This window comes from Bombus bifarius, unplaced genomic scaffold (assembly GCF_011952205.1).
Source record: "Bombus bifarius isolate JDL3187 unplaced genomic scaffold, Bbif_JDL3187 scf7180000008190, whole genome shotgun sequence".
Lineage (NCBI taxonomy): Eukaryota > Metazoa > Arthropoda > Insecta > Hymenoptera > Apidae > Bombus > Bombus bifarius.
In genome coordinates this window covers 1-120,439 of record NW_022884499.1, presented here as the reverse complement: position 1 = coordinate 120,439, position 120,439 = coordinate 1, and the positions used below count along the sequence as shown (strand labels likewise).

General features: G+C 33.9%; 2 protein-coding genes and 1 pseudogene across 3 annotated transcripts; all 3 read right to left on the bottom strand.

Moving 5' to 3' along the window:
• Positions 1–1,620: 1,620 nt before the first annotated feature.
• On the bottom strand, positions 1,621–10,108 carry LOC117209701 (annotated as a pseudogene).
• Positions 10,109–11,320: 1,212 nt separating this feature from the next.
• LOC117209700 (DNA damage-regulated autophagy modulator protein 1-like) lies at positions 11,321–15,422 on the bottom strand. Its single transcript, XM_033451990.1, has 7 exons — positions 15,152–15,422; positions 14,566–14,661; positions 13,045–13,166; positions 12,748–12,974; positions 12,145–12,283; positions 11,897–12,054; positions 11,321–11,433 (listed from the first exon to the last, which is right to left on the bottom strand). Exons 2-7 carry the CDS (start codon positions 14,634–14,636, stop codon positions 11,362–11,364), a joined length of 789 nt encoding a protein of 262 aa, XP_033307881.1. The 5' UTR covers positions 14,637–14,661; positions 15,152–15,422; the 3' UTR covers positions 11,321–11,361.
• Positions 15,423–17,935: 2,513 nt separating this feature from the next.
• LOC117209699 lies at positions 17,936–79,202 on the bottom strand. Of its 2 annotated transcripts, none has more exons than XM_033451987.1 (8): positions 77,924–79,202; positions 22,103–22,288; positions 21,654–21,801; positions 21,198–21,474; positions 20,665–20,908; positions 19,915–20,052; positions 19,517–19,804; positions 17,936–19,038 (listed from the first exon to the last, which is right to left on the bottom strand). In XM_033451987.1, exons 1-8 carry the CDS (start codon positions 79,185–79,187, stop codon positions 18,656–18,658), a joined length of 2,928 nt encoding a protein of 975 aa, XP_033307878.1. In that variant the 5' UTR covers positions 79,188–79,202; the 3' UTR covers positions 17,936–18,655. The 2 variants fall into 2 exon arrangements, with proteins under 2 accessions (XP_033307878.1, XP_033307879.1); XM_033451988.1 differs by lacking the exon at positions 77,924–79,202 and adding an exon at positions 49,130–51,090.
• Positions 79,203–120,439: the final 41,237 nt, after the last annotated feature.

Sequence of the window (120,439 nt, the reverse complement as noted above, 5' to 3'; positions counted from 1 at the left end):
TTAGCATTATGCTCGTGCAACATCTACCGGTCTGCTCTCCCATAAATGCGGTATTTACGTCGCTACCATAGACCTGGAAGAACGAGCCCGGATCGCGATGACCTTCTAAACTCTAAACGATTGATATTCCACTGGGAGGCGAGCCCTAAGAATATTATTTGTCGTGATATAGCAGCCGGTAGTAAATATCCGACGAAATGGCAATATCAGCGCGTTATAGACGGTCCCTGCCGCGGCCAATATCCGAATACGAGAGAACAGGACGCGGCTCGAGAACTTCGTAAACCATTTGGGAACGTCGTAAAGCTTCGGACGAAAGTTGTTCTCGCCACCTCTATTGTTGCGTCGTTTTAATTTATTTCGAGTGTGTCCTACGCTCGTGGACTGGATTTGCGGATTTTAATTGAAAATTCCAGCAGAGACAGGTCCGCATGAATATCAAGCGTCGTCCTTTATCCGGTCAATCCAACGTGATCGGATTGCTCGTGGCCATCGTACTTTTTCATCCGAAAGTTTCAGCCTTCCGTAGATTGTACATGGGATTCATTAAGCCGTTGAATCAATTAAATCAACCATCTGGCGAGTTCAGTTCTAAAGGGGCTACGATCGATCGATCTCGTTATATCTAGGATATCCTTGTTCGGGTTGTTCCGAATATCGGTTATCGTTCGCGCCGTGGCGGCCACTGGAGGTTAGGTGTTAATTGAAATTAACGATCTCGAGGATAAGGGTCATGCAACATCGGAGAGTTTCACATAGATTAGGCTCAACGTTGCTCTAATATGGGAGACCGCGTGGAACGTGTATGCGTTTGAAAGTTAGAGTCTTGCTGTCCTATAGCCTCGACCTCACGTTTCCATACACGATGAAGGTATCGATCGATACTGCTGCTGTCCCGTGCGTCTCTTCGCAGATGTGAATTGCGAACTGTGCAGTCACGCGAGCTTTTCGGATGATCTCGTTGCGAAGATTGAGGAAATGCGCTCTAACGGAAAAAAGACACTAATAGCAAGGAAATAATGTGATTTTCGGTTAAGAGCGTCGCGGTGCGATGTAATGGAATTTTTTTTGCCGCTTTTCTTGTATCATATTTCAAATCTGTTAATTTTAATTTTATTTGAAACTTGAATTTGGAATTTGGAATTTTAATTGGAACTTGATATTAAATAAATAAATAAAAATATATATGTATATGCATGTATATATATATGTTCGTGAAATGAAAGGGATTTTAATTATACCGTATCACCGCCCTCAAAAGCAGGATGATCCTTTTAATTCGCTACGCATTCATCCCAACGATTTTACGTTTTCGAAAATATGTCTTGAAGATCTTTAAGGATCCACGAGCGCGGCACGTCAAACGAAAATAAACTTTATCAAAATGAATCCGCGAATTTCGTCAGAAAGTTTGCTATGAGAGTCTCGTAATTTGTACTATAGGAAAATTAATTTGCTCAACTACGGGTATAAACTTCGAGGTTTGTACCATTCGCCGCGTGGAACGATAGGAAAGGATGAAAACTCAAGGGGGATGAAAGTGATTCACACACAGGAGCGATATCAACGCGTTTGTAAGCGTTCTCGCCAGCTTGCTTCACTTTTCTTTATTTTCTCTGTTTTTTTTCTTTTATATTTTTTTTTCTTGTTTAGTCCTCTCAGCAATGTGTTACACCTTGAAAAAGAGGGATACGATAGGTAGACATAAGTAGCGTTAAATTGGTAGATTAAAGTTTAATTAGACAAATATGTACTGCACCTCGCGTACCCGCGATACGCGACGAGTTTTAGGCACTTTAGAACGTTACGTACGCGGTGCTAAATACCGTAACATGCTTAGCCCGTACTTTGCGCCACCAATAAGACTTATCTGCGACATTCTTCTTTCTATTATCGTTCACTATCGTTTTCACGCTTTGTCATTGTTTCTGGCACATACCCGTCTAGCGATCCGTAAACATCCTCCTTGGAAGCTCGTAAAAAGTTCTGATTGTGTTCCCGATGGGACACACGACCCTCATCCGCCTTCGTTGTACGCGAACTTTTCGCGTTTCGATCGTTGCGCGTGGTAGCACCTTTCGATAAATTTTCGATGATATGAAAAAAAATAAAAGAAATGTATTAAGAAAAATTGGGAAAGTCTGTCTGCCTTCCGCGTCATCGTGATGGATCCTTATTAAACGAGCGTGTATACTAACGAACGAATCGTATATCATTCCTAAAATTAAACTTCTTGTCCCGTATAGCAAGCGTACCGTGTAAAAACATAATTATGGATCGTAAGCATAGCGATTATCACAGACATCAGCTGTAGCTTCTGGACGTTTATGGTTGCAAATCATAGGTTCTTCGTGGTCGGAAGTCTCTGGATTAGAATGACCCGATTTCCCCTCCGCGATACCCAAGACCAGTTTCGTTGGACGTTCTGGAAAGGTGGCCTCGCTAGAAGAAGATGTAATTGATTGGGTACGATGACTGGCCTTTTATCATCGATAATTAGAAGACTGTATAGGAAATATTTATGGGTGGTGCATAAGTGACATAGATCAGTACTCGGCGACTATGCTTTTCGTTACTGACAATTATCTCATGTATCTCGATAATGAATCCTGTTGATCAATAAAGTAGAATAAACACCTGCTATATTTATCGATTATCGTTAATGTCTACGTTTGAAAATTCAGTTGGATCGCATCTTAACATTGGATTCACGCGATAGTGCGACGGCTAATCACATTCAGAAGACTAGAAAGTCTAGAATCAGATTGAAATTCTAAAAAAACTCCTAAACATCGATAAAAAGAGATTCCTGGGTTTAGTAAAACGGTGTCTGGTTAACTTGTCAGAAATCTGGTCTTGGGTGGGAAACATTTGATACGAAGTGGGGGTGCGACGAAAAATAAATGTAGTTAGTGCCATCTAACGTTACCATTCTTACGCGATATTTTCGCAGATGCTACTACGTTCTGTGAGTGGCTTTCGTGCCGGACGAAAACCGTTCGCGAATAGCGTTATTGCAGTAGACCGCTTCTGTCGTAGCTGACGGACCTGAACGCGTCTTCGACCAGATCCGTCAGACACCTGACTGCTTGTAACAGAGCAGCGAGGAGAAGAGACAGTGAAAGAGAGATCAGTTTGCTAGGCACTAATGCGTTCTCCGAGGAACTTTGACTTCTGCTCGATATCTTCTTTCTCTTTCTCTTGTCGGAACTTTTACCGCCACCGGACTCTTTCTCTTTCTCCTGCATCTTTTCTACGGAGACTGAGGTACGCTTCGTTCTATTTGGTGATTTTTCTCGTGGACGCGGGGTATTTACCGTAATTTCTTTCGAAATCTTCGCCCTTTTCTGCTCATTCACGTTCGACATCGCGAAACATCGATTAGAAGAAATAGATTCGAGTTTCCTGCGAAAATCTTCCGTTTTCGCGTCCATGATAGTCCAACGTTTCTCGTTCAATCTTTTCTTATTTGTCATAATAGATTTATTTTGCGGTGTTTGCAACATTTCCTCCGACCTCGCTTTCCCGGTAAGATCCGGAAAATTCCCATTCGTCGATTCGAATAGCAAATTTTGCAAAGAGCTTTTACCAGTATCACGTTTGTCGGTAGAATCCAAATTCGAAAACGTCGAATTTTCATCCAGAGAGTTTGTCCTACTGTGACACTTGTCGCGGCAGAATAGTTTCTTCTCAGCACACGTGGTGTTCAGATTGTAGTCGATTGTTATCGGTTCTTCGGGTTCTGACGAACAGAGTCTGATATTCTCCTTGGCTCCTTCGAGAACGATTCTTCGAGGCAAAGTTTTGTTAAGACTGTTTGGAATGAAGTTTATGGCTTTTTCATGGTTGCAATTGGGATCGGCGGTTTCTTCACGGAAAATCGTAGAACCGTCTATACAGTCGGTGTTGGAACGATCATCTACTGATCCTGATTGATTGTTTTCTTCTATATTAGTGGTGTCAGATGACTCTTCGTTGGAAGCGTCGAAGGCACCAGCACCAGCATCGTCGTCTTCGTTGTTGTCTTTCATCGTTATATTATGACCTATCCAAACCTCTTCCTCTTCTTCTTCCTCTTCTTCTTCATCTTCCTCTTCATCATCATCTTCGTCTTCAGACCCAAGAGATTTTCTCTTGTTTATTACAGGAACAATACCGTCTGCGTACAGAAGATCCTGGACCTCGTATAGACTCTTCTCGATACTTGGACTTTTGTACAATAGGTTTCTCAATTCCGGTATATCGAGGTCTTGCACGTGAAGTAAATTCTGCTCGATATTTAAAAGACTCTCTTCTATCTGTACAAGACACTGTTCGATATCACAAGCTGGTTCGGAGCTTGGATCGCTTTTCGCGCCAGAATGATTAGTTTTAGTAGATTCATTATCACACATCTGTCCAATACTCGCTGATTTCTGCTTCTGATCTTCCAACACGCGATTATTAGAGCTTAAATGTTCTCTCCAGGATTCGATCGGCCAGCAAGCCGTCTGTAACAATTCTCTCGGCTGCGTTTGACTGTCATAAAACACTCTATAGTTACTGTGACTATTGGCTACCTCATAGTTGGTCTGCTGTCTAATGTCCCAACCTAACTGATCACTTTCCGCGTTTTCTCTGAAACTTCGTTCTCTGTTCTCCGACGACACACTATGATCACCATGACTGTTGGCTACTGAATAATTGGTCACTTCTTCTCGATTAGCATCCAGGTAATTCTTAACGGTCAATTCCGAATATATCTCGCTATACCTAGTGTGACTGCTGGATTCTTTGTAAGCGTTTTCGTGACTGTTTGCCATAGGATAGGTCGTACTTAGATCGAAATCTTCTCGAGGCCTTCTCGTAACTACTCTTGTCTTGCTGTAAATGGAAGAGTCCTCTTTACTGTGACTATCAGCGTCATCGTTCTCGTCGTCTACTTCTATTGCTCCTTCTGGGTAGGGAATTTCTTGCGTTTCATCAGGCACGATACCAGACTCTAAACAGGAATCATCCATGAGTATGTAACCATCCAAGACATTTTCATCCAAATCGATCCAATTCCTTGAATGATCTTCACCCCATTTTTGTCTACTTTCTGCTTCATTCTGTTCGCTCGTCTGTCTTCGTCGTTCGCATATCGTAGGATCGTGTACATGTATTTGCACCGGGCAGAGGACGTCGGTTCTCCTCTCGACGTCGCAAGTGGATGGCGGTGTGGTCGCAATCAGTGGTGTGACCTCGTCTAAAAGGGCCTCACGGGATTCACGGTACCTGTAACCGGGACATGGAGTGTTTACTGGAGAGTGTGAGAGGAGATTGACGTAACCACCGGCGCCTCTGCCTATGAGCGATCAGGTGATCGTTGTTGCATCTCGATTGTGACCCATTGCGGAGTCCTGGCTTTCGTTCAGCGCTTCGTTGCTCAATCTTGTACGGTTAAGGGTGGATATAACCTTAATACAGAAAAATGAATAAACAAAATATGTTAAATTTACTGTAAAAAGGTAGAACTATTTATAGAATAACGGAAGAGTTGAAATAGTGAATATAATATTTCTATAAAATAAGACAAAAATCCAAGATAAAAAGCTGTGTTGGAAAATTCGTTTTTGAGAAAAATGCATTTGAGAATCATTCGAGTACACGTGTACTTAAGTGATAACTGATTTTATAAAATTCACTAACTTACTTTAGATTATCTACGTGACTAACTTAGTTAATATCAATATTTACATATTAATTCGCTCTTAAGAATTTATGAATGAACACGATGAATCTAATAAGTGACAGTAATAATAGATGTAGACTAAACCGAGTTCACTTTATCATTTTAATCAAAATGTGATTTAATATGTTGTACATCAGTATATCGTGTCTTATCGCATATTTAATAAAAACTGATAGTTAATATCAGGAGTCAGTAGCACTTGTGGTACTGATAATAAATAAACTACAATATTGTGTCACCTACAAAAGTATGTCTGGACTATCGCATTCTACTATTTATTTGCAATTAGAATACAATATAATTTTCTTAAAATCTTTCAATGCAATGCAATTTTCTTATTCTGAATTTTTATCTCAGTTTGAGCCATAAAATCTCCTTCACTGCACTTGTATCATACTGTATGGCACATCAATTATTTGAAATTACTAATATCATTATGATGTTATTTAATAATATAATAATAATTTTAATTAATAATATAATAATAATGTTAATTAATAATATAATAATTTAACTTATTTAAAACAATTATTGCGATAATTATCTCTACCTACCTTTGGATGAGTGACTTTAACATCGCGAAATTCTTCGGTGAATGTCAAAATGTACACGCAGAATGCTGCAGCGCACAGCCATTCAGTGATAGTGCTAGCCACGTGCAATTCCCATCCGCCATCTTCCTTGTACCATTTCCGAGGATTCGTACCTGGAAACGAAAATACAGATGCATCGTTTTAATATGTAAAAGAAGAACGTGTTAAACGAAGGGGGAAACACAACCAAACTAACCCTTATAGGCCAAGCGTGCCAGCACGCCAGTGATGAGAGTTACGACGAAACAAACGGTGCAAAAGGTGGATAATGCCGCCCGAAGGTGAGCCAGTTTCAACGAACATCCGAGCGGATGCAGGTAGAACGAACACACGGCCTGCGAACAAAACGCATGAAAAATGAGAAAGAGCCAGACAACGAAAGACAATGTAATGTGAATAAATCAGCTTTCCAGGAAATTACGCAAGCCACGTATCAGACTTCATTTAGTACGATCCAATTAGGTGACATTAGTGTTTTATCCACGATCTTTCAGCTAGTTTTAATTTTTGTATTTTTATCAGACGGATGGCAGTTGTTGGATTCTTTTCGAGAGGAGAACGAAAAATTTCGAAAGCCACGTTTCATTGAACTATGTGGAATGAAAGCTCATGGGTATTAAATTTTGTAGAATAAAGATTGGATATGGAATAATAATAATAAGGATTGGAATAATTTGAGAGGAGAACTGTCGATTTTGTTTTATTATAGTTAGGTAAAATAGTTAATTCGTGGACCTGTACCTATACATTTTGTGATTGCAATTTCTTATTGAAATAAAATTTTTTAATGTACCTGTGTCCAAAAGTATGCAGTTCCACCACCGAAACATAGAAGAGCGCCAATAAAGTGTACCACTATGACAGATGTTTCTTGAAAGTTTGCGACCACCGAGAGGCCAAACGTCGATATTAGGCCAAAAATCAAGGCCCAATGATTCCATTTCGGTAGAGAATGTTGCAACCTAAACGTACTCGAACATTCTTTCACTTGAGAGTATCTTATGTAGACGAGGAACGACACTGAAACGATTCAACAAAATGTCAATTATCAATATGATACTGCAGTATGTTGCGTTCAATATTTCTTAATTATCATTTTTAAGATTATTCTATCACAGAGACAATAATACAAATAACACATATATCTATCAGTTATTTTTACATCAAACAATTTTCATCGATACTGAGACACTCGTTGTTTGCACAGGTTTAGATATCTCTTTTAAAATTTGCGAGTCCAAGTTTAACGACGATCGCCTCCGAAAACAAATGCTATTTTTGCTTCGCTAAACTCTCGCTTATTCCCAGTGAACGAGAATCGAGGTCAGTGTACCGTGTGCGAAGTATCAATCGATTTTCTTCCTCCGAGTATATCGAAGATTTAAATACATTTGTTGATGTTGGACACTCACTGAGCATCGCGATCATGTTGATAAACTGGGCGAATATGCAGCTTTCCGGTGCATAAGTAGCTGCATCCGAGATGTAAGGAAACTCGGCTTCCACATGACCCAATAGAACTGCTATTATGTAACTGCAAAATACAAATAAATCCATACTTTTTTATCGGAATATTTATTTACAAATTTTTTACTGAAAACTTTGTGGAAAATAAAGAAATCATAACATATTCCATTGCACTTAAGGATTAGATATAGCAAAACAGAAGACATAATAAATATTAATTACAAATATAAGAGGTTATCTGCATATTCAACAGGATACAAAACAGTCTAAGTAACCGTATGTCGTCTCAGCATATGTTAATGTAATATTATATCTGCTTACGGTAAAAGATTAAAACACAGCATATTAATTACTATCTTGGTTTACTAAATATGTTATTTTATGAATTGTTTGACGTCTATGTAGTCACGTGTTAATCGGAATATGTTTGTGATATACAATAATAAAGATCGAATATTATCTTCATGTTTATTTATATGTGTTTCAGTATCTGCAAACTAGTATTCGCAGTGTACTATGCAGATCTGCGTAATTTGCAAAACAAATTTCCGACGGAGAATGTTTTATGCTTTGTACTTTGCATTCAATCACACATGGTGCGTCGAAAATAAAAAAAGGAAACTCTCGAACGTTGAATTTAAATTAAGCAAAACCGACTGCACACAGGCAGAATTCTTTTGTCTACAAAGTTCAAAATAACTAAAAATAACAAAATAACAAAAAACGAACACTATGGATTATTTTTTAGTAAAGAAAAACAATATCTCCAATCAAAATTAAAGAAAACTGACTGCATATAAACAAAATTTGTTTATCTACGAAATCTAACGAAACCAATAAAAATAAAATAACCACTATGGATTATTTTGAACAAAGAAGAAAATACCAGTTTAACAACTCTTTCATAATTATCGAGCAATAATTTTGCTTACGTCAAAATAAAGACAGAAGGCAACGAAATGAACAGGATAATCGGAAGATAATGGAGGTTGACCAGGAAATCCTCCTTGTCCATGTTTCCTGTGTGCGTTTGTGGTTATTTTCGGCTTTCCCGCCGGAACCAATGACGTCAGATGATGACGCCCACGGAAGACGCCGCTATCGTGGAGACACACGCGTCGTTGCACGCGTCCACAAGGTACGAGCACTCATGCTCGTCTGTTCCAAGAGGCTGGACCTCTTATTCTACTTCCTTCCCACGGGAATCAGTCGCTAAAATGCATGGAGCTGCGGCCGCACTGCAATTCAATTGCCATTAACGTTCTTCTTCGACGTACCTTTGATTAAAAAATAACAATATGTCACGTGGCGACCTAATATAAAACGTGCTCGTATTGTTTTCAATGTCGTTGTTTTCATGAATTTTAGTTATATTTTGATCTAGAATGTTTCAAATATGTGAATTCTGTCGAGTTGTATATACTACACATATATGCATATTGTCAGTGGTAAATATTTGCAACTCTATTTAAAGCACGAAAGGAGTCAGTGCCAGTCACTGCATGACTATATCTAACTGCTACAATAATATATCATAGTACTATGATAATGCTATAGTAGAATACTACAATAAATTACGTTATACTGTATATTACACTACATGCGTACGATTGAAAGTAGATCACAAGCTGCGCGCCAGAAATATCGTACACGGTGTCTTACCAGAAAAACTACAGCAAGTGTCCGTGGCACACGTCGCGGTCGCCGCAAGTATTCGCCGACAATAGAGAGTGACACAACTCGAAACGCCTGCACGAGGTGCCGTTCTCGACGTGTGCGTTCTCACGCGGGCGTTGTCTAGGGACAGAGGAAAGGGAACCCTTGCAACGAAGCAATTGGAAATCTTACGTAGCAACGACGCTCGAAAACAGTCGATTCTTCCAACTCATATGGACATGAAAAAAATTGCTAGTACCTTTGACGTTTTCGTTGTCTCTTGAGCACCAACGTTCCTTCCACAAACTATCTCGTCGTACTGAAACTAGAAACTCTTTCGAAGGGGCTGCACACGGTTGAAGGTCTTCTTATCCAATAGCACCCAACAACACCTAACACTCTTTACACTATGTCGTTGACGATATACGAAGAGCAAAGTACGATATTCCACTTGATTTCCTTTTCTTTCGGTTCTCCCGTAGTTACGTGATTTTCGAGCTTTTGTTTGAGAGGCCAGGGTGAAGAGCGAGCAGAATCACAGAGGTTATGGCCGACTGTGCGCGATCGATGTTGTGCCAGCGAGAACGGCGCTCTCAGCAGCTGCGCCACGAGACTGATGCCGCGCCGTCGTCGTTACTGACAGACGTTCTCCAAGAAACGTTTGTCCTAATACTACTCGCGAACGTGTTGCGATAATACGTACATACATGTAGACGTAACGCTTATCAATACCGTTAAATAATCACCTTCTCGCTTTACGATCGTCCGGATGAATTTCTTCTAACGAATTTATGACTCTGCAAATTCTTTCTACTTTTCTACGAACTCGTTGAGACGCAAATATTCGCATTAAAACCGAATACGTATATCGAGGCGGAATTCCTCGAACATGTTCCTCGAGCGTGATCGGACGGCAGGCTTCGTTCTGCGATTAAAATCGATTCGAAGCAAACCACACGATATTTTTTGATAAAAATTTCATTCATATTACAAATTAAATTCGAGAAACGATGGATTGGAAATCTATATCTTCATTGATTCGTTGAACGAGGAGTTTTTAATTTGGTTAGGAAGTTGCAGGTATCGACTGACAATTGACAACGTGATGAGTGCCAGTCGACATCCAAATTTGGTCGCGGGTAATACTTCAGGGCAAGATTCGCACAAAATTTCCGCATTATTCGAAGTAACTTTGATCGAGTGAATAGAGAGAAAGATAAATCACGTTTGTCCATGGAGAGCAATTTGTAGTACGAACGTTCAAACAGCAAATTTTGCTTTAATGCTGGTAGATGATGACCTTTACCGTGTTTGCGGGTTTCAAAGTTGATTCGCCTCCTCTTCTGTGGAGACATTTGAATATTTGTTCGATCAACTTCATCGGGGATTACTATTTCACGTGATGGGTTTTATCGACCGCAAGAACAACGAAACGTCGGTATCTATCAGTAATTGAGGTGTGAATCGAGATAACGCGATCAGCTGCAGTGATAATCGAGCAAACTGTTGAATGAAAAGAAAAAGAAATAGAAGATACTCACACGAATAATTTAAAGAATTTTGTAAACATTAAACGTGGTGTTAACCCTCTATAATCAGATTTTTTTTCGATTTATAAAAGAAAGATATGATATGTGATATAATTATACAAAAATATACAAACTAAAGTATTTAATGCTTAAAGAATGAAAAAAATCATATTCAGATTTCGCTCCTTTAGTTATGTTGATAAAAATATGAATTTACATAAACATGCGTAATGTTCTAGTAATAAGCAGAAAATAAAATTTCCAAAATGTATATAACTTCCAAGTTATATGGTGTTATAGAGGGTTGAATCAAAGAAGCAATTAAAAGTAATGTTACTAGAAATTATCTTCAAATGCATACGTTAGAAGGAAGATAATTTAATGCTTGAATATTCGAGGAGTTTTAGGATTCTTGAACTGGTGGATTTAGCTTGTGTGGTAATTTCAAATCTTGATCCTTGTCTAGATATATCAACTGAAAACAAAAGATTTGGAAGTCATTGCGATATTATTTTAACGCTGTTTTGATTGAACTCTGCTCCGATAAGATTAATTGAATCATGATTATGGTATAACTGTTTGGGAACTTTGAACACGAAGAGGAAGCACGATATTGTAAATTATGATTCAACGTGCAATATTAATCGCTTGTATCTATCGTGTGATAAATACTTGTATTTACAATGGCTCGCGAAAATATTCGAACACTTATCACCGAGAACTTACTAAAATGTTATTAGCGCTATAATGAAACAAGTATCGCGAGGTATTTATTGCAAATATACATTTCTCAGAGATCATCGAAGTATTGGAACAATTAACTATTCGCTATATTAACAGGCTATAATATTTAATAAGATCATTTTTAGTACAAATACTAATTTTTTTGGTTTCGCGAGCCACAGTGTATTAAATATAATGTTATAAGAAAAAAGTACCGTAACCACAGGATCCTCGAAATTGATTAATCGAAATTCTGGCACGAACGTTAGCAGGAAAACGCAATAAACAATCGCTAGAACCCACTCGGAAATGGCACTAGCGACATGCCAAGCCCAGCCACCGTCGGTTGGCAGCCATTTCTTGTAATCATCGCCTGCAATTCACAGAAACCTCATTATCACATATTATTGTCTGCCCGCTTATTATCATATCTCAAGTAAGGCAAGTGGAGAAATAATGTCACCTTGAAATTCTAACATTGAAATGTAGCCAGGTAGGATCGTGGTAATTGTCAAAATTAGCGTCAACACCGAAAGTGCTGCACGAATGTATACTACAATTCTGCCATTCACTGCTGGTACCATTTTGTGACTTAAATATGTCTGAAAGCATTATATATGTAACAAATATGTATTGTTTTTTTTCTTGTGTACGAAATTTAAGGAGATAGTTTATTTTAGATCTTCGAGAAGGTCCACCTTCTCAACATTTTTTAAATTAAAGAATATAGTCTTATGAATACACGTGTACAACTTTTTGTTTGAGGTTCTAAAGATAACGATGTTATAGCTCTTCGACGGCACACGAAAAGATATTCAAATGCATTTTTCTTAAATCTATATTTTTTGAAACCCTACTTAACTGATTAACGTAAAATTTTGCTATCTTTATGAGAAAGAAGCGGATAGTCATATTTCAAAACTATTTTGTTTCATTATGCTCTGTTACACAGGAGTAAATTTCCAGAATATATCTGGGTGAAACAAGTGATACGTACTATTGTTGGCAATAAAAACTCCCTTTCTAAATTTATTTCTCCTATCCATTTATCAGGAATCCACCGTACCTGCAGGCAAAAGTAAATGGTTCCAGCCGTGAAACAAGTCATTGCTCCGATCATATGAGCCGCGACAACACGGGCTTCTTGAAAATTCGCCAGAATATCGAGTCCAAAGCAACCTAGAACGCCGCACCATGCCGTCACAACAACGATTTTCTTGCTAACGAGATCGTTGCCCCTTTCGAATTGCCATTGGGAAACTTGTCGATGTCTAATGTATACGCAACAGGCGACTAAAATACATGTGCAGTGTTATTAACCGCGGTAGATATACGTTTAAACGTAAAACTAGTTGATATTTACGGAGTAATGCAGCTATATTAAGGAATTGGGCAAATATACACGATTCCGGAGACAAGGTGCCTGTTTCCGATATGTACGGAAATCCTGGTACTACGTGGTCCCATTGCACCGACATAGTGTATCTGAAATGCAATTGCTTTGAAAATGGATGCTCGTATATTATATGTAGAGTGTTGATTTAGAAAAGGGGATTAGTTAAACTTTGATTATAGTTCATTTATTACATAAATTGTAGATATAAATTATAGATGTAGCCTTTAGATGTACCGATAACGTAATTCCAAGTAATGCTCAAAGAAAATAATATTGAATAATTTAGATTTAGAAATGTAATAAGTAAGAAAATGCAATGTAAGAAGCTTTTTTTAAAATAATATAGTGACCTGCAAAAATCTTCGTACATTTTACACAAAGATCAATTTTGTTAAAATAAACTCTTAGAAAATTTCATACTGAAGTTAGTGCATTTTCTGCCAAGATGACTAAGAACTGGTTAAGAAATAAATATATTACATATGCTTGCTTTAAATTAGAATGACTTTGTCATAAGATCCACGACAGCTTCTGCGGAAAACTATATATGCTCAGCTGAAATGAAACAAATTTTCTTCTCTAAATTAAACAATTTAATAATTAATAATCAGTTATGGCCAAATACTAATAGTAAAACATAATCACGTTTGAAAGTTAAATTCAGTAATAAATCACGATAAGTTTAAGTTTCGCTAGAATTTTTCCCTAATAAAAGAAGCACTTTCAACAAGTATGCTGGCTTTCGATATTGCAAATCCATTCAATGGCACATTGACGATTGAATGTGTCTTTATTTACAGAACAATGATCCCTGCGAAGTGTACACAGTGGAACATAATGAATCAAACTAATCGCGATTTACATCATGCTGTCAGATACAGAATGCGCGGCTGTCGTTGTTTCTGATACCGTGGCCTTGATCGACCGCAAAGCTAGTTAGTAAGCATTAGTTTTACTCGTTCTGATTATGGCTTTATTTTTGCTATGAATTGGCAATCATTGTGTTAATGTGAATCCATATTTCTAATCACCGAACCTTGTTCTGTTGCATCCTTTGAGTCATTTTCGTTCGAATCGTCTTTTTCCATAGCCGAGAAATTCCTCAAATTTGAAGAAAATATTGAAAAATCGTTATTGGAATATTATGGTACGGCTTTTGGTTTCAATTCTATGCCAAAAATTTCCTTAAAATATCGTAAGTGGTTTCCTTAACGGAAACTAAAATAAAATTGGAATACAGAAAATTGAACGACAGCAACAGATATAAACTATAAGATTAAAAATAAGCAACATTTTTATAAGAAAATATTGTACTGGTGATGTGTAATTTTTGACAATTAATTTAATCATAATAAAAATTTGATTACAGTAATATTGTAATAAGAATTGAAAGTAAAGTTTAATGCAATTGAAACTGAAGGAAATATGATCATTTAACCAAGAATTCAGTTTTCTCCGCTGAAGCTCATTTTTTCTTGGTAGACTTACGTAATTAGAAACGTTACCGGAATCAGGATAAAGAGACTTAGTGGAAGAACGTGCAACTTTCCGTAGGACATCCTCGCACTCGTTCGTTTCGAAGCGCTGAAAAATATCGTGTCTTTTACCAAACTGTACTATCACATTCCAGATACCTTGAGTTTCATAAACGAATATAGTTTCACTGACTAATATACCAATAACGGCACAATTAGATCACTTAGTAAATGAAGTGCAAATGAAAGACCAAAATTTTAATTATAATTCACTAATGAGAATAAAAATCTTAAACTAAGAAGTATAGTACAGTAAGATTTTTGTGATACAATATATGTTACTTCAATTTTAAACTTCAAGTATGTTTAAAGCATTTATTGCAGAGCCACCGAAAAAATTTTCATTTCACCAATTTATAATTGAAATTGAAGATAAGAGGCTTTAAAGATAATTTAAAATAATGACTAAATATTACGGCAAAGAAATGCTAGTTAGAATGCCATCATTTTCGAATTAGTTGCCTGGTAGAAAAGTAAAATGAAAAGTAAAATTTTGCTCATTCCAAGTAAATCTTTCCCACAGAAGTATAATTCCTTACCTCGACGATATAATTGGGTTTCTGGGATTATTTTTCACTAGATGAGATAGCTGCAGCTACGCCAAGGGGGTACCTTCATGGGACGCCTTGGAGCGACTGCTCATCAGCGCTGTTAGCGTACCTCTTGTTCTACGCAACCTGGCAATCACCGATTAACGCACACGATTACATTGCATAGCAATTAACGCACCGTCTGATTCCATTCTCGATCAAGTCTGTCTCATTTTCATACAAATCGATTTCCTTCTCGAGGACAGTCACTTGAAATCCCCTAAATTGTAACAAGTATAACGAATTCTCCAATCTCTAAGTTACAAACTCATCTAATTTTAGTTCAAATATAAGTATATTCTATATTCAACATAATTCTATGAACATACTCTATATTGAATTGATTTTTCTTGATTCTATATTAAGAAACTGGAACTCAAATTTGCTTAATTCATTAATTTATCTAATTCATTATTTTGTTTCATGGGTTCTTTTTTCTGGAGGTTCTTTAATATTAATACTTTAATACCGTAATTACTTTAATCCTGTCGAAAGCATCATCAATACTGTCACCAAAACTATGTTGCAAACTGTATAATTTCCATATTTCATTCGACTGGCGTAATTTTAGAGATCCGAATCTCAAAGCGTGCCTCTGAACATAGATAATGATGCAGAGGTAATTAGATAAAAAGAAGAATTTTTTAAAAATATGTTTTGTAGGTTTGCTAGTCAACGAAACTTACATTTAGCATGGCCAAAACGCAATTAAAGAGAATTAGAATTTATCGATAAAGCGTTGCTGGTACACGCTGAGTCGCGTTCGATAATTCTCGCATGCCAATGCACGTAACAAATGTTCAACTGTCGGCTACCAAGAATTCGTAATTAACGCCGCATTATCAGCCTTACGTACACCGATGTCGTAATGGAACATTTGGGGATACTGTTCCAATTGCATAATTGATTTCCTTCCACACAGCTCTCTAGTCGTAATTGGAAAGAAATTTCTCCATGATTTCTTCTCGTTGAATAAATGAAATGCTTTTCATTTCTTCCTAAATGAACGTTATATTTTTTAAGCTATTTAACCGGAGAAAATTATTTTTTAATAATTGATTATATGTTTAAAAGTTTGAAGAATAAGGAAGATACATTTCGTATCTCGAGGAAAATTGCAAGTCAAACTATATATAATGTTATCTCAGCTTTAAGAAGTTAATTGCAGAGAGACATGTATGCACAAAGTAGGTTAACGAAGGAAAATATTGACAGAATGGCTTTACGTGCACACTATATTTTTTAATTTTTTGTTACTTTGAGTATTTCACTGTTTTCGCATTTATTGTTATTTTTATGTTGGGAATAAATTCCTAATAAAGAAAGGCAAAAACAACGAGATATTTGATAAAATCATGTTTCTGTATTAACAACGTTACAATATTACAATATAGGCAGTTTATTCGGTGTTGTTTCTTTTGCTGCAGCGTGTAATAAACAGTAATTCGTAAATTATTGTTCTTTGCGACGTTAGACTAGTAGCCTTGCGTTATCATCGTGATAACAATAATATGATAAACGTAACTTAAACGCGACATCGCGTAGGCAGGTGTCGAGTCATTAAAATAATATTTCATTAAAAATACTCTCCGGCTGGTTCTCATTATTATATTAGATATTCATCAGGCTATTTGTTTAATGATATTTTTAACTCATTAAGGATCAAGCAATGAAATAATATGTGAAAATTGCAAAACGCAATATTATTCTGATAATAGATACTTTACGGATTAGAAAAAATAATTCTCGGTATATATAGGAATTAATTATACAAATTACAGAAAAAATTTGTAATACATACAAAATTTACATAATTTAAAAAATGTGCAGTTTACTATTATACTATAAAAACTTTAGAATCTAAGTAGAGGAAGAAATAAAGATGAAACAAATATTTAAAACTTTCTTGAAATAGAATATACTGACGTGAATTGACTGAAAAAAGTTGCAAATGGAATGTTGTATCAACGAAACGTTGATCCTTAATGAATTAATTTGATAGGTTCTTTAAATAAAATTATAGTGTTTATCGCTCGATCGCATAAGGTATTACAATTGCAATACCAATTTGGTTTCTCTGTACAAATCCTTGATATACTGTTGGCTTCAAATTGTCCTTAATCGACTATTTCGGGGCTCCTTAACTGTAATCTACGTTATAATACCACACGCATGTGCATACGCTTATTATCACGTATATAAGTATGTATATATATGTACATAACATGCGTATGTATGGTTCTAATATAAATAGTTTGATAAATAAATAGTGTTGTTATCTCTTTGCGTTTGTACCGATCGCGGTTCGCTCGATCACAGAAAGAGAAACGCTGCACGTATGAATATTCTCTTAAAATGCCTCGAACGATACAATGGTACAACCATAAACTCTTGTACCTGGCTACATATTTATTCGTATCGTTATATTATACCATTTATCGCTGCATACGAATTTCGTTTTGGACTAGTTTCAATATCTTTAGCTAGCATTGCCTACGTGCAAGCAGATTCCTTCGAAAAAGACTCTGGGTCGCAACTTTTACATCGACATGAATCGAACAATCTTGTGTTTAACAGAATTATTCAAAATTTTAGTTTCAATTTTTCAACCTTTTTTAAATAGAAGATCTTAATTTTCTATGATCCACAATTTTTAAAATAAAAATTACATTAAAATAAAGAAACTTGAGCTGTTTGTTTGAATGTGTCCTGTCTTCCCTTTTTGTTAAATTGACGAAAGATCGTTCGATTCGCACATCTACGCGTGGCAGTGAACTAATACAAAGCTTTAAACAAAGACGTCGACGGGAGTCGAGGTTATCTCCATGTGGACGGAACGTTTCCGTGGTTCCTCTCGTCGAAAGCCGACATTATTGTCCTTAATTACACCGCGAATTAAGTGACCCTTACTGGAATTTCCTACAGCTCCGTAGGGACGTTTAACGCAGATTAACGTGTTTCGTTCGCAAAAGTATCGCTAATATGATCTCTAACAGTACCTTAAATCAAAGAGGAACAAACGAGACAGACGATCGAAGGCAGCGCGATAACGAGAGATGTCGGCCTCTTGGATAATTCCCCTCATTTTTTTTTAACTTTTTTAACTTTATTCGTGATTTTGATCCTCGAGCCTCCATTCACATCGCATAACAATAATTATGTAATAATATCTATCCTTTTTTTGTATTATTGCAATTAATGAATTATTCCAAAATTCAATTTGCATAAAATTCGGAAAATACTAATTTTCAGTGTTTACAATTCCAATTCACATTCACTTATGCAAGTAAATCAAAATTTCTTTTACGTAATTAAAACAGTATATATACAAAAATTACATTACAAACTTAAAAAAAGCTATTTAAGTATCCATTTACATAAAAAAAGTCGTAAAATTTCATTCAGAAGCATCCTCAGTGAGTATTAACAGCTTCTTGGATTCTGGTGATCGAGTTACGTGCTTGCCTCGTCAATCACTGTGATCACCCTATTAGCAGGAGGCACATTCGTCACGTGCCACTTGGGCTTGGGATCGGTCTCTTCGTTAGTCGGTTGAGGCCCTGGGGATCGATCCAAATTCGATTGACCACCCTTTGAACGAGCCAGGGACCACCTTCGGCCTCGACGATCCGTGATAATCGGCATTTCAGCTATCAGATTGTTCTCGAATTCTGACAGCATTAGATAATTCTCGACCTTGTTGCACGAGGTTATACAGTCTCCGATGTAATCAAGGTCCTCGAGCATGTTGTCAGGAAGATCCATATCCGCAATTCCCTCCTCGGAGATACACGTCAATTCTGGCTTCTCCGGGGCAAGGCCGTCGATCAATTCGCCTGCAATGAGATTCCATCGTTTGCTATCTCGGTTTGATTTTTTCTTTGATGTTATAGAGTTGATTGACGCTTGAGATATAATATAAAAATTCGAGGTTTTAGAATCGTAACCCTCAGTTGGATTATATGTGATCACAGCAATATGGATTATATTTGAGTTGGGTTATTTCATTTTAGGATATTCAATCTTAATTTATATCTTATATCCTTAAATATTTGATTTTAGTGTTCAATGTACTTAAATTTTATATGTATTTTTTTTATTCGAAGAGGAGATCCTATGACTGATACAAATGTGAGGAATAAATGAGGGAAACAGTAGGGTTAACCTAAACTTTTGTGGTTTGCTTACGACCCGAGGATATGTAAAGGAGATTTAAAGTAGATATTAAAAATTGTATGTCGAAGATTTTAATTATAAAGGAAAAAAAAGTTAGTCAACATTAATATAAAAAATAACGTAAGTGAATAAATTTACCTGGATTTGGTGCAATCTCAGTTCCAAGCACAAGAGCAGCCGCAGCAGCTCCTGCAGCAGCCACATGTGGACCATCGTTGTCTGGTTCCTGGCTAAACGACAATTTTCGGCGTTGTGGACAATTATCCGAAACGCAGAGATGCTTGGTTCCGTTAGACCTTATGTGTTTATGCCTCGATAAATTTCTTCTGTGAAGGTCTATGAAGAAAAGAGTGAAACTGCCTACTAGAACACAGGTCGAACTGAAGTAGTAACCAGCCTTCCCACCGTAGTTAATGTTCATGTATCCTGAAAAATCTCATACTCTTAACATTTTCTTGATCGATGTTATATTGCGTCATTGAAAACGTAGTAACATTGAGGACATTCTTCAAACAAATTAAATATTTCACTTTTACCTGAAATTGGAACTCCAATTGCTATTGGTATAGCTTGGAAACATTGCACGAAACCCCACGTTCTTGCGAAATTTCTTGCTCTGACTCTCTCATAGGTGTACATTTTGAGACTGTAGTGGTAACCACCACAGAAGATGCCTGCAAAATTCAATGTTTCATCTTAATTAAAACCGGAATTAACTTGAATTTATAATAAAGAAGTGATAAAATTCGAATTTCGGGGAGAATGTGAGTCGTTAGTGAGTTAATCAAAGTCAAAGTTAAGAAAGGAAGAGTTTTTGAGAATCTTTTTGAACGAGGTCACTGTCATTATTCAATATAGCTTTACATATTTTATTTAATCTTATATGAGCAAAGCTCTATCTGCAATGAAACATTCTTTGTAGAAGAATAATACAAGAAAAATACATTAAAGAAAAAGAAAGGAGATGAAATGATAAAAATATTATATATATATACAATAATAATAATAATAAATAATAAATAATAATACATAATAATAAACTATATATAGTTTATTATTTAATATTTATAATAACATATATATATAATATATATAATATATATAATATATATATAATAATATATATAATATATATAATAATATATATATATATAATATATAATAACATATTATATATAGTTATAGATAATTCAAAAGAGTCGAGAACTTAGGTAGGAATTAGATGTATATCCTGAAAGGATTTTTTCTGAAGTGTTCACGCACTTTTACAGGCGAGGATACTGTACCGTAAACCCAGGCGAACAGCACATATCCATGATAATTTCCTTGAACGGCAGTGAGGGCCAAAATGCACAATCCGCATACAAATATCGCCGCTTGCGTAAGATACTGACGCGCTATCCTGCATTCGACGCTGTGATGTACGACTAAAAGGCCAAAGACGACACAGCCGAGGGTCCAGGCCAAACCGAGGTAAGCCTGAAGTAGGATCACCGTGTCACCAAGACCTTCTTCCTCGGCCTGATGTGCCTACAATGAAATAAAATATTTAAAGGACCAAATTTAGTTCAAAATATTTTCCCACTCTTGCACTTATTAGATTGCGGGTGTTTATGCAATTTTATATTTTTATAGATACCACCAATAAAATGGAATTTATATAGAAATTTGTTTCTCCTATTGAACATTGTAACAAGCACTTTGCTGTGAATATTTTATAATTCTATTGCATATTATATGCATTCTATCAATTTTGCACTTTTAAATATTCCAAACATATAGCATTTAATTATTTAAAGAAATTTATTACGCATTTTACCAAGTAAAATATCGGGGTGTTGATCCCAAAGGCAGATATTCCAGTGGACACCAGCAATATTCTTACTGTTTTGCTCTTCAGCGTACTGAAGTCGAAGAACGGTGGTCTGTCGTCTGTCTTGTTTTTATCTTTAATTTTACGTTTTTGATTTTTCAAATGTAAAATGGCTCTACGTTGTGGATGATACAAGGATGCGCTTCGATAAAAGGTACCCAGGATGAATGTCAAGAAAACGACACCCGTCACTGCCTGAAGTCCTAAGCGCCAACCAATTTTGCTAAAATCGGAATACAGGATTTTTTATAATTTTGCTTTTTTTTATTTAGGAAATTCTTTTCTCTTTTTTCATTTTGAATCAAGTATTTTTATGTTACATCACGCTTGACTTAACAAATATCAATGAATATGAATTAGAGCTTTGTGTAATAGCTCAGATAAGAATATCTCTTTTGTTACCTAATCATTCCCTTTATGAAAACCGACATTACAGCGATACCAAGGCCACTTCCGGATACGATGAAAATCTCAACCAGTTCTCTTCTCCTTTTAAAATATTGCGCCACCATCAGCGTGCTACAGTCCCTCGTCATGCCAACCCCTATACCTGCGTAAAGTAATTAAACACAGTCCATGAACTTGCCATTATCTCGATCCCTCTGTATTTCTTCCTAAAGTAAAGTTTTATCTAAGGAATTATTCAAGGGAATCGTTTGTGTCGAAACTGTTGAGGGTAAAAGTGACGTACGAAAACTTGTAAAAGTCGAGTTACAATTGCTTAAGAAGAAAGATGGATGATGTTTAATCAATGAAGAAGAATCGTTATATTGTATAAGTTCTGTCATATTTCTTGTTTCTATGAAAAGAAACAGCAGTAGGGAATTCCTTGTACTTTTACAGTGACTCACCGACAACTGTGCCGTAGCTGAAGAACAACTGGTGGAACTGCGAGGCAAAAGAAGTGAAAAGGCAACCGAGTGCTGTAACGAGGCCACCCAAAACCGCGGTGAGTCTTATACTTTTCCTCCGACAGAACGCTATTGTTACGGGTGAAACTAGTAAAGCCACTCCCGTAGACATTGCTCCCAGCCACCCTATAAGAAGATAAAACTTTCTTAATCGCTTTTTGATCGTTGAACATCGTTGTTTGGCTTATATTGTTCTCAATAAAAAGACGTTATGTGATATACGTAACATCATGCAAGTTCATTAAATAGCTGTATTTCTATATATGTTCTTCTTTTAGTAACTTTATGGCCGCATAATAGAAATGTTTCGGAGTTTGAAACAGATAAAATAGCTTTACAAAAACTGGGATCTATTATATAAACTTTTCATTTATTACGAGTATGAATTTAAACGCGAATTTTTTTAGTATTTTTGATGAAAATAATGCTTTTGTTAGCGATATACATAGTTCTATATTCTTGAGAAATATTTTGTATTTTATTTGGATCAAATTTTACATCAGGCTGAAGTTTTGTTTCTGATTCATAGAATTGAAATAGTTACGTAGTTTTTAAAAGTCTACAGTATTTTCTACAAATTAGAATTTCTTAATAATGGAATTTTGAAAATAATGATGAGTTTTTATATTACCGATGGTTCCGGCTTAAATAACGCTTGTTCTTCATTTCGCCTAGCATACTTCTTGCCATTTTATTGTTCTTTCCTTATGCGACGTTTATAGCTGATTATATTTTTCTCATTGCATAATTCTGTTTTTATATCTTAAATGAAGCTATTACTTTTTCAAGCTATATATATGTATATAAAATGATTCTCTTCCATCACTGCACATTAATGGATAGCGTTTGCACCTTTTAGATCCATCCCTTTTTCATATTGATCGACAGATTTTCTTAAAGGAACTGTCTTCCTTTGATTGATGAGAGTAGTTAGTGATTGAAATATCAATAAGTAGATATTAATCTGATATTTCACGAAAGACAGCTACTGAAGTAACAGACCCAATTTATTAGAAACTTGATACTTCATAAAGTATGAAAGTATGTAAAATGTTATATAAAGTGTATAAAATATTATAAGAGGTGTATCGTACGAATAATTATGAACCATAATGTGCCTCGATAATTTCCTGTATATACAAATTCGAAGAAAAACAAAGTGATATTGACTCAATTGACCAAACACCACGATCAAACGCTTCACGCGCCTCATCATCCATTGATATTCAAATTCTCTCAAGCTTCATTTGCACCGTTCAATATACGATTTATGCGGTTCGTATGCCGTTACGGACTCGAGTTTCGCCCCTTGACGTTCGATCCCGACCGTCCACATTTCACCTTCGCGGTTTGTAATCATAATAAACGCTTTACGCTCCCAGAGTTCCTCTCAATTAGAACCGTATAGTGGCATGATCGATATTTCTGACTCGCTATTTCGTGCTGGACACCGTATTTTCACTACAATTCTCGCCTTCATTGAATTGGTTCACCGTTAAGAGATCGAATATGATAAATCGATTCCGTTCCGAGACAGCACCATGGCCACTTTCGTCGTCGGTTCTAATTCATTTTGAAACGGCCGCAAACGATCGTACCAGTGATCGTTCTTCCTTGCTTACGCGTTTTCTTTTACCACGACCGCAGCGATCGGTCTTCTTAAAACCGCCTATTAAATGTCGACTACCTTGCTAAACAGAAGTTGACTCGCGATCGAGGTTAAGACTGTTTTAATTACGGCCACGACGAATAGCCTGAATGATTAGCAGCGCTCCGCTCGGTCATTTAATTAATTTTCACTGTTTGCCGAAGCCGCGTTTGTCGAGTCGGCTCATCGATCAATCGTTCGAAGAATGCCGTCCATCGTAAAATATAGAGCCGGCTCTTGTAGACAAAAGGGTACTCCGGAGGATAAAACGAGAGGTTATTAATCTTGCAACTTGCTTTTGACGGTCACGGATGCAGTCTTTATTGAGAAAGTGGGCTGGCGTGTTGCTGCATCTACTTTGATTCAATAGCTTTGTCGTCGGATCAACACGATGAATTCGAATGGAGTCTTTCGAGTAAGTGAATTGGGATTTTTGAAAAGCTTTCTTGCGATATTTGTACTTGAGTGATTCTTTGAGTGTGAAAGCGTTCTTGAATTTTTCTAGGTTTGAAGAATTACTTTCTTTTTGTTTAATTCGAAGAGAAAAATTCGCGGTATAAATTATGTAGAATGTGTAGAAATTTCAAAGAATCTGACTGTTCAAAGAATTATGTATTAGATTTATTCTTCCCAAACGAAAGATACAAAGGATGAAGACTAAGGGATGTTTCCCTTAAGTAAGAAACAACTGTTTGGGACGAATTTATCGATCACCTGACCGAGCAGTTCTTTTTACGACTTAGTTACAAAGACATCAAGTTATCCGGATGACAAAAAGGACCACTTATTAATCTCGGCAGAAAGGTTGGGACATGATAGGCTCCGTGTTAAACGATTTCACGTTTGTGGGAAATAACCTATTCTTAAGGCATGGCTCGCTTTTTTACTCTCGGTCTTTTCTTTCCCCTTTAATACCTCATCTTTTTTGTTCTATGACAGCCACAGTTCTTTTCGGTATTTTGGTAGTACGAAAAAAGGTGGACGTAAAATAAATAAATTAGAAATGAGATTTGAAATAAGAAAAATAATTTTTTTGACGTGTGTTTTTGAATACATTTTGCAAGGAACTTAAATAATAAACTTAAATAATAGTATAAAGACATATTTGCAGTGTTTCGATGACAATTATATTATTATCCAGTAAATTATAATTGCTATTTGATAACACTAGCAGGAAAAGCCGAATCAAAATGCTCCATAAAAAGATTAGAAAATATCGTTTTCATAAATACAATTGTTTGCCTTTATGTGTCTTTTCATTGAAAAGAAACAGATATTTTCCTACATTTACTGATAATAGTAAATTATTTTTAATAGAGACAATTATTTGATGATCGTTTCGAAAATATAGGAAAGATTTAATAGAACTAGACAAAACTCTGGTAATCATAGTACTAAAGAATACAATTTATAAATAATTCTTCATAAACATAAAACATTTAAAAGAACATTGTATACCATGTATTAGTAATGTACTGCCATACCGTACATAATGTAGTACTGCAATAATGTAGGAAGTGAAAGCAAAAAGGTTCATCACGAACTTGTAGATTTCAAACAAGATATCCACTGTATAATGCTACCTCTATTATATACCGATTCCCTTTCCTTGATCCCTTGCCACCCTTGTCATCGGTCAGGATCAGGATCCTCTATCGAAAATCCCACCAGTGTCTAGCCCACGGTTTCACCCTTGAATTTCTTTTGAAGCCAGAAAACGAACGAGAGGGAGAGTGAATTGGCGAAAGAGAAGGTCAATGACCCTGCAAGATTCTAAGCTCGCTTTCATAGCAACTGTACCTGAACGGGAAGCTCGGTTATCTCGAAGGAATTTCGGTAAAGTATAAAAAGTATAACCGAAGATCTATACAATGATCATTCGTTCATTACAATAATTACAAAAATTCCATAATGTGGTCTTTTCCCTTAATATCACGCGATAAATGTCTTTAAGGATTCATTGTTCAGCGAATGAGTTTTGGCTCCTTTTCTTTTTTGAAACATCGCGAAAAAACTGGGTCATTTGTGTCAACGTTTACATTTTTGTATCGTTTTAGTCTTTCAAAGAATCTTCCTTAATCTTGTCTTTATTACATTATATGATTTGTTTTTAAGTGAAATCTTTAAATAATTTTCCAAGAAGAATAAAAATTCGCTTTGAACAAGTACGAGTGAAATTTTGCGCGAAAAATTTAGGAATATCTTTGTGTTGTGTATGTGTGTTCGTGTTAATTTTTTATTTAATTTAAATTTACCATAGATTGTATCATCGTTTGCTCGATATTATTTAAAATTCACAATCCAGATATTCTCTTAAAAATACGATTTATCTTTTCTTCATTGTCATCCTATAAGACCTTACAGGTTGCACAAAAAATTTCGCGTGTCGTCGAAATGTGCTCGGTTCTTAAACAACGACGCTCGTAAACGAACAGCAAAAAGGGAAAGTAGTGCTCGTTAGTAGTTAGAAGAGCATCGGGAGGATAAAGAATAAAGAGGCGGCAGGGCTCCAAAAAAATAAATCAGATGATACAAGAGTTAGTTTTACGACAACGACATTAACGTGAAGTGATTTTAATATCAGTTTCCGGGACCATTTGTAAATAATAATAAAGAATCGCTTTCAATTCTCAGTCTCACAACACTCGATACGTAAAATATTTCTGAAATGGTCATAATTATAGTTTCTCAAATACAATCGTTCCTTTTTTCCCAGCTGCATTAAATATTCATACGATATAGTATACTCGACGCTTCCTTTTCGTTGTCAAGGTCCTGCTCAGAGTTCAACTTCGTGAGTTTCTCTGTTTGGCACTGGCTGCGCGCGATAAATTTTAAAGTCCTGTTCGAGAACATGTGGACCGTAGGAAAACACTGGTTAGATTTGTATTCTTTTGGTAAATTTAAATATAACTGATATCAATATATTCTGTGTGTGGGGCTGATGATTTAGGAACGTGCGATGAATTAGGACAGATGGCTCTTTTGGAAACATCGAATGTGTAGAGTTTGCAAAGTAGCTGGTGTAAGCTTTTATGATGACATGTGCTGGTTTTTATATTTATACACTTATATCGTGCCATTTTCTTTTAACTTTTATTGTTTGAAAGCCGTACAAATTTCTGGTTCTATTTTTAGACCTATTCCTACTTGTCACTTTATTTTGGTTTATTAAAAAAGTAACTTTTGCGAAAGATTAATATCATATATTACGTTTTCTCTAAAATTCTTTTAACCATAATCTTAGTTATAACATATGCTTTATTAAAGTATATTTTATTATTTGTATATAACGTATAATTTTAACATCTTCATATAAGTTTTCATTTCTATTCTGAAATTTTTTATATTTTACGAATTTTAAAATAGATATATTATACATCAAAACTGATATCTGCCTAATGTCTGCATAAGAGTGTGCGCGTTTTATTAAGTAATTTAGTCATGGAGAGGCTGTGGGCGCACAGTTAAACATTGAGATTAGAAAATAGGATCGTCGATCCTTGCATATCGTACCTACGTTGAAAACAGGTTGACGGTATCGTTTCGTTCCTTCCAACAGCAACCATGCTCCGACAGCCCAGTGAATTCCCGTGGCAAGAATTTGTACCATAACGCCGGTTACTACGACCACCCAACCCCAACCACTCTCCGGGTAGTAATGCTGTCTTATGGTACATCGTGCGATGTATCTACACCGCGCGAAAAACAACCACAATAAGAGCACTGAACGCTTGCCTTGAAGGCTTATACGATTTACTTATGGTCATTTAAAAATTTCCACTTTAACTTAATTATTATTAGTGAATGAATATGTAGTGTATACTTATCGCTATAACGTGTCTATAAGACCGTTATGAACATTATAGTATATTTTATAATCACTTTAGACAATTTCAAAGAACATTTCAAATTTTCTTACAGAAAATTACAACTCGATTTATAGAAGTTAACATTCATTGTATTGAATATGTAATTAGCTGCCCAAAATTTACAGTTATCAAAATAAATGGCCAAATTAGATTTTGTTAGTAAATTTGCGAAAATAGAATCTAGAAGTTAATAAAATTTCAGTAAAAAAATATGCACCATAAAAAAGAATGGATGGTCAAATTATTGACAAAAGGACCACGTAAATCGTATCCGCAAGGTCAGACCTAGGATCCTGATTTTCATCTTCTTCGATCTCCTTTGGACCTCTTCGTTCTTGCAGACAAACGACTCCTTCGCACTCTCCTGAGAAGGAAAGTTCACCTATTTCACCGGAAGTCGCTACCCCGCTGTCCTCGCGAGCGGGACAAAGTACGACATTCCTTTCGTTGCGGTTTCGATTCGTCATCCCTTGACTATTTTCACCAAGGCACACTGTTCATATTTACTATCTTTTATTTCTCATTATGGAATAGTGTCTCTGTCTATTTAATTATTTTGGTCGCTGCAGTTTATTAAATTAAAGATTTTCATATCATAAAAAAATAAGATTAAAATTTTAATGTTTAGGTTGAATTTCCAGTGTTAGAGATTTCTATGTTCAAAATATTTTATCGTATTTTGATCTTTTATTGGTATCTATATTTTACAGCTGCCTTCTGTTTCCTTCTTTTATATTCGAAGGTCCACAAAGCATATAACTTTCAAAATAAATTTGCCATTCTTAATACCCGAGGGACAGATGAGAAAGATGATAAAGAAGCAACGGTCGAATATTCGCCGTTCAAAGATTACCTTATAAATAAGTTTATTCCGAAAATCATCCTCAGGGAGGATTCATCGTTTCAAAACTAGTTCCAAAACTACCACATAGAGAGAAATTATGATACAATAGATTTATGTTTAGAATCGGATCTGGAATATTATATAGTAAACAGGTTTAGAAATATTGGCATTGGGTTTCAATTTCATGATAAGCTCGCAGGGTCGAAGTATCGACTATATTAGTAGTAGAAATATGTTGGAAACTTTATTCCGGCCATGGTGGAGATTAAATCCTATACCTTGTGGCAGATGGAAGATAGCCACGCAGATAAAGTTGGTAAACCGAGTGTCCTTTCTATTCTTTTACTCGGAAAGTTCCGCGGGAGAAGTTTTAAACCGAGTCGGAAGTTCTACTTCAGAACAAAACTGAATTCGAGACTAATGCCTCGACTCGAGCAACCTACTATCTTTCTACTTGTTAAATGAAATAGAAGAGAAAAAGCAATATTGTTTCCTCTCGCTCATTTCTTTCTTTTCTGATAAAGAATGTAAAACATTCGATTACCAATACATCGAAATTAGGAACCTAACGTTATTGGATTACCAAAGAACTTGTAATATCGGAATTGTTAAAAACGAATAAAATTCGAAATATTTAGAAAGATATACTATAGTAATTTCTTTAGGTATAAATTTATTGAAATCGGAAAAAGACAATTATTTCGAATTCTGTTGATAATGAGCAACGAAATAGGGTTGGCATTCCTGAAAGTCACCAGGTGGACATCGATCGAATTGAGTTGATCGCATGGATATTGCATGAATTTTTGTAACGAAAGGATGCAGAAAGTTTAATGTAAAAATGTCTTGCATTATTAGCTCATTTTATTTGTGTAAAGACAGTTATACCTTATTTTCGTTACCTAACAGTACGTGTAAAGTTTTCGTTGCAATAAACGAATTAGCGAAATAATTAAATCGAGAGTCGACTGATTAAAACCTACGCTTTAAGAGATTCTCCCCTGAACTTATATTTATAAATACCGAACGTGACAAATAAAATGTTCTAAATGACTTAGAATGACTCACTTGTGGATGACTGAATATAAGCAATTGTATCTTTGAATCAGAAGCTTGAATTAACACATTTCTCTCTTCGTAATACCAAATCATCTTATGTAATCTGTGCGAAAAATGACAAAAGATACCATATATAAAAGAGGAGTATCGACATGATCACGAGATAAACCAAAGACTCATCTAACTCACTCGTTTAAATCTAACATGTGCGTATCCAGATCACAAGTAGCAGGGTTCTCCGTTGAATTACACTAAAAGCTCGGCAAACAAGAGCAAAGGGGGTGCGTTAACTAAAGAGCTGAATGTGTAGACATATTCCTGGTCCATTGTAATTGAGCCAAGCTGGAGCGGGTAAGTAAATGAAAGTAAAAGTTCGTGAATATACCAGCAACAGAATCTTAATGCGGAGCGCGCGATTTTGAAAGGTAAGCGATCCGTAACAATGCGACGATTCATATAATCTAAAGCGGTTCGGCCCTTCGCTCGTATTTCATGTTCAATACCGGATGATTTGTGGTCAAATTTATTGCAAAGTCGTTACGCTATTTCGGCTCAGTCGAGCGAAGAGGGAGAGAAAAATGGTTTAATTGAAATTTGATTTCCCTATTACAATGGAAAGATTTTTTAATGCATTTCATTTAGGAAATTTTTTATTCAATTTTTCCCTTAGTATTATAGGTATCTATAGAAAAAGTGCCTCCTGTGGAAAATTCAATAAAGTTTTGTCCACTACATTATGCTTGGATCGCGGTACAAATTTTCTAAAATAATCAGTTTCCAGCTGAAAGGGGTCAACGATGCTACGTGTTGTTGGATCGAAATAAAAATACCTAAAACAACATGCCATACCAAAAAGTATCACGTAGCATTCTTTTTCTTCTCTTTCTCATCTTTTTCAATTTTCATCTTTCTGGAACTAGTTTTTTCAACAAAAATCATTCTCCCTCTGATTACTTTTAAAATTCATCAAAATATCATAGAAAAAGTAAAAAATTCCTCTTATCGATTCTAATTAAAACACAAAATGAAAAATTTATGAACCGATGATAATAATATTTTCCACGTCTCAGTGTTTCAAACCACCATAAACACTTCAAGCCACGTGCACTGTTTCGTATTTGAAACTACCTATTCCCTCGAGCCAGATCGACTGCACTTTGTTTCCTGTTTGGAGCAAAACCCGACTGACACTTTGTGACAAAAAATCACGGGATTTCAGTAGAAAAGGGACGTAACACGCTAGACGAGGGGCGCGTTGTCGAACGCGGACTGGATTCGGTTAGGTGGTTCACAGAAGAGGACCGTCGCAAGCTGGGCTTGCGTAGGGGAAACCAGTGGGCCAATCCCTTCGTTTTCCTACCTAGCCACGTGCTTTCATGGCCATACAGTTTGCGTTTGGATTCGCGGTGGTCCACGATAAATCGGGCTCGAATCAAATATCTGCGCTGGTCAAGCTTATCAGTTTTGCATATGGGGAGAACTAAAGGATGAAAAATCGATATTTTAGTTTTAGACAAGAACGATTAGGTATATTTTCCCAATTGTTTGTCTCTGGTTTTTTGATCAGTTTTGTAGTAGCGAACGAGATTAAATTATTTAATAGACAGCTTTTGAGTTGCAATATTTGGTTTGTCTTGGAACATAGTTACAACAAAAAAGTGTTTTAAAATTAATCTTTGCATAAATTATGTATTATAGAATGGTTATATTGGTCTTATTAATATCATTTTTATATTAATTGATGGACTTATTCTGGGAATGAAAGATGAAAACTAAGAGATTGAATAAGGAAAAATATGAAATAGTATTAATTAAAAAAATTGTGTTGGTAAAGTTTAATCATTTAAGAAACATTGCACAAAATCATCTAATAAAATATATGTATCTAACAATTATATGTTTGCTATATCATTTCGTTACTTAAAAATTCAGTATCGATTTATTATCCCCACTAGTTATAGGCTCTTGAAAAAAAGCATAGACTCCTTTTAATTAATGTAGATGATTGAAGTGACACAAAACCGTAATTTTCGATCAAGAATTAAATTAAACTCAGTGTTCCAATGCATTCAGCCCGCTGAACAAATCGATAAAACGGTTTACCCGATCTGTCGAGTAACGATAAATCAATGTCAACAGGAAAAGTCGATCGATCGTTACAAAAGATAGTAACGGAGATAAACTCCAAAAATTTAACTGCCGAAGCGTGTACTATAATAATTGCTGGATTACGAGTTCTAACATAATTTATCGTTATTTAACATATCACTCTTGAATTAACGATACTTCGTATCTCTATCCAATTATTCTACAACAATTTACATATCGTCGCGTGACACGAACGATAGTTAGCTACGAACATTTTGTACGCATAGCTTTCGCGGCAAATTATCAGTAAAGGAGGAAATCAATCATGAGAGAAAGAGAGAGAGAGAGAGAGAGAGAGAGAGAGAGAGAGAGAGAGAGAGAGATCGTTGCGAGTAAAATCTTAATTGAATTCTGATTTCTTTTGACAACTCTGCTACTTAATTTATCTATATGAAATAAAGGAAACAGAAACCAACAAGAAAACCTGTTTCTCTATTTAACTTCATAAAAATAGGCACTTCCTACAGACTGTCTTATCGACGATATATTTAATTAATTCCGAGTACGAATTTCATCGTACTAATCGAATAGAATATTATACATAAATCATTTGAAGACATTCATTTTTTGATTGGTCGATACATTCGTAATAAATGGTATCTATCATAAATCGCGTGTTGAGTTATATAATTGAGAAGCTTTTTGGAAAAACAGTGTTTCTAATTTTAGTTTTCAATCTTTAAATCTTCATTGTTAAAGGATTTTGTCTTTTTTATATTTACATAATAAACACAAATTTTATAAAATATTTGATTTCATATTTGTTTAGAAAATATATTTCTACTGCCCTTTTTTGAGGAAGTTTCTCGATACGATAGAGTCATGAAATAAAATTGAATTTCAATTTTCGGCCGCAAATCTCTCCAGAAATACAGATGTTAAAAAGAATCACGCCACTGCTGCAATTTATGCAGACGAGGGGTTAGTATCTTTGCAAAGCTCCTCTAAGGTACGACGCGCGAACTGCTTTCAAATCGTCGGCTGAATGCGCAAGTAGATGTCTGAAATAAATCTACCGTACGTCGTAGTCGGAAGAAAACCTTCTATTTTCTTCAATGTACCGAGCAATATAGCCAAACCTCACGCGTGAATCCAAGAAACATGACGCTTCTACATATTTCATGTAATTACTTCCAAATAATTCAATCACACATAAATTTCATATAATTTCATATAATTCAACAAATTTTTCATTTTAAGACTTTTCCACTAAAAATTGGCGGTTATATCTTAATCAATATCTCGATCTGTAAAATTCTTAGATGACGTTCGTAAAATCTGCAAATCAAGCGGTACGTCACAGAGAATAAAGGAAGTTTATCGAAATCTCTGTTCCAATGATTCCAGAAGACGATAAACTTCCAAATCTACTACACGTGCAAACTCTTGGAATATTTAAGTCCTCTGAAAGTGGTTATTATATTAAGTTGGCTTCGGGGAACACGCGAATATCCCATAAAATTTCACAGTCCGTCATGCCGTATACCTGCTGTTCAACCCTATTTTTATCCTGCTCTCCATATTGCAGCTGTCTAATCGTCAAATGTTATAAATTGTGCGTGCGACGTACACCATCTTTACATTAACGCCATGGTTTCTTTACATTCTCTTTGACCACGTTAACGATTAACTACCATGAGCACTGTATGTAACTACTTTCTCGCCTCTCCTTTTCTTTTTGAACATGTTCCAAAATCAAGATCACTTTGATCACAAGATCAGAGGCACGTCCCAACGACCAGGACAAATAAAGAAGTATTCATAATGTTAAAGGGGAGAACGCTAAACGATGTCGTACCTTATGTGTAATTGCGAGGCAAATGATAAGCTTTACCTTGGATAAGGTGGTACGCGAGTTTTGGAAATTGTAGAAATGATTGGAGTAAGTATATTTCTAAATTTCGTTATGCACTCCTTCGTGATCGAATTGTTGTTTTATTTATGAGATATAGCATTTATCAATAGAAATATCTTGTTTTAATGGTTTTGCAAAGACGACGTAATATATTGAAATCTGAGGTCAATTTTATCGAAGACAAATACATTACTTGTTTACTTAATTAGATTATAGTAAACTAATTTAGTAAACGGAAGTACAAGTTAGTTCGTAAAAGTATAATGTCATGTTTACCTAAGATGAAAGGATTAAGTAATTATCAATTATTAAAATGAGATTTCGGAAATAATATAATAGTAAGCATTCTCCGTATAAATTTAGTAAAAAAGTAAAAGTAAAATTTCAGTTTATTCACGTAGTTATCTTGAAATCTATTTAATCGTCGAGAAATAATAGAAGATATATGCTCAACAAAATCAGTGCTATGTCGCCAAGAACGAAATATATAACGGCAGATACATTGGCACCCAAATTGCCCGAGGTCACCATTCTTCTTAACAAATGGCTCTGGTTAGTGGGCTGCTCTTCTACTTCGTCTAACCAATCTTGTCGAATTCGTACAGCAATGGGTATTAACGGTGATCTACAACCACGAGATTGGCAATTGGAGTACCGGTATGGCGGAAAATTTGCAATATCAAGCTACTGCGTGATGACAAGCGGTAGACTTATCTGTTAGTCCATTCTAAATAATTTTTTTTATGTTCTTTGCATACATTTATTACAAGATACTTTGAACAACTTTTGATTCTCTTCTTTCGAACTTTCCGTAGACTTTGAAAGTTCAGAATTTAATTGTATATTTGTTTGATGATATCGTTTGTTGTTCTTCAAGAATTCTATTATTAATTCGAGTAATTCTATAAAAATAGAGCAAATTAAATTTTAAGCACGAATATTCGAATTTTTTACTATATAGTGGACAACGGTATAAAATTTGACATTTTGTTTTTGCTTTTTTGTACAATTGAAAAAGGAAATTCAATCGAGGCAGAGATGGAAAAAAGAGGAAAAACGAAAAACTGCGTCGTCAGCGAGTGAAAAGAGTAGGTAGAGATAGAAGGAAAGTAAGAAGTACAATGATTCTTGAGGATAGACGTGAGTCACTCACGTAGATTGCCAGAAGGATCTTATCCTTTGAAGAAATCTCTGGATTTCAATTTTCTAATTTCAAATTTTGGCTGATTTCTATGCAAACTGTCACGGACTTTCAGAATAGTACGCAACTTAATTTATTAAATTAATTGCTTCTACAAACTCAACGTTCACATACATAATAATGCTTTTATAATTTTATAATGAATTTACAAGATGAATTATTTATGTTAATTAAATAAAAATTAAATATATAAGTAAAGTAAAAGACAAATGTGGTCCTTGAGAAGGCAAAAAATTAATTAAATAACTAAATAAATTTTAAGAAAGAACACTTAATTAGATAAGTAAAGACCAAGTATTATGATAAATCAGGAAGTCGATAGCGGTAAAAGAAAATGTGTCTGATCATTTCACTACCAAGATTCATATTTACAGGGGAAGTCGAAGAATCATGTTCTTAATTTGCTAAGAGATAGCCAAGGGTTTTGCCCGAATATTTGTATTTACCATACATGGGAGAAAGCTTTTTGTCGATGTTTGTTCAACTATTGTATAGCTTTCAGTCTAGCGTGAGGATTTCCTTTGTTCCGGGACTATCGATTTGACTGCAATGCTACTTTGTGCATTAACGCGTGACTTTGCTTTCTGGCATCTTAAGCTAATACTGTAAACACACAAAAATATTCTTCTCGAGACAGTAAATTTAACCACCTATACTTAAAAGAAACCTGCAATTAATCACTAATCAAAAACGATAATTAACAACCCTGATTTTTTATGATGATTGAATTTTTGCAATTGCAATATTTAAATTTAATGGTTTTTGTTTGTTGTACCTACTTGTACCTTAGAAAGGTAAAAGAATATTTTGACGTGGCTATATGCCATTTACATTTCCATAATTCATTTACATTCATTTACATTTCGTTCACATTTCCATAATTAATAACATGGAAATGTAAAGGTAACTTTAATTAACGAAGGAATGTGTAAAGTATCATACCTGTCATAAATTGTTGAGAAAAAATTGTCGAAAGAAAATAACAATAAAAGCATGAAACTTAATAAATAATGTGTTGATATGGCTATAACAATTATTTATTATGGCAGCAGTATATATTATTGCGTCACGTCTTGAAGGTAGTGGCCACTGTCTATATAAGGACCATGAAATCGTGGTACGAGCTCATTTACTGCTCAAGCTTCGTATCAGACAGATCGTGAAATTAATTAGGGTGACTCTTAGATGTGAATAGGGTCGACATGAGCTATCAACTAGCTGAGGGTGCTGGCTATTAGATTTTGCTTATTCTATTTACACATTTAAAGTAAAGTAGAAATTTTTATAATTTACTCTTATGATCATTTCAAAAAATTATTTTTAATAACCATTATTATGACAGTTAATATAATGACTGGGTATTTTCACAACAATCAAGTTACTACTCTCATTCTCCAAAATTTTTGCATATAAAAAACCAAAATTTTGGTATCAAAATCTAATATAATATCCAAGTTGTTTTAGTAACTTTTAATGTTATTATCTATTCTATTTCATCTTTTTTAGATATACTGTCACTAAAAAAGCAAACTTGTATAAAATATCAGGGATATTATAATTTTATCTCATACTGAATCGGTAACAGTGGATACAATATTAAAGTGGAGACACCAGCTGCCAAGTCTGCCTACACAAAAATGTATTGTTAGCTTATACATCATCCACGCCTACATTTGAATACTGAGCTTGCAAGCTTTCAGAGCCGATAAAGAAGGTTTCTCATTCTGATCTCTGCTTTTCGACTTATCTAAACCGGATAAACTCGAGGGACAGATATTTTACCGGAAGCTGGCACTTTCCTTCTCCAATACAAGTTAACACTCTTTAAATATACTACTCTGGACTATAATATTACCATATCAATCTCATCTTCTTTTTCATACATTTGTCATCAGTGATTTAAGATTTCAGTCGTCATTATCAAAATTTCCTCTTCATTCTTTTTATATTTCGCTTTCTTAAATCACTTGAGTAAAAATTTCCAAGTTTGTATTCCACATTCTGTCTAATTTTCTATTTTTACATCGAAATTTTCATACTTCTCGCGAGTTCAAGTATACATATATCTTCAAAAAATACTATAGAAACTATCCTCGTTCCACAAAATTCACGCATTAAAGAAGAGACTTGAACTGGAAGTTGGTCGACGTATCCCATCGAATTTCCAACGCACGAACGCTTTTCCACATAGTAAACTAGGATGACTCAAGCTACGGTTTCCATGAGGCAACCAGTTTTCACAGAAGGAAACTTTCCTGATCCGACGATGGAACTCGTTTATCCCATGGAAGGCGGTCGAATCTTTCACGAAAGCAATGACTCCAGAACAGTTCGTCGCGCTTACGCGCCGCGTTTATACGTGGTGAGTCTGATTGAACGTTAGCGCAGATATATAGGAACGGTTATGATCTCTGTCGGTGACAGCCAGGAAAAGGATCCTGGCTCCTCTTTTTTACGTAGAATATCTTTCTGTATAGAGGGTTACACCCAGCACTTTTTGCACTCGGCTTCTGTTGGCTCTCGCCAGGGGACGATGCAATGCTTTTGACAGAAGGCGTTGGCGTTATGTACACTTGATGACGAAGTGGTCAAAGGGAGCGTCTGCAAGATACGGGCATCCCCTTCGATTTCGCCAGAAGAAAATGCTCCGTTGTATGATATATCGACGAATGGGGAAGGAAAAAATTTCCTGATAATTTTAATGTCATTTATCTGACAATGGGAATCGGAGGGTCGCCCCGTGCTTGGAAATTTATGGAATGCGGATTTTGGAACTGGCTGAATAGTGCTTTTTGCCTATTTAAACCATATAAATGAGATTTTAATTGCTGAAACTCTGATTCTAGTAACTTAATTTTCCTTCTTTTTTCGTTTAAGGAGCATGCGAATTTTATTTTCAACATTTGCTATCTCCTTTTCTTGACATTGAATACTTAATTGATTATTCTGAAAACAGAAAGGCTACTTTCTCTCGTTTTTATAACTCGCACGCATTAAAAGATTAATGAGGCATGATATCAGATATTAAAACAATTTACACGACTTAAATATTGGATACACTTGACAGCTCCATTTCCTGTGATTGTAATAACTTTCACTAAAACAAGTTTATCCAACGGGACTGAAACACTAATTCTAAATTCAAGTTTTGACTACACGTTTACTATTCTGCTAATAATAAACTTCTGGCTTTTAACATCTTTAATATTTTTTACACATGATGAAAAATATATTAAAATGTCTATTTAGAAGAAATCGACTATATATATTATAAGAATAGCCGGCAGTTTTAATATACTTGTCAACACGAAGTATCATAAAATAAATCCTTCACGCTGACGATCGCGGTAAATGAATCACTGTCAACGGGTATGTTTCCACGTTCCAAACACCGACCTAAAATTGTAAACGTCGTTTAAAACATAGCGACCCAAGCTTCTATAATTACATGCTGCGACATCTCTCATTCATAAGGACACGCATTCGTAATCGTCGAATTTCTACCCAGTTTAACATGTCAGTCTTCGTCAGATCGACCTGCTTCTTTTCACACAATCTACCAGAGATACGTCGACGAAAAACGAGAACTTCACCTTCCAATGTCAGTTATCTCAGAACCTTTATAGATCGCCGCTCGAAACGAAACTCGCGTTCACTTTCGTTGGTACGAGTAACGGAACGGTGAAACGTTGTTGAATGGAGACGCTTGTATCATCTGTATATTATACATTATATATACATATAATATCAATCTGTAGGTATAGATAGAAGCTGCCAATTTTGTCATTATTCCACATAAGATACATTTGTTTATTATAGTCATTATTTGTTTATTTAATATATGTGTAGTTTGAATATCGTTAAAAATACATAATACATGCAGAAAGAATAATAAAATTTTCTTTATGATTTATCTTTACATTTTCATAGGAACGTTTTGATTAATTTAACAAAATGTTTGCCACTATATTTATTGGCACTTCGAATGGAATTAACCCAGTGAAAAATAGATTTTCTATTCCGAGGTTCGTCAATTGGGGCAATGACGTCGAAGTACTTGTACCTTGAAGATTGTGCCTTCATTCAAGTAATCTTTTTTGGTTCTTTATGACTTTTTGTATGCACTTCAGGAGTGAAAGGAATATTTTTAACCATTAATTGGCACCATTGGGTTAAACATGACGATATTGGTATACGTAGACTGTATAACATTACTACATAAAATATAGAACACAGAAGAAAATTAGTCTAATCTAACTCAAGCATTCAAATCTAACGATATCAGTCGAAGATTAAAGAAGCGATTCGGTAAAAGAAATCAAATTAAGAATTCTGAATTTTCTCTCTCTAGTTATTACATTCAATTTAAAGTTTCCAATATAAAAAAAAGAGTACTGAAACTTCAAACTCTCTTTACTCCAAACATAAATTTTTTTACTTTACTTAGCTACGAGTATTAGAACAACGTCACAGTTTACTTCCTTTATTCGCAAGTCGCTGTAGGATATAGTGAAAATGAGTGAAAATGATTGAGAATGAACTGGAAGTTGAAGGATATCCGCGAGAGCATTGATTCGTTAATATTCCGACTAATATTTAACAACACGTTGCTTTACTGCTTCGAGGTAAGGATCCTAAGCGTACGGTCAGGAAATAACTACGATAACCGGAAATAATACAGAAAGCATTGTCGGTAATCTTTGTAATGCGCTCTAATTTATTTAAAGATACGAGCACCTGGGCGCATCGAGAGGGAAATTCTCAGTATTTCACCGAAATGAACTTAACTACACCCGGGAGGACAGACATAATATACCAACCGTGGAAAACTATATTAAAAATTATTTACGAGCGACCACGCGCAATATAGTCGGCGAAAGTAAATTGAGCACGACCACTGGAAAAAGTATAACTGTCAAAGAGAATAAGAATTCGGTTTATCACGAGGTTCGACGGTCATTTTTATAGCGTTTAAAAACGGACACGCGAGTCGCGCACAGTGATACACGAGTCCCGAACAACGTCACTGTCTCTTAAGCGTCTTTTTTACGCCGCTTCTCCTGAGCAATTTTAGTCCAGTTTTATTCTCGTTCGATGTAAATCAACGTAATTCCTCCGTACGCTGAGAAATAAACTCTGTTTCTGCGTTCCTGAAATCTATACCCGCTCCCTTTTGCCCCAATTGCGAAATTGGGCCAGATAACTGGTGTTTCAAGTGTGTAATATTCTACTTGTGTTTTTGTAGATGATTTCAGAATTGGAACAGACACATAGTAGTTTATTAGTTACATTTCGAATTGAAATGAATATTCGTTATATGCTATTTTATTGATATTAGCATAAGAAGAAAAGTCTGCAAACTACAAGTTGTTATTAGTTTCTAACCAAGCAAGTAGTGAAACCATGAATCTTCTAAATTGATAGTTGTAGAATTGGTTTAAAAGCTCTTCGTGTTCTTCTAATTAGAACAAACAGTACTTTAAACGTAAATTACAATTTTCGTCACTTATTTCTCTTTATACTTTCTTTAACGTAACTATGCAAACAATGACCATTTCCACAGCGAGAGCTTTAATTTCGACTACTTTAAAACGCATCACGCTTATTTTCCCAATGAAGCACGTTTATTAGGTTAAGAGTACGATCAGAAGTCAGGAGATCCAGTTACAATTACCTTAAAATCAATTATACGGTCGCAATTGTTGCAATTGCCATTAGATGAAGGGCCAATTAAAGATCGTTGCTGCTTAACATGCTCGCGTTTGTATGTTTCTTCGTAAAGAGAAGAAAACTAGAGGGAGAGTGCCGGCGAGGTAAATTTGACGAAAGAACAGGAAAGTTCGCGGACAAATGTTATGTCTGGAAAAAGAGAAAAAGGGTTTGACGGCAGCCTGTAAGTCGTTGCGTTCGTCGAAATTTGAAGGATTTACGAATGCGTTTCAGAACTGAGCGCATCTGGACAGGATGTCTCCTATGACACGATGAAACTTCATGTTTCTTTTTACGAGTCTTCCATAGAATTTTATTTCGAGATGTCAGTCGATGATTTCTGGAAAACATTCTCCCGTTGTATTTTTGGATTAATATCAAGATGTCTAAGCACAGGAAGTTTACGTTGAGAAGGTTCCTGCAATTCCTAATTTATCTGGTTTGAATGATAAAGCTGAATTGTGAGGTACAATTGAGCTACTATAGATCCAGTTAACCGAAAATTATTAACAGTAATACCTTCTTTTGTATAACATATTCTTTTTCTTCTGGACAAGTAAAGTTGTACAAGCGATTATCTCTACTTAAGATTGCAAGAACGTGTCCAATAGGAGTCAGGTTATATACTGATCGTCTTATTCTACTTAAAATCGTAAGAACTATGCAAGAGAAGCCTATAATTTACATCTTGTCATTTGTTTTTTAATTATTATCAGTTAATAAATCATAATGCAAGGAAGCCTAGATCTATTATATGAACATTAAAAAATCATAAAATGTCACTAAATAATTCTTGATATTTAAATTTCATTTTTATATATATTGATTTTTATTATTATAAAATTTGGAACGTGTATAGCTGACTCACTTTTTAAAGAACAGAAAAGGATATTACTTAAAAAATGAAATTGAAATACAGCAGAGTTAGCAAAACAGTTCCCCCATCAAACATCAAGCTCTTTCACACAACCCCTCGTATCCAAGCATCTCGAGCATTTTCCTCATTTCAAGACAAATTCAAATAATCGCGACGTCGCGTCGTCTTGCGTTTCAGGCATTTTAAACGTTTCCCCCGACTCGTATAGCGCGCTCTTTCGTGTTCTGTGGCACCAAACGTCAAGTTTCCTCGACGTATCCGTGCTTGTTCCCCAATAAATCTGCTCTCCATCTTTTCCTCAAACGACAATTTTTTCCTCGTTCGTTTGCAGCCTCGATTCTCGTCCTGGTATTTTTGCGCGCCTCGTATCTCTCATTACTTTATGTCGGGCAATTTGCGTCGCGAACAGCGCGCGTGCATCGTTGCTCTGTCACGCGTGTAACGGCTGACGAGCAAAAGACCCGTCCGCGAATTACATCTCGCAAACTTCATTCCAACACGCGTCACACAGCTCCTCCCTCTCGTCGCTGTTCATATTCGCGGATGACAGTAACGTCGTCGTAATACACCGTATATGGAACGTCGTGTTGTGACGTCAGAAATTACACGTGGATAAAATGGGCCAATCGCTCCGACCGTGAAAGTAGCTCGCAACGAAAATAAGTTAGACCGGTCGGGGAACCGAGACTTGTTTGACATTTGGCTCGATCGTAGCCAACTGTTTGCGGAACTGGAGCTAGTATCTTTTGGTTCTTTTAGAGTTTCACGTTGTTCTAAGAACTTGTTTCTAACCTGTTTGATTAAGAAGTATGTGTACTTTTAATCGTGTGAATTATTTGCATTTACAGTATTAGATGCAAAATTATGTATTATCTGTTATTTTTAAATTAGCACGCGAGGAGAAGTTTATAGTCCATAACTTTTAAGTCATCAATTTACTAATAGTAGCTAGTAAATTATTACGCAAATAAGCCCAATAATACGAAGAATAATATGTCAGATCATTTATTATTATTTTCTTACTGTTAACTGGTTACAGCTTTATAACTTAATTCTTATGTCTTCAAAGTATTCCTTACCTTCTAATAGAAATAATAACGGAATTTTACATTAACATTTGACACTTAATAATACCTAATTTAAATTCCAACAAGATATCATTTAAAACTCGGAAATTTAGCTTCGAATAATCGTCAGTTACAATACAAAAGGTTTAATTTACACTCGTATTAATCGCGTTAAACCTAACTGGTTTCTAAGCAAGGTCCAATTGTTTTCTAATCTTCAGTGGTTCTATTTTGTAGTTCCCAAGTTTCTCTATCAATTTCACCTCCAGATAAGAAGATGCAATTATTGCAACTGTTTCCCTTGTGAACTTATCTAACAGTAGTTATCTGGCATTTTCTACTTCCCAGCGTAACCTCCGAAGGTAATTTCGTTTTTCTCTGTAACCACTGCGACGAAGAAGCAATACCGCGAGACGAATCTTCGTAAGAAACGAAGAAAAATCCGCGAGCAACGCAAGCTGGTAGATTTCACAAGATCCGAGGCATTTCCGTTTGATTGTTAACGTCCGTGGGACGAGCTTCGTCCTATCGTCGTTGATACCAGAATCCTCTTAGCTGGGATTCTCTTTTCTCCTGCGAAGGCCACTTTTCTTTATCTACGCTGTTACAATAATCCGCGTCCCTGAACGGAAACCTACCCAGGAGGAATTTGAACTTAGCAGAACTCGCCCCCTAACAGGCGGGAATTTCAAAGAATTCCAACGTGAAGGTATCGCGTAACTGGCTGTATGAAAAATAGCGGATCTACATATTCGCAGTAGGGGGCGATTTCAAGAACACTTTTATCGCGTTCCTTCCATCTTTCCACTTTGCAGGTTTCTCTGTTTGTTCCTCGTGTTTCGCGTTTTATACTTGTGTTGTAAGCGAAGAATTCTATCTGACAGCGCGCGTGTTTCGCGCCTTATTGGAAGAGGGTTCCTGATCAGACGGAGGAACATGTTGTAAGAGACACAGGGGAATTCAGAGGGGGATTTTTAATCTGATAGAATTTTAGAAGGGCTTGGTTTGCGTGTACTGTCATTCTTGTGTGAGTGAAATAATAACTTCGATTGTGATAGGCCAAGGAGTGAATTATTTTTTTGTTCAATTGACTGTGATCAAGTCAGGCGAAACAAAATTCTATTTTATTCTCTTTTTCAACGAATAGTTTCATCTTCCTGAATATCATTTTATGTATCGTTTTTAAACTGGCAATGCGAACTTTTCTTTTATATATGATTTCAATTTGTGAACTTTTACATATACAGACGTATGTCTTTCAGCATTCGTCAAAAGTCGAACATTGCATGTATTAGTTGATTGATGTGTCTGCGAACAAAGTGCCTATAAAATCAAATTTATAAAAGGAATTACCAATTGTTCCAACTGAAATACTCTTGAAATAAACTTAAAATCTAATTCAGGTCTTATATGCTTTCTATCAATGTTAATATTATTTCTTCCGCGTGTATCACGATAGTATGTAATTCGAGCGAGGAAAACTAAAAGTTTGCATGAATCTTAAAACAGCATAGTTGCAATGAAATAAATGAGAATGCCAGGCTGGGTCTCGTTCAGGCAAGCTCCTCTTAAACGTTGATTGTAAGTTCTTAAAACTCGTTCTGCTCTCGAAGTTTCGCACAGAGTTCCGCCTTAGCTTGTTACTCTGTCTAAAACTTCCCTCTCACAACACACTATCCACGCTTAAGAACACTCATCCCCCCCACGCTCACATACTTATACCTGCCAGTCAACCACTTTGACGCACGCACGCATTTCCTCGAATCTAACTTTCTAAATAACGCAATCGCAACTTTGTGCCCGAAAAACTCTCTCGCCACTGTGTCGAGAACAATTCTATAATATTTGTGACTATAAAATAGTAACAAAAGAAATAATTAGGGAATTATCAAAGTGTTCTAACTGATATAATTCAGTAGATCTTAGAACTTTCATAACTAGTTCGCAATATGCATGTATAATGAGCAAAATGTATCAGAAATATGTACGATATAATATATCGAGTATTACTTTAAATGTTCTACTTTTATCCTAAGAAAATATACATTTGCACGAGCATTAATAATTTATTTGATTTATTTAGAATTATGCCTTGCAACATATTTTTTCGTATACGTTTAGAAACCTAAGCTTCTAAAAGGGAGAACGTTTGTTGAGCTATTAATTCGTTTATTTTCTTCATCTTAGGGTAAAAAGAAGAGAATCCACAGGAATCAAAGACGAATGAAGTTTCTGTGGATTCAGTAATTAATCGAATTCGTGATCGATGTTTTTCTTCTAATCGTCTGGCCCACCTAAAGCGAGTGTGGCTATTTACGCGGTCCGTATGTGGTTAATAGCGCAGCTAAGAATGCGACAACCTCGTTAAAGCCTGTGTCATGCTTTTTAAACGTGCACATGGTTACTCTCTGTTCTTTTTCTAAGAGTGTTCTTGTTAACTGGAATTCATACCAGCAACGATTATAAAGTCAGCACTCGAGATTTCCGTTCTACGCGATTTGATCGATAGCTTTGCGCCGCAAACGCATGTGGGTGGCGATCTGTCTATCTACCGTGAAAGTTTTCGACAGTGACGGTATGATGGAATTATAATGTCGAATTAATTCTGGCATGAATAGGAAACTGTGTAAATTCATCTGATGGATTCCTGATTTAATAGTGTAAAAATAATTATTCATTGGAGAATTGTATTTCGAAAGGTTATCAAACGCTTTGTCTTACCTGCACTTCCGTTAAAAAAAAATTGTGCTAAATTCCTGTAGTTTTTGCGATTGAAGACTATAATTTTTTCATAATTATTTAACATGACTTGATTAATTAAATATTTTCCACTATTATTTATAATTTCTCCCTAACGTTCCGATAGTTTGTGAGTTTGTTGCTCGAAGAAATCAATTGTTTTTGATGCAAAGCAATGTTCGAAATATTTTCACTGTTTCACATTGTTATAGAATAAGTAGATCCGATAGTTGTTTCACGGTAAATAAAAAAGGATGGTAAGGGATCGAAGCGAGGTCTGGCGAAGTAGATACTAAAGATCTTTCCATTCAAGGAAGGTTCTTTCTAAAGAATTATTTTTATTATGACATTATCATACTAGTATTATCGTTACGGAGCGGTATCTGATATCAATACAAATGTCGTTAAAAGAGGAAACATAAAATTATACAGGTATTTCTATTTCATTAATATTAGAAAAGAGAATAGAAACTATCGAATGACATGTAACACATATGGCAAATGTTAGGATTTAATATTATAAATATTATAAACCAACCTCGTATAACTAGACGCTGTAAACAACAGTTTAGAATTTTCTGCACGTTTCTCCTGAACAGATAAAACCTCCAAATGTTGTTGTCTATTCAATTTCTAATTACCTGGTTTCCATTTTATCTCATGCTACTTAAATATGAAAATCACGTGGCTCCACTATTTTACATAAACGCTAGCAATTTGTCAACCGCTGTCTTCCGTTTTCATAACGAGGTCACGACACCGACGAAAACAGCCAGAAATAGAGAAAATCGAGCGAACGCGTCATAATTCGTACGATCGACCTTTCTAGATTTAATATACCTTACAATAAACATAATTAAAGGAACAGTTCTCATGAATTTCGAGCAAAGAGCAGTCACCGAGTCAGATGGAATTCTACTTTCGATCGTGTGATTTGGAGGGTTCTAGTCGTCTTTGAATAGGAACTAGGCCCACCTGAATAATCGAGTCCCTCACCTGCTCTCAAGTGTGCACGCACTCATGAACAACGCTTTCTCAAACGAGAACAGGATCAACGTTCTATTATGATGTCATTCCTAGACGGTAAGTCTTCGAATCGTTTCACTGACATCGAGCACCCGTGGACGACGTAAAGGCGAGAGAGCAATTCGTCTTTATTGGCCGATTCATGAACCACTATTGCAGCTTCGTTAGTGGAACGAGTTCGAAAGAAGCCGTGGATGAAATTTTGAGAAATTACCGTTGTCTGTAGGAATTTTAGAGAAAATGTTGCTTTGAAAAGTTTCTCAAAATTTTCTGGTCTGACTGCTGGTCGATTGTATCGTAATAAATTCCTAAGGGTAAAAGATCAGTCAGTAGCTCAATTAACCGGGTAATAACTAAAATTTCAATTCAGTAAATGGAATTCAAATAAATGTAGTTCTAATGCATAGATTTATAGAATTTTGTGCAGTAAATACATTTGTCGAGACTTCTTGATAAAGTTGTGTCTACCTATAAATTTAATTTTATAACATTTGAAATCGAAGATTCTTTATTTAATCTGATCGTAGACAATATCAGTAAAATATCATTAAATTGGAAATCGTTATGGATATTTTATGAAAGGAAAGCGAGCAAAAATATATTGTTTCCGCGTTTCATTCATGTGTTTTATGATAATTGAATAGCCGTCTGCTTTCCAATTCAGTTTAGCTATTACTATTTCGATAAGAGAACGCCTGCTTCCGTTTCGAGAGATAACTGGGCCACGTGTGAGAAACAGTAGAGGGACAACGCGCCATCTCCTTAGAATTGCGAATATTTTCTAGGGATTATTAGACCTGCCGGCTCCATCCCGAGCCTGTGTAGATTTTCCCTGTGGTTTCGCCAAGATGTTGCTTATGGTGCGCAAAGTGTATTGAAAAACTTATGTTTGTTGATTCAACTAGAATATATTGAAATACATATCCATATTTGCCTTTCCATGTTACTTCAATTCATCAGAAATTCCTATGCCCCTTGAAATCATTTAAAATTTACAATTAACTCTGATCTTTCTTCTTACATAAAACAATTAAAAGTAGATTTTGATTCGTAATAGAATAAACTCAGTAAACCCTAATATTACATTCATTACTAAGTTCCTAATAAATCGATATCATTAGAATCTTTTTTTATCAAGTCGCAATCGAATCATGTAGAATACTGGTGAGTTTCATATATTTAAATTATTTTTTGTATACTAGGTAATGTGTATGAATAATTGTATGTTATATAAGATAGGAGGTAAAGAGTGGAGCTGATCAGTTTGGCTTGTAATTGTAGGAATCTCGACTATTTCATATCATCAACTACAGAGATAGGAATCAAAGATGTGTAGAAAATCATATTGCGACGAAAGCTACTACTAGAATCTCACAATGTTCTTGATAACTCATCGAAGACTCGTAAAGTTTGCCAACAACAAGGGGTGGAACGTTTGCCAAGTGGCATTCATTCGCATCTTTTTCTCCAAGCGTAGCCACGAACCGAAGTAAACGAACGGCGAGAAGGTGTGATGTATAATTAACGCGATTCATATCTCGTTTATTAGACGGCAGATGTAAGAATACTCGGCGACACTCGTGCCGCTTGGACGTTCGCCAAAGAGCGATATACGTGCCTGACCATGCACGTTTCGTGGCCACGGAAACGAGAGAAACAGTTGCGCGCAGACAAAGCGCTAGTGGACGGGCAACAAGGTGAAAGATGCATCGTGATTTCAGCCTTGTTTCACACGGCCCAGCCAGCTGACGCTCTTTAATTTCACCGACTATTCCCACAACGTTGCAACTTTCTGCCCCTTTCAATCGCGATAACGTTCTGCGCCGTTTTATGGCCGAATTGAAACAGACTGAAACTCTGTCGGTAGTTAATGTTTCAATTTTATTACTCATTTCCTTCTTCTGTTCCTTTTTCTTGCTTCTCGATTATTTATGTTAGTTAATATATTTGGATTTTATTACTGATTGATTTACTAAAGAATTACTAAACCAAGTGAAATTACACATTCTAAATTATTTTCTTCATAATTAATCAGAGGGAGGGAGATACTTTTGAAAAATATATGTACCTGCTGTGGTTAGTACCTAACCCAAACCTCATAAAAATATTATAGTATTAAATGAATAAAAACGAAAGAAACGCGCTACTCCAACTTACTATGATAGCTAATATGTTAAAAACATGCACGCTCCGTGTAAGTCTAATGTTGAATGACACATAAGAAAAATCGGCATTACTACGGTTTCAACAATTCGTCGATCGATTTGTTATGCAAATGAGTAGATGATCGAATTGGACGAGCAAATGGCTACATACACGTGAATAAATTGTTTGAAACTGAACGTTAAATCGGTACTTGTACATCGTTGCAACACGAGGTACTGATACGTGTGGTGTTTGAATAGTGAATTTATTATAAAGTTTGAATAGTAAATTAAAAGCGGATTGAAGACTATACACGGAAATACAGGAATGAACATGTAATTTTAATATGTTTGGACATAATAAATTACTACGTAAATGTTATAATAAATACAGTAGTGCGCATATACTTCTTGTGGATACAGTATATATATTTTCAAAATTTTTATATAACTTATATATATATATATATATATATATATATATATATATATATATAACTTTATATATATATATATATTTTATATATATATATATAACTTTATATTTATATAAACTTATATTTATATTACTTATAACTTTATATTTTATATATATATATATATATATATATATATAACTTTATATATATATATATAATCATTCATACAACACGCGAGAAAAGTTTTGTAAGTGTACAAACATCTACACGAACCATTGTATATAAATCGTCTATCATACCAAATAATATTCTTATCCCCTCAACCAAATCTTCGGAACAATTTCCCAAAACAAACTAACCTGACTTCCAGTACACAGCATGGGCAAACTTGTCAGCCACCTGCAGCAGGAAGATGCCACTGGCCCCATGTATTCCATAGGACAGCATCTGCACCAGCATACCAACAAACATCACGATCCATCCCCAGCCTCCTTCCGGATAATAATGTTGTTTCAATGTATGCAGTTGCTTTAAATCAGTCAGCAATTGTTTGGAATTGTGCGCGTGGCCGGCGGCAGGCGATTGTTCGTTTCCACTGCACGCGACACCGCTGTCGTGTACAGATAATCGTGGCAAAGACCTGCTGTGATATAGCAACGACGCAACAGGGGTCTCGTGCCTTGATTTCTTTCCATTCGCCTCCTTTACGTAGTTCTCTTCGTACGCTAGTCCTTCACACTCTAAAAATCCTGAATATTTAGGCAGATAAGACTTTTCGTAAGAAAGATGCAGTTCATCACAATTTGGACACGTAGTTTGGCCAACGTGTTTTCCGACTTTACGAACAGGCGTCACGTTGTTGGAGGATCGGGGTTCACTGACACGAGGACTTTCCTGGCTCGTGGATGATCGAGTTACCCCCCTTTCGATGTCCTCGCGCCCTTTTACTATCGGTCGGTCTCTCGGAGAATCGGCAAGTTTACGAGGCACTTCTGCTCGAGACCTTCTCTCAATTGTACCTTCCGCCGTATCAACGATCAAATTCGCGTGATTCCGTGGTCTATATCGCGGTGAAAGTTCGCGTCGATCCTTTTTACCAACATTCTCTTTCGATCCACGCTGCCTGGTCGAACCTACTAATTTATAGATGACCCCAGAGATCGATGTCTGCGTGTTCTCCGGCTTCTTTTTCGACTTCACGACCCTCTGTTTCTTAATCTGTATTGAGTTATCTGGCCTAAAGTTTACGCTAAGCCGTTTATGCTCAGTGGGAAACTTGTATGCGTCATACTGCCGCGAACTTTTCGGTTTGTCAGCAAGTTCTGCGTTTCTCGTACTTTTGCTCCTTCCATCTTGAGCGAGAAGCGGTCTGTTTTTATCTGGAGGTTCGTGAACCGTCAAATTTTGTCCTTGGACGTCCTCGCTGGATGTCCTGCGATGGTCCTCCACGACGACGAGTCCTCTCATTCCGCCTTTTTGATTCGTAATCCTTCGCTTTCTCTCGCTATCGCTGGTGACACTTGAATCTTCCGAAGTCAGAGATTCACAAAGGAGCGATGACTTATTGACTGTCGTTCGATCGTCGCCGATTTCCAGATCGACGCGAGAGGCAGCCATTATCCGGTGTTCTCAAACCTCTTCCCATTCGCGTCTTCGTCGTCTTCGCCGTTTTCGTCGTCGATTCTTTGTCTCCTCTGCCTCTTCCATTTCCCCTCCACCAAAGGATCTCTGATTCTTTACTTACTGTCCACCAGAGTGAAAATGCGAGATTAAGTCGCGACAGTCAAATTACGTGTTCAATTGCGTTCCATGAATCATCCAGTTGAAGATTTTGCAATTTGGACTTGCAAAATGATGATATTCAACGCTTGAGTTAATACACATTTTGTATTATCTACTTTTTTCTATTTTACAAAACCATCTCCTGTTATTAATTTTCTTTATTCATTTTCTTTTCTTCCGTTTTTAAATGCGACTTCTAAACGTCATTTTAGAAGAGGAAAGTTACGATGCATACTTGACAATTGCAACTACACGATTCTGTTACATTTCAATGTTATAACAGTAATTAGAGTCTCGTTCGGAGAAATTCTCTGGCTTAAGACAAATTCAACCGGTTCGCGATTTTGGTGACAACGTATATAGGACCCGGTTTTATACGGTTTGAATACAGATATCTCGGCGATCTGAAGGCTGTCGAAGATACGACAAGTAAGCAACCGAGCGCGCCACGCTCAGCACGCAAACTGGCCGGAGAACCGCGTCGGCCAAGAATCGTGCGGCTGTCCGCGCGGCTACGCTCGACAGCTGCGCTTCTGGAACCGAAGCCGGAGGAATCCCTCTCTCTTTTTCTAAACCCCCTCCGCGCTGGTTGCTCCAGCCACTTTGTATGTTCGCGGAACGTTCAGGTAGCCGTTGTTCCGACGGCAAAAGCGAAGCAATTATGCGCGAGAAATGTTGCTTCCAACGAGCTTGTTGCGTAAGTAACGTTCGTCGATTTGTTACTTGAAGCGAAGGTAGAAATGTAATTGTTTCGGGAAAGTATTCAAAGGGTTTGAAAAATGTGAGAGTGATACTTGAAGTAATTGTTTGTACAGTTGGTGATTGAGGAGCTTTGAGTAAAAGAGCCTACAGATTTATGGTAAACATCCACTGTAGGCTATAAGTATTCGAGCAATAACTAATATTTACTACAAACTGTATGCTTGTCCCTGCTTTTATTTTCTAAGTATTTTATTATAACCTTGTTATTTCATTTATATTCTAATGTAAAATAAAACAAAAGTTATTGAGTGAGCTTTTAAAACATGACTGGCCTATGGCTGGCTGTATACATTACTGACGAAAGTAAGATGTGAACACTTGCTTATTTTTGACTTGCTTACTTCAATTTTTTATTTACAGTGGCTTACGAAAATATTCAAACTCCTTTGAATTACTGTGAAAGTTCCTCAATTGTACTTATTTGTTTCCTGTTGGTTAATTTATGGTCATTTGTTATTGCTTAATGATAATTTTTATTAAAGAAGGTTCATAGTGGTTCGTTTGATAGGGAGATTGGTTGTCATGGTGAGCGAAATAGCTTTCTTCGTGAGAGAAATGTATTTAAAGTTATAGCTGAAGCATAGATAAGATATCTCGTGCAGAAAAGCTTGTTGTTCAAGTCAATTCTTCCCACGTAGCTCCATTCGATTAAGATACTTCGTTAGTTGATATACTTTCTTGCGGTATATTTCTTTAAGAGATCGTGATGCAGCTTGTAAGCGTATTTCAGACACTTTATGCGTCCCGAACATGTTTAGCTTCACAATGCACTTTATTAAGCCAGAACTTAATTTTCATGATGAGGAAAATGAGTTGCAATTTTCACTACTCTATGTGCATTTTTTAATAAACCAAGGGAAGTTTAATATCCCAATAAAGAATAACCTTCCTTCCTTTAAAAAGAAAGTGCACAATAAAACACACAACAACTAAACGTATAACTAAAAAATATTAACCATAGAAATTATATAAATTTAAATTTGCATAAGTATCCATTGTCTATAAACTGCAGGGCATTCAACCAATATTTCTCATAATTAGTATAATAACCAGTGCTTTCTAAAGAAATTCGGGGGGAATATTCAAATGGGTGTTGATCTTAATATATTCCTATAATATTCCTGGCAATTTCTATAATTTTCTGCATTTCTTGCAACAGAGCAGGCGAATCTAAAACGAAACACCACCCACGTCGCCAGAAGACGCTCGTCAAACTCCCAAAAGCGTCTCCGGTTTAATCTACCCGAGCGTTTCATCCGACGCAACCCTCCGTCAGCCTCCATCCTTTCCAGTATCATAGAATTATGCTCAGAGATCTCGGAGATCGTAAGTAATTTTGTCAGACCAAGAATAAAAAAGACGAAATCGCCGCGATGATCCTAACTTTTTCATTTGCGTCGGAAAGCCCTTTCGTTTCGCGACGCGCTTTCACCCCTTACACATCGAAAATCCCTGTCCATTGTAGTTGCTCGTCTTTACTCGCTTCTCTATTCTCCCCTATTCGAACAAAATACATATATGAATTTGTGGGCTTTCCGTATTTACCTTCCATCAGCCGATGTGTATCATCAGCGGACATTAAACGACACGTCACTGTGACGCGACTCGGATCATAAACCCGGCATAAATTAAGTATTCTCGCTGTATGAATTGACATTAACACGTTCGTGGTAATAAGCGCGCCGTGCGACACTAATCTAAACACTTTTACATGTCCTTATTAATCTCGCCGTTAGCGTTATTTCTGTTGAGGAAACGATTTAAACGATTTAAAGTTGTTTATTGAGCCCAAGAATACAGTTTTAGGTACATATTCACAATAAACGGTGAATTTTTGTAATGATATGTTAGGCAAAGGTACCGATACGCGGAGGTACGACGTAGCCATGCTGCATTATGTGTCGGCGCTTTACATTTTTCGTCGTATAATACAATTTTTGGGTTTAAGTCACTGGGGAGCGAAGCTTTTTTATGTACTTTTTTTTTATTTTTTTCTGTCCTGAAAACTTGGTCGCAAAACAGGACGCTTCGGTAGTCTGCTTTTTGGTTTCTGTTGAGGAAATGTTAGGTTGGCATGATCACTAGTTCCTACATGCTAAGTTGGTATGACCCTACGATGCTCCTTTGTCTTAGGCGTCGACCACGTGTTAATTATCTAAGTGTATCCGGTGTGTTCATATGGCTGTACATGGTGGTGAAATACAGAACGTAAAAACTGAATCTGTGTGAATCAATTAAATATCAAACTCCAAAAGTCCATTTAATAACAATTTCAATGTTATTTTGTTTTATGAGATATTAGAAATGTATGAAGTGGATAAGACGGACTGCCCGCATTTATTACGAACGTATTGGATGATTTTAACGCAAATTAATTATTAATAACTACAATAATTCGTTAATGACATACTAATGGTCTAAAGTAAACTAATTTACGATTAGCAATTAGTAGACACAATTACTCAGACAGGAGGTTATCCGCGAAAACAAGTCGAATAAAAATAAAAACTCTTATTTAAAGCTATGTTTATGAGAAGATAGAGTTTAAAAATTAATTGGCTAAACGCAAATTTGTTGATAATTAATTCTCCATGAGGTAGGTTCAACGCGCACTGAATTAAAGTGATTTTATTACTGAAGTGAATCAAGCATACGTGTACTCAACAGAGCTTTTGTATTACTTATTCTAGGGCAGTTTATGTAAATACTATTTTGTTGGGAATATTGTGTTTTAATAATAAAAGATATTTAAAGTTGGAATCCTTGATGCATCAAATTGGAGTAGTTTTATAAGAATAGGTAGATCAAAGTAGCAATGAAAGTAGCGATCTGTCGATGTAGATATAACGATAAACATAGTGCCTCCAGATACATTTCGAGCTCGTAATTAATGCCGTTTGTAATCTGCGCACTGTCAACCTTTGAATGTGGCTCACATTTTCATGGCCGAATACTTGTCCAGATCTAGGATTAAATGTTGATGTAATATCAGAGTTAGACAGGGCCAAATCGTTCGATCAATGTTGACCGATACCATCGTGCTATGTTGAGAAAAGAACCGGCTGCCAGCTATTACACGTCAGGATGACGTGTTCGGAAGGTCTGCAAGAAATCGTTCCAGATCTTTGTTATGGGTTGTAGATTATTATGTTTGCGATGAAACGATACCGTCATTTGCGTCGCACTACATCATTCGTAGTTTTTGAATTCTTCTTATTTTAATTAAAAGTGAAGATCAAGTTTTATTGATATACTTAAAATTGCGCAATAGGATTGCATTATGGTTTGGACAATTTTACTATTAAAATAACCTAATGATTTTGGTTTTAATAACTCTTAGCGCTTCATTGTATAGCAGGTGTTGAAATAATTGAGATAGTTAAGCTTGCTTACTCTTTATTGTAATTGCTCTTCTTTCTGTTCATTTGAATGATAGGACTGATTTGAATGAATGAATAAATTAGTCGGAGTATGTATTATATTGTACAACCTATGAAACTTATATATACATTTATATATTTCTACGTTTGCTAGTTTAAAGATGTTTATAATATTTTTCAAATATGAATTATTTATATTCTGCTGAAAGGAGAATCATATTTCTGATTAGTTAGAACATATATTTCTTCTGTAAACATTATCAATGATTTATCTCCTAGAAGTAAAGTTTCACTAAGAAATAATTGCGAGGAGATATAGTATATTAATGAAATTCTCTTAAGCTGAAACTTACATAAAACTCGTCAGAACTGTGAACTTCTTAAAGAAACCACCATATTTTGCAAATTCCGACTGATGGACAAAAGAGTAAATGAAAAACGAGCAGTTTACTTTATATCGACTGCTTTCTTTGGATCTTACACGGTTGAAATGTAGAGTGCGCTATGATGTTAACTCTGTCCTAGTCGGTAATTCAGGTTAAAAGTCACGTAAATTCCCTAGACTTTTGACGACGTTGAAAGATGTCACTATATGATGTGCCCTGAGCGCTAGTCGTAAACGCAATATGATATAAACGTTACCGCGGGCTATGAAACTTAGTATGAGCACTCAGCGTTTATTTTTAGAAACAACAAACGGTCTTTGCATTCGTGATATCCTAATATTATACGAGTCTCTAACGCATTTTATTGCTAAGAAAAATATATTTCTCCTTATTATTGACATAAACTTGGAAATATAAAACATTAAATCAAAGCAATAACCTTTAAATCTTTTTGAATCCAAGTATAGGAATCGTCTTGTGTTGATTTAAACGTTTTTCGTGAAAAGTAATATATTATAGATTTTAATTTATTTTCTAGAATTCTCTAAACAATTTTCTAAAATATTTTATATCATTTGAAAAATGTTTTGGAATATTCAGGATATAATACAAGGATATTCGCAACGTATAGAAAGTTCTTTTACGCGAAACATCTCTGTATTTATAATTTCATTAGTTGTATGAGACATTTATCCCTTTTGACAAATGTACTGATTGATACTATAGTGTTGGTGTTAATAAGAGTGATCGAGTTTGAAAACTGTGATAAATGTCTTTCATAACTGCCACCGCAAGTTCCTCCTATAAAAACTCTTTAAGAGCACCCTGAAGGAAAGACGTAAGAAATCGAGGAAAACAGAATGGTTAGGGATGAAACAGAAAAATTTCTACTATTAGCTAGAAAATCGAGTTGTCTAATGCAATCGATAAGTATTACGTACATAATATTTATAAAGTACATATTCTGTACCTGTATCGCAATGATTTTATAAATTCAAACATTTTTAATTTCAATAATTGTCAAGTTATTTCAACAAACCCAGAACTTGGAGAATTTAAAATCTTTAAACTTGTTGCAATTATGCAAATTCGTAATTTTACAAATACCGAAGTCAATAGTTTCCACTTTGTAATTTCCATCTTCAGTTTGTCAATCAGATAAGTTAGATTGTAAGCTTCGTATACTAGATACCACATTTTCCAATTACCTATTAAATTTTACCAAGAGGTAGAAACAATCGCGTGGACTTTGCCAATTAAAAGACAATTTCAATAGGAAGTTATATTCATAAACTTGATGGAGGTTCGCCACTCGGTTGCATAACCAGAGAAGCCATTTGCGTGTCGTAAATTTTGGACAAGATTGTTAAATCGAACCTAAGCTTTTATAAAGAGGTGTCTTCTTTTCATGTTTCTCCATCAAATGTGTGGTTGCTATAAAATAAATCATGGCAAACCTCTAATTAAACATTTGTTTCGTGTGGTCGTACATTGTAACGATAATGGTGCAATAAAAAAGAATTTATGAAAATTGCTATTATCTTTGTGCCACAAGGAAAACTATCACAGGCATTATACGTCAAAAGTGTTACCGTAAACTTCATCGAAAATAAATCCTCCGTTCCATGTTTGGGTACCTCATATTTCATTCTGCACAATTTCGCGTCTCCCGTGGTTAAAAGGTGTATGTAGCTAATAACAGTATATCACTCTCCGAATATACTATCATAACTTAAAATATTTACAGCCAACGATTCTTCCAAAATGGTAACAACTAATCCAAATTTAAGAGCGTACGATTCTAATAAAAGTAACCGTATTTCCTATAAATACATAAACAAAGAATTATCCTACTACCCTTTCTGTGAAACGCATTCCACATACTAGGTGCCAACAAAACACAAATTAACACGAATTCTCCCTGAATTGCAGCGCGATAGTGTGATTCCCTCGATCCCCACTCAAAATGAGCATCTGCTCCATATGATATAACCATCCAGATCAACCCACCAGTAACAATTCACCTACGCTTCTCATCAGCTATATACCATCAACCCCAAAATCTCCAAACAGAATAGCCAACTTTACTATGTTTACTTCTGCAAATACACATTTCGCTAACTCACCGACAGTATGCAGAGGATGATGATAAAACTTGACGGTAGCTGGTAGCGCGAGAGTGGCCGGGATGGAGAGTTGCAAACCTGGTCCCAGCAAATGTACCAACGTGCTAACGACCGTGACCACCCATCCCCAGCCTCCTTCTGGATAATAATGCCTCGACAGAAGTCGCCTTGCTTGCACCTGAGGGCTGCTGTTATGCGGATGACAGTTCTTCTCTTCTGTCTCTCCAGTTGCTTTTTGTTTCTGCTCCACCTTCTCCAAACGAACGTTCTCGCGTTCTTGCTTGGCGCACGGGTCCAGAAGCGGCCAGGATCGAGCCCGCGATATCGACATCACACGCACGCTTCTATTCACCTTCGGACAGACTACGTGCCCGTGTCGTGCACGCTCGCTCTTCTCGCTCGCGCAACCCTTCGCGCGTGCATTCGCGCTGGCTCGCGGGACCACCACTTGCCCGGTTTCGTCAGAAGCATGCTGTCGATCGTCTGGAAGGCAGCGTACGTCTTTGTCGTGCGTCTCTTCCTGGGGTGACGGTAGCGCGAGCCACTCGTTTTCTCGCGCAGATAATCGAGTTCTTCGTGTCTTCGTTCCTCGAAAAGAACCGTGGGACGCGCGCCGCGAATTCCTTCGGATGCCTCGCACGGAAAGCTCTCCCCACCTGTCACGACTCCTCGGCTCTCCGCTGATTTATCTGCGGGGATTTTGACTCTCTTAAACCGCTTGTCCCAGCTTTTTTTACGAGCGACTGTCTGACGATCTTCGTGGTCGAGCGAGTTCACGGGTTCTCGAGATTTTTACCCACTCGTTGCCGGGCTATTGGAGAATGGGGGTGTGTTTATTGTGTGTATGAAAGCAGACGTTTTTATTTGGTGCGTGTGTATGTGTATTACGAAGTGGTATCTTTATATTGAATCGGATATGGAGAAATTGTAAAAGGAGTTTTATAGGGATCAATGAAATATTGTAAACTTGCCATGAAATGTTGGCTTCGAAAGCATCGTTCGTTATAATTATCCACTGCGTCATTGTGATTAATAATATTTTATCCGAGAACGTCAGCTCGAGGAATTTTATTATGCTTGAATTGTATTGAATTTTGTTGCGATGAATTTTTGTCAAATACTGTAGTATTTTATTTGGAAATTTCGTATCATTCACAATAAAAAGTTTTTTCTTATTAATTTCCGTTATCTTTTTAGGGACATATAGGCGAAACTCTTTTCCTTCGAAATACTTATACACATTTTCTTATACAAATGTACACATGAAATAGAAGTTTTATTGGAAATATCAGAAAAGAATGATCATATATTTTATAATTCTATAAATCGTTACAAAGTTATTGATTGTCTAATTATATCTCACCTAAAAATTTCTATTATATCCGAGAAGCTATATGCACTCCACGATTATCAATTCAATACAGAATTCTACCATAATTAAATTCATCCCAGCTCCCGGACCAAATTCATTAGCATAAATTACGATAACGGTTGCTCGATTCGATCACGCGCTCTTGAATGTATCACTGACCGAACGAATAAAACGATCGAAGAAGGGCAACTTGATAGTTTGTGCAATACTCGAGAGGAAGTCTTTCGGGAATGTTGGAAAGTTGAATCAATCGAGGCCTCAAAATGAGCAGTTGTAAATTACTTCAATTCGTGATGAATCTTTTATATCATATCATCGATCGATCATAAAATTTCGTCATTTTAATGTACTTTGGCCTAATGCTCGATTTTTAATAAATTTTCGATTCATTGTACCCTCAGACGAGTTATTACGTTACAATAGAAAACTTTGACAATAGTTGTTACGTGGCAAAACGCAAGTGATGACTGTACGAAGAACGAGCGATGAAGTCGCAAAACGAGTTCTCGAGTGTGAAATCGAACCGAATAATTTTCATAATCATAACGAATTGATACCATGCGCGCGCAACTACCATAAAAAATTTCGACGATAATTAAAATCGTAATTAACGGATTTTTCTCCCTGTTTGGCAATTTTATGCAACGTACGAAACCTGTGTGGAATTTGGGAATATCGTTTGTTTTAAAATGCTTAATTAATCGCAATTCGGAGAAATTTAATTTATTTGTCGGATTGAAAATTTGTTAATCTTTTAATTTGTTGTCCGATCTTTCATTTGGTTCCCCCTGTTTGGTAACTTTATTCAATGTATAAACTGGAAACCTGTGGTCGAATTTGGAAGTTGCATTTGTTTAAAACGCTTGATTATGAAATGTTATTCGGAGAAACTTAATTTATTTGCTACATTGAAAACGGTTGATGTTTTTGGTAGAATTCCTTGATTGGTAGGAAGGATTCTGAAGGAAGTATTATGACCAGGATCTCTCAGGTTTTATAAACACGTAATTGAGTGCCTCTGGCCAGTTGCACTTTCCAGGCTTTTAAGTTTATGAACTATGTGTGTACGTTGAGAGAATATTGAAGTTTGTATGTTATGAACTTGCACGCCCACGAGGATCTATATCATTGTGAAAATCTATTGCTTGCGCACGGCTGGCATTTTTCAGCGAGAAATGTCTTTATAAACCTTATATTAACAATATAAAGTAACCACCTATCATTCTGAATCTTTTCATTTGAGTTTCATTTCTCAAAGATAAGTTTATCATATATATATATGTACCAATTTTGAAAAACTAAACTTGGAACAATAGTACAGCTCTATTTAGAAACAAATGCGAAAGCAATTAATTTCAAAAAAATAAACCAAACTAAATAGGATCACTCGCTGATTCTCAATTTTATCAAAATCACATACACGTGCTACGATTCCAATTTTCCAAACGAAACCGCAGCTACGGGGGTAGCTAACGGCTACTATAACCACATCTAAACTTCAATCTCGCGGTCTAAAAACTGCAGTCAGTAAATTATTCTTATATAAACCACAACCTCAACGCGTCACATTGGCATTCTCAATTTCCCAAACTAACAACGATAAAAACAATTACTTGCTGCTCCCAACTTGTTGCTATACCGCCAACTTCTCAAATACCATCCGTTGATGTCAAACTCCCTCAGGCAGAAAATTCACGGTAAATATTCCCTGAATTACGATCAGATACACGTGATCGCGACTTAAGTTCGCATTAGAATCTTTTTCTCGTCGAAGAACGATCGTTTGAACAAGGCAAAACGAGACTCGAAGATGTGCAAAGCGCAGTGTATCGCGCGGTGTCGGCGACTGATGCTACTGCGACGAAAGCCGGCCTCTGTCCCTCTCTCTGTTTCCACGTTTGCCCCTTCTTGTCCCGACTTTGCACGAGCACCACCGCCGTTCGTGTGCTGCCTCCAACGAGAACGATCCTTGCGTAGCCGCAGGTATCGTTCGCCGACTTTGCACCTGTGCTCGTGTTCCAAGATCTGCGATCGACTATCGGCCCACTATGCACGTTTTTGCAGACCTTTCATCGATCGCGGGTGTACAGGCTGCTGCCTCCAGCGATTTTTGCACTGGTTAATGGTCGTTGTAAAGGTGGATCGTAGTATAAATTTATTTCTAATAAGTGGAGGATCTATAATTGACATGATTTTTCTAATTAAGAGGTGTGGAATTTAGAATCGTGGGTGAATTTGCTGAGACCGTAAAGTTTAAATTTTGAGATGGGAGATTTACAAGATTAAAAATTTGGTAATTTGATAATTGGAAAGATGCAGAAGTATTTTAGAGTCATATACTTTAAGAGTAGAAGTATGAAATTTATTCAAACATGGCATAGAGAGAGATTATTTATTTTGATAATTATTAAAACCATGGTATTTTTGATAAAATTAATATCTTCAAAGTACTGAATTTGGAGATTTAGAATGTGGAATATAACACTTATGTGGTATTTTTAATAGCAATTCAAAGTTTTCTAGATTTTTCGGAGTTTTTCAGTGTTCGAGAGTTTAGTCACATCAGATAGTGTGTAATAGGATTGCAGAGGATTCTCGAAACAACTTTCTGATATCTCGGAGACTGATATAGCAATCTCGTAGAATGTCAAGATTTCAAACGTGTCGTGTAGCTAATATTATTTCTTTTACAGTAATTTAGCAATTAAAATAGACAATTAATATAAATCCTTATCAAAACCCCTAAGATTTAAAAGATACAAATTTTGGGAACTTTAGATTCAGAATGTTGAAAGTTTAAAGTGACAGTTCAGATGAAATTCAAGGATTCTCCAATTGTTATAATTTTTACAAGAACTACAAATATCACAAAATTGTTTAAAATTTTATTTCAGAACCCAACAATAACTCCCTCTATTTACAGAGTCGCTTACCATTTCCATTTCACATTTCCTTCTCATTCAAAATTCTCTGTGTCACACAAGTGATTCCTAAAATCACTTTCATCCGTCCCAGTTTCCCGTGGATTCCATTGCGCATTCTTCCAGACGGCGCGGCGTGACACTCTTAAATTGTGAGCATCGTCGCGCGAGAAGGAAAGTCCATCATCGAGCGGATTTCGAGGGTACAATTAATAGATCGCCGGGATCGCAACGAGGTGAACGCACAAGCGTCCTAATTCCACTTTTTTAATCATATCACGAGTAGGGAATTCGAAAAATATCCTGATATAGCCGTGTTCGTGGTGTATCGTGGCCTGTGCGTACGGAGGAAAGACTCGCGACCTACACACCGTATATTATATCTTTGTTGCCTTGTCGACCGTTTGTAAGGTATCGTGGAAAAACGAAGCAAAGAGTTTAGAAGGGCAATGAGAAAAGGCGAATGAAGAATATAAATGTCGCATGTAAATCGTGGCTCATATATCGATGATATCGATAACAGTAGGGAACTGCACCATGATGCTGACTATTTGATATGATGATATAATGTACTGAAGTTTAAGACCAGTTTTAATGGCAGCAAATATATTTGTCATTTTAATCTGGCAAGAATGTAATGTGGTACGGTACATTTTTAAAGGTGATACTACTTTCTTACTGAATAATCTTCACTTTACTTTACTTTAATCTTCATTGTCTTCCTCATATTGTTTTAAAACATATTTACTGTTCATTATGAAGCGTAAATTTTTCACATGTTTTGTTATTATTAATATGTTACAAATATATATATATTACTAATGAGTCATTAATAAGTATTACTTGAGTTAAAGAAACCACTTTAATGGTCTAGCAACACTTATGTAAATTACTAAATGAAATTTAAGAATTATTGAAGAAGGAAATACATTTCAAATTAAAAAGAAAAGTTGATGAAAGTAAGTACATGATACTATAACATGTCATATTGCATTCCCTCATCATACAGTCATCAAGATAATTACTCAATTGTTCAAATAAGTACAATGTTCCGCATACGTAAAATTGAACGTGTAAGAATTAGAACAGGCGGATGCGCAATTTTCTATGGTCCTGCACTAATGATGTTTATGGTACCGGCAAATCAGCATTGGGAAAAAACGAAGAACGCGAGAGATACGTCACGCAACAGTCGCCGTTAGTTTTCTGTATGGTTAACGCGAGCCGCGTGCTCTCCTTTCGACGTGCGTTTCCTTTTCGTAGCAAGGCACACGTGTGTGCCGGCTGACGATCTCCATGCACGGGGATCCTAAAATGGTCCAGGAATCAAGCGCAGGTTGCTCGATGGTGAAACGAACCGGAAATTGCGTACAGGATGTTCTACGAACAACGTGGAACTTTTTAGACAGTTTCAGCCAGAGTTTGACGAGGGTGAGGAAGGCTTAATGCATGGAAATTTCATTAGGAAACTCTTAAAAGTATGTTTGTGGAACCTTTGATGCATTAGGAGTGAGTAAGAAGAAAATTTTCTTTACAAAGATAAATTCAACTGCTGTTTAGTGATCCACAAAAGTGCTGTAATACTCATCATGAAAAACTTTTACGAGTATATATGTGTTGTATCAAACATTTTAAAATTTCACTACCTCTATAATGATATATGATCATCATATTTGTATTGGTAAAGATTAAACCAAATTTGAATATGCATATAGAAATTGCAAGATATTTTGTACAAACGTAGTACATAAATATTTTCCAGTTTCTATAATTATTAGATAGATATATTTATCAGATAGATCTCAAATTTCTCTAATATAATCATGACAGTCGGCCTTATTACGATATCAATAAAGTTTCGATATATTTTGTACAACACACATAATATATCCATAAAATACTCTCACGAGTCACTGTATTTAAAACAGTAAATATGAATTGAGAGAAAAATGAGGTATAGAGATTACGCAATCAAGAGAAGTCGCTGTGTAAGATATTTTTAATACCGCTGATTGCGTAAAGTGTGAGGCAATTAATCACGGATTGTTAACGATAATAGTCAAAGTAACGAGCTCCCGTGGTCTGCTATTTATCAAGATTTCCATGTCAGTTACAAATTACAAAATATTCCTATAAATTTTCCAACACCATTCCAAAGGCATCCTATATAAATTCAGCAGGAAAATTGTATTTCATTCTCTGGATGATCATGCGGCTGTGTATGTCGGTCCGATTTTAACATCGTCGCTATCACTTTTCGATATAAAGTCTCACGACTATTAATGTCTCTCGTAAAGATACTTGATAGTTTTAAAGTGACTGCTTACATCGTTGCTCTGAATCATCGGTGACGAAATCGCACGTGCGATCGCGGTTCTCTCGATTAGGGTAGATCGTCGCCGGTTTGGAAATAACGCACGTTGTAGGTGAGAAAAGAAGTCTGGATATTCGTGTTCGTAACAGTTTAAACTCAGCATCCTGCTGAATGGCGAGTAAGTAATTAAACGAGTCCAATTATGACAACATAACATACCAACAAAAGCGATAATTTTAATGGGATTCATTAATGCTAGTTACGTAAATATTATCGTTTTTTGGAAACATGGTGCGATTTGAAATTAGTATAGATACATTTCAATTTTCTTGAATTTGTATATGCTTTATACAACTTTTTACAGTTCTAAATTTTGTTTATTTGAGTGATGTTCGGTTAATAAATATTTTCTGATTATTTTTAGCGGATACATTAAATTCGATTTCAAAAGGCAAATCATTAATTGTTTGCTGTGCGTAATAAATTGGAATCTGTAGATTCATCAATGTCTGTACGCGGCCGCCTGTGTTTTAACAGATCCATTTCCGTGAAATGAGAGTTCGAGTAGCTGATATAGTTTCTTACAGAATGATGGACTGTTCTCACAGAATGTCAAGCTGTTATTCGACACGCGAAAATTCCCAAACTTTCATTGAATTATCTAAAAGCAGAATTCTCAGTAGGTGAAAATATTTAATGCAAACTAAAATACCTATTTACAATGTTAGTTTACTTCTAAAGCAGAAAACTAAAATTTTATAAGAACATTTAGGAAAACGGTATATAATTTTGCATTTGCGATAGAAGAATATGCAAATTTATCTTCCTGTTATATTGCTTTCTTATAGTATCAATTTGATATTAAGGGACAAAGAATGGTTAATAATTCAAGTACTTTAAATTACATCTTAAGTTCAAGCTTCTACAAAGGTCACTACACAAATTTTTAATAAAGGACTACCAGCTAAACACACTACTCCTAAAAACATTCTAACTCATTTTAACTCCACCCTCTCTATCGAGGGTTAATCGTATCCACGAAAGCCTTGTAACTCAATCCTTCATCTCTAACATCTCTCTATTGAGAATCACACAAGCAATTCCTAAACTTGCAACTCCATCAATCCACTACTATCTTTGTGCACTTAATTTTCATTATAATACAACGGAATAATAAAATTCCATTTCACTGAGATTTTTAAGCATCCGTATGTTTGAACAATAAACTTGTAAACTTTGATCGCTATGAAAGTTCCTTAAACTTGGCGAAGGGGAAGCAGAAGGTACATGGTTGGAAGAAAGATTTCATTTTTGAAGAATTCGTCAAGCTTCATCTAAAATCAAATGAGAACCAGATTGAGTACTCTGGCGTTAGTGGTGTTGTATTGTACGCATCCATTTACGTTTCTTACGTCTTGCTCGCGGTTTGCATTCAGTGATATTGGCCTCGATTAGGCAGATGAGAAGGTTTTGCTGAGTATCAACTTTTTCAGGGCTTCACTGATTAGAGTTTGCTCCATTTGCGATTCGATGTTGATCGTATTATAATTGGAGACTCCGAATATGCATTAAATATTTTCGTTTAATATGAAACTAATGTACAAAATTATAGAAAATGTAAAATTAATATACAATGAAAATATGAAATTAATATACAATGTATAATACAATATACAATACAAATTATAATATACACTATACAATACAATATATAGTATAAATATAAAATAGTATACAGTATAGATTAATATATAATATTAATATGCTAGAATATAGAAAATATAAAATTAATATACAAAATGATGGTGAGAACTTGAAAACAAACGCACTAAAACATATGTACACATCGGTGATTTTTTCGATTGGCAAAATTACGGTTATGATTCTCAATCTTAATTTTTATGACAGGGGAAGTGTCATAAAGCATCCGAACCACTATAAAAAAATTGATTACCGAAATAGCAGCGAAAATGTTCTTCTATGTAAAAAAGTACAGTTCTCTAAATAAACATAAACGTAAATCTTCTTTTGCGATATTTAAAGTCCATTGAATCACATCAGTCATTTCAAATGATAAATATTACTTTTCATAAAATCATAGACATATCGAAAGTTTTGATATCTAATTACATTAAAAGACCTTAGAAATACAGGACACACGATTATACATTTAATCATAATTAAGAATGCGAGATTTAGGCAGAAGGCTTTTATGTGCTTTCTTCCTTGGAAAAATTTTACCTGGTATTACAGTTTTAGTTGTTTCGTGTTAAATAATGGATGCGGTCTCGTTGAGACGAGAATATCAGCCGCCAATGTCTCCATCGCGATAACGATCCTCTGAAAAGCCGCTGGGTTCTCGGATCGAGATAGTGAGACCAGTTCGCAGTTTCGTTAATCCGCGGCTCATTTCCCGACCGTCGCGGCCATTCTAATTTCCTCCGATGTACGCCTCAATGAGACCAATTTAGCAGCGTCGCGTCGCGATCTAATCCTTCGCTTTAATATTTAACCCAACGCGCGTTTACGAGGCGCGGGGTGAATACAAATTTATGTGTGCGACTTGATAAAGAACTCGATGGACCGTAATAAAAAACAAGGCTTTATTACGAGCGCATCCTGTGCACTTGATACATAACCTGCCAGACTCGTAAACGAAAACGAAGGAAAACGAAAGAAGTAGTAGGGTGTACAGGATGAAAGAAAAAGGAAGAAAAGAAAATAAACGATGAGAAGAGAAGAGAGAAAGAATTGAAAGGGGAAGGGAATCGTACCAAGTACAGATTACTTGGTCGGTGGACCAATAAGGAAAAGACGAGAGGAGGAACGAGACGAGTCTCGAGGCAAAAGGTTCCACCAGAACGAAATGCCTTGTAGAAACGACGTCTGAGAGGAGTGTAGGGGGAGAGAATAAGAATAAGAAAAACGGCGTACGTCTGATAAGCTCGTGGCGGTGGCGGCGGCGGCGGCGGCGGCCAGTAGAGAACCGGTGGGGCCACCACTTTCACCAAATGAAAGTAAAACTCGATTCGGCGTGCACGACCCGCTCGAACAACGCCGCTCCAAGAACGTAAACTTTTTCTGGCGAGCGCGGCGCGTGCCCCGTGGAATGTCATTAACCGACCTCGCCTCGACTTCCATTTCATCTTCCAACTAGCCAACTTCGCGATGGAGCCGCGTACAATAAACCTCTGTGTATCTAGACCGGAGCACCCTAATAAAGTTTTACAGGTCACAATGGGTCGTCGACGTTCCTACGAAATGACGTTCGCTCTATGTCTCATTGATTGTGTAATGGGCATAGGGGACATTGTTTGTGGATTGGTTTTATTAATGGTTGAAAGAGAACATCGAGAGAGATGAGACTATCAAACGATTAGATGCATTTGTGTTCGAGTACTATGAGCTTTTTGGGCGTTGTAGCGTTGGATAGCTGTCGTTGGTGACTGAGATGAATCTCATTTCTTAGATAGAATGTTGTAAATATTATTATGCTACTATCGTGTTATAAATCTGATATGTGTGGATTTTGCGGGTTATGGAATAACTCTCAAGAATTACCTGCTCTAAATTTATGTTCGTAAAATACATAATTGCAAAAAAGTTCAATGCCACCATCACGTGTTTGCTCCTAAATCAAATAGTTTTCGAATAAACAGTTCTGTGTTTTCCAGCAAGGAAGCAAATTTATACATTGAAAGCAGACATACCGTATACTAACAATCAGCAGATGCATGTTATTTCTAGTCATATCATTGCCCGAGGGCACGGAAAATATAAGAGAATTACCGACAGGGCATTGCCTATATAGTCGCGGAAGTTGCTCGTTTCGCGTGAGTCGATCGTCATGCATCCTCCTGATGCCTTGCATAAACATTCTTTCTTAATCGGTGGCACACAAATGAGGATGGGGTGTTAGACTTGATTGGAAAAGTTCTTAAGAGGCATAAAGGAACGATATTCTTCCCCGCTATGTGTCGTCCATTATTGCTCCTTCAGAAGTTTCCCTCATTTCTGGTTACGATACCGAGTTATTCCGACATCTGCTGATGTAATCAACCGCGTATGTTCTGGCAAGTTAACGAACGAAAATAGAAATTACAGTGGAAATGTTGAAGAGAAGAGTAGATTATTAGTGACTTCTTATTATCAGACATGACAGAGATTACTAGAAATATATTAAAACTTTAGTGGCACGATAGACTAGACAGTGGCTTACCTTATCGCTTTTGCAAATAATAATACATTATTCGCCAGTTACTTGAACAAATTTAAACTCCTAATATCGCTAATAAGGACTTATTTGTTTGATACAGTGAGATAACAACGAGAAAACACATAATCGTGCAGAAAACATCTAAACTGTTTATAAATAAAATTGACGCTTTAGATATTTCGTATGTATTTGCATACCACGCGCATTTTGCATATTTCTGCAGACTTAATTTTCCCACAAATCCATAAACAAACACCGTTAATCTAGTTATTATAATCTCAACTCCATGTATTTTTCCTTTCTGTTTTTTAACGATCAAGACGTTCTCGCATCCAAAATTCCAATAGAAGATCCTTCTGAAAAATTTTTCACAGACAATGGGTTCTGTTTTCCCCGCAAATCTCGCGAACGGAGCAACTATGCCCCTGGGCGTTGTAAATGCAGTTTCACCGACATGCAGCCACGTTTCTACTCTTTTCCAGCGACCATCGAATCTTTTCCAACCACCCAGCTGCTGGAAGCAACGATACGCGTCAAGTTGCAGCCTTGTGGCTCACTGTTCCGAGGACGTCTCCTGACGTCTCGGATATCCCGTGACGTACGGTCGCTTCAGGACCGTAAAACCTATCTTTATGGTTCACACCCCGGATGCTGCGAGGAAGAGCCCGATCCTCCTACTGAGGTGGTATCACCTGACGTTTCACTGATCTAGTTCAAAGTTTCTTTGGATAAGTTCAATATTGTAAAAATCGATACAAATGCATCTAACTTCGAAGAAAATTTCTGTTGAAATTGTAAAATACTTAGGTTGATTACGTAGTTGTCATTTTTATGTGAATTATATTTACTTTTGCTCAGTTTATAAAACATTTTGCCAATCCATGGAAAGCGAGGGTTTTGAGAGAATTTCTTTAATGCAACAGTTGAAAAATAGCGATAGTATTTAATTGGAGAATAATCAAAATTGAGTTATATATCTAATATTTTTATCTTCTTTCGAACTTACATGAAAAATACGCTGCTCTATCAGAGGTTTCCCGTGTTATACTAATTTTTATGCTCATTTCGTGCATATCTTTTCTAATGATTATTTTTTGAAATATTTTGTAATTTGCATTACAGTATCATGTAAATCAACTTTTCAGTCGCGGCAGATTCCATTCTCCAACTGGATTCTATAGATTTACATTGAGATTGCGTTTAGAAAATATCGAGGCGAGAACGTTTCCCGTTTCAGCGGATTTTCACACCCGTTTTGTAGTCATCGTGATTGCGAAGAGGCGTTTTCACGAATAGAAGTAAAGTAGTCTATTCCCCAGTCCAGCTGTTTTGCATTCATGCCAACTAAAAGACATTTGTCACCCTCGTGATACGGTGAAGTTGAACGACTTATTGTTCTGTTGAACGAACAGTCTAGCACGCGAGAATATTAGTTACGTACGCAATAAAGTTTTCACGAATTATTGGATAGTCTCAACTTAAAATCTGTTACTCATCACGAATTTAAATCGATTTTGTTTTCCTTTGATTTATTTCGTTTCTAACTTTTTTTCCTCTTTGTCGTTTTCTTCTATAAGGTATATGTAAGACAATGGCTACATAATTTGTATGACACGTTAAAAATAAAAAGGGGATTTTATTAAATTTTGTTTTTGTTTACTGTACTGGTTATAACTAATCAGCGAGCAATTTCAAAATTTCGAAAAATTGATAAAATTACGTCATTTTTTCATTTTAAATTGAACGTGCCTTTTTACATAAATATCTATTCCTTTATTAATGCATAAAAATCAGAAACATAGAAAAAGTACTGTAGTTATCCTATTGAAAGAAACTGAATCCTATTTCCTGAATCTTATTTTTAGCCTTCTTCAAATTCAAAGAAAATTACAAAGCACGTAAATGTTAAAAAAAGTATAATGTTTTATGGAATCAGTAATTTTCACTCTTCTATTTTCAAAAGCAAAAAAATCAGCGAAAGAACAAAATTTTATTCAGGAATTTTAGCAGTGATTCGTTTTCATTCGTTTTCTTCTACGATCAGCAGTATTGCTTTAAAAAGGAACAAAGAGAAACCATCTACGATCGCGAACAACGAATAAGATCGTTTGAATCGACTCTCGGGAAGTTTCAACTTCTCGCGAAAGCCAAAGTGTTCGTTCAGCGATCGAGATCGAAGCAAGGATAGGTTTCGCGAATTTGAATGCATGAATGTCAGCGTCCTGGAGAATTGCAGTTTGGTCTGGAAACGGGGGTCAATGTAACGGTCCCAAAAAGGATAGAACAAAAGCATTCCGGTGGTTGGAGGATTTCATTGCTATGTGGAATTATCCTTTCCTCGTAGCTGATAGTGATTCCTCGCTTCCACTGACAATCGCTTCTTACGGATTTCCTTGTGGCTGACGTCGCACTGAAATAATCCGTATCTTCCTGTCGCTTTTCTCGATGAGACTTGTCAGGGGATATTGGTAATATAAGACTTCCTATTTTAATAATTTCTTCTCGGTTTTTTGAAGGACCACATTATCCTTTACCTGGGTTATCACAATTTTTGATGTTACATAGCTTACCATTCATCGAGATCTTTATGACTTCGTTACGTAAAGTTTAGAATTTTTATGTTCCATAGATTCATATATAGATATTGATTAAGATATTTCTTTAGATGGAATAGTGTTATTGATCGCGATATTTTATAGATATGTTGTGTTCAGGACTATGATTGTTTAATTAATTTGGAATGAATTAATTTGTACATAAATATGTAGAACTAGGTAAAAGGAATTTTTTTATATTCATTTTATTCGTTCTTTTATTTTCTAAGGTTGCGTTATATTTTCAGAAAGTAAAAAGTTATTTTAATGTTACGATTTATTGATATCCTTTTCATTTTAATTACTTTTAATTTAGTTTCACTTTAATTTATTAAGGTGAAGGGTGGGGAGATTGTTGAAGCGTTATGAAATGTTTTTCATGTAATAATTTCAGGAATTAGAAAATCGTTTATTGATTATTGCATCCACGGTGTCAAATTTTCTTCAAAATTTAACTTTGTTCTACTCATTTATGAAGTTCAAATAACTGGTATTGCCTAGGGATTTCAAACGTCATAGTTTCTTTCCAGAATCGATAACATGTCGATAGTTGGTAAGGTAGAAGTTTACCAAACCAGTAATTTGATAAATTCGAATCAAAATTTACGATGCGCAATGTGCAACGTGTTATAATTTATATAGTTTAAAATGATACAATCAAATATCCTTTCCGCGTGTTAGATTCATTCGGGAAGAATCTTTATACATGTCCTTTTTATATTGTTCTTGTCCTGTCATGTATGTCTTCTACAATAATTTTATTCGTTTAACCTTAATTAATTTCTCCCCAATTTGACATTCTTGCACAATTACACATGAGATTTACCATATTTGTCCAGAGAATGTTCTCATTTGCAAGGTAGAGGGCGCTATGTTACCTCTATAATATTATGCATGTCGGTATTTCAGTCTTGATAAGGCCAGTTATTTCGTTTTATGCAAATATTTTGGTTGCATTAGCTTAAACTCTTTCCAAAAGTTATATCAAAGAATCATTTGTAACGTATCACAAAAAAGAAACAAACAAAACTAGTAAAAAAACAGAATAAACAGCTAATAGAAAATAGAGTTTATCTGGCTCTTTAAATTAAGTAATAACTAAATGTACATTATTTCTACATAGTTCACAATTAATAAAAAATGTACATGCAAAAAATAGGAACAATTCTTTATTTCGTTTGATATATTCTTTAAAACTCTCCAAATTTGATGCCTCGAGATCTCAGTTTTTACAGCAGCGCATATAACTGTCGTAAAATACGTTCAATTTTCTACAAGCGCCTCAACGACTGTGATAACCTGTTCAGAATTTTACATTTTCGTATAAAGGGTCACGAACATTTATCCCAGCTATAAAACTCCATAAAACTTCAAATTGTCACTAAAAGGAAAAACAGCATCGTTTTCCAATTTTCCTTAAACAACTTCTAAAATAATTCACCCTTACATAATGAAGACAAATCAATTTCGGTAAATACAATTTGACTTATTTACAAATGTAAATACAACATGGTTCGGTCTTAACAAGAATGTGAAATGATATGGAAACATAGAGGATCTCTAAATAAAGATATTATGTATTAGATTCAGAAACAAATTAACTTCCCTCCACAGGTTAACAAATTGATCTCCACACAATTAAACTAAAACAATCCATAATTCTAATTTACGCAAGTTTAATAGAAGACATCCTAGGGAAACGAAAAAATCATCATCGATTTTCCAGAATACTCTCGTACCTGTGACATCCACTTTAACTAGAATACCAGTGTGCCTTTTTGCTCGTTGCCTAATGATATCTAGCTTTAATATTCCGTTCGCTGCACAACACGACGTCTTAACAAGTAAGTAGGTATGATGTAAACGGCTCACCTTGTGATTTTAACGAGGTTCCATTTGAAATGAAAAGAGAGAAGTAAATAAATGAGTAGAATATCGTAGCGATCCTAAGATCGATATCCATGGAGACAGTTTTTCTCGAGGGAGATTGAGCATCGAAGTCGACATAGCTGATCCGACAAACGTTCTACGATCCGTTCTACGATGCACGTGTTTCGCTTCGTGTAAACTCATGTAGGTTAAGAGTGCACGGTCGTGTGTAATGTAGAACAGGACTCGTACAAGCCACGAGTGCGAGTTACGGTAGGTAAGTACCGTTTGCCGGGGCGACAGTTGCCGTGCCGGTGTATGAAATCGCGTATACGTTGCGCGTATCTTGCCTCTGCATTTCCTCGTCCAAGTGAAAAGTTTCGCTTCTTATCGAGTTAATTTGGCCATTACCGTGTGGAGCAGATGCACGCATTCATCGTTTGTATCTATACGAGCAATTCACGTGTTTATGCATGGCTTTTTTAATTACTCGGGGAACTTAAATTGCGTGTAGGCTGAATTGAAAAGTGAAAATTTGTTTCCTGTTACTTTCGAGTGAATTTAATGTCGTTTTAAGTGAAACATAATTATGAATTTTGGTGTCTTATATTTGCGTTTAAGATGTTGCGTTATGTAATTTTATTTTTTAATGCTTTTCAAGTGTTTCTTTTTTCAAGTTTAGTGTTTTCATTTTTCCTTCTTTTTATTGAACGAGAGTGGAGCTAACAACACCTTATCACTCATTACTTTGATATGCTTTATTTATTAATGTTTTTGCCGAGTATTATATATATATATATAAGATATTCTGTGAAATTAATCTCCAAATGGATCGAAATTCGTATGGACCAGATTTCAACGTAAAACGCCTCAGTTTATTTCTAAGTCCGTTGATACAGACGCAAATGATATACAACAATGATCTAAGCTTGATAAACAAGAAACAATATTGTAGATAAGAATAATGAAGAAGTAGGAATGAGAGAAGAAACCATCGTATATTCACAATTTAAAAAATACGAAGCAAAAGAGTATCTATAATACATTTTTCTATAAAATTATTAAAATCTCAATGCAATAAGCCCTAGATATACCATCGACTTCAATTTCAAAAAATACATCGTAAACAAGCAGCAATACATCATTTTTAAACGTTTTATCAAACCATTGTCACACCTGCAGAAACAAGCTATCAATTCTTAAATAATTCATACCTGTATGTCCCACGTTACATTGAAATTGTTGGACCATCGAAGACAGCAATACACCAGATCCAAGTTGCACCCCGTGGCAGATCAATTGCACTAGAATCGCGAGTAGCACGATCACATGACCCCAGCCACCCTCTGGGTAATAATGTCTCTTGAGGGTGATTTTCTTGCGAGCATTCATTGCGGTGAGAGATTCTTCCCCTTCCTCTTGTTCATCAAGCAGATCCTCATAACCAGGAATACTACCCAGCCCACCTTCGAGGATCAGCTGTTCGGAGAATCGTCTCCTCATCATTTTTGGCGTTATACTTATGCTACTCCTTCGACGTTCGTTCGAAACGTCTCTTGAACCTTCATCCTTTTTCTCCTTTCTCTGCTGCGCGGCGGAACCGCGCTTGTCTATATTTCTTTCGGGAGTTTCTTTCAATGGATCGGTCTCGTGACTCTCATTATGCAAAGGCGTCCAAGATTCGTTGATTCTGGAGATCTTCTCCGGAAAGAAGCGAGGATAGGTTCTTGCGATGATTGGTTTGGTTGCATCAACCTCGTCGCTGTTTCTTCTAGCGCATTCAATTGCTCCTCTAGCGAACGCTTGTTCGGAGAATCGGCGATTATCTACACGGCCGATCTTGCAGCCGCGTGGTGACTGCGTTTGATCCGAGTGCCGACGCTGGATCACCTCGTCGACGAGTTGAGCCTCGCGACCGTCCTCCTTGATTTCATGGAACAGACTGACGATCGAGTTCCTGCCGGAAGAGGGTGGCAGGATGCTCTGGCAGGTGGACACCGAATAACTAGAATCTTTCCTCTTGAAACCGGCTAGGAACGTATGATCTCTGCTCGAACAACTGGAGATCTTGCGACGATAGTATTGACACTGGCTGCACCGGCACTGGCAACGACACTGACACTGACAATCGGATGAGATCGACAGTTTTGCCATGAGAAAGCAACGACACCTTGCTAGCCGGTTCCATAGTTCGGGATGGGACAAAAATATTTCTGGTATCTCGATGCTCTCGTTCCAAGACCGGCTGGTGTCTGTAGACGAAGTTCTAGTTAGGTCTCGTTTCAATACAGAGCTTTCCATGGACCAACTCTCCGATTCTAAACTGGAATTGTCTGGTAATTTTGGTATCTTTTGAATGATAAATTGCTGAGATTTTATTGGAGCTTCTGCGTGACGACTGCTTCCAGACGATTCGTCAGCAATCGCATTCTCGTTAATCATCGCGGCACTATAAGAGTCACGACGTTTTCGATATGTATCACTGTTCGAGGGAATTGATGAACTACACCCTACGTCCATTTCGAGGGCTGATTTTTCGCGATGAAAATAATGATTAGGCGGTGATCGATAAATCGCGTGCTATACAGCATGCGGGTACTTGTTGCAGCACGTATTACCCCGTTCAATGGGCATTACCTCGGGCGAAATAGTTTGTACGGTTTTATTTCATGATTTTTATGGACGTTGATGATAATCTTGGAGCGAAATCGATGGTGAGGAAATTAATATCTGTCTGATAGATGGTTTATTTATTCCTGGATTACTTATTTTTGAATTATTTTAAATAAATACTTCACTCCGTGTCAGATGTTTTATATTATACACACTAGAGTCTTTTCGTCATTGTTGAACTTAACATGTTTGCTATCATAGTAAATCGAAACAAAACGTTCATCACAGTTCGTATCTGTTTGTTTCATTTTTATAGAATATATTTTGCTGTAAACAATAACTGTCTGAGATTGGCACTTTTACACTAAACACTAGTTTCTTGAGAATATATTCATAGCTCAAAGTTCAATTCAAGTTAGTCGCGAATTAATCTGAAATTAATCTGCTAGCGATTTTGTTAACAATTACCTCAAAACGATTTAAAATTTATATTATTTAGTTAAACTAAACTCAATAACAAATATAAAGTTCGATAATTCGTCGCGTGAAAAAACTATATCTCAAGTCACGAACTCGATCGAATATCACAGCAAGAAACGAAACCACAATATTCTTCCTCTCCAAGTGTTTTGCATTTCACGATCGTTTCGGGAACACGGACCATTTCGAACTGGCCCACGTGTCCGCACGAAAGGTTACGTTTTACCTGTCGAGAGCAAGCAAATTAATGCTTGTCCCTCGTAAGAAGGCTCATCGGTCCTTCGTAAATGCATCGCGATGCCTTGCACGCGTGAAACAAGTACGTGAGGCTTTCGCGACGCGGCCAGACTGTCGATACAACAATTCTCCTTTTCTCTGACTTTGGTCTTGCTACACGATTTCGTATCGGATAAATTGAAGAGCTCACCATTGCGGTTATGCGCCGATCGAAACACACAGTTGGTCTTGCTTTTTACGGTCGTTGAGTAACGATTACATTTCCAAAAAATATTATAAGAATTTGTTTTTTGTTCTTCCTTATTCTTATTCGCTTTTCTTTTTTTTCTTTTACTCCTAACCAGTACTCGTGGAATCAGACACGTAATCTCACCGTCTGAAATATTGTACACAACATCGTTAACGAAGCGAGACGTTTCATTTGCATGCAGCAAAATCGAGAAACCTGAAAAACGAAGCCACAGTATTTTTTTCACGCGATATGAGAATTACCTTCAACAAACTGATACGACGCGTTCTGTATCTCCGTTTTGGAAAAGAGTGTCGAGATAAGTTGATTACAAGTGGAATTATTGACCACTCACGGCAATTCATTGCGCGAATCTCCGATAGCGGGACAAGTGACCTGCTGAGCCAGCGAGTTGGTATTTAAATTGACCAGGGGTGTAAAGAGTGTGTGCAAAAACAAACGATCGTTCGTAATAGTTGACTTGTGGTTATTAAAACGGGGTTTCGAGAACCGTTGATTGGACCAAAGAGTTGTTTATGCCACCATTTGTCTCTTAACTCGAGCCCTCTTCGTTTTAAAGTAAGAACCAAGTTGCCATTTTATTTCGCTTTAAGCGTATTTAAATGCACGGCCGTCCAATACAATTTTTAACTGAAAAATTGCGATCTTTCCATCTGAATGATTTCAAATTTCAACTCAAAACTTACCAATGAGTATTTCGAGAAGATTGCACCATTGAAAACATGACTCGATGCTTTCAAATTTGAACTTCAAATCTCCCTCGACAAACATTCCTCGCATCGATACTTCGACAAAATCACTCCAATGGAAACATGACTCAACGTATCTTAAATTTTCCAGTCCCAACAACAACCTATCCACCAGTTTGAGACCAAGTACCTGTCGGCATTCCTTATCGCGAAGCCTCAAAGGGTAATTTCGCATCTCGGAGCGAACAGTCTCTCGAGAGCCTCTACCCGCGTGTACATAACGATCAGCGACGATCATTGGCGCCGGCTCGAACCGTGGGAAAAAAACGACCGCGTAAAAACGATTTGATTTATGAACGCTGCTCGATCGTATCTTCGAACAAGGTTTTCACTTAGCGCAATCAACCGATTGCCCGGCTCCCGAATTCACGCGTTAAAACTCTTTTCGACCGCCATTCTGTGATTATCATCGATTCGAACAGTCGAACTTCCGATTAAGATAAACGACTGTCTGGTTCAATTAAGTAACGTCCAATTAAACTTGACACATTTCTCCAGCAAAAGTATACTTGCTGGAAGTTGTGTAGCGAGGTTGTAAAATGAAGCGTAAAGTAGGATTACCAATCGGAGAGTTCGTAACAAGAATGACTCTTTTAAGCAGAACATTCATCATGTTACACAATTTCTGAGTCTGACTTTTTAATTGTATCACAGAAGAATTATATCTGATTAAATCATAAAGTTATGAATCTCGTAATGAAAGCTTTCCTAGAACTGGCCAATATTTATTCGACAAGGTAAGACATATTTTTCATAATAGCCATTCTACCATATTAACTTAATTTTTGATTGGGATGAATTGTTATTTAGAAGATTTAAAAATCTGAGGGTCACAGATCGTACAAATAGGAAGCTCTGCATAATGTAATAGTCTACTAAAGCTTAATCTTCACGTGTATGACCTAAGGTTTAATTTGTAACTAGTAATTAAGTAACTAATGTTATGAACATCAAATTTACTACAAACTGAAAGGATATAGGTAGATAAGTCTCCTTAACACAGGAGAATAAACTAATTAGAAATTCCTAAATTCTAACTACTGACTAATTTTTCTACCTCATCACGTTGTTTCCACTTTCTATAAGACGAGAAATATCTTACCTGCGCTGTGAAGGGCGGGCTGATGGAACTTTAGCTTGGCGGTTAGATGCCAGCTGCCAGGCGCCGCGAGCTGCAAACCGATCCCGAGGAAATGAACGAGCGCAGAACAGGTCACGATCACGTAGCCCCAGCCTCCCTCCGGATAGTAATGCCTCCTCAGGGTGGCCTCTTTCCTCACGTCGTTCGTCGGCCTGCACAGCGGATTCCTCTTCCGCGCGTACTTCTCCTTCTCCCTATTCCTGGCGCCTCCAATTAGACCGCTCGCTCCTATTCTACGCCAGCTGTTCCTCATTTTACCCTCCGTCGCGGAATATTTACGGACCATTTCCGGCTTCCCATCCTGACACCGACCAACGGTTTTTTTCCTGCTCGAAACCGGCGAACGAAATGGGTCTACACGTTCAAGAAGCTGACCTTCCGAAGTGCATTTCGGGCAAGCATGTTGCATTTGTCTTTCCGTTACAAGGGAGAAGCTTGTTATATCGTCGTAATCTACTATTTCAATTTGAGGAGTTGGTGTCTTTCTTGGGTTGGATTTTTGGGTCAAACCTTGAGCGCCTTCTCTGTCTTCCGTTCCAATTGGAACTGTTTGCAGATGCTTGGATGTTTCGATTTTTACGATGATTTCTAAAGGTAGAAGATCTTCGTGTTTCAATTCGGTTGATTCTTCTGTGTATTTGTTTTGTGCTGTGGAACATTTGGAAGGTTCATCGGTGGATTCCAATCTGAAGTTTGGTTTATTCGTATTGTCTTCCTGGCAGTATGGTATCGACGTACGTTCTTCGTCAACTAGATAGAAGTCTGGCTTACTTCTCTCAGACATATCTCTATTATCTTCGTGAGATTCTCTGGCAGTTTCGTTGCACCACAGTCTCGAAGGCAATTTTGACTCGTTTTTATGACATTCGCCACTTCCTCCATCCTCGCCAATAGCTTTTCCGGGACTTTCATTCATAACGTCAGGTACCAGGGTGCGTAGTTCGAAAGTTTCCCCTAATTCACCGTGGCCATTCTGTTCGACCGTCTTGGTGCTGCACACGAATCGTCGTTTCGTCTCGGCGGACGTCGAGCCGTCATGATCGAGGAAAACGATCTCGTCGATCCAGTTGCTCTTCAACAACGGGTGCAAACCCTCGCGAATCGTCGGGATAATTGTGAAGGCGCGCGACAACGGATCCACGCGCACTTTCACCGTCTGTAGCGCCCAATCCGGCCAAGAGCTGCTGTGTCTCATGTTCTTCCGGTCCTCCTCGCACACTGTCATCTCTCGAACGGTTCTTCATCGAATCGAGCATCTACGAATCGAGTGCACCGATCAATGACACGACGAAGACACATATGGAGGCTTTTGTTTTATGATAATCGAGATTCTCAGTTGGTCTAAGTATAAAAAATCGAGCTTTCCCTTGACTAATCACTGATTTAATCCACGAGAAGATTGATAAAAGAATTTCCTCGTCGAGTATAAGTTTCCTCCGCGAGCCACTATTGTTTCCGAGATCTCGGTTGTAAGAGCACTGATGATCTTCGCGAGATGACTGCATTTTTCAATGGTCCCAACGCGATTTTACGGAATTCGCGCCGTACTTCAACCTTCCACCGAAGAATTTATCGGCGGTCAGAGTCGAAACACGCACGTAGACGCGACTCGTTATCTGAGCGCTGGACGGTAATCGAGCTTTGGAGAACTAAATTACGAGAGACCACTAATGGAACATGAAAGACACGAGCAATCGATTGTCAATGGATGAGGAAGATTGTTTGAAAAGGAAGAACCGGTCCTGGCGAGTGCGCCAGGATGACTGCTACGCACGTGCTGCTCACTTGCGAGCAACCCTCTCCTCTCTCTCCCTCTTTACTCCATCTTTTTCCCTCTCCTTTGCTTGCTGTCTCCCTCTTGCCAATGGCGGGCGCATGTCTGTGATATTCGACGAATCGCGAAGCCACTGTTGCAGAGGGTTCTTTTCCCGTGCAGTTAGCTACGAATTTCAAACGATCGCGTGCTAACGAGACGCGACAATAAGACTTTATGTTTTCTGTTCAATTCGAACAAAAATACGCCTGGCTTACATTTTGTTTTACTTTGCTTCCTTTTGTCGCGTATCGTTGAATCACATGTCGAATTCGACATCTATGATTTCGGTATTTAACTCGCGAAACCGAGTGATATCGCGATCGTAAAACGATCATCCATAAAATTTGTTTGCTTCGATGGGTCTTGTTACGCGACGATGTTCGGTAGACTTTCGACGATCGTTATCTGGCATCTTTATACCGCTTACGGAGGTTTCTACATACTTCCGGCTTTGACGAACCGCTGAAGCGTGTCGAAATGCTCGAAGGAAAGTATAAAGTTCGTATGTAGGTTTGCAATTTGCGATCTTTACGATCTGTGTGAGGGGTGTTCGGGTTTGGGCTGATTGATTTAATGTGGTTAAGGAAGGTGCTATGAAAGTTTTAGTGCCGATGGTTAATGACTGGAAAATTAAATACAGTAAATTGTCCCGTGGATTGTATATAAGGAATATAAATCTCTAATCTATTTCTGTACAAACATACAATAAGAATTAATTACAATAAGTGTTTGAGGTTGATATTGGTATTCTTAAATACTTTTATTTGAACTTGATATTGAACACAAATCTTCATATAATTTTTGTCAAGATGTTCCATAGGTAAACAAAAACGAAAATAATATTATATATAAATGCCTTATTGAAAAGTTGTGGTAAGAATATAGCGACGTGTTCCTCTTGAATAATCCAAAACTATACTACAGTCAGGAACAAAAAGTGAACAGGTAGTGAAAGTTTGATCGAAATAGTATTAGTGTTATATACTTAAATTATGTGTGTTTATATATATATATATATATATATATATATATATATATAAAGTAATTGATATCTACTATCTATCTATCTATGTATAGTAGTATAGTAGATACAATATTATATCATAATAGTAATATAATGTCATATATACTATACTATTATGTGTATAGTATATAGTAATATATATAGAGAATATAGACGATAGATACATATACATACACATAGTAGTATATATACTACTAATATAATATAATATAATACTATATACATATATATACATAATAATTAACATTTAAATACATATAACTTAATATTTACATTTATGTCTAAGCAAGCCGTATTTAACAAAACTTCATCGATATTTATTTCCATTACCTGTCCACTTATTTTTGTCCCCGACTATACATCTTCGAATGAATCGACTGAAAACCAAAACTAGACGGGCACAACGAGCATCGATCAAGCGGAAAGAGAGCAAAGAGGGTCGAAACCGAACGGTAAATCGCCGGAAATCAATTCGTGGCAAAGATAAACGATCGATGGAAGTTTGCGCGAGCAGTTCCAATGTACTGACCTACCGCGAGGACGCGTGGCTTGTTCGAGCGCCTTGTTCAGCGCACGCCATATCGAGAGAGCGACAGGGCACGAGGCGAGGACAATAAGTTACGGATGGGGGAAGAGCATTCGTTGGTAAATGAGGCGAAAAAGGGTGAAGGTGTCGAAAAGATACACGGCTCGTCCTCGACATCGAGCGACGTGGATTTTTTGGGGAAGGGAAGAAAAGTCATAAAAATGCAGTCGCTCGAGAGAAGATTGGTCGCGATGATGTTATCGCTGAAGAAATCGGCTGTAAAGTTTGTCAATTATTTGTGTTTGATGCGCTTCTCGATTCTGATGAGACGTCCGTTCACGGATGGTACGAATTCTACGACCTCGTCGAGTCGGGTTCATAACTGGAATTCTTAACGATCCGAGAGGAAGCTATTAGGTTCCTGCATATGAAATGTCGTTTCGTCAAATAAAATTTTAATCGCTTGTAATTCCTTCGTAACGTCATATGATTAATTAAAGTAATCTTCATGTAATTCAAGGTATTTTCCCAACGATCAAATAGAGTCGTTATCTCTGATTTGTATAAATTATCAGTTCTAGGATATTGCATTTCTTTCGATGGAAGATATTTTATTTGCTTATTTGATTCGCTTTATGTTCAAATTTTAAAGACCGTGGTGACTTGGCTTGGTGAGAAACAAAATAACAAAGTAGGAAATAATATTTCAGAGCAGTAATGTAAAAGTACCTAGATGATTATAACATATAATACTATTCCTATTTAATGCAAGAGATAGTGATTAAGTACGGTAGTTTAATAAATTGCATGACTCGTTCTGCTTTAACACGTCTTTTTCTTTAACGGAGCACGTATTTCATATTCCAACATGTCCTATATTCTCTTTAAACCCGTTAAAATGTAATTATGTGTAATAAGACTTGCATTGTAACCTTCTGAGGTCGTAGATCAGTGTGCTTCCTGTAACATTCTATAATATAATACCACAGGCCATACCTTTTACTTTTCCTTCTTTCCATAAATCACCGTTTCATCCACATTGAGTTTAAAAAGAGGAAAGAAAAATTACAACTACAATTATTACAAAAGAAGCAAAAAATGGAAAATCTATTTATTTCCTTTCTTATAAAAGTTTTGATCCATTCAATTTTCGTTTTTCTCTTTCACTGTTTCCAATAATTGCGAAGTTGAAATTTCAGACTTCCAATAAGAAGCTTCATCAAAGGAATCAATCTTTGTTATTTAATTTTCCCGCTTAATCTACATCATTTATATATCGATCATATCATTAATTGTTTAATTGCTATAAACTTGCGAGCTCTATCTTACATAAATTAAGATAAATTATTGCAGAACCTAATAACATTTTTTCCACTAAAAAAAATCATATCTTTATGTGTCATCACTTACATCATTTATCTAACGTTTCAATTTCTCAATTACATTTCACAAAATACCAAGATGGTCTTCCTAGAAAAAATTCTCATAGCGTTTAAATTGAAATTGGTCTTAAAATTACGAGCGCTCGAAACGACGAGCGGACGGTCCACCGAGAAAACACTACCGAAGTTGATGCATACGAATTCCACGTGCGACGAAGCCTCGTGAAGCAGGGGTCGAAGAAACGAGTCTGAAACGCGCGTGTCAGCCGCGGGGAAAAGAACAGACGAGTCTGTCGCCAGTGTTGCTTGTCGTAAATTCGCGCGCGCTATGCCATCTAAATGCTCGTAACTATCGTGACACGGCAACCCAGAGAGAAAAGGAGGAAAGGAAAAAGAAGGAATCTCGCTTCCTGCTTTATACACACCGAATGATTTATATGCGTATTAATTTAAGTCGGTCCGCATCGGCGACGAAATGCGCGTATCTCAAAGGAATACCTATTAAATTGAAAATGATTCATTCGAACAGCGTGGCGGCCTCGTTCATCCTGGTTAAATGGCTTCGTTTGAGGCGAACTGCGGTTCGACGACGGATTTCGCGAGACGGAAACTTTACATAAAGTGGGAAGCAGTTTTAAGAAAAAGATTACACAGACGATTTATGAAATTCTTAGTAGACAATTTAATTTATGACAGTTTTTTAATGAACATATTGTCTGTATTACACAGAACATTTAAAATCTCATTAGCACTTAAATGAGATCTAATTATTACGATTATATTCAAATACTTTCGTGAGCTACTGCATGTGAAATTGAGGAAAATCACAGACGTGTAAAAATCTCCGTTACCAAATTAAAAACATGTTTTAGGAATCTATTCTTGCGTGATAAATTTAAGAGCATTCATCAACACAGGGAATTATTACGATCCTGGTAGCAATATCTTAGGTCCCTTTGTTTGCTTGTCTAATCTGCTGGCCGTCTTTCCGGATTTGATTTTCTTCTTTATGCAGTAACTTTACGAATAAAATATACCTCTGACAACTATGGAATTCTATTTTTCACCATACAGTGATTAAACTTCTTCTGTATTTCTTTTATATTACTACGTTATATTACATTACGTATTGACCGATCACCCCATATTATATGACGTTATATTATATTACTTTATAATGTCTCACGTTATATTGTCTTGCGCTATATTATATTACTTTATAATGTATTACGTTATATAGTATTATATTATACAGTATTACGTCATAATGTATTACGTTACATCCTATCACGTAATATTATATTACGTTATATATGTAACAAACTCCTCGTCAAAAAGATAACCCAGATGTGTTAACTTTAATTTTTCAATGACGCACATAAAGTTTTTCGTCTGTAACATATAATGTCAAAACATTATCAGAATATGCGGTTCGTTGAAAATAATTAATAATATTGTAAGATATAATGTGTAACAAAGAAAAACTATTCCACATGATAGTATAACGTTATATAGTATAATGTTATAACGTAATACGTTATATGGTATAAAGTTAGAACGTACTTCGTTATATAGTATAACGTTGTAAAGTATTACGTTGTATAATATAACGTTATATGGTATAACGTTATGGTGTATTACGTTATAAGGAATAACGTTATGCTGTATTACGTTATATGGTATAACGTTATAAAGTAATACGTTACATGGTATAACGCTATAGCGTATTACGTTATATAGCACAACGTCATAACGTATTAGGTTATATAGTATAACGTTATATGGTATAACGTTATATGATATAACGTTATAACGTTTTACGTTATATGGTATAACGTTATAATGTTTTACGTTATATGGTATAACGTTATATGGTATAACGTTATGACGTTATACGTTATATGGTATAATGTTATGTGGTATAAAGTTATAACGTATTACGTTATATGCAATAACGTTATAGCGTATTACGTTATATAGTATAACGTTATATGGTATAACTTTATATCGTATTACGTTATAACTTATTACGTTATATAGTATAACGTTATATGGTATAACGTTACAACGTCTTACGTTATATGGTATAACGTTACAGCGTATTACGATATATAGTATCACGTTATATGGTGTTACGTCACGACGTATTTCGTTATATGGTATAACGTTTTAACGTGATACGTTAGATGGTATAACGTTATATCGTATTACGTTATATAGTATAACGTTGTAACGTTTTGCGTTACATACTAAACGTACTAACGTTTTACGTTATATGGTATAACGTTATATGGTCTAGCGATACGTCGTTTTACGTTATATGGTATAAAGTTATATGATATAACGTTATAACGTTATACGTTATATGGTATAACGTTTTAACGTAATACGATAGATGGTATAACGCTGTAACGTATTACGTTATATAGTATAACGTAATATCGTCTTACTTTATATGGTGTAACGTTGTAACGTATTACGTTATATAGTATAACGTTATAACGTATTACGTTATAGAGTATAACGTTATATGGTATGACGTTTAAACGTATTACGTTATATAGTATAACGTTCTAACGTTTTACGTTATATAACATGACGTTATATGGAATAACGATATAACGTAATACGTTGTATGGTGTAACGTTATAACGTATTACGTTATATAGTATAAAGTTATACGTTATATGGTATAACATCATGACGTATTTCGTTATATGGTATAACGTTATAACGTGTTACGTTATATAGTATAATGTTGTAACGTACTACGTTATATAGTATAACGTTATGACGTATTACGGTATAGAGTATAACGTTATATGGAATAACGTTATAACGTAATATGTTAGATGGTATAATGTTGTAACGTATTACGTTATATAGTATATCGTTACAACGTATTGCGTTTTATAGTGTAGCGTTGTAACGTATTACGTTATAGAGTATAACGTTATATGGTATAACGTTATATAGTATTACGTTATATAGAATAACGTTCTAACGTTTTACGTTATATTATAACGTTATATAGTATAACGTTATAACGTAATACGTTACATGGAATAACGCTATAGCGTATTACGTTATAAAGTATAACGTGATAACGTGTTACGTTATATGGTCTAACGATACAACGTTTTACGTTATATGGTATAACGTTATATGATATAACGTTATAACGTATTACGTTATATAGTATAACGTTATAACGTTTTACGTATATAGTATAACTTTATAACGTATTACGTTGTATGGTATAACGTTGTATGGAATAACGTTATAACGCATTACGTTATACAGTATAACGTTATATGGTATAACGTTATATCGTATTACGTTATATAGTATAACGTTCTAACGTATTTGGTCATATAGTATTAAGTTATATAGTATAACGTTAAAACATTTTCTTTATATGGTAAAACGTTATAACGTATTACGTTATATAGTATAGCGTTATATGGTATAACGTTACAACGTCTTACGTTATATGGTATAACGTTATATGATATAACGTTATAGCGTTATACGTAATATGGTATAACGTTATATCTTATAAAGATATAACGTATTACGTTATATAGAATAGCGTTATAGCGTATTACGTTATATAGTATAACGTTATATGGTATAACGTTATATCGTATTACGTTATATAGTATAACATATTAACGTATTACGATGTATAGTATAACGTTATATGGTATAAGGTTACAACGTTTTACGTTATATGGTATAACGTTACGTGGTATAAGGTTATAACGTATTACGTCATATAGTATTACGTTATATAGTATAACGTTATAACGTTTTACTTTATATGGTATAACGTTATAACGTATTACGTTATATAGTTTACCGTTATAACGTATTACGTTATATAGCATAACGTTATAACGTATTACGTTATATAGTATAACGTTATAACGTATTACGTTATATGCAATAACGTTATAACGTATTACGTTATATAGTATAACGTTATATGGTATAACTTTATATCGTATTACGTTATATAGTATAACGTTCTAACGTTTTACGTTATATAGTATAACGTTATATGGTATAACGTTATAACGTAATACGTGACATGGAATAACGCTATAGCGTATTACGTTATATAGTATAACGTTATAACGTTTTACTTTATATGGTATAACGTTATAACTTATTACGTTATATAGTATAACGTTATATGGTATAACGTTACAACGTCTTACGTTATATGGTATAACGTTACAGCGTATTACGATATATAGTATCACGTTATATGGTGTTACGTCATGACGTATTTCGTTATATGGTATAACGTTTTAACGTGATACGTTAGATGGTATAACGTTGTATCGTATTACGTTATATAGTATAACGTTATAACGTATTACGTTACATACTAAACGTACTAACGTTTTACGTTATATGGTCTAGCGATACGTCGTTTTACGTTATATGGTATAAAGTTATATGATATAACGTTATAACGTTATACGTTATATGGTATAACGTTATATGGTATAACGTTACAACGTCTTACGTTATATGGCATAACGTTACAGCGTATTACGATATATAGTATCACGTTATATGGTGTAACGTCACGACGTATTTCGTTATATGGTATGACGTTTTAACGTGATACGTTAGATGGTATTACGTTGTATCGTATTACGTTATATAGTATAACGTTATAACGTATTACGTTATATAGTATAACGTTATAACGTATTACTTTATATGGTGTAATGGTATAACGTATTACGTTATATAGTATACCGTTATAACGTATTACGTTATATAGTATAACGTTATAACGTATTACGTTATATAGTATGACGTTATATGGTATAACGTTATATCGTATTACGTTATATAGTATAACGTTATAACGCTTTACGTTATATAACATAACGTTATATGGAATCACGTTATAACGTAATACGTTGTATGGTATAACGTTATAACGTATTACGTTATATAGTATAACGTTATATGGTATAACGTTTTAACGTAATACGTTAGATGGTATAACGCTGTAACGTATTACGTTATATAGTATAACGTTATAACGTCTTACTTTATATGGTATAACGCTATAGCGTATTACGTTATATAGTATAACGTTATAATGTTTTACGCTATATAAGATAACGTTATATGGTCTAACGATACAACGGTTTACCTTATATGGTATAACGTTATATGATATAACGTTATAATGTTATACGTTATATGGTATAACGTTATGTGGTATAAAGTTATAACGTATTACGTTATATGGAATAACGTTATAGCGTATTACGATATATAGTATAACGTTATATGCAATAACGCTATGACGTATTGCGTTATGTGGTATAAGGTTATAACGTAAAACGTCACATGGTATAACGCTATAGCGTATTACGTTATATAGTATAACGCTATAACGTGTTACGTTATATAGTATAACGTTATATGGTATAACGTTATAACGTAATACCTTACATGGTATAACGCTATAGCGGATTACGTTTTATAGTATAACGTTATAACGTTTTACGTTATATAACATAACGTTATATGGTCTAACGATACAACGGTTTACGTTATATGGTATAACGTTATATGATATAACGTTATAACTGTATACGTTATATGGTATAACGTTATGTGGTATAAAGTTATAACGTATTACGTTATATGCTATAACGTTCTATGGTCTAACGATACAACGTTATACGTTATATGGTATAACGTTATATGATATAACGTTATAACGTATTACGTTATATAGTATAAAATTATAACGTTTTACGTATATAGTATAACGTTATAACATATTACGTTATATAGTATAACGTTATATGGAATAACGTTATAACGTATTACGTTATAGAGTACAACGTAATATGGTATAACGTTATATCGTATTACGTTATATAGTATAACGTTCTAACGTTTTACGTTATATAGTATAACGTTATATGGTATAACGTTATATGGTATAACGTTATATGGAATAACGTTATAACGTAAAACGTTACATGGAATAACGCTATAGCGTATTACGTTATATAGTATAATGATATAACGTATTACGTTATATGGTATAACGTTATATGGTCTAACGATACAACGTTTTACGTTATATGGTATAACGTTATAACGTATTACGTTATATAGTATGACGTTATATGGTATAACGTTTCAACGTCTTACGTTATATGGTATAACGTTTCAGGGTATTACGATATATAGTATCACGTTATATGGTGTTACGTCACGATGTATTTCGCTATATGGTATAACGTTTTAACGTGATACGTTAGATCGTATAACGTTGTAATGTATTACGTTATATAGTATAACGTTATAACGTATTGCGTTATATACTATAACGTTCTAACCTTTTACGTTATATGGTATAACGTTATATGGTCTAACGATACGACGTTTTACATTATATGGTATAAAGTTATGTGATATAACGTTATAACGTTATACGTTATATGGTATAACGTTTTAACGTAATACGTTACATGGTATAACGCTATAGCGTATTACGTTATATAGTATAACGTTATAACGTTTTACGTTATACAACATAACGTTATATAGTCTAACGATAGAATGGTTTACGTTATATGGTATAACGTTATATGATATAACAATATAACGTTGTACGTTATATGGTGTAACGTTAAATGGTATAAAGTTATAACGTATTACGTTATATAGAATAACGTTATAGCGTATTTCGTTATATAGTATAACGCCATAACGTATTACGTTATATAGTATAACGTTATGTGGTATAACGTTATGTCGTATTACGTTATATAGTATAACGTAGTAACGTATTACGATATATAGTATAACGTTATATGGTATAACGTTACAACGTTTTACGTTATATGGTATAACGCTACATGGTATAAGGTAATAACGTATTACGTCATATAGTATTACGTTATATAGTATAACGTTATAACGTTTTACTTTATATGGTGTAACGTTATAACGTATTACGTTATATAGTATAACGTTATATTGTATAACGTTACAGGGTATTACGATATATAGTATCACGTTATATGGTGTAACGTCACGACGCATTTCGTTATATGGTATAATGTTTTAACGTTAGATGGTATAATGTTGTATCGTATTACGTTATATAGTATAACGTTATAGCGTATTGCGTTATATACTATAACCTTCTAACCTTTTACGTTATATGGTACAACGTTATATGGTCTAGCGATACGACGTTTTACGTTATATTTTATAAAGTTATATGATACAATGTTATAACGTTACACGTTATACGGTATAACGTTTTAATGCAATACGTTAGATGGTATAACGTTGTAACGTATTACGTTATACAGTATAACGTTATATGGTATAACGTTATATCGTATTACGTTATATAGTATAACGTCATAACGTTTTACGTTATATAACATAACGTTATATGGACTAACGTTATAACGTAATACGTTACATGGTATAACCTTATAGCGTATTACGTTATATAGTATAACGTTATAACGTTTTACGTTATATAACATAACGTTATATGGTCTAACGATACAGCGTTTTACGTTATATGGTATAACGTTATATGAAATAACGTTATAACGTTATAGGTTATATAGTAGAACGTTATATATTATAACGATATAACGTAATACGTTACATGGAATAACGCTTTAGCGTATTACGGTATATAGTATAACGTTATAACGTATTACGTTATATAGTATACCGTTATAACGTATTACGTTATATAGTATAACGTTATATGTTATAACGTTATATCGTATTACATTATATAGTATAACATAGTAACGTATTACGATGTATAGTATAACGTTATATGGTCTAACGATACAACGGTTTACGTTATATGGTATAACGTTATATGATATAACGTAATGACGTTATACGTTATATGGTATAATGTTATGTGGTATAAAGTTATAACGTATTACGTTGTATGCAATAACGTTATAGCGTATTACGTTATATAGTATAACGTTGTAACGTATTGCGTTACATACTAAACGTACTAACGTTTTACGTTATATGGTATAACGTTATATGGTATAACGTTTTAACGTAATACGTTAGATGGTATAACGCTGTAACGTATTACGTTATATAGTATAACGTAATATCGTCTTACTCTATATGGTGTAACGTTGTAACGTATTACGTTATATAGTATAACGTTATAACGTATTACGTTATAGAGTATAACGTTATATGGTATGACGTTTTACCGTAATGTGTTAGGTGGTATAACGTTGTAACGTATTACGTTATATAGTATAACGTTATAACGTATTGCGTTTTATAGTATAGCGTTGTAACGTATTACGTTATATAGTATAACGTTATATGGTATAACGTTATATCGTATTACGTTATATAGTATAACGTTCTAACGTTTTACGTTATATAACATGACGTTATATGGAATAACGATATAACGTAATACGTTGTATGGTGTAACGTTATAACGTATTACGTTATATAGTATAAAGTTATACGTTATATGGTATAACGTCATGACGTATTTCGTTATATGGTATAACGTTATAACGTGTTACGTTATATAGTATAATGTTGTAACGTACTACGTTATATAGTATAACGTTATGACGTATTACGGTATAGAGTATAACGTTATATGGAATAACGTTATAACGTAATATGTTAGATGGTATAATGTTGTAACGTATTACGTTATATAGTATATCGTTACAACGTATTGCGTTTTATAGTGTAGCGTTGTAGCGTATTACGTTATAGAGTATAACGTTATATGGTATAACGTTATATAGTATTACGTTATATAGAATAACGTTCTAACGTTTTACGTTATATTATAACGTTATATAGTATAACGTTATAACGTAATACGTTACATGGAATAACGCTATAGCGTATTACGTTATAAAGTATAACGTGATAACGTGTTACGTTATATGGTCTAACGATACAGCGTTTTACGTTATATGGTATAACGTTATATGATATAACGTTATAACGTATTACGTTATATAGTATAACGTTATAACGTTTTACGTATATAGTATAACGTTATAACGTATTACGTTGTATGGTATAACGTTGTATGGAATAACGTTATAACGTCTTACGTTATATGGTATAACGTTATATGATATAACGTTATATCGTATTACGTTATATAGTCTAACGTTATATCGTATAACTTTATATAGTATAACGTTATATGGTCTAACGATACAACGGTTTACGTTATATGGTATAACGTTATATGATATAACGTTATAGCGTTATACGTTATATGGTATAACGTTATATCTTATAAAGATATAACGTATTACGTTATATAGAATATTGTTATAGCGTATTACGTTATATAGTATAACGTTATATGGTATAACGTTATATCGTATTACGTTATATAGTATAACATAGTAACGTATTACGATGTATAGTATAACGTTATATGGTATAAGGTTACAACGTTTTACGTTATATGGTATAACGTTACGTGGTATAAGGTTATAACGTATTACGTCATATAGTATTACGTTATATAGTATAACGTTATAACGTTTTACTTTATATGGTATAACGTTATAACGTATTACGTTATATGGTATGACGTTATATAGTATAACGTTATAAAGTCTTACTTTATATGGTGTAACGCTATAACGTATTACGTTATATAGCATAACGTTATAACGTATTACGTTATATAGCATAACGTTATAACGTATTACGTTACATGCAATAACGTTATAACGTATTACGTTATATAGTATAACGTTATATGGTATAACTTTATATCGTATTACGTTATATAGTATAACGTTATATGGTATAACGTTACAACGTCTTACGTTACATGGTACAACGTTACAGCGTATTACGATATATAGTATCACGTTATATGGTGTTACGTCACGACGTATTTCGTTATATGGTATAACATTTTAACGTGATACGTTAGATGGTATAACGTTGTATCGTATTACGTTATATAGTATAACGTTATAACGTATTACGTTTCATACTAAACGTACTAACGTTTTACGTTATATGGTCTAGCGATACGTCGTTTTACGTTATATGGTATAAAGTTATATGATATAACGTTATAACGTTATACGTTATATGGTATAACGTTATATGGTATAACGTTACAACGTCTTACGTTATATGGCATAACGTTACAGCGTATTACGATATATAGTATCACGTTATATGGTGTAACGTCACGACGTATTTCGTTATATGGTATGACGTTTTAACGTGAGACGTTAGATGGTATTACGTTGTATCGTATTACGTTATATAGCATAACGTTATAACGTATTACTTTATATGGTGTAATGGTATAACGTATTACGTTATATAGTATACCGATATAACGTATTACGTTATATAGCATAACGTTATAACGTATTACGTTATATAGTATAACGTTATATGGTATAACGTTATATCGTATTACGTTATATAGTATAACGTTATAACGCTTTTCGTTATATAACATAACGTTATATGGAATAGCGTTATAACGTAATACGTTACATGGTATAACGCTATAGCGTATTACGTTATATAGTATAACGTTATACGTTATATGGTATAACGTTATATGGTATAACGTTTTAACGTAATACGTTAGATGGTATAACGCTGTAACGTATTACGTTATATAGTATAACGTTATAACGTCTTACTTTATATGGTGTAGCGCTATAACGTATTACGTTATATAGTATAACGTTATAACGTATTACGTTATATAGTATGACGTTATATGGTATAACGTTATATCGAATTACGTTATATAGTATAACGTTATAACGCTTTACGTTATATAACATAACGTTATATGGAATCACGTTATAACGTAATACGTTGTATGGTATAACGTTATAACGTATTACGTTATATAGTATAACGTTATATGGTATAACGTTTTAACGTAATACGTTAGATGGTATAACGCTGTAACGTATTACGTTATATAGTATAACGTTATAACGTCTTACTTTATATGGTATAACGCTATAGCGTATTACGTTATATAGTATAACGTTATAACGTTTTACGCTATATAAGATAACGTTATATGGTCTAACGATACAACGGTTTACCTTATATGGTATAACGTTATATGATATAACGTTATAACGTTATACGTTATATGGTATTACGTTATGTGGTATAAAGTTATAACGTATTACGTTATATGGAATAACGTTATAGCGTATTAGGATATATAGTATAACGTTATATGCAATAACGCTATGACGTATTGCGTTATGTGGTATAAGGTTATAACGTAAAACGTCACATGGTATAACGCTATAGCGTATTACGTTATATAGTATAACGCTATAACTATTACGTTATATAGTATAACGTTATAACGTATTACGTTATATAGTATAACGTTATAACGTATTACTTTATATACTATAACGTTATATGGTATAACGTTATAACGTAATACCTTACATGGTATAACGCTATAGCGGATTACGTTTTATAGTCTAACGTTATAACGTTTTACGTTATATAACATAACGTTATATGGTCTAACGATACAACGGTTTACGTTATATAGTATACCGTTATAACGTATTACGTTATATAGCATAACGTTATAACGTATTACGTTATATAGTATAACGTTATAACGTATTACGTTATATAGTATAACGTTATATGGTATAACGTTATATCGTATTACGTTATATAGTATAACATAGTAACGTATTACGATGTATAGTATAACGTTATATGGTCTAACGATACAACGGTTTACGTTATATGGTATAACGTTATATGATATAACGTTATGACGTTATACGTTATATGGTATAATGTTATGTGGTATAAAGTTATAACGTATTACGTTATATGCAATAACGTTATAGCGTATTACGTTATATAGTATAACGTTATATGGTATAACTTTATATCGTATTACGTTATAACTTATTACGTTATATAGTATAACGTTATATGGTATAACGTTACAACGTCTTACGTTATATGGTATAACGTTACAGCGTATTACGATATATGGTATCACGTTATATGGTGTTACGTCACGACGTATTTCGTTATATGGTATAACGTTTTAACGTGATACGTTAGATGGTAAAACGTTATATCGTATTACGTTATATAGTATAACGTTGTAACGCTTTCCGTTACATACTAAACGTACTAACGTTATACGTTATATGGTATAACGTTATATGGTCTAGCGATACGTCGTTTTACGTTATATGGTATAAAGTTATATGATATAACGTTATAACGTTATACGTTATATGGTATAACGTTATATGGTATAACGTTTTAACGTAATACGTTAGATGGTATAACGCTGTAACGTATTACGTTATATAGTATAACGTAATATCGTCTTACTTTATATGGTGTAACGTTGTAACGTATTACGTTATATAGTATAACGTTATAACGTATTACGTTATAGAGTATAACGTTATATGGAATAACGTTATAACGTAATATGTTAGATGGTATAATGTTGTAACGTATTACGTTATATAGTATATCGTTACAACGTGTTGCGTTTTATAGTGTAGCGTTGTAACGTATTACGTTATAGAGTATAACGTTATATGGTGTAACGTTATATAGTATTACGTTGTATAGAATAACGTTCTAACGTTTTACGTTATATTATAACGTTATATAGTATAACGTTATAACGTAATACGTTACATGGAATAACGCTATAGCGTATTACGTTATAAAGTATAACCTGATAACGTGTTACGTTATATGGTCTAACGATACAACGTTTTACGTTATATGGTATAACGTTATATGATATAACGTTATAACGTAATACGTTAGATGGTATAACGCTGTAACGTGTTACGTTATATAGTATAACGTTATAACGTCTTACTTTATATGGTGTAGCGCTATAACGTATTATGTTATATAGTATAACGTTATAACGTATTACGTTATATAGTATGACGTTATATGGTATAACGTTATATCGTATTATGTTATATAGTATAACGTTATAACGCTTTACGTTATATAACATAACGTTATATGGAATCACGTTATAACGTAATACGTTGTATGGTATAACGTTATAACGTATTACGTTATATAGTATAACGTTATAACGTATTACGTTATATGCAATAACGTTATAACGTATTACGTTATATAGTATAACGTTATATGGTATAACTTTATATCGTATTACGTTATATAGTATAACGTTATATGGTATAACGTTACAACGTCTTACGATATATAGTATCACGTTATATGGTGTTACGTCACGACGTATTTCGTTATATGGTATAACATTTTAACGTGATACGTTAGATGGTATAACGTTGTATCGTATTACGTTATATAGTATAACGTTATAACGTATTACGTTACATACTAAACGTACTAACGTTTTACGTTATATGGTCTAGCGATACGTCGTTTTACGTTATATGGTATAAAGTTATAGGATATAACGTTATAACGTTATACGTTATATGGTATAACGTTATATGGTATAACGTTACAACGTCTTACGTTATATGGCATAACGTTACAGCGTATTACGATATATAGTATCACGTTATATGGTGTAACGTCACGACGTATTTCGTTATATGGTATGACGTTTTAACGTGATACGTTAGATGGTATTACGTTGTATCGTATTACGTTATATAGCATAACGTTATAACGTATTACTTTATATGGTGTAATGGTATAACGTATTACGTTATATAGTATACCGATATAACGTATTACGTTATATAGCATAACGTTATAACGTATTACGTTATATAGTATAACGTTATATGGTATAACGTTATATCGTATTACGTTATATAGTATAACGTTATAACGCTTTTCGTTATATAACATAACGTTATATGGAATAGCGTTATAACGTAATACGTTACATGGTATAACGCTATAGCGTATTACGTATATAACGTTATACGTTATATGGTATAACGTTATATGGTATAACGTTTTAACGTAATACGTTAGATGGTATAACGCTGTAACGTATTACGTTATATAGTATAACGTTATAACGTCTTACTTTATATGGTGTAGCGCTATAACGTATTACGTTATATAGTATAACGTTATAACGTATTACGTTATATAGTATGACGTTATATGGTATAACGTTATATCGTATTACGTTATATAGTATAACGTTATAACGCTTTACGTTATATAACATAACGTTATATGGAATCACGTTATAACGTAATACGTTGTATGGTATAACGTTATAACGTATTACGTTATATAGTATAACGTTATATGGTATAACGTTTTAACGTAATACGTTAGATGGTATAACGCTGTAACGTATTACGTTATATAGTATAACGTTATAACGTCTTACTTTATATGGTATAACGCTATAGCGTATTACGTTATATAGTATAACGTTATAACGTTTTACGCTATATAAGATAACGTTATATGGTCTAACGATACAACGGTTTACCTTATATGGTATAACGTTATATGATATAACGTTATAACGTTATACGTTATATGGTATTACGTTATGTGGTATAAAGTTATAACGTATTACGTTATATGGAATAACGTTATAGCGTATTACGATATATAGTATAACGTTATATGCAATAACGCTATGACGTATTGCATTATGTGGTATAAGGTTATAACGTAAAACGTCACATGGTATAACGCTATAGCGTATTACGTTATATAGTATAACGCTATAACGTATTACGTTATATAGTATAACGTTATAACGTATTACGTTATATAGTATAACGTTATAACGTATTACGTTATATACTATAACGTTATATGGTATAACGTTATAACGTAATACCTTACATGGTATAACGCTATAGCGGATTACGTTTTATAGTCTAACGTTATAACGTTTTACGTTATATAACATAACGTTATATGGTCTAACGATACAACGGTTTACGTTATATAGTATACCGTTATAACGTATTACGTTATATAGCATAACGTTATAACGTATTACGTTATATAGTATAACGTTATAACGTATTACGTTATACAGTATAACGTTATATGGTATAACGTTATATCGTATTACGTTATATAGTATAACATAGTAACGTATTACGATGTATAGTATAACGTTATATGGTCTAACGATACAACGGTTTACGTTATATGGTATAACGTTATATGATATAACGTTATGACGTTATACGTTATATGGTATAATGTTATGTGGTATAAAGTTATAACGTATTACGTAATATGCAATAACGTTATAGCGTATTACGTTACATAGTATAACGTTATATGGTATAACTTTATATCGTATTACGTTATAACTTATTACGTTATATAGTATAACGTTATATGGTATAACGTTACAACGTCTTACGTTATATGGTATAACGTTACAGCGTATTACGATATATAGTATCACGTTATATGGTGTTACGTCACGACGTATTTCGTTATATGGTATAACGTTTTAACGTGATACGTTAGATGGTATAACGTTATATCGTATTACGTTATATAGTATAACGTTGTAACGTATTGCGTTACATACTAAACGTACTAACGTTTTACGTTATATGGTATAACGTTATATGGTCTAGCGATACGTCGTTTTACGTTATATGGTATAAAGTTATATGATATAACGTTATAACGTTATACGTTATATGGTATAACGTTATATGGTATAACGTTTTAACGTAATACGTTAGATGGTATAACGCTGTAACGTATTACGTTATATAGTATAACGTAATATCGTCTTACTTTATATGGTGTAACGTTGTAACGTATTACGTTGTATAGTATAACGTTATAACGTATTACGTTATAGAGTATAACGTTATATGGTATGACGTTTTAAGGTAATGTGTTAGGTGATATAACGTTGTAACGTATTACGTTATATAGTATAACGTTATAACGTATTGCGTTTTATAGTATAGCGTTGTAACGTATTACGTTATATAGTATAACGTTCTAACGTTTTACTTTATATGGTGTAACGCTATAACGTATTACGTTATATAGTATAACGTTATAACGTATTACGTTATATAGTATAACGTTATATGGTATAACGTTATATCGTATTACGTTATATAGTATAACGTTCTAACGTTTTACGTTATATAACATGACGTTATATGGAATAACGATATAACGTAATACGTTGTATGGTGTAACGTTATAACGTATTACGTTATATAGTATAAAGTTATACGTTATTATTAAAGTTATACGTTATTATAAAGTTAAACTTTCTAACGTTTTACGTTATATTATAACGTTATATAGTATAACGTTATAACGTAATACGTTACATGGAATAACGCTATAGCGTATTACGTTATAAAGTATAACGTGATAACGTGTTACGTTATATGGTCTAACGATACAACGTTTTACGTTATATGGTAGAACGTTATATGATATAACGTTATAACGTATTACGTTATATAGTATAACGTTATAACGTTTTACGTATATAGTATAACGTTATAACGTATTACGTTGTATGATATAACGTTGTGTGGAATAACGTTATAACGTATTACGTTATACAGTATAACGTTATATGATATAACGTTATATCGTATTACGTTATATAGTCTAACGTTATATCGTATAACTTTATATAGTATAACGTTATATGGTCTAACGATACAACGTTTTACGTTATATCGTATAACGTTATATGATATAACGTTATAACGTAATACGTTAGATGGTATAACGCTGTAATGTATTACGTTATATAGTATAACGTTATAACGTCTTACTTTATATGGTGTAGCGCTATAACGTATTACGTTATATAGTATAACGTTATAACGTATTACGTTATATAGTATGACGTTATATGGTATAACGTTATATCGTATTACGTTATATAGTATGACGTTATATGGTATAACGTTATATCGTATTACGTTATATAGTATAACGTTATAACGCTTTACGTTATATAACATAACGTTATATGGAATCACGTTATAACGTAATACGTTGTATGGTATAACGTTATAACGTATTACGTTATATAGTATAACGTTATAACGTATTACGTTATATGCAATAACGTTATAACGTATTACGTTATATAGTATAACGTTATATGGTATAACTTTATATCGTATTACGGTATATAGTATAACGTTATATGGTATAACGTTACAACGTCTTACGTTATATGGTATAACGTTACAGCGTATTACGATATATAGTATCATGTTATATGGTGTTACGTCACGACGTATTTCGTTATATGGTATAACATTTTAACGTGATACGTTAGATGGTATAACGTTGTATCGTATTACGTTATATAGTATAACGTTATAACGTATTACGTTACATACTAAACGTACTAACGTTTTACGTTATATGGTCTAGCGATACGTCGTTTTACGTTATATGGTATAAAGTTATATGATATAACGTTATAACGTTATACGTTATATGGTATAACGTTATATGGTATAACGTTACAACGTCTTACGTTATATGGCATAACGTTACAGCGTATTACGATATATAGTATCACGTTATATGGTGTAACGTCACGACGTATTTCGTTATATGGTATGACGTTTTAACGTGATACGTTAGATGGTATTACGTTGTATCGTATTACGTTATATAGTATAACGTTATAACGTATTACTTTATATGGTGTAATGGTATAACGTATTACGTTATATAGTATACCGTTATAACGTATTACGTTATATAGCATAACGTTATAACGTATTACGTTATATAGTATAACGTTATATGGTATAACGTTATATCGTATTACGTTATATAGTATAACGTTATAACGCTTTTCGTTATATAACATAACGTTATATGGAATAGCGTTATAACGTAATACGTTACATGGTATAACGCTATAGCGTATTACGTTATATAGTATAACGTTATAACGTTATACGTTATATGGTATAACGTTATATGGTATAACGTTTTAACGTAATACGTTAGATGGTATAACGCTGTAACGTATTACGTTATATAGTATAACGTTATAACGTCTTACTTTATATGGTGTAGCGCTATAACGTATTACGTTATATAGTATAACGTTATAACGTATTACGTTATATAGTATGACGTTATATGGTATAACGTTATATCGTATTACGTTATATAGTATAACGTTATAACGCTTTACGTTATATAACATAAAGTTATATGGAATCACGTTATAACGTAATACGTTGTATGGTATAACGTTATAACGTATTACGTTATATAGTATAACGTTATATGGTATAACGTTTTAACGTAATACGTTAGATGGTATAACGCTGTAACGTATTACGTTATATAGTATAACGTTATAACGTCTTACTTTATATGGTATAACGCTATAGCGTATTACGTTATATAGTATAACGTTATAACGTTTTACGCTATATAAGATAACGTTATATGGTCTAACGATACAACGGTTTACCTTATATGGTATAACGTTATATGATATAACGTTATAACGTTATACGTTATATGGTATTACGTTATGTGGTATAAAGTTATAACGTATTACGTTATATGGAATAACGTTATAGCGTATTACGATATATAGTATAACGTTATATGCAATAACGCTATGACGTATTGCGTTATGTGGTATAAGGTTATAACGTAAAACGTCACATGGTATAACGCTATAGCGTATTACGTTATATAGTATAACGCTATAACTATTACGTTATATAGTATAACGTTATAACGTATTACGTTATATAGTATAACGTTATAACGTATTACTTTATATACTATAACGTTATATGGTATAACGTTATAACGTAATACCTTACATGGTATAACGCTATAGCGGATTACGTTTTATAGTCTAACGTTATAACGTTTTACGTTATATAACATAACGTTATATGGTCTAACGATACAACGGTTTACGTTATATAGTATACCGTTATAACGTATTACGTTATATAGCATAACGTTATAACGTATTACGTTATATAGTATAACGTTATAACGTATTACGTTATATAGTATAACGTTATATGGTATAACGTTATATCGTATTACGTTATATAGTATAACATAGTAACGTATTACGATGTATAGTATAACGTTATATGGTCTAACGATACAACGGTTTACGTTATATGGTATAACGTTATATGATATAACGTTATGACGTTATACGTTATATGGTATAATGTTATGTGGTATAAAGTTATAACGTATTACGTTATATGCAATTACGTTATAGCGTATTACGTTATATAGTATAACGTTATATGGTATAACTTTATATCGTATTACGTTATAACTTATTACGTTATATGGTATAACGTTATATGGTATAACGTTACAACGTCTTACGTTATATGGTATAACGTTACAGCGTATTACGATATATAGTATCACGTTATATGGTGTTACGTCACGACGTATTTCGTTATATGGTATAACGTTTTAACGTGATACGTTAGATGGTATAACGTTATATCGTATTACGTTATATAGTATAACGTTGTAACGTATTGCGTTATATAGTATAACGTAATATCGTCTTACTTTATATGGTGTAACGTTGTAACGTATTACGTTATATAGTATAACGTAATATCGTCTTACTTTATATGGTGTAACGTTGTAACGTATTACGTTGTATAGTATAACGTTATAACGTATTACGTTATAGAGTATAACGTTATATGGTATGACGTTTTAAGGTAATGTGTTAGGTGATATAACGTTGTAACGTATTACGTTATATAGTATAACGTTATAACGTATTGCGTTTTATAGTATAGCGTTGTAACGTATTACGTTATATAGTATAACGTTCTAACGTTTTACTTTATATGGTGTAACGCTATAACGTATTACGTTATATAGTATAACGTTATAACGTATTACGTTATATAGTATAACGTTATATGGTATAACGTTATATCGTATTACGTTATATAGTATAACGTTCTAACGTTTTACGTTATATAACATGACGTTATATGGAATAACGATATAACGTAATACGTTGTATGGTGTAACGTTATAACGTATTACGTAATACGTTGTATGGTGTAACGTTATAACGTATTACGTTATATAGTATAAAGTTATACGTTATTATTAAAGTTATACGTTATTATAAAGTTAAACGTTCTAACGTTTTACGTTATATTATAACGTTATATAGTATAACGTTATAACGTAATACGTTACATGGAATAACGCTATAGCGTATTACGTTATAAAGTATAACGTGATAACTTGTTACGTTATATGGTCTAACGATACAACGTTTTACGTTATATGGTAGAACGTTATATGATATAACGTTATAACGTATTACGTTATATAGTATAACGATATAACGTTTTACGTATATAGTATAACGTTATAACGTATTACGTTGTATGGTATAACGTTGTGTGGAATAACGTTATAACGTATTACGTTATACAGTATAACGTTATATGATATAACGTTATATCGTATTACGTTATATAGTCTAACGTTATATCGTATAACTTTATATAGTATAACGTTATATGGTCTAACGATACAACGGTTTACGTTATATGGTATAACGTTATATGGTCTAACGATACAACGGTTTACGTTATATGGTATAACGTTATATGATATAACGTTATAGCGTTATACGTTATATGGTATAACGTTATAACTTATAAAGATATAACGTATTACGTTATATAGAATAGCGTTATAACGTATTACGTTATATAGTATAACGTTATATGGTATAACGTTATATCGTATTACGTTATATAGTATAACATAGTAACGTATTACGATGTATAGTATAACGTTATATGGTATAAGGTTACAACGTTTTACGTTATATGGTATAACGTTACGTGGTATAAGGTTATAACGTATTACGTCATATAGTATTACGTTATATAGCATAACGTTATAACGTATTACGATATATAGTTTCACGTTATATGGTGTTACGTCACGACGTATTTCGTTATATGGTATAACGTTTTAACGTGATACGTTAGATGGTATAACGTTGTATCGTATTACGTTATATAGTATAACGTTATAACGTATTACGTTACATACTAAACGTACTAACGTTTTACGTTATATGGTCTAGCGATACGTCGTTTTACGTTATATGGTATAAAGTTATATGATATAACGTTATAACGTTATATGTTATATGGTATAACGTTATATGGTATAACGTTACAACGTCTTACGTTATATGGCATAACGTTACAGCGTATTACGATATATAGTATCACGTTATATGGTGTAACGTCAGGACGTATTTCGTTATATGGTATGACGTTTTAACGTGATACGTTAGATGGTATTACGTTCTATCGTATTACGTTATATAGTATAACGTTATAACGTTATACGTTATATGGTATATCGTTATATGGTATAACGTTTTAACGTATTACGTTATATAGTATAAAATTATAACGTTTTACGTATATAGTATAACGTTATAACATATTACGTTATATAGTATAACGTTATATGGAATAACGTTATAACGTATTACGTTATAGAGTACGACGTAATATGGTATAACGTTATATCGTATTACGTTATATAGTATAACGTTATAACGTATTACGTTATATAGTATGACGTTATATGGTATAACGTTATATCGTATTACGTTATATAGTATAACGTTATAACGCTTTACGTTATATAACATAACTTTATATGGAATCACGTTATAACGTAATACGTTGTATGGTATAACGTTATAACGTATTACGTTATATAGTATAACGTTATATGGTATAACGTTTTAACGTAATACGTTAGATGGTATAACGCTGTAACGTATTACGTTATATAGTATAACGTTATAACGTCTTACTTTATATGGTATAACGCTATAGCGTATTACGTTATATAGGATAACGTTATAACGTTTTACGCTATATAAGACAACGTTATATGGTCTAACGATACAACGGTTTACCTTATATGGTATAACGTTATATGATATAACGTTATAACGTTATACGTTATATGGTATAACGTTATGTGGTATAAAGTTATAACGTATTACGTTATATGGAATAACGTTATAGCGTATTACGATATATAGTATAACGTAATATGCAATAACGCTATGACGTATTGCGTTATGTGGTATAAGGTTATAACGTAAAACGTCACATGGTATAACGCTATAGCGTATTACGTTATATAGTATAACGCTATAACGTATTACGTTATATAGTATAACGTTATAACGTATTACGTTATATAGTATAACGTTATATGGTATAACGTTATATCGTATTACGTTATATAGTATAACGTTATAACGCTTTTCGTTATATAACATAACGTTATATGGAATAGCGTTATAACGTAATACGTTACATGGTATAACGCTATAGCGTATTACGTTATATAGTATAACGTTATAACGTTATACGTTATATGGTATAACGTTATATGGTATAACGTTTTAACGTAATACGTTAGATGGTATAACGCTGTAACGTATTACGTTATATAGTATAACGTTATAACGTCTTACTTTATATGGTGTAGCGCTATAACGTATTACGTTATATAGTATAACGTTATAACGCTTTACGTTATATAACATAACGTTATATGGAATCACGTTATAACGTAATACGTTGTATGGTATAACGTTATAACGTATTACGTTATATAGTATAACGTTATATGGTATAACGTTTTAACGTAATACGTTAGATGGTATAACGCTGTAACGTATTACGTTATATAGTATAACGTTATAACGTCTTACTTTATATGGTATAACGCTATAGCGTATTACGTTATATAGGATAACGTTATAACGTTTTACGCTATATAAGATAACGTTATATGGTCTAACGATACAACGGTTTACCTTATATGGTATAACGTTATATGATATAACGTTATAACGTTATACGTTATATGGTATAACGTTATGTGGTATAAAGTTATAACGTATTACGTTATATGGAATAACGTTATAGCGTATTACGATATATAGTATAACGTTATATGCAATAACGCTATGACCTATTGCGTTATGTGGTATAAGGTTATAACGTAAAACGTCACATGGTATAACGCTATAGCGTATTACGTTATATAGTATAACGCTATAACGTATTACGTTATATAGTATAACGTTATAACGTATTACGTTATATAGTATAACGTTATAACGTATTACGTTATATAGTATAACGTTATATGGTATAACGTTATAACGTAATACCTTACATGGTATAACGCTATAGCGGATTACGTTTTATAGTATAACGTTATAACGTTTTACGTTTATATAACATAACGTTATATGGTCTAACGATAGAACGGTTTACGTTATATGGTATAACGTTATATGATATAACGTTATAACTGTATACGTTATATGGTATAACGTTATGTGGTATAAAGTTATAACGTATTACGTTATATGGTATAACGTTCTATGGTCTAACGATACAACGTTATACGTTATATGGTATAACGTTATATGATATAACGATACAACGGTTTACGTTATATGGTATAACGTTATATGATATAACGTTATGACGTTATACGTTATATGGTATAATGTTATGTGGTATAAAGTTATAACGTATTACGTTATATGCAATAACGTTATAGCGTATTACGTTATATAGTATAACGTTATATGGTATAACTTTATATCGTATTACGTTATAACTTATTACGTTATATAGTATAACGTTATATGATATAACGTTACAACGTCTTACGTTATATGGTATAACGTTACAGCGTATTACGATATATAGTATCACGTTATATGGTGTTACGTCACGACGTATTTCGTTATATGTTATAACGTTTTAACGTGATACGTTAGATGGTATAACGTTATATCGTATTACGTTATATAGTATAACGTTGTAACGTATTGCGTTACATACTAAACGTACTAACGCTTTACGTTATATGGTATAACGTTATATGGTCTAGCGATACGTCGTTTTACGTTATATGGTATAATGTTATATGATATAACGTTATAACGTTATACGTTATATGGTATAACGTTATATGGTATAACGTTTTAACGTAATACGTTAGATGGTATAACGCTGTAACGTATTACGTTATATAGTATAACGTAATATCGTCTTACTTTATATGGTGTAACGTTGTAACGTATTACGTTGTATAGTATAACGTTATAACGTATTACGTTATAGAGTATAACGTTATATGGTATGACGTTTTAAGGTAATGTGTTAGGTGATATAACGTTGTAACGTATTACGTTATATAGTATAACGTTATAACGTATTGCGTTTTATAGTATAGCGTTGTAACGTATTACGTTATATAGTATAACGTTCTAACGTTTTACTTTATATGGTGTAACGCTATAACGTATTACGTTATATAGTATAACGTTATAACGTATTACGTTATATAGTATAACGTTATATGGTATAACGTTATATCGTATTACGTTATATAGTATAACGTTCTAACGTTTTACGTTATATAACATGACGTTATATGGAATAACGATATAACGTAATACGTTGTATGGTGTAACGTTATAACGTATTACGTTATATAGTATAAAGTTATACGTTATTATTAAAGTTATACGATATTATAAAGTTAAACGTTCTAACGTTTTACGTTATATTATAACGTTATATAGTATAACGTTATAACGTAATACGTTACATGGAATAACGCTATAGCGTATTACGTTATAAAGTATAACGTGATAACGTGTTACGTTATATGGTCTAACGATACAACGTTTTACGTTATACGGTAGAACGTTATATGGTATAACGTTATAACGTATTACGTTATATAGTATAACGTTATAACGTTTTACGTATATAGTATAACGTTATAACGTATTACGTTGTATGGTATAACGTTGTGTGGAATAACGTTATAACGTATTACGTTATACAGTATAACGTTATATGATATAACGTTATATCGTATTACGTTATATAGTCTAACGTTATATCGTATAACTTTATATAGTATAACGTTATATGGTCTGACGATACAACGGTTTACGTTATATGGTATAACGTTATATGATATAACGTTATAGCGTTATACGTTATATGGTATAACGTTATATCTTATAAAGATATAACGTATTACGTTATATAGAATAGCGTTATAACGTATTACGTTATATAGTATAACGTTATATGGTATAACGTTATATCGTATTACGTTAAATAGTATAACATAGTAACGTATTACGATGTATAGTATAACGTTATATGGTATAAGGTTACAACGTTTTACGTTATATGGTATAACGTTACGTGGTATAAGGTTATAACGTATTACGTCATATAGTATTACGTTATATAGTATAACGTTATAACGTTTTACTTTATATGGTATAACGTTATAACGTATTACGTTATATGGTATGACGTTATACAGTATAACGTTATAAAGTCTTACTTTATATGGTGTAACGCTATAACGTATTACGTTATATAGTATACCGTTATAACGTATTACGTTATATAGCATAACGTTATAACGTATTACGTTATATAGTATAACGTTATAACGTGTTACGTTATATGCAATAACGTTATAACGTATTACGTTATATAGTATAAAGTTATATGGTATAACTTTATATCGTATTACGTTATATAGTATAACGCTCTAAGGTTTTACGTTATATAGTATAACGTTATATGGTATAACGTTATAACGTAATACGTGACATGGAATAACGCTATAGCGTATTACGTTATATAGTATAACGTTATAACTTATTACGTTATATGTTCTAACGATACAACGTTTTACGTTATATGTTATAACGTTATATGATATAACGTTATAACGTATTACGTTATATAGTATAACGTTATATGGTCTAACGATACAACCTTTTACGTTATATGGTATAACGTTACTTGGTATAAAGTTGTAATGTATTAAGTCATATAGTATTACGTTATATAGTATAACGTTATAACGTTTTACTTTATATGGTATAACGTTATAACTTATTACGTTATATAGTATAACGTTATATGGTATAACGTTACAACGTCTTACGTTATATGGTATAACGTTACAGCGTATTACGATATATATTTTCACGTTATATGGTGTTACGTCACGACGTATTTCGTTATATGGTATAACGTTTTAACGTGATACGTTAGATGGTATAACGTTGTATCGTATTACGTTATATAGTATAACGTTATAACGTATTACGTTACATACTAAACGTACTAACGTTTTACGTTATATGGTCTAGCGGTACGTCGTTTTACGTTATATGGTATAAAGTTATATGATATAACGTTATAACGTTATACGTTATATGGTATAACGTTATATGGTATAACGTTACAACGTCTTACGTTATATGGCATAACGTTACAGCGTATTACGATATATAGTATCACGTTATATGGTGTAACGTCAGGACGTATTTCGTTATATGGTATGACGTTTTAACGTGATACGTTAGATGGTATTACGTTGTATCGTATTACGTTATATAGTATAACGTTATAGCGTATTTAGTTATATAGTATAACGTCATAACGTTTTACGTTATATAACATAACGTTATATGGACTAACGTTATAACGTAATACGTTACATGGTATAACGTTCTAACGTTTTACTTTATATAACATAACGTTATATGGAATAACGATATAACGTAAAACGTTGTATGGTGTAACGTTATACGTATTACGTTATATAGTATAACGTTATACGTTATATGGTATAACGTCATGACGTATTTCGTTATATGGTATAACGTTATAACGTATTACGTTATATAGTATACCGTTAGAACGTATTACATTATATAGCATAACGTTATAACGTATTACGTTATATAGTATAACGTTATAACGTCTTACTTTATATGGTGTAACGCTATAACGTATTACGTTATATAGTATACCGTTAGAACGTATTACGTTATATAGCATAACGATATAACGTATTACGTTATATACTATAATGTTGGAACGTATTACGTTATGTAGTATAACGCTATAACGTATTACGGTATAGAATATAACGTTATATGGTATAACGTTATATCGTATTACGTTATATAGTATAACGTTATAACGTTTTACTTTATATGGTGTAACGTTATAACGTATTACGTTATATAGTATAACGTTATATTGTATAACGTTACAGGGTATTACGATATATAGTATCACGTTATATGGTGTAACGTCACGACGTATTTCGTTATATGGTATAATGTTTTAACGTTAGATGGTATAATGTTGTATCGTATTACGTTATATAGTATAACGTTATAGCGTATTGCGTTATATAGTATAACGTCATAACGTTTTACGTTATATAACATAACGTTATATGGACTAACGTTATAACGTAATACGTTACATGGTATAACCTTATAGCGTAGTACGTTATATAGTATAACGTTATAACGTTTTACGTTATATAACATAACGTTATATGGTCTAACGATACAACGTTTTACGTTATATGGTATAACGTTATATAGTATAACGTCATGACGTATTTCGTTATATGATATACCGTTATAACGTATTACGTTATATACTATACCGTTATAACGTATTACGTTATGGAGTAAAGCGTTATATGTTATAACGTTTTAACGTAATACGTTACATGGTATAACGTTCTAACGTTTTACTTTATATAACATAACGTTATATGGAATAACGATATAACGTAAAACGTTGTATGGTGTAACGTTATACGTATTACGTTATATAGTATAACGTTATACGTTATATGGTATAACGTCATGACGTATTTCGTTATATGGTATAACGTTATAACGTATTACGTTATATAGTATACCGTTAGAACGTATTACGTTATATAGTATACCGTTAGAACGTATTACGTTATATAGCATAACGTTATAACGTATTACGTTATATAGTATAACGTTATAACGTCTTACTTTATATGGTGTAACGCTATAACGTATTACGTTATATAGTATACCGTTAGAACGTATTACGTTATATAGCATAACGATATAACGTATTACGTTATATACTATAATGTTGTAACGTATTACGTTATGTAGTATAACGCTATAACGTATTACGGTATAGAATATAACGTTATATGGTATAACGTTATATCGTATTACGTTATATAGTATAACGTTATAACGCTTTACGTTATATAACATAACGTTATATGGTCTAACGATACAACGGTTTACGTTATATGGTATAACGTTATACGTTATATGGAATAACGTTATGTGGTATAAAGTTATAACGTATTACATTATATAGTATAACGTTCTAACGTTTTACGTTATATAGTATTACGTTATATGGTATAACGTTATATGGTCTAACGATACAACGTTTTACGTTATATGGTATAACGTTATTTGATAAAACGTTATAACGTATTACGGTATAGAATATAACGTTATATGGAATAACGTTATAACGTAATATGTTAGATGGTATAACGTTGTAACGTATTGCGTTATATAGCATAACGTTATAACGTATTGCGTTTTATAGTATAGCGTTGTAACGTATTACGTTATATACTATAACGTTATAACGTCTTACTTTATATGGTGTAACGCTATAACGTATTACGTTATATAGTATACCGTTAGAACGTATTACGTTATATAGCATAACGTTATAACGTATTACGTTATATAGTATAACGTTATAACTTACTACGTTATATAGTATAACGTTATAACGTATTACGTTATATAGTATAACGTTATAACTTACTACGTTATATAGTATAACGTTATATGGTATAACGTTATATCGTATTACGTTATATAGTATAACGCAGTAACGTATTACGATATATATTGTATAGCGTTATATGGTATAACGATACAACGTTTTGCGTTATTTGGTATAACGTTACGTGGTATAAGGATATATCGTATTACGTCATATAGTATTACGTTATATAGTATAACGTCATTACGTTTTACCATATATGGTGTAACGTTATAACTTACTGCGTTATATAGTATAACGTTATAACGTATTACGTTATATAGTATAACGTTATAACCTATTACGTTATATAGTACAACGTTATAACGTTTTACGTATATAGAATAACGTTATAACGTATTACGTTATATAGTATAACGTTATAACTTACTACGTTATATAGTATAACGTTATAACGTATTACGTTATATAGTATAACGTTATAACTTACTACGTTATATAGTATAACGTTATATGGTATAACGTTATATCGTATTACGTTATATAGTATAACGCAGTAACGTATTACGATGTATAGTATAGCGTTATATGCTATAACGATACAACGTTTTGCGTTATTTGGTATAACGTTACGTGGTATAAGGATATATCGTATTACGTCATATAGTATTACGTTATATAGTATAACGTCATTACGTTTTACTATATATGGTGTAACGTTATAACTTACTACGTTATATAGTATAACGTTATAACGTATTACGTTATATAGTATAACGTTATAACGTTTTACGTATATAGAATAACGTTATAACGTATTACGTTATATAGTATAACGTTATAACTTACTACGTTATATAGTATAACGTTATATAGTATAACGTTATAACGTATTACGTTATATAGTATAACGTTATATGGTATAACGTTATATCGCATTACGTTATATAGTATAACTTTCTAACGTTTTACGTTATATAACATAACGTTATATGGAATAGCGATATATCGTATTACGTTATATAGTATAACGTTATTGCGTATTACGTTATATAGTATAACGTTATAACGTAATACGTTAGATGGTATAACGTTGTAACGTATTACGTTATATAGTATAACGCTATAACGTCTCACTTTATATGGTGTAACGCTATAACGTATTACGTTATATAGTATACCGTTATAACGTATTACGTTATATAGCATAACGTTATAACGTATTAAGTTATACAGTATAACGTTATAACGTTTTACGTTATATAACATAACGTTATATGGTCTAACGATACAACGGTTTACGTTATATGGTATAACGTTATATGATATAACGTTATAACGTAATACGTTAGATGGTATAACGTTGCAACGTATTACGTTATATAGTATAACGCTATAACGTCTCACTTTATATGGTGTAACGCTATAACGTATTACGTTATATAGTATGACGTTATAACGTATTACGTTATATAGTATAAAGGAATTTCTAACGTTTACGTTATATAACATAACGTTATATGGAATAAAGCGATATCGTGAATACGTTATATAGTATAACGTTATTGCGTATTACGTTATATAGTATAACGTTATAACGTAATACGTTAGATGGTATAACGTTGTAACGTATTACGTTATATAGTATAACGCTATAACGTCTCACTTTATATGGTGTAACGCTATAACGTATTACGTTATATAGTATACCGTTATAACGTATTACGTTATATAGCATAACGTTATAACGTATTAAGTTATACAGTATAACGTTATAACGTTTTACGTTATATAACATATCGTTATATGGTCTAACGATACAACGGTTTACGTTATATGGTATAACGTTATATGATATAACGTTATAACGTAATACGTTAGATGGTATAACGTTGCAACGTATTACGTTATATAGTATAACGCTATAACGTCTCACTTTATATGGTGTAACGCTATAACGTATTACGTTATATAGTATGACGTTATAACGTATTACGTTATATAGTATTACGTTATATGCTGTAACGTTACAACGTTTTACGTTATATGGTATAACGTTACATGGTATAAAATTATAACGTATTACGTCATATAGTATTACGTTATATAGTATAACGTTATAACGTTTTACTTTCTATGGTATAACGTTATAACGTATTACGTTATATGGTATAACGTTATAACGTAATACGTTGTATGGTATAACGTTATAACGTATTACGTTATATGGTATAACGTTATAACGTAATACGTTACATGGAATAACGCTATAGCGTATTATGTTATATAGTATAACGTTATAACGTATTACGTTATATGGTATAACGTTATATGGTCCAACGATACAACGTTTTACGTTATATGGTATAACGTTATATGATATAACGTTATAAAGTTTTGCGCTAAATGGTATAACCTGATATGATATAACGTTATAACGTTTTGCGTTATATGGTGTAACGTTATATCGTGTAACGTCATGACGTATTTCGTTATATGGTATAACGTTATAACGTATTTCTTTATATGGTATAACGTTATAACGTATTACGTTATATAGTATACCGTTTTAACGTATTACGTTATATATTATAACGTTATAACGTATTGCGTTATATACTATAACGTTCTAACGTTTTACGTTATATGGTATAACGTTATATGGTCTGCCGATACGACGTTTTACGTTATATGGTATAAGGATATATGATATAACGTTATAGCGCTTTACGTTATATAACATAACGTTATATGGAATAACGTTATAACGTAATACGTTGTATGGTACAACGTTATAACGTATTACGTCATATAGCATAACGTTATATGGTCTAACGATACATCGGCTTACGTTATATGGTATAACGTTATGTGATATATCGTTATAACGTTATACGTTATATGGTATAAAGTTATAACGTATTACGTTATATAGAATAACGTTATAGCGTATTACGTTATATAGTATAACGTTACATGCAATAACGCTATGACGTATTGCGTTATATGGCATAAGGTTATAACGTAATACGTCACATGGTATAACGCTATAGCGTATTACGTTGTATAGTATAACGTTATAACGTATTGCGTTATATAGTATAACGCTATAACGTATTACGTTATATAGTATAGCGTTATATGGTATAACGTTATATGGTATTACGTTATATAGTATAACGTTCTAACGCTTTACGTTATATAGTATAACGTTATAAGGTATAACATTATAACGTAATACGTTAAATGGAATAACGCTATAGCGTATTACGTTATATAGTATAACGTTATAACGTATTACGTTATATGGTATAACGTTATATGGTCTAACGATACAACGTTTTACGTTATATGGTATAACGTTATATGATATAACGTTATAACGTATTACGTTATATAGTATAACGTTATAACGTTTTACGTATATAGTATAACGTTATAACGTATTACGTTATATAGTATAACGTTATATGGAATAACGTTATGACGTATTACGTTATAGAGTACATCGTAATATGGTATAACGTTATATGGAATAACGTTATAACGTAATACGTTACATGGAATAACGCTATAGCGTATTACCTTATATGGTATAACGTTATAACGTATTACGTTATATAGTATAACGTTATATGGTATAACGTTACAACGTTTTACGTTATATGGTATAACGTTACATGGTATAAAGTTATAACGTGTTACGTCATATAGTATTACCATATATAGTATAACGTCATAACGCTTTACTTTATATGGTATAACGTTATAACGTATTACGTTATATATTATAACGTTATAACGTATTGCGTTATACACTATAACGTTCTAACGTATTTCGTTCTATGGTATAACGTTATATGGTCTACCGATACGACGTTTTACGTTATATGGTATAAAGTTATATGATATAACGTTATAACGTCTTACTTTATATGGTGTAACGCTATAAGGTATTACGTTATATAGTATAACGTTATAACGTATTACGTTATATAGTATAACGTTATAATGTATTACGTTATATGGTATAACGTTATATGATATAACGTTATATGATATAACGTTATACCATATAACGATATACTATATAACGTAATACGTTACATGGAATAACGCTATAGCGTATTACCTTATATAGTATGACGTTATAACGTATTACGTTATATAGTATAACGTTATATGGTATAACGTTACAACGTTTTACGTTATATGGTATAACGTTACATGGTATAAAGTTATAACGTGTTACGTCATATAGTATTACGATATATAGTATAACGTTATAACGCTTTACTTTATATGGCATAACGTTATAACGTATTACGTTATATAGTATAACGTTATATGGTGTAACGTTACAACGTCTTACTTTATATGGTATAACGTTACAGCGTATTACGATATATAGTATCACGTTATTTGCTATAACGTTATAACGTATTTCGTTATATGGTATAACGTTTTAACGTGATACGTTAGATGGTATAACGTTGCAGCGTATTACGTTATATAGTATAACGTTATATGGAATAACGTTATAACGTAATACGTTGTATGGTACAACGATATAAAGTATTACGTTATATGGTATAACGTTATAACGTAATACGTTACATGGAATAACGCTATAGCGTATTACGTTATATAGTATAACGTTACAACGTATTACGTTATATAGTATAACGTTATAGCGTTTTACTTGAAATAGTATAACGTCATATGGTATAACGTTACAACGTTTTCCGTTATATGGTACAACGTTACATGGTATACAGTTATAACGTATTACGTCATATAGTATTACGATATATAGTATAACGTTATAACGCTTTACTTTATATGGTATAACGTTATAACCTTTTGCGTTATATGGTATAACGTTACTTGGTATAAAGTTGTAATGTATTAAGTCATATAGTATTACGTTATATAGTATAACGTTATAACGTTTTACTTTATATGGTATAACGTTATAACTTATTACGTTATATAGTATAACGTTATATGGTATAACGTTACAACGTCTTACGTTATATGGTATAACGTTACAGCGTATTACGATATATATTTTCACGTTATATGGTGTTACGTCACGACGTATTTCGTTATATGGTATAACGTTTTAACGTGATACGTCAGATGGTATAACGTTGTATCGTATTACGTTATATAGTATAACGTTATAACGTATTACGTTACATACTAAACGTACTAACGTTTTACGTTATATGGTCTAGCGATACGTCGTTTTACGTTATATGGTATAAAGTTATATGATATAACGTTATAACGTTATACGTTATATGGTATAACGTTATATGGTATAACGTTACAACGTCTTACGTTATATGGCATAACGTTACAGCGTATTACGATATATATTTTCACGTTATATGGTGTTACGTCACGACGTATTTCGTTATATGGTATGACGTTTTAACGTGATACGTTAGATGGTATTACGTTGTATCGTATTACGTTATATAGTATAACGTTATAACGTTATACGTTATATGGTATATCGTTATATGGTATAACGTTTTAACGTATTACGTTATATAGTATAAAATTATAACGTTTTACGTATATAGTATAACGTTATAACATATTACGTTATATAGTATAACGTTATATGGAATAACGTTATAACGTATTACGTTATAGAGTACAACGTAATATGGTATAACGTTATATCGTATTACGTTATATAGTATAACGTTATAACGTATTACGTTATATAGTATGACGTTATATGGTATAACGTTATATCGTATTACGTTATATAGTATAACGTTATAACGCTTTACGTTATATAACATAACTTTATATGGAATCACGTTATAACGTAATACGTTGTATGGTATAACGTTATAACGTATTACGTTATATAGTATAACGTTATATGGTATAACGTTTTAACGTAATACGTTAGATGGTATAACGCTGTAACGTATTACGTTATATAGTATAACGTTATAACGTCTTACTTTATATGGTATAACGCTATAGCGTATTACCTTATATAGGATAACGTTATAACGTTTTACGCTATATAAGATAACGTTATATGGTCTAACGATACAACGGTTTACCTTATATGGTATAACGTTATATGATATAACGTTATAACGTTATACGTTATATGGTATAACGTTATGTGGTATAAAGTTATAACGTATTACGTTATATGGAATAACGTTATAGCGTATTACGATATATAGTATAACGTTATATGCAATAACGCTATGACGTATTGCGTTATGTGGTATAAGGTTATAACGTAAAACGTCACATGGTATAACGCTATAGCGTATTACGTTATATAGTATAACGCTATAACGTATTACGTTATATAGTATAACGCTATAACGTATTACGTTATATAGTATAACGCTATAACGTATTACGTTATATAGTATAACGTTATAACGTATTACGTTATATAGTATAACGTTATATGGTATAACGTTATAACGTAATACCTTACATGGTATAACGCTATAGCGGATTACGTTTTATAGTATAACGTTATAACGTTTTACGTTATATAACATAACGTTATATGGTCTAACGATACAACGGTTTACGTTATATGGTATAACGTTATATGATATAACGTTATAACTGTATACGTTATATGGTATAACGTTATGTGGTATAAAGTTATAACGTATTACGTTATATGGTATAACGTTCTATGGTCTAACGATACAACGTTATACGTTATATGGTATAACGTTATATGATATAACGTTATAACGTATTACGTTATATAGTATAAAATTATAACGTTTTACGTATATAGTATAACGTTATAACATATTACGTTATATAGTATAACGTTATATGGAATAACGTTATAACGTATTACGTTATAGAGTACAACGTAATATGGTATAACGTTATATCGTATTACGTTATATAGTATAACGTTCTAACGTTTTACGTTATATAGTATAACGTTATATGGTATAACGTTATATGGTATAACGTTATATGGAATAACGTTATAACGTAAAACGTTACATGGAATAACGCTATAGCGTATTACGCTATATAGTATAACGATATAACGTATTACGTTATATGGTATAACGTTATATGGTCTAACGATACAACGTTTTACGTTATATGGTATAACGTTATATCGTATTACGCTATGTAGTATAACGTTATAACGCTTTACGTTATATAACATAACGTTATATGGAATAACGTTATAACGTAACACGTTGTATGGTATAACGTTATAACTTATTACGTTATATAGTATAACGTTATATGGTATAACGTTATGTCGTATTACGTTATATAGTATAACGTAGTAACGTATTACGATATATAGTATAACGTTATATGGTATAACGTTATGTCGTATTACGTTATATAGTATAACGTAGTAACGTATTACGATATATAGTATAACGTTATATGGTATAACGTTACAACGTTTTACGTTATATGGTATAACGCTACATGGTATAAGGTAATAACGTATTACGTCATATAGTATTACGTTATATAGTATAACGTTATAACGTTTTACTTTATATGGTGTAACGTTATAACGTATTACGTTATATAGTATAACGTTATATTGTATAACGTTACAGGGTATTACGATATATAGTATCACGTTATATGGTGTAACGTCACGACGTATTTCATTATATGGTATAATGTTTTAACGTTAGATGGTATAATGTTGTATCGTATTACGTTATATAGTATAACGTTATAGCATATTGAGTTATATAGTATAACGTCATAACGTTTTACGTTATATAACATAACGTTATATGGACTAACGTTATAACGTAATACGTTACATGGTATAACGTTATATAGTATAACGTCATGACGTATTTCGTTATATGATATAACGTTATAACGTATTACGTTATATACTATACCGTTATAACGTATTACGTTATGGAGTAAAGCGTTATATGTTATAACGTTTTAACGTAATACGTTACATGGTATAACGTTCTAACGTTTTACTTTATATAACATAACGTTATATGGAATAACGATATAACGTAAAACGTTGTATGGTGTAACGTTATACGTATTACGTTATATAGTATAACGTTATACGTTATATGGTATAACGTCATGACGTATTTCGTTATATGGTATAACGTTATAACGTATTACGTTATATAGTATACCGTTAGAACGTATTACATTATATAGCATAACGTTATAACGTATTACGTTATATAGTATAACGTTATAACGTCTTACTTTATATGGTGTAACGCTATAACGTATTACGTTATATAGTATACCGTTAGAACGTATTACGTTATATAGCATAACGATATAACGTATTACGTTATATACTATAATGTTGGAACGTATTACGTTATGTAGTATAACGCTATAACGTATTACGGTATAGAATATAACGTTATATGGTATAACGTTATATCGTATTACGTTATATAGTATAACGTTATAACGTTTTACTTTATATGGTGTAACGTTATAACGTATTACGTTATATAGTATAACGTTATATTGTATAACGTTACAGGGTATTACGATAGTTGCATTATATGGTGTAACGTCACGACGTATTTTTGTTATATGGTAGCAATGTTTTAACGTTATTATAAGTAATGTTGTATCGTATTACGTTATATAGTATGTTATAGCGTATTGCGTTATATAGTATAACGTCATAACGTTTTGCTATGGTGTAACGTTATAATCGTATTACGTTATATAGTATAACGTTATATTGTATAACGTTACAGGGTATTACGGATGGCAGGTCACGTTATATGGTGTAACGTCACGACGTATCGAAGTGAGGCGGGTATAATGTTTTAACGTTGATGGTATAATGTTGTATCGGCTACGTTATATAGTATAACGTTATAGCATATTGAGTTATATAGTATAACGTT

Excerpts from the sequence above, each read along its gene's own strand:
- LOC117209700 (XM_033451990.1), bottom strand. The coding sequence starts at position 14,636 with ATGTCCTACGGAAAGTTGCACGTTCTTCCACTAAGTCTCTTTATCCTG. Across the intron at positions 13,167-14,565 it reads CCGGTAACGTTTCTAATTAC|ATACACTATGTCGGTGCAAT; the intron begins GTAAGTCTACCA and ends ATTGCATTTCAG. Across the intron at positions 11,434-11,896 it reads TCGAGGATCCTGTGGTTACG|TTGATATATCTAGACAAGGA; the intron begins GTACTTTTTTCT and ends TTTTGTTTTCAG.
- LOC117209699 (XM_033451987.1), bottom strand. The coding sequence starts at position 79,187 with ATGACAGTGTGCGAGGAGGACCGGAAGAACATGAGACACAGCAGCTCT. Across the intron at positions 22,289-77,923 it reads GCCCGCCCTTCACAGCGCAG|GGTGGCTGGGAGCAATGTCT; the intron begins GTAAGATATTTC and ends ATCTTCTTATAG. Across the intron at positions 20,053-20,664 it reads GCTGTTCGCCTGGGTTTACG|GCATCTTCTGTGGTGGTTAC; the intron begins GTACAGTATCCT and ends TGAATTTTGCAG.